This window comes from Desmodus rotundus, chromosome 11, assembly GCF_022682495.2.
Source record: "Desmodus rotundus isolate HL8 chromosome 11, HLdesRot8A.1, whole genome shotgun sequence".
In the NCBI taxonomy this organism is placed as follows: Eukaryota; Metazoa; Chordata; class Mammalia; order Chiroptera; family Phyllostomidae; genus Desmodus; species Desmodus rotundus.
This window is the reverse complement of record NC_071397.1, coordinates 66,958,135-67,080,030: the sequence shown is the minus strand read 5'-3', so window position 1 is coordinate 67,080,030 and position 121,896 is coordinate 66,958,135. Positions and strand designations below refer to the sequence as shown.

At 37.3% G+C, this 121,896-nt stretch overlaps 1 protein-coding gene across 1 annotated transcript; it reads left to right on the top strand.

Moving 5' to 3' along the window:
* The first annotated feature begins 755 nt into the window (after positions 1–755).
* Positions 756–97,455, top strand: FRK (fyn related Src family tyrosine kinase). The gene is made up of 8 exons (XM_053914086.2): positions 756–1,649; positions 51,749–51,870; positions 78,983–79,146; positions 80,805–80,973; positions 85,375–85,533; positions 92,749–92,930; positions 94,139–94,304; positions 94,692–97,455. The coding sequence occupies exons 1-8, from the start codon at positions 1,303–1,305 to the stop codon at positions 94,886–94,888; spliced, it is 1,506 nt and encodes a 501-aa protein (XP_053770061.1). The 5' UTR covers positions 756–1,302; the 3' UTR covers positions 94,889–97,455.
* The last annotated feature ends 24,441 nt before the right edge of the window (positions 97,456–121,896 follow it).

Sequence of the window (121,896 nt, the reverse complement as noted above, 5' to 3'; positions counted from 1 at the left end):
TGTGAGCCAGTGGCCCTGAACTGGGAAGGTAGAGGCAAACCCACTGCCTGCTGGGATTGTGTCCTGATCTCAGCTCCGTAAGTCCTGAGCTCCTGCTAACAAAGCTGGTAGTAACTCTACCCACCTGCAGGCCAGAGTTTAGCAGAAAGAGCCCCACAGCAGCACACACCCAGCACTTGTACCCTTTCCACCAGTCACCTACTTTGTGCGCACGTGTGTGTCTCAGGAATGGTGCGCGAGAGGTGGGGAATCAAATGCTTCCGTGGGAGAAAGCAATGTTTTGGGTTCTCAGCGTTTTAGTCATCCGCTTTCATACTTTTCCAGACTGTAAATAGACTTTGAAGCTATTAAAACATGTTTATAGTGATGAAAAATGGTAGGAACTCAATGGCTCTTTCCCAATTGCCCTTTTTCTAGTAACAAATACCTAAACACTTTAATTTGTCTTTTTATTTCCCCTAGTGGTGGTAAAACAATCCTACTTATCTTTGGGGGTGGGTGGGAGTTTGGGGGAATCTCTCCCATTAATTTCTGTTCTGGGAATGTAGCAAGACCAAAAGCTCCTTGGGCTAGCTAGCCTGTTGTCCAGGAGTAGGGATTTGGTAGTTGCTGTAAGAGTTTGGCTCCCTGATGAGGGCGCCGGTCTCTATTATGTGTTGGAGAAGGGAGAGGTAAAGAGGGCGGGAATCTCGTTTAGATCACAGAGAAAAAGAAACCAGGAAGTAAGGAGAAATTGTTAGAGTTTGTTCATAGCTCAGGATGTTAAAGGCAATAGTCCTGGCTTGTTGGTTACTCATTAGCAAAAAGGAAAGATCCCTGGGGGTCAGGACTGGTCAAACTACGGAGACACACCTGAAGCAGGGAGAGAGCTCCTGGCAAAGGCAAGACGTGCAGATCTTACCTGGAGTTAACATCTTTCTCTTGTTAACTTTTTCTTGGGACAAAAGGCAAGGTGACTCTTTTCTGTCTTCAGACATTTGTCTAAATAAAGCCCTCTGAATTTTATTTTTCTTGTGGGATTCTTAAGTAGATAAGAAGAAGAGGCGTCTTGCCACTGAGCAGCTGCCCAGCTCCCACTCAGCTTGGTCTGGGACAGCAGCTACAGCCACAGAAAGCAAGCTGGTGAGTTTCTCCAAGCAGCCAGCTCTGCCTGACTGTTGGGAAACAGGGCTTTGCATACTCTCTGAAGCCTGGTGAATTGGTGCTGATTTCAAAGCTGCCCAGTGGAGGAAGAGAAAGGGAATCTGCAGAGACAAAGGGGAGAGGGAGAAGCCCTTCTCTCTTCCTCTCCACCAGGGCAGCATGGGCAACGTCTGCCTGAGGCTCTGGGCGTACTTGAAATCTTATCTCCCCTGCTTTGTCCAGGAGGCAGACAAACAGGTGGTGAATGAGAACGTAGGGGCGCCCTGCCCCTCTAATGCTCCCAAGCCACAGGGCCACTACTTTGTGGCCCTGTTTGATTACCAGGCTCGGACTGCAGAGGACCTGAGCTTCAAAGCAGGCGATAAGCTCCAAGTTCTGGACACTTCCCATGAGGGCTGGTGGTTCGCCAGGTACTTGGAGAAAAGGGGAGACCGCTCCGGCCAGCAGCTGCAGGGATATATTCCTTCTAACTATGTGGCTGAAGACAGGAGCCTACAGGCCGAGCCGTGAGTAGTACAACGCACACTTTATCTCTTGACTCTCTGGGGGTGGGTAACGAGTTTTCCTGCTTACTTATCTGCAACTCCCTATTTTCCAAACTGCTGCCTAGAAGTTGTGAGGAAGCATTGGCAAGAACCTTCTATTTGAAACACACTTCCCTGTGCTAAATGAGTGTGAACTGGGCAGGTGATTGTTGTTGATGTGACTTTTATTTCAGTTTGTATACTCACAGGCTCGGGGTACATCTTCATCAACATCAACAAATGGTGCATTTAATACTGTACCCTTTCTTTGGCTGTAAAATAAGTCACGCCTCCCTCACTTTAACAACAGAACTGAATTTCATTTGCAGGTGTATCATAGATCTTCCTTAAACCACACTTTCGAATCTAAAGTCTCTCTCTCTCTCAACATTTAAAGCATCAACTCCAGCCCTAACTTTAATCTTACTCACTTTTCATTCTAATAGGCACAGACAGGTCTCACTGAGATATAAGTAACATTTAGAAGATGCTAATTTTTCACTGTGTTTTCATGATTAGACATTTTTCCTTGAGTCCTGGATATAAGTCATTCTACCTGAAGTATGATATCTTTTGTTTTTTATTATGATTAAAAAATTTCCAGCTACACATATGCAGAAAGTTTTTAAAAAATATTTTATTTATTTATTTTTAGAGACAGGGGAAGGGAGGAGAAGGGGAGGGAGAGAAGTTTGACTGGGATTTGAACTGGTGACCTTTTGGTTCACAGGCTTGTGCTCAGTCCACTGAGCCACACTAGTCAGGACTATTCAATAAGTTTTAACAAGAAAATAATGACAAGATTTTCCCAGAGGAGAAGATAAAAACTTTACCCTGATATTTGAATAAATGTTATAAATTATAGTGGACCCAAAGAGGAAAATTGCATGTACAGGGTTTGGCACAAATAATTCCCCCCCCCCACTTTAAAAAAATATATATTTATTGATTATGCTATTACAGTTGTCCCATTTCCCCCCCACTCCACTCCATACTGCCCACCCCCTCCCTCCCATATTACCCCCCTATAGTTCATGTCCATGGGTCATACTTATAAGTTCTTTGGCTTCTACATTTCCTACACTATTTTTACCCTCCCCCTGTCTATTTTCCACCCATCATCTATGCTACTTATTCTCTGTACCTTTCCCCCCCTCTCCCCCTCCCACTCCCCTATTGACAACCCTCCATGTAACGACCACACCTAAAACAAAAACAAGAGCCAACTAGGCAAACAACTAATTCCCCCCTTTTTAAATTACAAAACCTTTTATTACAAAAATCATAAGCATGTAATTCTGTAACATAACAATATCACACAAAAGCACACCGTATGGCATTTTAGGTGAAATGTTCAAATTGTTGTCCATCTTGTGTGAGTCATTCATGTACCCTCCCAACCACACTCAAGCAAGCCTTACCTCTCCTGGACCCTATATTTATTTAATTATCCATCCATCCATGCAAGTGCTAGGCATAGTGGTGGCATGGTGAGTGGGGAAGGGGAAAGTTGTGGTAGTGGTGGTTGAATTAAAGTAGATAATACGTGATCTCGACAATGGAAACTTGAGGTCTGGTGGGTTAAAAAGCAAGTGGGGTCTGCCATTGGCTCTAACCTCATTTCTGCCTGGTTCTAGGGAAACCCAAGACTGGAATGTCTCTCAGGACTCATGTGATAGAATGGATCTTTAGCAGAGGAACGACTGGGGATTCATTCATTTTCTCACATTTTTCTTCTTCTCATGTGGACTGTAGGATCCCTTACTGGTCCAGGGAAGAAAATGGTAGGGAAGAACCATGGAGAGTTGTAGCTGCTTTCCAAACTCAAATCCAATTACAAAAGGGCTGATGGTGATTTTTGAAATTCTTTGCAACACTAAGAAACTGTAAATGTTGCGAAGGATTTTATTTTAGGCCTAAATAGAGCTGAATTAAAATAGAGACTTTTGGAGAGTAGAATTGATCAGTTCTCAAATGAGAAAAATCACCTGCATGAACATTTATTTTCTGTGATAATCTATAGGAAATATTATTGAGTACATACTTATGTGCATTTATGGTTTCACTGCTATGATTTCCATGTAAGGTTTGGTATTATGTATATTTCATCCTTAGTGTAATATATGTATACCATGACAATGAACACTGTCATATTAATACTAATGCCTCGAATCCGTGATCTACGGCTTTTAAATATATTCAATTCATTTAACTGCTTAGGGCCTCCCTTTCCTCATCTGTATAAGGTCTCTGGGTTATCTGATGTTTCCTATGTAGTAATTCAGCTACATTCATACTTGACATACTTGAAGAAAGCATGAACTGAAACAAGACAAGCAATTCAAAAATGATAATGTTCTGAGGCTCAAGCACAGTGTCTTTACTTATGCAGATTCTTCTTAACAAACAGAGAAATGCAACTAAAACATTGTGGCTATTTTTTGATTCTCAGGGGCTACGTGTAGCCAAGAATACTTTTCCCCTTTACACAGGACTCCTGACCTTGGAGGTCAGGACTCCTCTTGGAATTAGTTCTCAGCAGTGTTCCCACACGTCATTACTGTCCTAGATCTCTGCAGTGGGCTTCCCTTGGGACCTTCACACCCATTGCAATAAAAGCTTGATGCCCACACATTGCTGGTGCTGTGCCTCCTGGTCAGAACAGGCCACTTGTTTCTTCTAAGTGTTCACCTTGGCCTTCACCTGTGAACCCAGGTTACTAATGAGGGTGCTCGCCATCAAATGGCTAAGCTGCTTCCTGACTTTTAGCAGGTAGCTGTGGCCTCTAGACTTCCCTTCCATTTCAAGTGGAAGTGATTTTAACTTTATAATCTACTGAATGAGGGTGCCCAAGTAGCCCAGCGAGTGCCTAAATACTTGGAAATCATAGAAAAATGACCTCCTTTAATATTTGTCTTCAGTGAGTTTTTCATTTTTCTTCTTTTTCTAATGAATACTGTGAAAGTTAATGCAGTTTAGTTTACAATGAGCTCAGTACGTAGCATTCAGTGACGATTATTACTTATATTCACGTGTGTGGGATGAGAGGCCATGGGAAAAAGTGACAGTTGTCATCTAATCCCTCACTGGACTAGTTCAGTGCAGTGCACAACAGTGTTCATATGCGTGTGCCTTTGTTCTCGACTTGCATCGACAGGAAAACAGGGCGAATACTTCCGGAGTCATTAGTGCCGGGGCCAACAGTTGAAGGTATTAGTGTTTGGTGTGTTTGTTTGTTTGTTTTTAATACCAGGAAAGAAAGATGTCAAATAATGAACTAGACTATAGTTAAAAGATAAACCTATTTAAAAATTGATTATTATTCCACCAATAAGTGCTTTACCTTTTCTGAATGTCTTTTATTAAACCATGCAATAAATTTACTGTCCTCCACTTCTTTCTCTAGGCTCTATTCCCCAAGACCAGAAAGGTTATTATTTATTTATTTTCCAGTTTTATTGAGAAAAATTGACATACATCACTATACAAATATAAGGTATACTGCAGGATGGATTGATTTACATATATTGTGAAATGCATATAGCAGGATAGGTTCAGTTAATATCCAACTTTTCATATAGATACAATATAAAGAAAATAAAGAAAAAAGAAAGGAAAAAATATTCCTTGTGATGAGAAGTCATAGTATTTACTTTCTTAATAACTTTTCTATATATCATGCAGTAGTGTTAGCTTTCGTCATTATGTTGTACATTATTTTCCTAGTACTTATTTGTCTTATAACTGGAAGTTTGTACCTTTTCACCACAATCCTCTGTCTCTGGTTATTTTTTGTCTTTTTGGTGATGGCTGTTGTGGCAGGCGTGAGGTGATAGCTCGTTGTGGGTTTACTTTGCATTTCTCTAATGATTAGTGATATTGAGCATCTTTTTGTGAACCTGTTGACTTCTCACATGTCTTCTTTGGAGTCAGGTCCTTTGCCCACTTTTTAATTGCATTATTATTACTATTTTTGTTTCTGAGGGGTGTGAGTTCTTTATGTATTTGAGTTCTTTGGGTATTAACTCCCTACCAGATATATAGTTGGCAACTATTTTTTATCATTCTGTGGGTTGTCTTTCACTCTGTTGAAGGTTTTTCTTGCTGTGCAAAAGTGTTTTAGTTTGATGTAGTTCCATTTGTTTATTCTTAATGTTGTCACTTGTGCTTTAGGTGTCATAGCCAAAAAGTCATCATCAAGACCCATGTCAAGGAGCTTTATTCCTACACTTTATTCTAGGATTTTCATGGTTTTAAGTCTTACATTGAAGTCTTTAATCCATTTGAGTTAATTTTTGTGAGTGGTGTAAGATATGGGTCCAGTTTCATTTTTTCTTTTACATGTGAATATCCAATTACTCCAATGTCATTTATTGAAAAGACTGCTTTTTCTTCATTGAGTATTCTTGGCTTCTTATCATGTATTGGTTGACCATATAGTCTTCAGTTTATTTCTGGGCCCTTGCTTCTGTTCCATTGGTCTATTTTTGTCTTTATGCAAGTGCCATACTGTACTTATGATTATAGCTTTATAGAATAGCTTGAAATCAGGACATGTGATGCCTTTTGCTTTGTTCTTCATTCTCAGGATTTCTTTGGCTCTTCAGGGTCTTTTGTGGTTCCACATACATTTCAGTAGTGCTATTCTACTTTTGTAAAAAATGCCATTGAATTTTTTCCACTTTTCACTTAAAGACATAAGTGAAAATACTAACTTTCCACTTATGTCTTTTTCAGTTTTTTCCATCAATGTCTTGTGGTTGTCAGAGTAAAATCTTTCACCTTCTTAGTTAAATTTATTCTAGGTATTTTAATGTTTTTGATGCTATTGTAAATGGGCTCTATTGAATATTTCTTTTTGAGAAAATACATTGTGATTGTGTACTGATTTTTGTATGTTAATTTTGTATTTTGCATCTTTATTGAATTCATTGATTAGATCTAACAGGTTTTTGGGTGAGTCTTTATGATTTTCTCTAAGTGAAATAATGCCATCTACAAATAGATACAATTTTTATTTCTTTCTTTCTAATTCTGATACCTTTTATTTATTTAGTTATTTTTGTTGCCAGATTGCTCTCACTGCCTATACTTCTAGTACTATGTTGAATAAGAGTGATGAGAGTGAGCACCTTTGCCTTGCTCTTGATCTTAGATGAAAAGCTTTCAACCTTTCACCATTGAGAATGACATTAGTAATGGACTCATCATATATGCCCTTTATGCTTTTGAGATATATTCCCTCTGTGCCTGATTTGTTGAGCTTTTATAATGAATGGATGTTGAATTTTGTCAAATGCTTTTCTGTATCTATTGAGATGATCATATAATTCTTTTCTTTCATTCTGTTAATGTGATGTGTCACACTGATTGGTTTGCTAATGTCGAACCTTCCTTGCACCTCAGGGATAAATTCCACTTGATCATGTCTGGTATATAATTCTTTTAATGTGTTGCTTATTTTGGTTTGATAGAATTTTATTGAGAATTTTTTCCTCTATATCCATCAGAGATATCGGTCTGCTATATTAGGTTTTTTTTTTCCCCCTCTAGTAATGTCTTTTTCTGATTTTGATATCAGGATAATGCTAACCTTGTGAAATGAATTTGGGAGTGTTTCCTCCTCTTTGATTTTTTTGGAAGAGTTTAGGTTTGGTGTTAATTTTTCTTTTAATGTTTGGCGAAAGTCACTTGTGAAGCCATCTAGTCCCAGGGTTTTCCTCATTGTGAGATTTTGATTACTGATTCAGTGTCCTTAGAAGTAACCAAATAAACCTATTCTTAATGATTTATTTTGTTTCTGCAATGAATGATTATATTTATCTTATTTTCAATTTGAATTCCAAGATCCTTTCATAGATGAGTGTTCTTCTACATCTTCAATATGGAATCCCTCAAAAAACTTACTCTTAAGGTTTGATTACTCAGAACACCCTTTCCTTCTCTTTTATTCATAGTTTTTAGAGATATAAAGTTCACCTAGAAAATAATGATATGTAAGTTACATATCAATCTTAGAACCAAGATTACAACAATGACTTCAAATTCTACTTCTTTCATTGTAAAAAGTTCAAGGAATGCAACATATCGATGAAAATCAAAATAATTGACAATTGTATAATTTACCTCTAGCATCATTTATATACAAAGAGTCTATAAAGCTGTTTGCCTGATTGCTTAGGTGTTTAGGTGCTGTCCACACACTTTTATGCTCTGTTCGACTATGTTGGAAAGCTTCTTCTCTTCCTATTGCCATGTAAAGGTAGAGTTCCAATACCTTCCCTAGTCACCATTTTATGGGCTGCCTTGAAAAAGAAAGTGAGAATATATATTTTAACTTGTAATTTTGTTGATAATTTACACTTAAGGGATAAAAGTGTTAAAATTTTATAATGTATAACACAATGAGATTTCTTTCCATCCTGTTTAGGGTTTATATTCCTAATTGCCTTCCTCTTTAACGTGTCAGACTAGAGTTCCTGCAATATTTTATCTAATATAAGTTTGTTGCCATGGTCTGGCTTGATGAAAGTGGCATGGAGAGATAAAGTGATATATTCTCAGAAAGACAGTTCTCTTGCCACCATTTTAAAGTGGAACTGCAGCTTCACTGTTTGATTTGTATATTGCTGAACTTAATAATTATCCAAGACAAGTTGCACACAGTGTTCCTGGTTATTTTCAACCTAGATGTCAGTCAATTTCTTTCTCAGCTGGGAAATGAAGCCAGTTTTGAATCTTAAATTAAAGGAGCAGAACAATGGTTTAAAAATAAATCAGAATATTCACAAACTATTCTGACATATCTACTTTGAGCAGCTTAAATCACTAGAAAATTGCCTGTGGGCAAGCAGTCCAAAACTTGTTCTTTATCCAGATCATTTATTTCTTTCCTTTGTACTAGTTTTCAGGGAAGACAATGTATATATGTGGAAAATGAAAATAATGCATTTTCAGTTTCTTCCCTCTGGAACAAAGTATACCTAAACACCATAATTTTAGAAACCAAGTAAAAAATAGGCTTACATATATAAGTAAAAGACATTATAAAAATACATGTGTCTGCTTATCAAATGTTTTGGATAAATCCATAAGAATTTTAGTACAAATAATTTAAATCAGCAACAGCATATATATTTTACAAGAGATTAATTATAAAAGTCTATTATTAAATGACTGCATTACCTATAGAATTATGATGGATTCTTCTTGTCTTATCCTTAGATGTAAAAATAACAATGACAAATATGTTGCTAAAATAATTAATTTATAATCAATTATATCTCAGGTATAATATTATATGATTTGTTATGTTAATATAACTATACCTCATTTACATTAATTGTATTTATCTTAATTTTCTATAAAAAACGTTTTGTATAAGTTTTACTATTTTTAAGAAAATGTTAATAACTGCAAAATTAAAATAAATTTTATAAAAATGATGACCAAGTCATAGAAGTGAGGAATCAATTGAACTGCATTGAAATCACAGTTAAACTAGAAGTGTAATTAATAGTAGTTTCAAATAGTTGATTAACAGCAGTAAAACTTGATTACATGAAATCTCAAATACCTCTGAGAAGCAATGAAGTGACAATGGTTTGTCAAAGTAGACAAACGTTCTCATTTTTATTAAGCAACTATTACATCTTATCCACTAGGTCTTGAGGCTCCTAAGCAAAAACAAACAAATAAACAAAACCCCAAAAATCCCTAACAAAAAAAAAAAGAAAAAGAAAAACAAACACAAAACACACAAGACTTGGCCTCAACTAAATCTGTCTGGTTACCAGCTTAGAAAATTCCCTTCGTATTTTCCAACTACCAGTACCACAGTGAGAACCTACATGGTAACTAAAAGTCGGAGTAATCTTTGTGTTTTTCTGGTGGATATTTTAACTAAGCCCAAACATTAGTAGTGCAGAGTTTTGATTGAACTATAGTGCTGGTTGCCCTTTGTGGATCTGGCTTTGTCATGACTTAGCTGTGTGACTTTGAGCAAATCATTTGACCCTTCTGCCTCAGTTTCTTATCTATAAAATAGGAATAACAATAATACCTCTTTCCTAGGATTGTTATGTGACAGAAATGGGATTATTTGTACAGAAATTGTGCACCATAGAGAAACTGACACACGGTGAAGGCTTCACAAATACTATTTATCATTTAGTTGGGCAGCTCCTGATTTACTTCTGTCTAATGGATCGTGCACGCCACATGAGCCTCAGCTCACACGTTGAGCATCTTGCAGCCTGTCTTCCCTACTCTCGCTCACCTGTGGTCTTGGGCTTCGCATGGGCTGGATATTCTCCTGCCTGCCTCTCTCCTCTTCTTTTCCTGACCAGCTCTCACGCATCCTTTACGTTTCATCTTGTTTGTTCCTCTCTCCTTGCAGCCTTCCTGACCTTCTAGACTGCATTAGGTGCTCCTGCTTAGAGCCTTTCACCTCCTTTGTCATCACTGCAAATTTATTTTCTGCAAGACCATAAGCTTGGGATGTGGTAGGTGGGAAGGAGAGCCATTCATTGCCTTAAGCCCCAGGGCTTAGTGTGACATTCATTGCCTTAAGCCCCAGAGCTATGCATAATCAGCACTCATAAATATTGATTGAATAAATGAATAATTAAATGAATGATTGCTTAACTAAAAATCTCAGGTTTTAAAGAGAGGCTGACAGAGACATTTTTTCTTCAACTGTTCCTCTCTGAGTTGCTTTTTTACCTACCAGGAAAATCTCCTGAGTTTCTTCATTAAAGGCATTGGCTCCTTTGCATTCTTTTCTCAGTGAATTGTTCATGCCTTAATTTTTGGTTAGACTCATAGTCATAATAGCATAATCTAGACTTCCAGAAATTAGTGCTCTAATCCGCCCCTGGGGAAAAAACTTAGGGGCTGCAGACAGATTCAAATATTCTTTGTAATGTAGAATGAACATGAAGCTAGGAGCAGATTGTGAATCTCATTGAAGTGGTATCTAAAAATCACATTTATACTTATTAAACTATGGTTCTATTTAGAATAAAGGAATTCTTGGCCTGAGGTTTTAAATGAACACAAAACCAAAACCCTATTTACAAAATAATGCTGTGGGCCAGACCTGTTAAGTTCAGTTTTTGTGCTAAACATACGTAATTTCAAATTATTATGTATATAATATAATTTTCAGTTTGTACATGCTGAAAATTTGACTATTTTGCTAAATATTAATAGATTTTTCACTGTTACATTCTAAAATATTACCTAACAAAATAATTATTGTTCTTTTTACTAGTTTTCACACTAATTAACTGCTAATTTTTCTGCAGCATCCTCTGACTCCCACTATTAATGGGGCTTCTTGGTACTTTTTAGCACTGTAAGGGTTGGGCTGGTTTTTCTGGAGAAGATAGTTATGCAGATTAATAGCAGTTTGAACGACCTCCTTATGGCTATTTTCCTGAAGCCTGCAATTTTAGAATTAGTTTATGTGGATAGTTCTCTGAAGATTAATGGAAGAGAAGAATTTTGCTAAAATGCATAGATGCAAATGTAGGTCATGTGATCTATATTTCCCACCTTCTTGCTTATTTGGCTCATTTCAAATGCTATAATAGGCTCTCTCTTGTGTAAGATATTTTTGTCATAAAGCCATTTTTTCTACAAAGTTTTTCAGTTACATTTTCTCATTTAAAAATTGAATTAATTCAGTTTCAGATTCTTTAATGTTTTTATTTCTTATTTTTTATTCATGCAGCATATTTTAGTAGTTCCTTTAAATTCACACTGGATTTTTCAATTCGGGATCGATTTCATTAATACTATGCCTTTTTAAGGTTAAAAGAAGAATACAATTCAAGAAGTACTATTAAGAACTTTTGCAATTCAAGAAATGTTATTACTAAGAACTTTTGAACTTTATATTAGATTTCTAATTTGAAAGGCATTTAGAATCTTATACCAAAATAAATATTTCCGTTACACAAATGTTGCCTATCCCATTGTCAGCATGGTTTGGTTGATTCAGAAGAATCCAATATGGTTCCCATGAAGGGCTAATGTTATCGGTAGATTTCAAGTTGCTGTAATGCTATTCTGATCTCACTATATCTTTTTGCCATTTCTGAATATTAGTCAGTTGCAACACACCAAGATCCCCATTACAGGAGTGACGTAATCTCTTAAGCCCAAGAATTGCACTGCTTGTAAAGTCACTGCCAGGAACCCATCTCTGGAGGATGCCTGTGTCATTTCTGTGAAGTAAGATCAGGCCACTTTCTCTAAAATCTTTTCAGCATTTCTAGTTATTGAAGACAATAGAGCCTATGTGATTCATGTATTCACTCAATAATCTTCTCACATATATGTACTTTATTGAGGCACTGATTTTCGTATAGTGAGAGATATCAAAATGAATAAAACAGTGCTTCTTCTCTAGAGAATTTCACAACCTCTGGAGGTAAGATTCATACCAAAAATGTATGTCAATGGCCTTCAGCCACAGACCGCCAGGAATCCACTGTAGTGGCTTATTATTCATTGTGGGGAAGGAGAACATGCACCATGGACAACAGTGGAGCATCTCAGCAGGACTCTCTTAGAAAGGTGCATTATAGCATTTAAGGTGTATGATTTTGGGGAGGGTTTAAGAAGCAAGGCTTTACTCTAGATTGATTGTTGTGAGAAAGTGGGAACAAATGTATGATTTGATATCTTAATTTGAGATTAGGCTGTAATTGGTGACGAAATAGCATTTACTTTATATTAACCAAGATAAGTGAGTATTGGGGCATTTTTGTGGTTGGACAATATCCATGTTATTATGGGTCTTCAGACATGATTAGGAGTGATCTGATCTTGTTTTCTGATCCTTGATGGTCCCAGGGCGGCCTTGTCTGATGTTGATGTTCTGTGAGATTGTTTACGTTCAACAGGGGAACAGCAAGGCCTAGTCATCAGTGCCAGGCCCGCTGCTGGATGTCAGCGGCTGCTTTTCTCTTCTTCATCTAGCATAACACAGATGCTGATAAATGTTATAAGAGTAGCACAAGCTGTCCATCCTGAAACATGCCATTGAAAAACTGTTTAACGGGTGAAAGAAAAAAACAAATATGTGGATGAATGGATACAAAGGTAGGAGAGATCAGTCCTGGTTTGGGGAAAGCACATCTTTTTATTAGGGTTCAACTCACATGACCCTTTTTCAAGAAGCTTTTTCTAACCTTCATAATTTGTTCTCACGATTTTGTATTTCTTGTGAGTGGAGCAGTAGTTGATAATAACTGATGTTTATTGAGGTCTTACCATTGTACTACTCATCACACAAATAACTTCACTTGTATTACCTTATATATTACCACCTTATGAAAAAAGATACCTTTACTACTTCCATTTACAGATGAGGAGACTGAAGCCAGGAGAGGTGAAGTAAGCTGCTCAAGGCTACACAGCTAACAAACGATGGCACCGATAGTGGCTTTCTTCCAGCCTCCCTCCAGAATCTGTGCTTTTATCATATGATGACTGGTTGCAAAATTGCTGTCTTCTGTATAAGACTGTGAAGTTTTTGAGGGAAGGATAGTTGTGTTTTCTATATCATGCTTGGAAAACTATTTAAGACGTGTTTCTGCTCCAGAAAATTTATAATCTCAGGAGGTAAGACCATCACTTTCCTTGTGAAATAGTAAACTCCCTGTAGTGGAAACACTGTCTTATGAGTTTTATGCAGTGCTTATTGATGGAACAATTCAGTACAGGTTGTTGAATATAAAGGAGGGAAAGTAAAATACGTTCAGGGATTGGTAAATTGTATGGTGTAGCTGAAGCATTCATGGAGAGAACAATGAGAAATAAATCTGCAAAAAGAGGTGGAGACACGTATTTAGAAATGTGTTCCAGGGTAAGGAATTTGGATGTCGTCTGATAAGAAATACATGGAAAGCAGAGCTTTGAAAAGACTGTGGTGATGCGGGGATGAATCGAGGAAATGAGAAACTAGGCAGGGGAGGGAAGTTGTTCTGAAGGTCCTCAGCATGAGGTTGTAAGGGTTTAATTCCAATTTGTGACATTGTTTTTTAAAAAAAGCAAAAAAAAAAAAGTGTAGGGATTGGAACAATCTCATGAATGAAAATCAAGAAGACTTAGGGGAAGGGAAATAATGAACATTTTTAAGTGCCTTCAATGTGCCAAGCACACAAAAGTATATAGATGCGCTAATTTAATTTTTATAATAACCCCGCAAAACAAGTTTGCTTACTACTATTTTTATGATCAAAAAATTAAATTCAAATTTAAATAAATCCAAGAGTATTTTATCTGGAAAATGGTAGAGGCAAAACTACAAATTAAGTGTAGAAGAGAAAGAGAAATGATGCAAAAAATATGTAACTTGAGACATGGTGAAATATTAAGAGACATAGACATTTCATAAAGTAATTTTTGTAGGGGGCATATGGTTAAATAGAAAGAAAGACAATACATTCATTTTATGGCATGTTGACTTTGAAGTACTAGAAAGTCATCTCAATGAAGATGTCTAGTAGAAATTTAGAAATACAGAGTGGGGCAAAGAGACAAGTCTGTTTTATAAAGATGGTTTTTTGAATGCATTTATACAGAGGTGTTTATAGATGTTACGGAAATATGAGAAATACAGAGTAATGTAGACTTCACAAGGACTGTAAGACCATAAAGTGAGAGTCTAAGAAACAGGAGGAGGAGCCAAAGATCAACTCTTTAGAAATGCGTATAGTTTAGGTAAGTGCGTTGTGTAGATTGTATATAGTAATGGCCCCGTTTGTTCACACCTTCTTGCATCCACACTCTTTGGTAGTCTCCTGCGATAGAAACTCTCAGTTTGGCCAAGCAACTTGCTTTGGCTACTAGGATAATAGTAAACGTGACAAAAACAGAGATTGAAAATCACTTGCGTGTTGGAGTTAGCTTTCTTATTGCTCTTGAAGTTATGCAACTCCCATGAGAAAACCCAAGCAAAACTCCTGGAGGAGGAGAGACCATGCGGAGAAGTCCCGTTCGTCCCAGCTGGCTCACCAGCTGAGCAGAGACTCATGACCGAGCCCAGTTAAGATCAGCAGAGATCATCCCAGATTGTTCACCTTTAGGGTCATGAATTGACAAGGTAGTTCTTATGAAGCAAAACCTAGTTAATACAAGGAAGAAGAAGAAACACTGAACAAACGATGAGGAATTCATAAAAGTAGAAAAAACAAAGATTATCTTTTCTGAAATAAGAAGATAGAATGTCAAGAAAGAGGTTTTGGGTCAGGGTGAGAATAGGCTGAAAGTTCACCTTTAGCACAGTTTGGTCTTCCTAAAATTGTTGGAAAAATTAATGTTTTTTTTTTTCAGTGCTATACTCCCAAGTTTTGGGGTCATTCATGTGGGAAGATTGAACTAAGTTCTGGGGCTTAATTTAGAGGCAGAAAATATGTGTAACTTTTAAAGAAAGTCTGTGGAGGAGAGATATAGGGCAGTGCATTAAGGAGCCATCGTGGCCACAACTTACTTGGAAACACTGAATCATTTTAAATCTCCTAAAATACTCATGATTACATACATGGCGCTTACATTTTTAATACTAGTTTTCCATGGTACAGTAGTAGTACTATTTTATAAAATAAAAATAATTCATTCAAGTCCACCTATTCTAGTAATGTCCTTATGTATATATATGGTGCTCTTTGCATTTTCCCAGAAGACAGCTGGGGAGTGGGTTATGGGAGCCCGGATTGCCTTCTATTGCATACTATAATTATAGGATAGTTCTGTTGAGCTTGAGGCTATTGTAATACAGTGAATACAATGCCACTGTTTCAGATACAAACAATACAAAAGTGACTCAAGATCTTGTATCTGTGTTATGCAGTAGTTTATAGGAAAACAGGCAGATACTGGTTTTGATGCTGAATCAGTTTGTACTCTCTGCTATCTCTTATCTAACACTTAAGGAAGTTTATTAAGGAGAAAGTCATGCTATTGATTTAGTAGGCCCTGGTAAAATGGTAGAAAGCAAAATAGTTACATAATCATTATTGGAGATCAAAAAATCCCAACAGATGATTTTTTACTTATTATAATTCTGGTGTTTAGTGACCCTCCTGTTATCTTTTAAAACATAATTACCCACTTTCCAAAATTTTAAAAATTACAACATATTCTAGTTTATCAATGCCTTCTTTTAACTTTATTAATGTTTTTCAATAAATGTATTTGATAAGTACAAAAGAATATCTGCAACATTAAGTTTTAAAGCATAATGATTAAGGACTATCCATAGAACCAGCTAGCCCATGACCTAAAGTATTTCTGATGATGATCCTATAAGTTCTTCCCTTTCCCTATCACCTGAGTAAAACCTTTTACCTAGGAGATGTTGGTGGAAACCCAATTTCTAATAGCAAAAGACTAGAATCAATCCAAATGTCCACCGATTGGGGGGGGAGGATAAATTGTGGTTTACTTATTTATAAAATATTGTACAACAGTGAAGATGATTAATTGAGATGTATGCTACAGCACTGATAGATTTAGAAGCATAATGTTCAGTGAAAAGAAAATTTTAAGAGATTGCAAATAATATGATTCTGTTATAGAATGTCTACAAATAGGGAAAACCAAAAAATGTATTGTTTGGGCATGCATGTTAGTAAAGTATAAAATAAAATAGGGGGATGATAAACAGAGCAGCTATTTGACTTACTCATCTGACATTGTAGATTCTATGCGTCTGTAGAATACTTAAAGATATGAATAGAGGTCACTTATGTCGTGAAAAATAAACGATAGCAATTCTGCCAGCTGAAAGGTCAAGTATAGATATTGTGATCACACATGTAGTTCATGACTCTACCTTCCTCACAGAAGTGTGTTCACTGAATTATCTTTAGAATGATCCTCTTAACATAAGTAAGAAAGATGCAAAAAGATATAGCTTTTGCTGTATCTGTTGTCATTATCTACTATGACTTGTAAGTTACCCCTCTCCCACATTCCAGTGACAGGAACCCTTAACCTGTAGATCACGGGCTCCTCATGGTTCCAGAGACAGGCCTGAGACAGTCCATGAGCCCCCTGAAATTGAACATAAAATTTGTGTGATCTATATTTGTACATTTCTTTAGGATAAGGGTTATGGGGTTTATGACATCCTAAAGGAATAATATTAAAAAAGTGTAAGAACCTGTGTTATAAAATTGGTGCAGGCAAAGTTTGTTTGTTCCTCTTGAAAAGTTTATTTACTTCCTTATAGCATAGAATTTATTGCATCTCTCTCTCTCTCTCTCTCTCTCTCACACACACACACACACACACACACACTTACTTCTTAGTCCCCAGAAAGCTCAAAGCTCAGAGTCCAGTTAAATGCTTGTTCACAATAAACATATTTGACCATACCTGGCTTATTTTCTTCCTTTCTCTTTCTGTTTTTGAATCCGCCTTTTTTATTCCTGTTCTATAGAACGTATGTTAAGCTTTGTGGGGTCTGTTATTGTAACCTGTTATTATATACATAATGATAAGCTTACATATGTTTTATGGTTTAGAAATTTAAATTATAAAGAAAAAACATTTATATCTTAATCTATGTACAAATTAAAAATCGCTTTTTAAAATTGTCTTTCTGAGCTTGGTTGAGAGACCATTTTAAGCCAAACATGAAAGGTTAAATACAATTAATGACTATTGGCCAAAAAACCTACCCGGCCACTCCCTTCCCTTGCCCCCACTTTGCTTTTCTGTGTCTAACTGGCTGGAGCTCTCTCTCTTGCCTCTTACCTTGTTTGTTTTATGTCGTTTCAATTCCAACCAGGCATAAATCTTTGTCTGCTGGAGACTGGGACACCACCTCCACCCCTGTTTCCTTGTTTCTGGGATTGCAGTCAGTGTGTGTTTGTTCATTCTGAATACCTCCTCATCTGCAGAGCGAGGCAGGAAAGTAACCCTGGTAGGGGCTCAAACCTGTGTAAGACCCATTAGAGGAGAAACAGATGAGATGAGAGAAAAATAGACACGAAAGGAAGGAGGGGACACAGCGTTTGAAAATGTGGGTAAGAGACACAGATTAACTTTAACAAATGTAAAAAATATGTAAGGGACAAACAGGAGATCCCATAAAAACAAAAAAAGCTAATGCTTAAGGAAAACAAGGTGAGAATGTCTGAGAAAGTAGAGATTAAGAAAGGAAATTGATGAGCAGACAGATAATGACATGACTTGGCTCCAGTTGAGGGAAGACTAGGGAATGACAGTATGCTAAGAATGGAAATAAGTCAGACAAATGTGGGTATGTAGGGAAGATCATCCTTCTAGGCCTATATGATTTCAACTGTATTTAAGAAAATATCCCTGGAGCTTTTGCATATGTGTTACATAAGGATTTATTCTCAGAAGTCTATAACCAGATGCAACTTTTCAATTCAAGCTTTACAGTTGGGTCCATAGTGCAGAGAAAAAAATGCCCATTTAATCCTTCTCTTCCTTCATTTTACCTTCATTCTACCATCCAAATGATACATTACACTTTAGAGTTGATTATCATTCACAATGTAAAAAGAAAACAATCCCCCCAAATACACCACTTATTGTACAGAGGGGGACTTCAGGGACCTGAAAATGAATTGACTTCCTACAAGGTGGGCAAATTGGGTTAAAACAACTTAATAGTTATATAAGAAGTCTTTTACATCTGCTAATGGAAATTGGCTATCTAGGCAAGATGGTAAAACAAAGGACTTGTGTAGGGGATTAGAAGAACTTAATGCTTGGCTCCCAGTAATTTAGAACGTGTCACAAAGATAGTAATGACACATTTGGGTGTGCCTGACATTTTCCATTAGGGCAAACCTGAGGATTTGTTATTCCCGGATTTAATAGTTAAAGAAATAATAATAATAAAAACAATTTTTATTCTGATAGTATGTTCACCTGTAGAATATGAATTGCTTTTTGAGGAGTTAAAAGAAAAAATAGCTGAACATATATCAAGGAAAGTTTACATAAGCTTCTGCACAGTTGTGTTGTTGATTTTTCCTAGGACAGAACTCACTTGTTCCATTCACCTTATCTGTATATTTACATTTGCAGTGAAGTAGCCTGATATTTATCTGGTAAGGCTATGTCACCTATTTAATGGACAAAATACTTTTCTTTTTTTCAAAGAAGTATTTTCAGTTTATTTGACTTTGAAAGTAACTTCAAATGCGAAGGAAGAACGTCTCCTAGGACGTCTCCTAGGAACGTCTCCTTGTTTAACACTTCTGGGGAGATAAAATATTTCAAGAAAACATTTTAGCATTCCACCTGCATTGTTGTAACTGATAGACATCATCGAACACAGTGAATTAGTTTTGTACAGGGAGTTGCATGAGAAAAATAAACCTAGCCTTGTTTTTTAAACCTACATTTTTATCCATTTGACATGTTTAGGAACTTTTGGTTGCTATAATTTTGTGCTATATTGTAAAGAAATCAGAGTATAAATAATGAATGGTTTAGTTTGATCCAGCAGAAAGTCAATATATTGGCTGAGGGCAATCCAAGTTAATTGGCAAAGTTCACTGCATTCCTGAGGCTTACTTTATTTAATGGATCTCAGAGCTGCTGAAAGAGAGGCACAAACTATCCCTATTCCTCAAGCATTTGTCTTAGAAAGAGCCTTTGTCCAAGCAAAGAGGAAAACTGTCATTTCTTCTTAAATTGCTGATCTATTTTCAGAAACAAAGTATTTGGTCAAAGTTACTAAGAAAAGAGCAGACTCTTAGAGGGTCTGCATGTTCCTTTTCTGTCCAGATACTTCCTCTAGAATGGATTAGTGAAATGAAATCATCTTTAATGGAACTTAGAAGTAATGGTCATTGAGAAAAAGAGCCTGATGAAGAGAAAGGAAATTAATGGAATGAGGACAAGATGAGGGAGAATATACCAGGAATAAGGGAGGAGAAGGCAATACCTCAATTCCTATTACAAAGAAAAGTAACAGTCACTGTGAATGTTCTCTACTGTAAATAGAAACCATAGAAACAGATATTCACCTGCTCACTCTTTCTTTATTCCTGAGTAGTTGTTGCAACACAAAAGCTTTGTACTTGTTAGCTTCACTATTGGGAAAAAAAATAGTATTGTAGAGAATTAAGAAAAACATTTCATAGTAACTCTATTAAGAGGTCAATGATTGGAAAGTTTGATTTTAAGTAGTAGCTATATAAATTATATGAAATTTTCTTTGCTTCATTTTTTCATGTGTTAGCAGATTATAACTTCAAAAGAGAATTTTCAGTCAATGTTATTAAGTAGAAGGTTTCTGAAAGCATGGTTTTGATGGATGTGGTCCTATCGGAAAAGAATTAGCGATTTTAAAAAGTGCCTGATTCCTAAGCATTCTGTATGTTCAATGGAAATTGAGTACATATGTGGGTAGTAGTTTCTTACAGAAATTCTTGACCTCTCTTGAGTTCACCACCATGATTTAAACTCTAGTTATAAAGAATTAATTTATTTTTCAGAATTATTTTCTTGGGAAGCCATGCATCAGAAAGCTAATAAAATAGACAGTCTTAAACACAACTACTCTCCCCACCCCGCCACATCATCTTCTCTCCTGCATAAACCTTTGAAAAAGTCGCCTATACTTGGCATCCTGACTTCTTCTCTGCTCTCTCACTCCCTTTTTCGTTCTCTCTCTCTCTTATTTATTTTTACCGTGGGAAATTTGTAAACTTTACAAAAGTGTAGAAAACAGTACCCTCATGTACTATCACTCAGCTTTAACAGCTACTGTCATGTGGTAATCTCATTTCATCCTTATTTTCCTTCTCCCCACCCCTATCCTCACCCCACCAGTTATTTTGAAGCAAATCCTAGACATCACATAATTTTATCTGTAAATTCTTCTGTAGATATCTTTAAAAGACATGAAATGGCTTAACAAATAAACAATTAAAATATAACGATCACTCTTAAAAAATAAAATAACCCTGATATTATGAACTATCCCATCAGTGTGAAACTTCCCATAGTTTTACAAACCGTTTTTAATGATTTGATTGTTTGAATCCAGGTTTTTCTTTTTTTCTTTTGGGATTTACTTCGTGGTTTGTGAATCCAAATGAAATCTGTATGTTACAATTGGTTGATTTCTTCCTTAGTCTTCTTTAACATGTTTTTCTGCTCTACATTTATTTCCTTGGCCTACTGAGCTTTCCACAGTCTGGATTTTGCTGACTAGATTCTCTCTGGAACACGCCGTAATTAGACTTTCATCACTCCAGGAAGCTGCTCTTATCCAAGGTCACCAAGGAAGCTTCACACTGCAAAGTCCATCGGTCAGTTCTTAGCCTTCATTTTAGTTATCTTAGCAATACTATTTAACACACTTGACAATCAACACTATTTAACATCCTTAATAAACTTCCTTTAATTGATCTCCAGGCCAACTACTCACCTGTTTTCCTCCTACAACACTGACCAATATAGTTTTTTCTGGTTCCTTCTCTTCGCCTTGACACTGAACGTTGGAGTGCCTCAGTCTTGCTCCTCTTTTCTATTGGCTCGCACTTTATTGTTCATCTTGTTCAATTTGAGACATGTATGTTCATGCATATTCACTGATCTATTTGACATTATTCTATCCCAAAGGAAGTTTCCAAAATCTAGACATTTTCAATACTTTAAAAGCTGAGCTCTTACATTTCTCTCACTCCTGTCCCGCAAAGTCTCCCCCCAGCTCTATGAATAGCAACTAGGCCTTCAGTTGCTCACTCCAAATATCTTGGAATCACCCTGACTCTCATTTTTCTTTTATCTCACTCCTAGTGGATTATTTTGCCTCCATCTTCTACATATATGTGCAAGTTAACCATCTCTCACCAGCCTCTTCCACCATCTGGTCCCATCCATCTTGATCTCTCAATCTGGCTTAGTGTGATAGTTTCCTAACTGGTCTCTTTGATTTGACTGTTGCCATAAATATAGTTTATGCTCAACCCAGCAGACAGAGTGACTCTTGAAATGCCAAAAAATTAAAATTACTTCTGTGCTCAAGATTCCCTGTCAGCTTCCTTTCTCACTTGGCGTTAACTCCCAAGTCTCCTTGCTATGATCCCACCATTACTTCTCTGACTTCATCCCTTATCTCTCTCTTTGGCTTCTTCTGCTTATGCCAGGAAACCTTTTTGTTTGTGGGGGGGAGAAGAATAGGTCTACCTAAAAATGATTTTGTAAAATTTTGCTTAGAGCCTGGAATTTGAATTATTATTGCTCAATAAATGTGTCAGAAATATGGAGAAAATGACTTGCTCAAATAGAATTAAAAAGCTGAAATTTGCATGTCAGTATTAACCTTGCTATACCCTGAACATTGATCTGCAAGGTATGGCCAAATCAGCCCTGAATTGTTGAAGAGAGAATGCCCTCGTTGGTCCATATATAGGTACACACACACACACACACACGCATTCATTTGCTGTAATATTAGAGAACATAGCCACTTTCAGGTCTATTGGTAGAGTTGGAAAGTGATACTTTCACTTAGAATTTGGAATTAAAGAGTAGCTTTTTTAAATCAATTCAACTTTATTTACTTTTTTTTTTTTTACCAAGAAATACACATCTAGAATTAGTATTAAATGCAGGTGTTTAGAATAGTCTTAGTTACCCATTTTTATTTATTTACTTTTTAACATTTTTTTATTGTTGTTCAAGTAGTTTTCTGCTTTTTTTCCCCCACTGCTCCCCACCACCCCAGCCCTCCCCACCTCCCTCCCCTGTTTCCAATCCCTCTTGTTAGTGTTCATGTGTCCTTTATAATAGTTCCTGCAAACCCTTGATTAGCTTCTGCTGATGTTTCATCTGTGTTTGCCATTTGAAACTGATTCTTGTTCCTAAGTGGCAACCTGGTTCCATTGTACAGTCTTAAGAACACAGCCTTTCTGGCTCAAGAATACTAAGTGCAAGAAGGGAAAATCTGGGAGGATACAAAATAGTCTCTTGTACTTCTAATAATGTCAACAAAAGACTGTGTTGCTAGTAAACAGATGTCTGTATTTTCATCCTAGTGATTTCAAAATCTTTGATATTGCATCTGTTTTTCTCTTATTTATATCTTTAAATAAGAATTTTTCTTCATAAATTCAATGCAATATGTGCACATCTAAAAATAGCTCTGAACACACAAAAAATAATTGGAGTCAATTCCATGTTGTCATTATGTGAAATTACTCTCGGTATCTCAAATATGTTTCCCCCTCCCCCAAGAAATTAAAAACAGTCATGAAATATAAATTAATATGTGTTTGCTGTAATCCTACTTGACATTTTAGTTGTAATGAGCAGGACTTCTAATGTTAACCAACATTAATTAGAAATGTGAAGTGCTTTAAACATGAAGTATAATAACAGTGCTGTGTAGATCAGGCACATTCATTAATACATCTCATGATCAATAAAGATTTCTTTCTGAATGATGCATCATTAAGCAAGTTTATAATGCCTACTACATGACTCTTGAGTTTTCTGCTACACTTGTTCTGTGGTTATTACTCCTTCCTTGGATATGGTGGTGTTGGTGTTAGGTCCCACAGTCTAGGCTGGCAGGATGAAGGGATGACGTACCACCTCAAGGTGAGAGGTGGCTTTGGGAGTGTGGTTCTAGAAGAAGCAAAGCTACCTACATTTTTTGGTTTGGGTTATGTTAGTATTTTATTTTTTCAAAATGGTTTAGTTTTTTTCTGATTATGAGAACTAATAAATATGCTCTATGAAATGTTTCAGACAACATTGAAAAATGTAAAGAAAAATTTCCTCTCTGAACATCCAAAAGTAGTAACTGTCCATGTTTTTTAAGTATGTCTTCTTTTAGAAATTTTTTTCTTGTTCAATGTTCTCTTTCTCTCTTTCCTCTCTCTCTATACGAATTGCCTATGTATTATATAGGAATGATGTATATCATGGGATAATTATTTACATATGTATGTGTGTTTGTGTAGAGTTTCATTAGAGGAAAGTGAAGTCTATTATACTGTGTACACTATGTGAACCTTCACCCCTTCACCATATACCTGCACCAAGACTTAATGTTATTTTTCCTTTCCACCTTTGCATTTCTGTTACATGAGAAATAATAATGTCTTCCATTAGTTTGCATTTTTAAAGATTAGTAGAATTGAAAATATTTATTTTACTAATTGGTTATTTTAAATTTTCCTTTTGTAAACTGACATTCATGTCTTGCTTCTTTTTTCTTGGATCATTTCTTTTTCATATGTAAGAGAACATTATAAGGAAAACAATCCTTTTTCTCTCATATATGTTGCAAATGATGGTTTTCAGCTTATAGATTACCTTTTGAGGTTGTTATGGTGTTTTTTGAAATATAGTTTATAATTTTTACATAATATTGACTATTATTAGAAGTCTTTAATCTTATGATTTTTACCTGTGTCGATTTTTCCCAGAAAGAATTTTGTTGTCTGCCATTGCTCAACCCTGTGGGCAAGTCTGAGGGGTGAGACATAAATGGCAGAATTCAGTAGGGGAGTTTTAAAGATGTTTCTCCCTAAATTCTTTTTATTATTTCTCCCTAAGGAAGAGAATGTATTTTGGAAACCTCTCTATTATTTTCCCTCCTATCTCAATTTAATTATAATTTCAGAATTATAGTGAGGCTCTATTAGAATGGAGTAATGATAAGTCCTTACCTGCAAATCTGGGAAGAGTGGAAAGATTGAGAGGTTTTAGAGTGTTCAATTTCCTAAATACTTTGCTGGACTGACATCTTGTACTAAATAGTCTATCAGAAGCCACAGTGAACATATTTCAGGAATTTACATCTGAGATATCGAGACATATTTTGTGTGAATGATCATGACATTTCTTAAAATGAATTTTATTTCCAATCCATTGTGTCAGATTTTGTACATAATTGGTTAATGCTAATCATGATGTACTTTTGTGGCAATTTTATCTTCCAAATATCAAATTGAAAGAAAACTATACTGAATTGGCTACTAGTTGATCTTTATGTCTTTTTGGTGGTGAAAATGGAAGTCACATGACTTTGTGGAACTCTATGGGCCCTATTCTGATTGGCTTAGATGTTCATAGATCTGCTGAGTAGATTCCCTCCTTCTCCAAATTGGGCTGGTGTGGAGGATGGAACAGATATTAAAAGCATTGTTCTGAATGTGGTTTTCTTGTTTCTCTGAATGCAAATTAGAGGTTCAGTTGAAATCCACTCGCTATATTACGTTTCCCCTTAACTACTACAGATAGATGTGATTTTTGCGTCTCTGAAATTCTCATATTTTGGGTACTTAATCATATGTTGCCTTGTGTTGATGTTTTGAAGATTATTTCAAACACTTCCTAAGTGATACACATATACAAAAGATATACAAATATAAAAATGTCCTTTTAGTTTTCATATGCATATTATTCTGCATGAAAATAATCAGTGTACATATTCTGCTCTTTTACTTCTATGCATTTAATAGTACTACACAGTCTTTATATTAATTTTATTAATTTCCATACCATTCTTATCAGTAAATGTGTCATAATTTATTTAACCCTTTTCTTAATAGTTAGCATTTATTTTTTTCCATTTTTTATTTTGAAAGTATTTTGAATAGCATAGCAATGAATAAGTTTTATATAAAGATTTTTCCATATTTTGTGTGATTTTTTAGGGTACATTCCCAGAATCTGAATTACTGAGCCAAAGGTAATGAACATTTTTAAGGTTCTTAGTGCTTATTGACAAATTTCCCTCAAAAGATGAGTCCACTGATACCATGTAGAATGGTTATATTCTCTCAAAACATTGTCAGCACTGATTATCGTCATTTTTCTACCAGAAATTACAATTTTCTAAAACTTTCTATACTAGCAAATTTGAACTTCTTGCATTTGTTCTTTTACTCATTATATTTTCCTGTAATGAATTTTTAATCCTTTGACATTTAAAAAATTGGATCTTATTTTTTTTAACATTGTGTGTGGGCTCTATCAAAAGAAAACATTCATTCAGTGTATTAGTTTGCTAGGGCTGCTGTTACAAAGTATCACAAACTCAGTGGCTTCAACAGAAGTTTATTGTCTCGTGGTTCTGAAGGCTAGAAGTCCAAGATCAAGATTTTGGTTCTTTCTGAGAGTTAGGAGGGAGAATCTTCTGTGTCTCTCTTCTAACTTCTGGTGGTTTTCTGGCAATCTTTGGTTTGGCTTGTACATGCATCACTTGGATCTCTGCCTTCATGTTCACATGGCATTCTCCCTGTGTGTGTGTGTGTGTGTGTGTCTGAATCTTCAAATTTCTTATTTTTGTAAAGACATTAGTCATATTGGACGAGGAGCCCATCCTACTTCAGTATGATCTTTTAACTAATCATATCTGAAATGACCCTATTTGCCAATAGAGTCACATGCTTGAGATACAGGCAGTTTGGACTTCAACATATGAATTTTAGGGGAACATAATTCAACTCACTCAGTAATTCACTTATCAGTGTTTATTGATAATGTTTATTGATTATTTATTTAGTCAGTGAACATTTATGTAGTGATTCCTACAATGTGAAGCAGGGATGAAAGAGAAACTTCCTGCCCTCATGGAGCTAAAAGTTTAGATGCGGAAATTCCTGCCAAATGTTTCATTCATTCTGCTCCAACTACAATGGCCCCTTCATGTTCTGGGGCACAGTAGGTATGATCTTTCCTCAGGTACTTTGCGCTTTCTCTTCCCTCTGCCTGGAATGTTCTTTCACTAGATGTCTGTGAGTCCTGCTCCTTCCCTTCCTTCAATTCTCTGTACAAATGTAGATAAAAAACCTTGTAAGTAGCAAGTCTCAGGGCTGGAAGGCAAATCCAAATATATTAGTCACCCCTTTTGCTGTCTGGGGATTTTTTTTTTGGCATCATTTTTCTAGAAATCAAAATACTCTATTGTATCCTAATGTCCTCTTTAACCTGATTTTTCTTGGGAAAACATTTTATTTTCCAATTATTTTTTATTTTTGTTGTTTTTTATTTTTAATTTTTTATTTTTTTCATTTAAATACTTTATTATTTATTCTATTACAGTTGTCCCAATTTTCCCCCCTTGCTCCCCTCCTCCCAGTCCACACCCCATTTCCAGTCAATCCCCACGCTGTCATCCGTGTGCATGGACCATGTATAGATGTTCTTTGTCTAACCCCTTCACCTTCTTTTATCAGTCCCCACCTTCCCCTTCCCCTCTGACAGCTGTCACTCCTTCCTTGTGTCTATGCCTCTGATTGTACTTTGCTCATTAGTTTATTTTGTTCATTGGATTCCAGTTGTAAGTGAGATCATATGGTATTTGTCTTTCATTGATTGGCTTATTTCACTTAGCATAATAGTCTTCAATTCCATCCATGCTGTCGAAAAATGTAAGAGTTCCTTCTTTTTTACTGCTGTGTCGTATTCCATCGTATAAATGTACTAAAGCTTTTTTATCCACTCATCTACTTATGGGCACTTAGCCTGTTTCCAAATCTTGGCTATTGTAAATAAAGCTGCTATGAATAGGGGTGCATATATTCTTTTGAATTGGTATTTTGGGATACTAAGGACATTCTTAGAAGTGAAATCACTGGGTCAAAAGGCAGTCCCATTTTTAACTTTTTTGAGGAAATTCCATGTGGGGGGATTCTGCCCGCAGGGCCCCCTGCACCACCAGGCACAGATGAGAATAAGTCTACCAAGACGTGATCTGCTTCAGAGAAGGGTCAAGAGCCTTTTCCTCAATGGGCTTTTATTGGGTTCAATTTGCACAGGAATACAGGTACAGCTCATCAACCATTGTCAGGCAGTAAGGATCAAACAATAGATAACACGAAGAACTCTGAGGGCTTATTCTGAGTTAGGGTCAGTTCGCTAAAGGGCTATAAGATTTTGGGAAACAAACTCATTTCAGGCTTGGACCCTTATCATTTAAATCGAGGGTATAAACAAAGCAGGTTTCACAGGATTTTATGCATTCTTTCTTAGGCCTGATTGCCCCGGGGAATCTGCCCTTTCCAGCACAGGACTGCACCCCCCTCTGTCATTGTTTCAGGCTTAAGTCAGGCAGGGGAAGTAAGGTAGCCAAGAGATTAGGAGCCTTCTTGTAGACAGAATGCGGACTCAGCCTATGTCAAAGCCGAGGAGCAAGGGTCTATCACCCCCTTTTTCTAACTCCCCCCAAGTCCTTCCCTGTGGGCCTTTCTTGTGACCATGACTGTCTTAGGTCGTCCCTCCCTTGAGGAATCATACCTGTCATTGGCTAACTGGTCAGGCTGGCGGTCAAGCAGGGTAAAGTAAAGTGGGCAGGGGCGGCACCCCTGCCAGGGAGATAAGCTTTGTCTCCTTAATGGCTTATGGTCCCCAGGTGTCTGACTCAGCCTTAGCCAAGGGGGTTTACAGCTTCTGAAACCAGGCAGGGTGGTTCCCAACAATTCCATACTATTTTCCACAGTGGCTGCACCAGTCTGTATTCCCACCAACAGTGCAAAAGGGTTCCCTTTTCTCCACATCCTCACCAGCTCTTGTTTATTGACTCACTAATGGTAGCCATCTTGGCAGTTGCGAGGTAATATCTCTTTGTGGTTTTAATTTGCAGATGCCCAGGGAAGTTGAGCATTTTTTCCTGTGTGTATGGGCCATCTGTATGTCCTCCTTGGAGAAGTTTCTACTCAGGTCCTTTGCCTATTTTTAAATTGGATTGTCTTCCTGGTGTTGAGTCATATGAGTTCTTTATATATTTTGGAGATTAAACTCTTGTCCAATTTATCATTGCCAAATGTTCTTCCATACAGTTGGTTCCCTTTTTATTTTGATCATGCCTTCTTTAGGTCTGTGGAAGCTTTTTAATTTGATATAGTCCCATTTGTTTGTTTTTTCCTTTGTTTCCCTTGTCCTAAGAGATATATTGGCAAAAATATTGCAATGTGAGATAAGTGAAATTTTATTGCCTATGTTTTCCTCTAGGATTTTTATGGTATCAGGACTTATATGTAAGTCTTTTATCCATTTTGAGTTTATTCTAGTGCATGGTATAATTTGGTGGTGTAGTTTCATTTGTTTGCAACTACTAGTCTACTTCTCTCAACACTATTTTTTGAAGAGACTCTTTACTCCATTGTATGCTTTACCTTCTTTGTCAAATATTAATTAACCCCAAAAGTGTGGGCTGTCTATTCTGTTCCATTGATCTATGTGTCTGTTCTTATGTCAGTACCCGATTCTTTGATTACGGTGGCCTTGTAGTATAGTTTGATATCAGGTACTGTGACCCCTCCAACTTTGTTCTTTCTCAAGATTGCTGAGGCTATTCAGTTGGGGGGGTGTCCTTTTTAGTTCCATGTAAATTTTTGGAATATTTGTTCTAGATCTGTGAAATATGCCATTGGTATTTTAATAGGAATTGCATTGAATCTATAGGGTAGTATGGACATTTTAATGATGTTAATTCTTCCAGTCCATTAATAATTTATATGCTTCCACCTATTTGTATCTTCCTCAATTTCTTTCTTGCACGTCCTATAATGTTCTGAGTACAGGTCTCTTACCTCCTTAGTTACATTTATTCCTAGGTACCATTTTTTTTGTTGTTGTTGCAATAGTAAAGGGGATTGTTTTCTTTATTTCTCTTTCTGATAGTTCATTATTGGTGTATAAAAATGCTATCAATTTCTGAGTATTGATTTTATACCCCACTACTTTGCCAGACTCATTTATCATTAGGTCTGGTAATTTTTTTGTGTAACCTATAGGGTTTTCTATGTACAATATCATATTATCTGCAAATAATGACAGTTTTAGTTACTCCTTTCCAATTTGGATGCTTTTTATTTCTTCATGTCTGATTTCTGTGGCTAGGACTTCCGATATATGTTGAATAAGAGTGGTGCGAGCGGACATCCCTGTCTTGTTCTTCATCTTAAGGCAAACGCTTTTAGTTTTTGCCCATTGAGTATGATGTTGGCTGTAGGATTTTTGTATGTAGCCTTTATATTGTTGAAGCATGATCCCTCTATTCCCACTTTGCTGAGAGTTTTTATCATAAATAGGTGCTGGAATTTATCAAATGCTATTTCTGTATCTATTGATATGATCATGTGATTTTTATCTTTCATTTTGTTTATGTAACATGTCACATTTATCGATTTGCATCCCTGGGATAAATCCCACTTGATCATGGTGTGTCACCTATTTAATGTATTGCTGGATCTGGTTTGCTAATATTTTGTTGAGAATTTTAACATCTGTGTTTATCAGGGATATTGGCCTATGATTTTCTTTTTTTGTTTTATCTCTTTTTTTATTGTTCAAGTACAGTTGTCTCCATTTCCCCCACCACCACTCTGCCCCACCCCACCCATCCCCACCTCCCACCCGTGATCCTACCCCACTTTGGCTTTGTCCATGTGTCCTTCTTATATATTCCCTGATGACCCTGCCCTTTCTTTTCCCCATTATCCCCTCCCACCTCCCCTCTGTTTACTGTCAGTTTGTTCTTTATTTCACTGTCTCTGGCTTTATTTGTTTGCTTGTTTGTTTTGTTGATTAAGTTCCACTTATAGGTGAGATCAAATGGTATTTGTATTTCACTGCCTGTCTTACTTCACTTAGCATAATGCTCTCCAGATCCATGCTGTTGTGAAGGGTAGGAGCTCCTTCTTTCTTTCTTCTGTGTAGTATTCCATCCTGTGAATGTACCGTAGTTTTTTGATCCACTCATTTACTAATGGGCACTTAGGTTGTTTCCAGTACTTGGCTATTGTAAATTATTGTGCTATGAATATTGGGGTGCATAGGCCCTTTTGAATTGGTGTTTCCGGATTCTTAGGGTATAATCCCAGCAGTGGAATTGCTGGATCAAAAGGCAGTTCCATTTTTAGTTTTCTGAGGAAATTCCACACTGTTTTCCACAGTGGCTGCACCAATCTGCATTCCCACGAATAGTGCACCAGGGTTCCCTTTTCTCCACAACCTTGCCAGAACTTGTTTGTCGATTTGTTTGTGATGGCCATTCTGACTGGTGTGAAGTGGTTTCTCGTTGTGGTTTTAATTTGCATCTCTCTGATGGCTAGTAATGCTTTCATATGTCTCTGGGCTTACCTGGTTTTGGAATTAGGGTAATACTGGTCTTGTAAAAACAGCTTGGAAGTCTTCCCACTTCTTGAATTTTTTGGAATATTTTGAGAAGAATAGGTGTTAGTTCTTCTTTGAATGTTGGGTAAATTTGTCTGTGAAGCCATCTGGTCCAGGACTTTTGTTTGCTGGGAGGTTTTTTGTTTTTTTTTTTTATTACAGCTTCAACTTCATTAGTTATTGATCTATTCAGGTTTTTTGCTTCTTCCTGATTCAGTTTTGGAAGATTATATGTTTCTACAAGTTTATCCATTTTGCCCAGGTTGTCCAATTTCTTGGCATATAGTTGTTCCTAGTATTTTCTATAATCCTTTGTATTTCTGTGGTATCAGTTGTCACTTCTCTTTCATTTCTAATTTTATTAATTTGGGTTTCTCTCTCTCTCTCTTTTTTGATGATTCTGGGTAAGTTAACTTTAGTAATTGTAGATCTTATCTTCTGACCATCTCAGAAAACACAGTGTAAATACTTACTCTTAAGTTTATTGAATTTCTTGGTAGCATACCCTGATCAATTTTTATTTATGAGTCATAGACCCCCCTAAAAAGGTGTAATTTGGATTTGTGTGCTATATAGTTGTTTTTCCCTGCCTCATTGTAGTACAGGCAGACAGCAAGATAATAATGAGCCCACTACTCCACAGTTCAGCCCTCTCCAAGAATTTCTCTTAAGTCCTAAGGGGGGACAATGGGGAAGGAGAGAGAATGATCTTTCACTTGTCCCACAAAATGCTATTTCTTTTGGTGTGTTGGTGTATTTCTTTTGGTGTGTTGGTGTGTTTGGTGTATTTCTTTTCTTTTCGTGGCCATGCCTGGCCATGCTATGCTGTTGCTAATTTACTTTCAATGAATCCAAGAACTCAGCCAAAAGCACTCCCCAGGTGGGGTTTTTTGGGGATTCTGTTCGTTCATGATATCTGTGTCATTAATTTTTATCAAACCACTTGTGGCTAGAATGGCTTTGTGCCTTAGCCAACCATCTTCTCATGACATGACATTGTACTGTCCCTTCCTTGGTACATTTTATGAATACCATAATGATTTTCAGTTTCTTTTCCTATAGATATTGCCTGGCTACATTCTTGAGCCCTGAACCTATCTCTGAACAATTCCTTAGCATTAAAAAAATCCCCAAACTTCAAAGTTCTTATTTAATTTTGGAGATTTCAACCAGTATCTTTCATCTTAATATTTTAAATCATATTCTTTTTTCTTCTTTAAGCCATTAAAATTTTTTTTTGTGTATTGAATTGATTATAGACCTATAATATTGGATTAAATATGTCCTGTTTTCCCATTTAATTTCAAATAGTTCTTGCTGTATGTTATTTTGATTTACCCTATTATATATATTAATATATTTTAATTTTCATTATGACTGCTACCAATTATAAGAACTTCTTTATTTTGTTGCCCTAAAGAAAAATTCCAAATTCTACTTTTTCTAACTTAATATTGTTTTTCTAAATTAAGAAACATGGATACATATTTGTTTAACATTTATCATTTCTGTTTCTTTCTACATTTGGTACCTCAAGAAATAAACATACAATTAGATTTTTTTTAACCAATCTTAAATTCTAGTACCTATTGGCCCATTTAGGCTGCTTATAGTCATCGTTCACTATATAATATTCATTTGTTTATATAATATTAATTACTATAAGTATTATCTATTATCCTATTTGGTACTTTAAAAATTGCGTCTCCTTGTCTTTTTTCTGCTGAGGGTCTTTATTTGGGACTGTTTTGTTTTGTCCTATTAGTATCTTAAATAGTAGGCATATTTGAACACTGCTAGATAATTTAATATGTTCTTTCATTAGTCTTTGCAATCACTATGTGAAATAATAACTATTTTCAACACATCTAACAGTTCAGGATGGCCCGTGGTCAACTCTTTAAGTCCTGCTCCCGTCTCTGTGGAAGCACATCCTTCTGCATAAAGCAAACGCAATGGTCGATATCCAATACTCTTTGAGATTTATGAAGAACTTAACATCTGTTCCGTATTTAATACCCTTAATTCTCACCCCATTTTGACACATCTTACTCCATTTTTCCAGGTCCCAATTAACAGCATCATTCATTTGTGTGCTGCCTTTTCTTTTTTTCTGTGAAATCATTTGCGAGGCTTATCTTTTTAATAACTTACCTTTTGACTTTTCACAGCCTTTCTTTCCTGATTACTCTTGCGGGAAGAGTTGCGAGTTCTAACGCGAGTCCCAGAGAACTTGGCTCCTTGAAGGATGCCTTATTCATATTTCTGACACTTTTATATCAGAAAAGACAAACCTAATAGTTGTCTGTCTCTATCTATCTATCTATCTATCATCTATCTATCTATCTATCTATCTATCTATCTATCTATCTATCTATCTATCATCTATGTACGTATGTTCTATCATCGATGTTTGATCTACTTTGGCCCCTCTATTTGTCCCTGTTATGCTTTGCCATGGATGTGGGGACTACTCAAACGACGAGATCGAATTTCTTGGCATTATAACTCAAGAACTACTCTAGGTTCATCTCCTCTTAAGTCACTCAGAATGTCCTTACTAATTAGTATGTCTTATTCATCACCTCACTGACTTCAAACATTTTACTGGAAAACTGGTTCACAGAGATGGTGCTATACTCCACTGCAGTACCAGAGCCAGACTACTGATACTGATTCAGTCAAGACACAGACAGTGCCGTCACCGGGAGACTCCCTCTTCTTACTGCTTTATAGTCATCACTGCCTTGCTTCTCAGCATCCTGTCTCTGGTTCTCCCACCTCCTGAGACTGACCACAGACAGCTATTCATTTCCATTTCTTTAATTTTATTCAATAATGTTCTATACATGGAATCATAAGTTTTGAGATTGACTTTCCCTCCCACTCAGCATAATTCCCTGGCGATTTATTGAGGTTGTTGTTTGTATTGATAGTTTATTCTTCTTTATTGCTGAATAGTATTCCATGGTATGCATGTACATGCTTTATTTAACCATTCACCCATTGAAGGGCATCCAATTTATTTCCTTTTTTCTGGCTATTACAAATAAAGCCTCTATGAATATTCTTATTCAGGATTTGTGTGAATGTAAGTTTTCATTTCTCTGGGATGAATTCCCAAGAGTGCCATTGCTGACCATATGGTAGTTGCATTTTTAGTTTTATAAAATCTATGAAATTGTTATCCACAGTGGCTGTGCCACTTTATAATCCCACCAGCAATGTATGAGTGATCCAGCATTAAGAATTGTCATTAATTTTTAGTTTAGCTATTCTGATAAGTGGTAATGATATCTTGTGATTTTAATTTGCATTTGCCTAATGGGTAATGATGTTGAACATTTTTTCATGTATTTGTTTGCCCTTTGTATATCCTCTTCTATGACATGTATTTTTATGTCTTTTGCCCATTTTCTTGATAGATTTTTTTCTACTGTTGAGTTTTGAGAATTCATTGTATGTTTGAGATACTAGTCCTTCCTCAGATATGCAGTTTGCAAATATCTTACATGTTTTCTCTTGGTATGTGATTGTCTTTTTATCCTCTTAAATGGATGTTTCACAAAATAAGAGTTTTTAATTTTCCTGAGGTTCAACTTGTCATGTTTTGCTATTATGAATCATACTTTTGGTGAAATGTTTACGATCTCTTTGCCTAGACCCTGAGACTTTCTCCTTGTTTTTGGTACATCGGTGCATTTTAATTAGAGAATTACTTGCTATACTCTTCTCAACTGAAATCAGTAGTCTTGATTTCAAAGTTAAAACCATGTAAATGAATATTTGAGTGAATAGGCCATAGTCTATAATAAAGAAACACAGAATGCCTCCCTCTTCTGTAGGTATTGTCCTGAAGGAAAGAACAGTGTGGAAAGATAGGACCCTGTTCTCTGTACCTAATGAGGTTATCGGTAGACTACTAGGATGAGGAGCTTCCAATAGAAGTGTCAAGGAGGCAACTGAGGCCAGAGGTCATCCAACATGTGAAACATACTCATTCACAGTGGGTAAGTGGCAGACTTTGGAGTCAAGCATAAACAGAGAACTGTAGCTTGTTCTTCTGAGAGTGTTTGACATCCCAGATTATGGAATTGATGGTAGATCACTTATATTAACAAAGGACAACATACAAAAGCTTAGTTATATTAAGGACATTGTTGAAAACAGACTCTACAATCACATGGTCAAAAGGCCAAAATTATAAGGGTGTGACTTCAAGCTTTATTATTTCTAGAAAGGACTTCCTTATTTTATTGGACATTTTTATGGTCCAGGCATAAGTTCACGATGACTTCAACAGTAGCGATAAAAGTTTCCTTTTGGAACTGAAATTTAAAGTAATTTTTTTAATAGTTAAATAGAACATATATTGTATATACATAAATGAAGTTTATAGTCATTTTTATAATAAAAGTGAAAGCAAACAATACATTTTTATTTGTTTCTCAGTCCTAACATTTCCTTTCTAAAATAAGAGGAACAAGAAGCATAACTTTGCATAATATGTAGCAGATCAGATATTTACTTTCCTGACTCCAGGCTTTGAGCTTCAGCCAGCCCTCTAAAACTTGTGAATATGTCTATACCTTTACAGACAAAGAAGCTGTGACAGTCTATGCGGTGTCATTTAACTGATGTTCTGGGGCCCCATTAATTCCAATTTCTCCTATTCACAGAGTCGGAAATTTTTGCTGTCCTTTGAGTTAAAGCCCCTTCTTCAAAAGATTTAAAAAAAATCAGATAGATATCTCACCAGGGAAGCAGATATTAATATCCTCGAGAGAGTCACATTTCTATTCCCAGTCCTCAGCTGAGGATAGGACCCTAGGGAAGGAGGAACGGGGCATTTTTATTCACATGGGGCTGTTTAATACAAAGAGTAGCGGAGGAGGGACATACTCAGGTGCCCCAGCACCGGAAAGGGAAATTTCTGAAGTCAAATTTTCCAATTGAATCTTTTTCACAAATGCCAATCTAGGTATTTTCAAGTCTAACTAAGGAAATGTTTGGATTATAAAAACAACTCAGAGTATTTTTTTAAAAATTAAATTTATGAAGTACAGTTTATATAGAGTAAAATGCACAGATCTTAAGCTTGCATTTTGATAAATGTACAAACCCATATAAACAACGCAACAATGAAGATGTAGAACATGCCCACCACCTCAGAAAGTTCCCCCATAGTCCCTTCGGGACTCTTCCCTTTCCCCCGCCCTGGACAAGTCCTGTTGTGGTTTCCATTGCTAGCGCTTAGTTTCGTTTACTCTCACACTTTGTATCAACGCAATCATACAACATTTACTGTTTTATCTATCGATTCTTTTGTTCATCATGATGATTTTGGGACTCCAACATGTTGTTGCATGTAGCATGAGTTTGATTTTTAGTGCTGAATACTAGTTCATTATACTAGTACAATGTACATTTGAGCTTTTTGTTCCCTTGTTGATGGACATTTGGGGTGTTTCCCAGTATTGGCCAGTATGAGTAAAGCTACAGTCAAGATTTTTGTGCAGGTCTATTTGAGGACGTATGTTTTCGTTTTTCTTAAGTAAATACCCAAGAGTTGAATTGCTGTGTCATAGAGCAAATTTATGTTTCACTTTATAAAATATTGCCAAATAGTTCTCCAAAGGGCCTATGCTTTTTCCACTCTTACAATAGCATATGAGAGCTGCTTTATATCTTGGTAATGTTTGATATTCTCAGTCTTTTAAAATTTAGCCATTCTGCTGGGTATGAAATATCTTACTGTGGTTTTAATTTACTTTTGCTTAGTGACTAATGGTCAGAGCGAAGGTGTCGGACACCTTTTCCTATTGGCCAATCTTATATCTCCCTTTGTGAAGTGTCTGTTCAAGTTTTTCTACCATCTAGTCCTACTTGGAGTTAGTTTCTATTGATTGCATTTTTTTCCTTGAGTATGAATCACACTTTCTTGTTTTTTGCAATATCGCTAGTATTGGGTTGAATACAGGACATTCTGTAGCTACTCTAGATTCTATCACATTCTTTTGAGAATTACTGGCTTTCTGCTTTAGTCAGTAGTTAATGGTGCTTGGAATCTAACCGCAAACTTTGTCTCCTTCATGGTATATTACTGCTTGTATCTCTGTTCTGTTCTTATTTCCCCATTGGGTATGATGTTAGGTGAAGGGTTTTTGTTGTTATCATTGTCCTTTTTAAGATTGAGGACATTTTCTTCTACTTTAAATTTGCTGAGTATTTTTGCTTTTAATCTCGAAGAGGGGTTGAATTTTTCAAAAGTTTTTTTCTGCAGTTATTAAGCTAATTATATGGTTTTTAATTTTAGTCCCTTAACATGATCAGTTTTATTGATTTTTAAATATAAGCCATCTTTCTTCCTGGGATAAACTGCAACTAGTTATGATATATTTTCTGTAAATTTAAAAAAGATTTTATTAATTTTTAGACAGAAGGGAAGGGAGGGGTAAAGAGAGATAGAGAAGTATGGAATATGAGAGAAACATGATCAGATGTCTCTCGAATGTCCCCAGTTGGGGACCTGGCCCAGAACCCAGGCATGTGCCCTGACCGGGAATTGAACCATCAATCTTTTGGTTTGCTAGATGCCAACCTACTGAGCCACACCAGTCAGGGCTATTTTCTGTATTCTTGAATTTGATTTTACTAAAATATTTTAAGGATTTTTTGCATCTGTGCACATGAGAGATATTTTCTGTAGTTTTCTTCCCTTGCAATGCCTTTGGTTTAGATATCAGGATAACTTTGGCCTCCTAAAATGAATTGGAGTATATTTTGTCTTTTTATGTTTTCTGGCAGAGTTTGTGTATAAGATCGATACTGTTTCTTCCTTAAATGTTGGTGGAATTTACTTGTGAAGCCCTGGGGATATGAAGTTTTCTTTGTGGGAAGGTTTTGAATTATAAATACAATTTCTTTAACAAATGTAAAGTTATTAAGAATATTCTACTTTTCCTTGTGTTAGTTTGGGTAAGATAAACTGACATAAAGTGACATAATCACTGTTGTAGATTTAATTTCAATTAATTACATACAATGGACATGAGAATTGCAGGCAACACAGGGACCTATCATGAGGCATAAAGTCCTTGTTCATTACTTATGAAACCAAACTCCTAAAAACAGCACTTTAATTTGAAGGTGGAAGTATAGTTATATATTTTAGACAATTGTACTGCATAAGTCTTTTTTCATAATCTCTGCCTTAAATGTCAATTATGAATCATTTCTTTTAAAAATATATTTCTCTAATTATCTGACATCAAAATGATGTATGGTATGCTTAGGGACTTTATATTTTTTGACTTTTTTTCTTCTTACACTGGTGTACATGAGTGTTTTTCCAATTACAATGTAAACCTGTAATCAAGTGTAGTCTTGTCCTTTTTCTTTTAAGTTCCTAGCTCATAGTTGGTCTCAATAAATATTTGAATTTAAAAAAAAATTTAAATATTTCTCAGCATGAAAAATATTTAAAAGTCCATCATTTTAGTTTCTAAAAAGCAAGAATAATTTGATTTTAAAATTTAATTGATCATAACATATCACTCATAAAAATTACCATGAAACATTTAAATTTTAGTAGCCCTTTTTGTTCATTTCAATACTCCAAACAAATTTTGGAAACATTTTGTATTCAGATCAATTAAGTATATACTGTAAGAAATAAGATTAAAAAATACTAATAATTATTAAATTTGACTGTTGGAGAAAAGTAGGTCATTATACTATTCTCTCCACTTAGGAATATGTTTGAGAATATGTAACGCAAAGTTCAAAAACATCTGGTATGAGTGTATGTATGAAAATTCAAAATGGGGAAGTTTTGTCTTGTAATTGAGCATTCTTGTCTCAGAAAATATTTCTGAACAAGGGTGGATCTATGTTTTGTTGCCTACAGCTAATATAATTTGGAGGGGGAGATTCTCTATGAGAAAATATAATACTGTGTGGACAAAATTTAGTACGAAGGGGAATATTTATCTAGAATAGAAGAAGAGATCACTGCAAATTACTTGAGAGAGCTGACAAATAATAAACATTACAACAATAGTAATATATTAATGAACTGCATTCTTTATAAATTTTTCCCCTACATTTTTGACTTTATTTTCTTTGACTCTCTTCGTGACAATGATTTTATAATAATATTTTCTATAGGAAGAATAAATAACAACTATTTTTCTTTGAAATGTTTGGTTAATTTTTACTGACACTTTAGAAAAGCTTTTCTAAAAAAGTTTTTTAGAAAAGTTTTTTTAAAACTTCATAATTCATATTTGTAATTCTAACAATAATTTTAAGATCATTTTACTTATTTAAATATTTATTTGAATCTAATTTGGCTTTCCATTTTCAAAATTTGATTCTTATGCAATAAAACCTACCCTTAAACAACAAACAGGAATTAGTATTTAACTTCATAAAAGTATATCTGTGGAAATATTTTTGGAACCTGAAGTTCAGCTGTTAATAAGTCATAATTATTGAAAGTGATTGATTCATTGTACTATACATAATATATATTTTTCAGGCAAAATATCAAAGAGAATAATGGGTAAATCTCATATAGTTTTTCTTTCTAAAAAATCAGTGAAATTAAAGAGAAATTTAAAAATGAGAAATGAAAATACATAACTTGCTACACTAGTTCAAACCAATGATTTACCCTACTTAATACTTTTTCAGGGAAATATCATAGAAGATAGGTTATCCACTCACAGAGAAAGGCATGTACCCTCAAACATCCTAATTTTTACTAAGGTCACATGTGAGGCAATTTTCTATGAATTTAGGTGAACATTTTTTGATAACTCTTTATAATATTTTCGACCTGGGGTTCCTCTTTATGCAATGGTTTCTTTATACTTCTGGCCCACTCTGTAGAGTAGAATTACGAATTGGGAACCAGTCCATGTTTCCCTCGCCATGTTACTCAGTTTCAGAGAGGTCACTTGTATCTGCTCCGCACGCCTACCAACACACCGGAACTGCTTATTACCTGCCCACGCGTGGCTCCAACGAGTCACGCAGTTTCTCTCAGCTCTGATTTCTTCCTTCACAAAACGGGGATTGAGGCACCTGCTCTAAATAGTCCCAGCTTTGCCATGAGAATAAGTGTTCTGATGGAGGCGCTGACACTGTGCATTATAAAGTGGAAGCCAAATGTTATTCGCACTGTGGTTGTTACCACTCTCACCTTTCTCAGAAGACTGTGGTCACCTGAGGGACCCTGAGGGCATTCGTGACTGGTAAAGACCTGACATGCTTTTGCTCTCTGTTCCAAACCTGCAGACGATTCTCCCTCTATTATTTTGCTGTATTTTGAAGTTATTTGGCCAACTTTAACTTTTAACTGTAAGATTCACATTCCCAAATAATCACTTAATTCATTCACGTATTCATTTAAAGGTATTCATTAAGGGTATATTTAAAAGCAGGTGCTGAGCCAAACGAGTGTTTTATTCTCTTGGATCTTACTAGCATAGTATGGAAGTGGGAATTAATCAAATAATACTGAAGAAAAAGAAACCAAGGGAAGGGAAGGGAAGGACTCGACTGGTCTGGGACGAAGATTTCCAATCTCAAGACTTCTGAGTTACAATCCAAAGGAGGCATAGTAGTTAAGTGGGAGGGAAGCGCTCCTAACGAATCTACCACCACTCATGCTTGTGACAGCCTGCAGCTCAGGCCTGTTTTGGGTCCCAGTTCCAAGACTCTAGGATGTTCTTGTCCTGTGTTCTCATTCCAACAGCAGGTCTTTTCAAATCTGTATTTTAAAAACTCTTTTTTGGGTCCCAAGTGACCGGTCAGAATTTACTATACTCTGTGGGTCTCAGTGGATTCTTTCCTCACTTAGTCCCAGGGAAAGAAGTTAGCATGGTGTCTTATTACCTGGAAAAGTCTCTGTATCACCAAAAATATAAAACAAAGCCTTATGAAATTGCAATTTGCTAATTAGTAAGATGGCCATCCAGGCAGGGCTTATTTTAGTTTTTTAGAAAACATACTTGTGTACAAATAGTTCACATGCTATGTAATAACAAATAATATTTATGTTGCGTACCATTAGAGTTTATCCTGTGAGGAAGAGGCTCTAAGAGAGCAAATATTCAAGAAATTTGTAATTTTAGTGAAACTGCATTGTTTGGAAGATAACTATGACCGCCCCTTCACCCTCACCCTTGGTGTAGACGTGTTCTTGGCAGCAACAGTACGCGGGACTCTCGCTGCCCTCTGCGGGGGACTGTGATGCACCGGGTGTTTCACTTCAGGGTTTGCTGTCCTCAAGAAAATTCTATTCTCAAAGCTCTGGCCGTTTGTGCTGTTGAGGATCAAGACATGGAGTGGGAGGGCCTTTACAAAGCAGAACAATTTCTCTTCTGTTGGAGTATACAGAAGGTGGCCCAGAATCTAGTTTGGAGAGAGGGTGGGGTAGGGAAGCTAATTGCTTTTGCACACAAAAGCAGGGAGGATTTTGTTGTAAAAACCTGGTTTGCTGGCAAGAGGCAGAAAAGAGGAGCCTCAGTAGCCTGGCACGGAGCCCTGGACCTGAGGGAAAAGATGGTTTGGTAAATTCCCTCTTTGGGGACAGGATATTAAATTTCTAGCAACGGAGATTTCTGATACATGTTTGAACTTGTTTTCTAGTCTAGATGTACTTAAATCTTTGCTCTTGACAAATTTTGCACAAAATTTGGAATGGATTTATAATATTTTGAGTAAGTTGACAATAGGAGAGTAAGGTCCAGTGTGGGGCAGAGTGGACCAGAAAGGACAAAGATTTAGGGTGGGTGATAGCAGAGGAGAGGGGAAGTCCCTCCCCTCACCAAATAGGGTCGTGCTTTTTCAAAATACATTGCCAGGTTCCCTGTCTCAGAATTCTCTGCTGCACTTGGGAGCCTGCAACTGGGAGCGCCTGCCTGGAACACGCTCTTCCTGGACACGCTCAGGCAACTGGAGCTGAGAACTGAGACCCTAGAGGAAGTTAGGTGGAGCTGATGCGCATGTGTGGTGAGGTGGGGGTGGAGGGCACTTTTCCTTTTCTCAGAAGGCCTTTCCCCCTAGCAGTTCCTAGGAGTGAGGCTGTAGTTAATACACTTGTACAAAGAGCTTTTCCTTCTAATTCTAAGCAAAAACAAGCCCAAAACGAACTTTCAGGTTTCTGAAAAATCCACCAGGGCTGGCCAAGCCTTCCTTTTGTTTCCTGATAAATAGCTTGTTGGCACTGCAAACAAAAGGTGTATTTTCTGGCACAGCTTCTGACTTTCCTTTGGACAGCAACAAGCTGCTTTGTAGACGTGTTCAACTTCTACCATTTCAAAGTCCAGTGCGTGACATTTCTGTGGGTTATAAACAACCTCCAGTAATTAATGCTGGCATTATTGTTGGTGATTATTAATTATAGTAATGTTTAGTGGGTAGCCGTGTGCACAGGGTCAAATTATTTTTAAAAAATAGAAAAGCAAAAGAGAATGGGTGTGTCCATTGTGACCTTTAATGGACTCTGTCTCACCCTTTGTCTGTATGGGGACAACTGCTGCATTCAAACCCCTGGAAAGGCAGTGAAACTAGTGTACGTCTGTGATGTTGGCTTCAGACACACACAGACCCCCCCCCTCAGTGCATCCCCATCCCTGTATACATGTGTATCTCTGTGCCAAAGGGTTAAGGTTAAACAATAGAGACTTCGTTCTTCATTGTGTTTGCCAAGTGTGAACGACAATTACATTTAAACCTTTTATTTTTGTATGGATTTAAGAGATACTATGAAGAAAACCTACCTAAATTATTCTATTATAATCAGAAATATGATTTCTGTTCTACATATAGTTATTTTTCATACAACAGTATTCTTCCTGTTAAACAGATTGCTCGCTTTTCTTTGGCTGAAGAGCTATAGCCCTTTCCTTGGAGGATACTTATAGCTTCTGGTGTTTTGCATCTCCAGAAACATCAGTGATAAAAATGAGTGAAGTTGATGGACATTGTTTATTTCTTAATTAGAAAAAAATGTTCCTAGGTCTTGGCCAAGCTGCAGTTGAGAGATGTGGATACTGGCTTCAGTCCTAGTGTGGAATATGATTCTCACTAGTGTGGTCTCTCAAAGCTGGTGTGTAACTGTCTCCACAGCCCTATTTATTCTCCTGATTACTTTGACTTCAAGAACACACAGGAAAATCCTCTGAATTCCACCTGCCACATATCACTGCCCACTAAAAATGATTTTAAAAATGCATTCTCCTCCTTCCTCACTTTGTTCATTTTTTTCTCCTGTGTACTTACCACCTTTGAACATTGTATAATTACTTATTTATTTTGCTTATTGTCTGTCTTTCCCCCTTCTATGTGAGCTCCACAGAGGCAGGACATTTTTTCTGTTCCATTCACTGCTGCATTTCTGCAAGTGAGAATTGTGCCTGGCACATAGTAGGTGCTCCATAAGTAATTGTTGAGTGAAAAGTGAATGAGTGGATTAATTTTATGGTGGTGGGCTGTGGCTACAGCTTTGTCACCAGCTGTCGTGTGGGCCTGGAGAAAACACTAGGCCTTTATTGAAGGAGATGAGTATTTTCTGTCACAGGCATCATTGGGAATTTAATGAAACACCGGACTCCCAGGAAAATGCATGTACATTAAAGCACGTTTACAACAAGTTTCAGAGATTTACTCATGGATCCTCAAAATTTCTTTCCAGCTCTACAATTCTGTCTTCCTCCCATAGGAGAATTCTTTCTTTCACCTTTCCACTTTCACCTCTTAAGTTTGTTCATTAAATGATTTTTAAAGAACAAGTTTGAGTTAAGAACAATCTAACAATTGCCAGGGGTGAGTGGGGAGGGGACAGTGAGGAGAGGGGATTACAGGAACTACTATAAAGGACATATGGACAAAATCAAGGGGGAGGGTGGATGTGGGGGAGGGAGGGGAGTTCGGCTGGGGTAGGGTGGAGGGATGGCGAGAAAAGGCATACAACTGTAATTAAATAACAATAAAAATTAAAAAATAAAGTCAATGATAAAAAAAAGAACAAGTTAAATTTTCCTGTCTTTTTTTCTTTCTGATGAACCTAAAACTCAGAATTCTCTACTTTGCTGAAGACCTGCTTCTCCATGGAGTTAACCTATAACCATCAAAGAACTATATTTTCTTGCTTTTCCCTTTAATGGATCCTCCTCATCCACTGTTGCTCACCAAACCAATCTGCTTACAGAGACCTTGTGGTCCTTCACGCCTGCCCTTCATTTCTTTGAATTTCTCATCTCTTCCAAATCCTTGTTCAGAATGTATTTTCTTTCAGAAGGCTTCCACCATTATTACCCTGTTGGTTGTTCAATTCTCTGACTGCACACCCTTGACGATTAAATGTCCTTTTTGTTTTTATCACTTTTTTTTGACACAATACCTAGTTAAAATGGTCTTTTATTCCTTCACCGAGTCTCTAAGATTCTCAAAGGGAAAGAAATATACTCTTCTTTTTCTCTTTTGCCTTTTTATCTGTTCTCCATATAGTTAGTATGAAATAAACGGTAGTGATACATTTCAGCATAGAAAGCACATGCACAATTATATCAGTATTACCTGGTAGGGATAAGGATTTATTTATTTGATTTATTTGGGGTAAGGCTTTAATGAAGGTAGGTGGTGATATAGGGCATCGTTTAGAGGTAAAATTGTTGCTACCTCACTGAAACATAGACACAAGCCCCTGGTTTTGCTGGTGTCTGTTTGATGGTAGGTACCAAAATATTTTGTCAGTCATAAAATATTTTGAAAATCACCTGGTATAGGCAAAACACTAAAAACAGACAGAAACTTCCTTTTACTTTTGTAAGAGACACCTGGATTGGGGAAATGCAGAATAGGCTGCCAAGTCCAAAGTGTATTACTAACCCATTGGAGCAGGATGCAGACGGAGATTACCAGCTGACCGGGGTCAGGGTTTGCCCTTGCTTATTCCATGCAGGTAATTCCCAAAGAACTAGTTAGTTTGTACGTTTTAAAAAGAATACTCGGTGACTCAATACAGTGAAATGAGATATCATTCCTGACACTGGCAATTAAAATTCCCTAAAATTAAATAAATTAAAAAATTGCTTTTATTTTTTCTTCTTGGGAATATCAAGAAAATGTTTTATGAAAGGAGATAACTTTTGGGGGGCTAGGAAATGAAGTAGTTTGTCTTGTCTGAAAATGACACTCCATATAACTGTTAAAAATAAATACTACTACTCAAAAGCTTATTAAAAAAAACCCCCAATAACCCAGAACACACCTGTGTGGTGTTTTGTGAGGTGAGGTGTTTTCCCAGGTTATAATCACATTCTTTCATAAACACGCAGACTGTGCCTTCCCCCCCCCCCCCCGCCCCGAGCAAAGTACCAGTAAGTTTACCTTACTTCCTCCCTAGGGAAGTTCTTCAAAATTTCCCTTTTACAATGACTATCAAAGTAAACAACAGCAACAAAAAACCCTTTATCACATGACACAAGCAAGGAGCTTCCTGGCTTCTACGTGACAGCAAATGCTAGTTCAGAGACTGGGCGTGGTGCTGTCACTTTACTACACATTCTTTACCCGTGCCAAGCCCTGATATGTTTGTGTTTTGGAGGACAGAGAAGACAGTTTCCTTTATGATCTTCACATTTATACCAAGTGTTCTCTTTGGGAGAGGAGAGTGGTCAGATTGGAATCTGGTCTGAGGCCAATAACATTTGAATCTGAGCTGCCACTGGACGGGAGCAGATAAGCCTTCTCCCTCAAGCCCTTTAAACTCCAAGCTGTGTGGCAAGCACTGTCTTGTGAAACGCAGGCACTATCTGCCCTAACATTCAATATTCAGTTGAACCCGAAAGACTCCATGAAATGCCCACATCGAGGTGCAGTGTATTAAATATTTCATCAATGAGTATTTAACTGCTGCAAAGGTTACATGGCCTGTAGCAGATTTAGTCTTTGTGCTGAGGAGGGCTGCCGGCTTTAAGCGCACACAGGGAATAGTTTAAAAATTAAAAAAAAAAAAATTAAATGCAGCACTAGCTTTTGTACACTGCATGCCAAAACAGAAAGGCAGTCACCGAGTAGTTAGGCATTCTGGGTAGGCGAGTTTAAGTAGCGCCGCTACAAATAGCGGTAAGGGTGGAAATTTTCCCTGGAGCGAGAGTGGCAGGGAAGATAATGTTGAAGAAATGGTGGGTGGCAGTTAGTAGAGGGCTTGAAATTATGTTGATTTCCCTACATTTTGACCCATATCTATATTCCTTAAATGTTGATACTAGGTAACACTGCATACATTCTGTTGTTTTAAAAAAGATTTATCTTGGCTTTTTTGTAAAATAAAAGTTATGCTATAGTTTGTTAGCCTTTTGAATTGGTAAAATAGCCTACTGCCACCTGGTGGTAGCATGTCCTAGGCAAGAATGGCAGGTCACTCGGGAGGAAAATTTCAATACGAAGGGAAGAGAGATCGTGTGTACATATATTCACTCGTGTTCCATCATGACCTCAAATCCAACATGTTGAAAGCCAAGTACACAATTTATCCCTTAAATTAGTTCTCTTCAAGTAGGTGCTATTTATTGAGCATCAAGCACATTACACATTTTATTTTATTTTTTAACCTCAAAATAAGCCTATAGGATAATTGTTTTTATTCTTATGAACAGATGAGGACTTACAGGGATAAGGAAGTTAAATAACTTCCCCCCAAAGGTGCCATCGGTAATTCTTAACCATTATTATACTCTTACTTCTAATGTGTTGCTGGGTGTATTATCCGTAACCACTTGTTCCATATTCCTTTGAGTTTCCTTGAATCTATCAATCCTAACTGCCAAAGTTTCTAGTACAGATCTTTAAAGTGTAGATTTTTGTAGAATATTCCTGACTGACTTCTTTTATTTTTTTATATTTAAGTGAATTGTAACATGATATAACACTCATCTTACTGTAAATATCTAAATTACAAAGAATGCAAAGTGAAAAGTAAAAGTCCTTTGTCATCATTTCATCATCTCTCACTAAGATCCAGAGAAGTAAGTACTATAATTTTTAGTGTGTTGGTTTTTAAAATAGAAGTCAAACTAGGATGTCCTGTTACCCTGCACAGAACCCTTTTTCACTGAACAGTGTGTCTTGTAGATCTTTCTTGTCAGTGCTATGGAATTTATACACAATAGATGGTGGATGAATGTTTGCAAAATAAACCAAATCTTAGACTTCAGTCACATATTCCTTGCTCTGTTTTCATCTGATTAAGTGTTTCTCCTAGGTTGTAGATTATTTTGGGTGTCCTCTCCTTTTTGGTTCTTAAACAAGATCTCTTTCATGGCACATATGGCATAGCAATAATGATCATTTTCATTAAAATATCAATATCCAATATCAATAATTTTACTGGATAAATTTTTACATGTAGGTGCCAAACTGTAACTTATTCTCAGCTGTCTTGTGTAAATTTCTAACTTCTTGACTATGTCTGTACATCAGCAGTTCTCAAACCTCAGCGTACATAGATTCACCTGGGCATTTATGAAAACCAAGGTTGCAAGGCATCGTCCTCAGAGTTCACAAGTCTCTGTGTGATGCTGATGCTCCTGGTCTGGAAGTTAAACTTCAAACCTCCCAGGACATCCTGGCCCCTTTTTGGCATTTGCTGTTTACAGCACAAGAACCATAGCTTTACAAGGGTGTTGGAAATGGCTGTGGTGGACAACCAGACCTGGGATGTGCACACCCTCCCAGAATGGGGACAGCAGGGGCTCCAAAGGAGAGAATGACAGTTCTGCTGGAGGCTCAAACCACAGATGAAGGAACAGTTTTCACGTGTGCAGAGCGTGGGACGAGCTATTGTTCACTCATTAGTCCCTGGAGCAGTGTGTGCTCTCCGGATTGCGATTGCGATCTGTGGCAATTGCGTCTTCTTTGAATATGAAGGATGACATTATAATGTCACTACATCTAGAGAGAAAGCAAATTTTTATTTATGTTCACTTTCTGATGGGAACTCAGCCAAGTAAAATTCCAGGTGTTAAGTGAGCTGATGCATCCAGTCAAATGCTTACATCCATTGGACTGTTATTATAGATTCCATACTGGTATGCTTTGCCTTGTAAGTCATTGTACCAATCTATTATACAAGAATACAGAATTAGTGAGTCAGAAAGGATTTAAAAAATTATAGTGTTCCTCTTTGTCAAGGGTAAAATTACTATATCTTTAATCATTTGATTTACAAAAACTGCTTGCTTGTACATAAATTGGGCAGAGAAATACATCATTCGTATTATCCAAAATACAAATGTAATGTATGTACATAAAACTTATATAATGGAGTATTTATTTTGAGAATAATGAGTTGTAGGAGATATAATCATACTTCTGCTAGATAAGTTATAATTCTTGTAAAGTTTTACATATTTACATTTTAATCAAACATCTTATTATTTATGCATACTCAATGTACTTGGAATTGGGAAGATGCATGGAATTGATCCGTATATTTGATCCTGTTGCTTCTTTGCTTGAAATATTTGCATAAAGAAATCTTGCCATTTCCGGAAATGAAGTCTAAAAAAATGCCTGTGTATTTTAACTATTCACTTACCTTTCACTAAGCATGCATGCATCCATAAAAATATATAGTGCTTTTATATGTTTGTGGAAGCTTGACAGGAATGTCATTATAGTGTATCATCCAATTTCTTTTTGCCTTTCAACAATTTATTTTTAACTGATGCATAGTATTCCATTTGATCTATAAATAAACTTGTCTATTTTCTTAAAAAAATTTTTTTTAATTGTTATTCAATTACAGTTGTCTGCATTTTCTCTCCATCCCTCCACCCCACACCAGCCAAACCCAGCTCCCCCCGCCACCTCCACCCTCCCCCTTGGTTTTGTCCATGTGTCCTCCACAGTAGCTCCTGTAAACCTCTCTCCCCACTGTCCCCTCCCCACTCCCCTCTGGCCACTGTCAGATTGTTCTTAACTTCAATGTCTCTGGTTGTATTTTGTTTGCTTTTTTCTTTTGTTGATTATGTTCCAGTTAAAGGTGAGATCATATGGTATTTGTCCCTTACTGCCTGGCTTATTTCACTTAGCATAATGCTCTCCAGTTCCATCCATGCTGTTGCAAAGGGTATAAGCTCCTTCTTTCTCTCTGCTGTGTAGAATTCCATTGTGTAAATGTACCATAGTTTTTTGATCCACTCATTTGCTGATGCACACTTAGGTTGCTTCCAGTACTTGGCTATTGTAAATTGTGCTGCTATGAACATTGGGGTGCATAGGTATGGACATTTAAGTCATTTTCAAATTTTTAATGCTACAATTATTCAGTGAACGTTCTTGTAGCACTCGCAGTCTATACTTTATGTTCTTGTAGCATATACAGCATATACTTTAACATACAGTCTAGAAATGAAATCGAATAGTATACAAATATTCACCTTTACTAGAAATTGACAAATTGGTGTCTGAATTACTTATGCCTAATTATATTGCCACTGGCATTGTATTAAGGTTCTTCTTTCATATTTTCCTAATAACTGATTGAGAGTTTTTAATTTTGGGGGTGTGAGTTTTTAATTTTGTCAGCCTGAAGAGTGCTAACTTGTATTTCATTGTTTTTATATTTAATATACCTAATACTCCTAATTATCAACACAGAGAGAAGCTGTACTTTCTTTCTTGTTTTAAAAATTAGTTATTGGGTTTTCCTCTTCTGTGAACTGTCCAATTATGTCCTATGCCAAGTTTTACACTGTGTTGTCTTTCTTATTGATTATAGGTCTTTATGTAATCTGAATATTAACCTCATTTTTAGTTACATATTTTGAAAATATTTTCTCCAGGTCTGTGGCTAGTATTTTAATTTTATTTCATGGTAATATTGTTGTTGCAGTTTTTAATTGTGGTGTAATAAATATTATCAATCTTTTCCCTTAAGATTTCTATGTCTTTTACTTTTTGTCTTTTCTAAGAAAACTTTCTTAGTCCAATATTGTCAGAGTTTTAAAAGTTTGCATTTTTCATTAGGTCTTTAATCTATATAGAATTATTGTGTGTACTGTAGATAGCATGAATTTATGGATTATTGTGGATAATTAATAATAGCAATGCCATTTATTGAATAATTAATCCTTTCATCACTAATTTATATGCTTGGGTCTGTTTGAGTTTTTTGTCATGTTCCAATATTCTGTTGACCTATTTTGCAATGGTAGAAAACATGCATTTCTATTTTCCCATGAGTTCCTTACATGATCGTCCTTGGAATGCTTCCAGGCCTTTCAAAATTTCAACTGGACAAACGATAGTCCATGGGCATAAATTTGGCCCCTGAGGTTAATGAATGTAGTAGTCATTCGTGTAGCCTACCAACTCTTTCTAGTTCTCTAACTTACAGAAAATAGTGGGATTGCACTTCCATTCCTTGCATTTTAGCATGACCAGAGATTGGACTTCCTTGTCAGTGAGTTCATTCCTGAATAGAACCTTTAAATAGAAGCTCCAGGAACTAGGTGGTGATTTGCCATCTTTTCCAACCCTGCCCTGGCAGTCATGGGCATGTGGAAATGCAAATTCTCTGTAAACACAGACTTGGATATGGAGCTGAGCCCTGATGACCTTCAATGGACATATAGTTGAGTGTAAAACAAATCTTGGTTGACTTAAACCACTGAGAGTTTTGGAGTTTTTACTACTCCAGCATAACTTGGCATATCCTCACTGAAGCAATTAACATGTAATTTGCAACTTGATAATTGGGGAAGTGGTAAAGAAACACCACACATTTCTTAGATGGTAGTATTTATATTTAATGTTTCTTTTTATTTTTAATTCCTTTTCCCTCCTTCCAACTACATCACTCATATTTCTCAGTACTCAAAACCTGCCAAACCCATTGGAACCATTTGGGATGGCCTATATTCCTCGCCCAGCCTGCAATTTCTCACCCAGCTTGTATTTCTTCCTTCACGTCAGCATTTCCTTTCTTGAGGAGTTTACATTTTTAAAGATGAAAGATCAGTGTTTTACCTAAAACCTTTACTGAGAAAGGGCAACATTATGACCCTGTAGTGGGGGCTTGTTAGTGAAAGGGCTCTTTCTCAGCTCCCCTTTATTTATTACATGGGTGCCTACTGAGTCCATATGCGTTTTAGATTGGCCCTGACATTCAAATTCATGGTCATTCGCTGGTGTTGCTTAATCCCATTCTCGAAACTGTGCGTTCGTTATCTGACTCATATTTCTGGAATGTTTACTTATTACCTGAAAGGATAAGAGGGTAAAGATAAGAAGTAGAGGTGGCACTAAGAAAATACTTCCTTGGCAAAAGTAGCTTTTTCACATAATCTCTCCATGCATGAAAGTTTCCTGTATGTTAATAAGTTCCCCCTAAATATGCAAAATCATATGACATTATGGTGGGGGAGGAAATAAATGAATTAATGTCGAGCATACTACATTTTTAATTGCTCATGCTTTAAAGTAAAATATATGAATCTTTTGAGGAATGTTTGCCTCCTAACACCCAGGAGGGGTTAGGTGAGGTAGAGGGCAGTGGGATGGTGATAGTGAGTAACTTTAAAGTAATGAAATGCGGTCTGTTTATGTGGCGGACCTACCCAGTGGCTTTTGATTTGATGGAAGGGCTTAGGGCCTCTCAGAGACAATGCAGGTGTGAGGAGGATGTGGGAGCCAGCAAGCGACCAAACTTCTGGTCTGCAATTTCTTTAAAGACTCCTCTGTGCGGTTTACAAACATCCTGAAAAATAACCTTAAGTATCAAAAGCATTTATACCTATAGTGGTTTCACTAAAGAATATCAAACCTTTCTGATGTTAGAATACTTTCTTGTCACACTTCCTGCTTCTTAAAAAATGAATGTTGATTGGTTAATTAAAGTTTACCTCTCTTTTTAGGTGGTTCTTTGGAGCAATCAAGAGAGCCGATGCAGAAAAACAACTATTATATTCAGGAAACCAGACAGGCGCCTTTCTAATCAGAGAAAGTGAAAGCCAGAAGGGAGATTTCGCCCTTTCAGGTATGGGCATTGTTTTGTATGATTTAATTATGGGTTTGATTTCTATAGTCATGAACCTGCTGTATGGATATGGACATGCTAATTTTAAACTTGCCTTTTTTCTTATTTTTCACACTAGTACCAAAATTATATCTATTGAGCTGCTCCAGAGTAATATAAAAATTAGCAAGAGATTTACATCTATGGCTAGAAATCTCTATAAACAGTTTTAAATAACATGCACTCTAGATTTGAAATAAAATACATGTGGATCTGGCTGCATTTTCTCACTTGCATTATCAAGGATCCCATCCTTCAAGGGAAATAATAAAGAAGAAGCAAAAACTACACTGCTGTCAAAATTGATCTTGCCATAATACTTTTTTTTTTTTTGCATTTCATTTGTCTTTGTCTGGTAAATAAAAAACGAATTGAAATGCTGAATGCAAATGCATTTAATTACCTCCATGACTTATAACATTTTGTCAAATGTAGTTTTTCAGCCAAGAGTCAAGTACATGTTTAATTTACAGTGCTCTAGGAAAGAAGCATGGAAGACCTGACAATTACCTTTAAGAGTGACAGGTACATGCATGTCTCTGCTTTCAAGAATCTGTGCTTCTAGGTGTGTGTTGCAATGCTGCAGAATGTCCTCTCTTAAAGATGGCTCCAGTCCTTCTCTCCTGCGAGATTTTTTCCTTGCCCTTCTCTGACCTCTGTATTGTCTAAATTGTGTTATTATCCCCTTTAAAGCATCTATTTTGTTTCACCAACTAGATGTAAGCCTTTTGGCAGAAGAGATTTTTGCCTTCCTTTATCCCTGTTGCCCTGCAACAAAAGTTCATTGAACACGATGCCCACCCACCTCGTTGCGTCTGCCTGGCTCTCTGAGCCGGAAGTGAGGACAGCGTGCATGGCACAGTACAGAGGCTGGTCCTGAGCCCACGGGTACTGGGAACTTTGGTCTGACCTGAACCAAGGCCAGATGGTGTGTTTGGTACCTATTTTCTTCCATACCCGATGGTCCCAAATATCAGGGCAGGTGGATGGGAGCTGAAGTGAATTAAGGACAGTGGTATTGAGACAGGTTTTTCAGGTTTTGTCCTCCAGTTCCTGCCTATTCTGACACCGACTCAATATGGTATTACAGAATCTTGTGGATATAGTTCCACTCCTACCCAGTTAGAAAATGCTGTTCTGTAATTACTGCTCTTGAAACATTCCCAATTATGATGTGACACTGACCTTTGTAATTTTAGTTATATCCAGAGTGATAAAATTTTTAATGACTCATATATGTGATAGGCATTAGGTACTCAGAACTGACCCAAACAGGCTGGGCCTTCACACTGGTCCACACATGTATTCATCCAGGTGATGTAAGTGAACATTTTATTATGTTTAATAGATATTTTTCAGACTATGAAAGTAGTATAAACATTTTTGTAGAAACAGAAGGCTCAAAGAAGAATAATTTACAATATAACCTTCTGAAGATACATTTTTAATACTAAAATACCTTCTGGCAAGATTTTTTCTATGCTTAACTTTAAATATATTAATGTAAACACACATACAGAGAAAACACACACACAGAAAACAAAACTGGGATAATACTATAAATAAAAATATAAATAGATGTGTATGTGCATACAAGTGAGGGGGGACCCAAAAAACCCTGAAATCTATTTATAAAAAATTGTGTATTTATTCTTACATGTTTAAACTTCAGTCACCTTCAAAGTATTCTCCATTTGATGCAATACACCTATAGAGACATTTTTTCCCCACTCCTCAAAACAGTTTTTGAACTTGTTGATTTTGATGCCTTTGAGTGCTTCTACCCTTTTTTGGTTTCATCTCTTCCACATCAGCAAAACGTTTCCCTTTCAGGACTTTTTTTAGCTGGGGAAACAAAAAAAGTCACTTGGGGCAAGATCAGGTGAATAGGGAGTGTGGGGCACAGGGGTCATGCCAGTTTTGGTCAACAAACTGCTGAACACTCAGCATGCTGTGGGCAGGTACACTCGTAAATCACCCATCATGAAACGGGCAAACGCGTTGAAAGAGTCTTAAAAAAAAATTCACTGAAGCCAAATACAGCCTCTCACAACAACACCAGCTGGAACATAGGTACAGATGGGATCCCAGAACACTCACCTAGCAGGGGAAGCCTGTACTACAAAGGGCCTGCCCTCCAGAAGATAATTCTGTTTTTATTTTTGGCCTCTCCTCCTACTGATACACATGTATTGTGTATCTGTATGTGCATGTATAGCTATATGCATTGGTGTGTGTATGTGTGTGTATGTAACATGGATCTAGGCTTCATTTTTCTTGTATCTCAGTATCCTGTGAACATTTTTTCACATTACTTAATATTTTTACATCATTATTTTTAGAAGCCATGTTACTTTCCATGGTGTGGGGGGGTCATCATTTATTTAGCCTGTTTCATATTTTATACATTTTCATTATTTTCAGTTATATTGCTGTTATAAAATATGATGCAATGCATATCCTTGTAGATAAGGGTTTGAAGAGTTAAAGATTTCCATGAGAATACTATATTTAGAAAAAGAAAAAGAAATTGTTTTGAAATTTCTATGTCTAATGATAAGAAGAGCTGCAAGAGAATTCCTTGGTGAGGTTAAGGCATCCATGTTTGTTTATTCACCTTTGCCAGTATTTACATGTCAAATTAGGTAGTCATTATCTAGCCAAAAGCTAGATTAAAACTTTTAGATTAGCATTAAAGCATAGAATAATAACATTTCCGTGAGGAAAACAAACTGAAAGTGGGATTAGCTGAGTCATATCTTTGAGTAATGCTCAAGCTACAGTTGACTGTTCTGAAAACTCTCTAAGTAGAAGGGTTTGGGACAAAACAGCTTTGCAGGCTTAGAACGAATTACAACGACATTGGCTGTTATGTGCTGAGAATACTCGAGCGCTTGCTTATGGATTTAGTAAGCTTTATAGGCCTACTTGGAGATCAGCGTATCATTACAGATTCTTTTTCAATAAGTCACACAATTTAGAGTCTTTCAAACAAATTATCTGATTGCTGTGTATTCACTGGGGGACAAAGTAAACGCAGGCCATTATGCTCTACTGAAAGGAAAATTCTCTTATTAGCCAGAAGGAGGGCTACACAGGAGGAAAATGGAAAGAAAATGGCCTTCAGTATATCTACATTAAAATAAACAAACAAACAATCCAGCTGCTGACTGTTGATTACCACTAAGGATCTTCAGACAGACCACTCATGGATTTATTTCGTGGTGCAGTTTTCTCTTTAATCAGTCAGATTGATTGATGGCCTTCAGTTTTGCTGACTGCTGTGCTGCTCAAGACAGGCAAATAATATCTCCTTTCTATCTCTGCCTCTTTCCCACGTGAGTTTTCTTAGAAGTATTGTCTTTGTTCCTTGGGCGGCTGTGGCTTGCAGCTGTCAGAGACAAGTTTATGATTTACTGAGGTGGGGTAGCAGGGGAGGGGACACTCCAGAAGCAGCGGCCCAAAGCTGGGGTGGGTGCTAATTGGCTTGTTGTGGTCCTTGCCTAGCTGTGGGCTCTTGTGAGGTCTGAGCAGGTCTCGGAAGAGAGTAAGGGCCGTGACACCTCTCATAACGGCAAGACACTAATTAGCTGTGAATTACAGCAGCGCTTTTGGATATCACATATATTATTTGTGGCAGCCGGAGAATCTGTCTTCATTAGATGCGTGACAGGTAGTTTTAGTGGCCCTACTGTTATTTGTCATTGGTAGTGAATTGTTTTTCTGATGAAAAACATAAAATTCTGACTGTATGTGAACTGGTTTGGCTATTTCTTGCCTTCAATCAATTCGTTTAAAGAAAATTATTGTTGTTTTTATCATTAATATTAATTTGATGCTTGGCATCCTATAAGCATTTGTACTATTGTTTAAAGTACACTTTAAGGAAAACACACCCGGAGGACTAAAACTGAGCTGCAGGTGAGTTTTTCAGAAGAGATTCCACATTGCACATTGTAAGTTTACTTTAGACAGCTCTGCAGATTCATCTTCAGTGAAACCCTCTCAAAAGCAAGTGATCATAGACTGACTCTAATTCAAAAATCACTACACTGAGGACATGAGGCAAAAAACCTCATCAGCAATATTCAATGTGATTCATCTAGGTATGGAGATCATTTGTGTCTATATTTATTTATTTCTTCAACAAACATGAAGGTGCCTACTATGTGCTAGACCTTTGCTAGGTGAAGGGCAGCAGAGACAACAAGGCTCCAGGCCCTGAACTCAGTCTGCAGGAGGGTTATATTACAATACAGCTGTCTGGCTGTAAGATAAGAGGGGTCAGCACCCAAGGCCCCCAGGGGGAGTCAGGAAGGTTTCACAGAGGAGAGAGCATTTGGGTTCTGTACCCATTTGTGTTACAAGTTAGCCACGTGGGAAGATTAGTCCTGGCAAGGCAAGTGCACAGCATTGTTAAGTGTCTGGCGGTGGGTGGAGCAAAAGGTGGAGGGTAGCGTGTGTGCGTGCATGCATGCATGTGTGTGCATGTGTAGACTGCTCAGGGCCTTGCATGTCACGCTGAGGAATTTGGCCCTTACTCTCTAGAGGGAAGTCTTCCGCAGAAAGTGACCTGGTTGACCTTTGCTAGCATGGCGAGAGATTTATAGAGAATAGGCTGAGGAGGAGTGAGAAAGACAAATGCAGTGACATCACTTGCTGCTGTGTGAAATCACAAGTGTGAGACAGCAGAGCTTGTCAGCATTCTGCAGAGAAGGGCAATGGGACCCAAGCTCGCTGGGCTGTCCTAGGGCTGGGCTCCAGCACCGGATGTCTCCAGAGGCCACAGGTTCCCTGGTTGCTCTCCTTTCTTTTATGAGGCGAGTGTAGGTGTGGCCCTAGGACTAGGAATGAAAGTGTTTGTTTTGGTGCTAAATAGAGTGAGTTTGGATATCAATTAATTGCAGGGTTGTTTGGAAACTCCAGCATCAATGGGCTTGGGCACTGTGGGAACTTGTTGCTCTTCTTTCATGGAAGAGGAAACCATGAGGTCTGTGGGAAGTTGAATTCAGGTTCAGATCCTCTTGCTGGGCATAGGGGGTGATGGTAGGACAGTCCCAGTGGGCCCAGGGAAAGCTCCCAGGGTTCATTACTAGACGTTCCTGCTCATCTCCACAGATGATGGCCTGAGCCAAGGGAGAGGTATGGCAAATAGGGAGCAGGGAATGGGGGTGAGGAATGTTCAGAAGATATGAATGGACAGGCATTGGTGGCTGATCATAAATGAGGTAAAATAAGGGAGAATGCAGAATCTAGAACTGACCCTCTGATCTCTGATTTGAGTGACTGGGGCAGAGTGGTGACTTTATCAGGACAAGGTATAGAGAAGGGGTTGATGTACAGGGAGAGAGGAGAGAGGAGCAAAGGGAATCAGCTCAGAGGTGTTTGAGGCAATTGCAGGTGAACAAACAAATACCATTATTGTGTTTTTGACTTGTTTCTGCTGGTTTTGAGCAGAGTATTTACTGTGATAAATTTCCAATGTGATGAATATGAAGGTCCCATGGAATATGCAGGACTTTTATAGTACTTTGTGGCTGCCCTGAAGTCCCTTCTTGAGGATATGAAATATGCTTCTCTAATGACATAATTTAATTTTTCAGTAAGTATACTGGAATTTTTAGGACCAAATACATGTTTTATTCTTCACTGTAATAGGTTGCCAGTGCTCAAAGTATTACACAAATGGTAGAAGTATCTTTATAGAAAAGATATCATTGTATTTTAAAGGCCTTTGGCTGGGGTAATTATGTGTTCATTAAGGATACTTGAAAATGGCTAGAATTATCTGAAGCAACTTTCTGAATAATCTGAATGATTAACCTGAGTGACACCATGTACTTTATTACTTTGTAAGCATTTCTGCCTGTCTTATAGATTAATTCTGAAAGCAATTAAAGAAGTAATGAGAACAACAGTAGCTTCACGGGGGAAGATGTATACCTTTTCACGCTGACCTTGTGTGTGCCCTTCATGTTGAACTTACATATTCAAAGACTCATTTATATTTATGAGTAACTCTTTCAACATAGGCGAAAATTTACTTCTCAAACTAGGTTTTAACTTCTTGAGCAAAGACAGATTCTTTTTTTGCTTCTGCTCATGCTTCTTTCCTATCTCCCTAGTTTCCAGGACAGTTTATAATGATAGAACATGCTCACTCACCTCTTTACCCTGTATTCCGTAATTCTGTATTCTCATCACCTCCTCAAACCTCTGAAGTCTGGGCCACGTCATTCTCCTATTTGCTGTGTTTCAGACCTGTTTTAGAGAGACAGTTTCTCACCTTGAATAGCTTGTTTTATTTAGACAATAAAACTTCTGTCTAGCAGGCAAAATTGGAAAGGTCTATCACTCGCAGTGTGGCTCTGTATCTTTTGCTTGCCTGGCACTGGGTTCAGCCCCAACCTCACTTTCCACCGACAACTGAGATACAGTTATTGCTCCTAAACTTTTAGATCTGTTGACGCATTCTAATCTGAGAGTGGTCCAATAGCAAAAGGCTGTTTGCTTCATTATCAGTACCCTGAGCAATTCATTCATTCTTCATTCAAAGCTAATGTGGACCTGGTGGCCGCAAGAGTGGGTCAGTAACTCTATTAGTATTAACCATGAATGTGAATACAATTGTATATCTCAAGTAGGGACAAATATTAAATGGCTGGAAAAAATTGCTCCATGAATTTATGCAGTGAAACTTCTATGGATTCTAGGAGCATTTTTATATTGGTTATAAATGTTTTGCTTTTTAGAAAGTGCACATGCTACAAAGAACTTTTTATGTTAATAACTCTAATATCTCATATAAAATGTATTAAATTTTAAACATGTTGGTACCATCTTACAAAATGCCTTTTAATTAAAGTCATAATTTGGATGGTTCAGCTTAATTGCAAATATCACTGTCTATAATAGCAAGTGGCCTTTTTCATGAATTGTGTTATTTTCTGCCTTTTCTTAATAATACTACTGATAAATTATATTTCATATGTTTTAAATACTCTATAAAGCTAAATTAACAGTTCATTATATAGTACATAATACACTGTGCTTGTGTCTGCGCACACACGGATGCACAGGCAAAACCCCATCTTCTTTAGGGCGCTGCCTCATGGAGAAATCCTCTATCTTACTGAAAAGCCATGACTAGTAGTTCCAGAGGCCATACTAATTTTTAGGAGGTTTGCAGTCTGATTTTTTTCTTCTTTCACTTGTCTGAAAGTGAAATCGACTCACCTAAGTTTTCTCTTTTGGCTTTGCTTACTTTATTTTACTTATTTAAAAAATCTTTCTGCACGAGTATTTTGAACTATTTGGAGGAAAGCACAGCAAAAAGAGATACATGTTATTGCCCTTTGGATGTAACTTCATAATAAGCAATTCCAGGTAAAAAATATGTTGATAAGTCCTGTGGAGGTTGGCGAAATTGCTACCATTTGTAATTCATGACATATTTTGAGAGAGAGAGAGAGAGAGGGAGAGATGGATAGATGGATGGATGGATCTGGTCTTTTCCTCTTCTTATAAGAGAACTGATAAAATCATGAGGATTGCACAAGCACGACCTCTTCTAAACCTAATTCCCTTCCAAAGTCCCACTTCCTAATACCATTACACTGGAGGTTAGGGCTTCAGCAAATGAATTTGAGGGGAACAGACATTCAGTCCCTACCAGTTACAAAGGACTGAATTCTGTTTCTTACTGTGAGTAGGCATGCCAGCAGATTACGAGGTCCACCCTTCCTCCCACAAAGCTATGGACATTAACTGGCAGCATGCTTCAAGGCTTGGTGCATCAGCAGTCCTACTGTGTGTGTGAGAGGGAAACGTTCCCGACCAGGTGGATGGAGAGGAGGACAGTGCATGTGTTTCTTCCCTAAATGCCAAGTTTCTTTTCTTTTAATGATGAGTATGATGAAAAAAAAAAAAAAAACGAAAGCCATGGAATTCCAGAAACACAATAACAAAGTTTCCCAAGTTACATTCTAGAACAGTGATTGTCAGCCTTGTTTTTATCTCAGGGACATGTAAACTAATTACTAGATTCTGCTGCACACCAGAAAGTATATCTTTTGTTGATCTGAAAAAAATAGGTACAATTTTGATTCATTCACATCGAACAATTATTGTGTTGGCTGTTGTCATTTTTTACATTTGACAATCTAAGGGAAAAGAGGCCAGTGCCCTGGACTAAACAGTCAGATATTACATTTTTTAGAAATTCTTGCAGCACACTGGTTGAAAATCACTGTTCTATAACATAAATTCTTTGATAAGCTGAGGTATTTCATAGAACAGAAGGTTCAGAAGTTGAATGCATTTGAAGAACACCTCATATTAATTCTCTTTATCCTGACTTGACAAAGCACATTGAAGTCTCAGAAGTCTTCTAGGAAAAAAAATTAACTTTTCATCCCAGAGTTTCCTAAGATACTTGATTAAAGAACCATTTCCCCCCCTGTAAAACAGGGCTTGGGAAAAATAATAGTATAAGAGAAATTGTAAAAGGGATGATAAACAATAATCTGTAGATGCAGGGAAATTTTATACTTTTGAGCCAAATTCACTAAAAGGAACAGATGAAAAAATTTGAAAGCATTTAATTTGAAATTATAAAATACAAGGAAACATAAATCTGAAATTAGGCATAAAAACAGCATGAAAGGCAATATGTGGGAGACAGCAAACAACAAAATTGTTATTACAGGGATGTAAGGAACAAATTTGAGATGCTCTTTGGGGTGTAAAGAAAAATAGATGGAAATTTGTGAGGGCTGATAGTGCACCAACAGGGGACATTTCTTTGAAATTTATTAGAATGAATAAATGCAACCTACAGGGGACATTTCTTTGAAATTTATTAGAATAAATAAATGCAACCTACAGTTATATATATATATATAATAGAAGAAAACTTCCTGAGTTTAAAAAAGAAATCTGTGCTGGTAGATTAAAAGGTCTCAAAGTTGTTACAAGCATAATAAATCAAAACATGCATACTGAAGCCATCTTTTCAAAACACTTTAATGTCAAGGATAAATGAAAAATTCTGTGAGCGTCCAGAAGAATGAGAATTGAGTTGGTCTCAGAATTCTTTTCTACACCATTAAATATCAAAACTCGGTATAAACATTTAGAGACTCGTTCTTCTGTTCTCCCCTAATTTTACCAATACAGTTGAAAAGTTAGCTGTACCTTTACCTAAATTAACCAAATGTTAACACTGTGACATTTACTTTCTCTCTCCGTCATTCACTTATCTGTATATGTCTCTCTATACAGACAAACATATATATTAGTTGCAGATATCATGTCACTTCACCTTTAAAAACTTTGTATTAGTGTGTAGGTCCCAGGAATAAGGGCACTCTCCTACATTATCACAATACCACTATTACACCCAAGAAATTTCACGGATACAAAAATATTATCTGCTGTACAATATATACTCAAATCTAGCTCTTTATTTTTTTACTTTTTGATACAAGAAAGGATTATGTATTGCATTTGTTCATTGTATCTCATTAGCCTCTTTAAAAATTTTTTATATTGTCGTTCAATTACAGTTGTTCCCATTTTCCCCCCATTGTTCTCCCCTGCCCTGCCCACCCCCCTCCCTCATCTAGAAGAGTCAAAATACTTTAATAACTTTCCTTTGTGAACCACATACATTCTTACCTATGTGGACATTTCAGCCTTTCATAATGTTGCTGAAGCCCATTTACAGCCTAATCATTCATTCTTCCTTAAGTCAAACTATGCTTCTTGCAGGATGAACACCAGCTATTACAAGATCATGCCTTGCACCTCCCTTCTTGTAACTTTTGTTTTACTTTTTTTGAGCAAGGTACTCAGGACTTAGCACAGTGTCTTGTAGGCAGAAAAAAATATTTTTGATAAATATTTGTTTACTGAAAGTTAAATTGGTTTGATAGTATGCTACTGATTTTTTTCTTGCCTCCCCTTGTCTTTATATAGAAAAGAAATTTTCAAAAATATTGGGAAGAATATTTTGAATTATTTTCTAACTATTCATTTTTTCATTGGTTGGTTTGGTCACCTGTTCATCATAGAATGTTTGGTTGTGTTTGCCATGTGTCATAATTGTGTAAACAACTAACTAGTTCACACTATATCAAGCTTTGATTACTATGCATACGAAAGACCAAATGCAAAGTGCTTTAAGGACCCAGATAAAAGAACAATTATTTTCTGTAAGAGATTAACAAGGGAAGGCATAACAGGATAATGAGACCACAGCCAACTCTATAGCTAATAATGGGTAAGAATAAATGGGAAATAGTGTGAATGAAATGTACTTTTCTGCTCAGATAATGCCTATTCTTAAGAACCTTATTTTACTTCAAAAAAGCAGATGATGCCCCTTAGATTAAAAATGAGGACTTATTTTCTGTGATGTACTCTGGAATCCTTTAACAAATAGAATGGAGATCTGTAAATTGTTCATCCAGTACCTCTAATATGCTTGAATAACTAACAGCACTAGATTGGAAATACTGTAACTGTGATCATGGCAAACTCAGTAAGGGTTATATTTTGGAATAGCAAGACGGTGACAGAGCTGAGATCTGAGCCCAGGTCTCTCTAGGTCTTGAGTCCAGATAACATATAAATCTAATAATTTCAAACTGGAAAAAAAGGATAGGATAAAAAAAAGAGGGGAGCAATGGAAAACAGAGGGAGGCAAAGTGAAGAAGGAAGAACATTTGAGAAGGCATGGGGTTGAGTTTTTGATTGAACAGGATTTGCCCTAGAAATGAAAGTCAGTGACCCACAGGCCTTCCAATTTCTCCTCCTTTTCACTGGCCTGCACGATTTAGTCCAGTTTATACTTCAGGGAAATAATAAATACCTGTTTTCATCTCAAGACTGCCTCATTCTTAATTTACCTAAGCAATTTCTTTTTGTTACTCTAAGTGCAAAAATGTGTTATTGGAAAAACACCGTAAAATGCCCTGTCTGGTGTTGCTCAGTGGATCGAGTGCTGGCTTGCAACCCAAGGGTTCGAGGTTCAATTCCCAGTCAGGGCGCATGCCTGGTAGTGGGCCAGGTCCCCAGTAGGGGGCGTGTGGGAAGCAACCACACATTGATATTTCTCTCCCTCTCTTTCTCCCTTCCTTCCTCTCTCTAAAAAATAAATAAATATAATCTTTAAAAAATACTGTAAAATTAAGCCTAACTAGCATATTTCAGATGGTGTTTGTACAAACAAGGACATGGTTTCAACAGTGAATGCTACTTATTTTAAAACCAAAACACCTGCTGGCTTCAACTTTCTGCTTTCCACTCTTTACAGCTTCCGGCCACTGGAGGGCTTTCAATCTCTCCGGCACGTCAGGAAGTAACATGCCACCATGTAAACAATATAGGAGGTCTTTGTTTCGTTTCAGTTTTCATGACCCATTAATTTATAGGAAAGGGAAGAATACCTGACTTTTAGTTCAAAACAAGTGTATAATTTCGAAATATCTCTAGCAACTTGTTCTACAAATGAAAACACACCCAACTGGCAGTAATTTTACTTTATTAATGTCAAAAAATTGGCCAAGATTTAAATTTTCTTAATGACTTAGGTGTATGGTTTCTATGTGGTAATAGTTACACAAAATGTGTTTATTATGTAAAAACTGAACGGAATAAATACAGTTCAATTTAATAAATCAGCATCTCTAATTTTAAACTATGTATTTAAAGTGACATATGCATATTAGCTACTTTATAACTATCAGCATTGCATCAATCATGAAGTCATTTCTAACGCACTTTAGAAACATGCTTTGCATTGCATTATTAGACACTTTGGCACAAGTACCATCTGTGAAAATATTTTGTTGTCTGTTGTCTGAAAAGCCTATGAGTGGTGGGGACTAAATTTTTTTTCTTACTTGTTTCAGCAGAGTAGGGACTTCTTTAAATTCCCTCTCTCTGCAGAGATATCTCCTTAACACCTGCAGATGCTTTTAAAAGTGTTTTGCTAGAAGTAAAATACGGGGGGGGGGGCAAAAGCATAAACGCAAAAAGGAAAAAAGCAAAAATTATTTTCTTATTTTCATGTAATTTTAGTAAGCATAATTTTCTATATATTTTTATGTCTGACCCTGAACAAAATAATGACCCAAGCTTTAAGGAACTTGTGATTTATTCATTCACTTATTTTTTTTTGTTCATTCATTCATTGATCAAATATTTATTTAATGCCTATAGTATGTAGTTAGTATTGAAAAGGCTGGGGTACAATGGCAAACAAGGCAATCTCTGCCCTTATGAAAGGTACATTCTAGGTGACAGTTGAGGGGAGATTCCAACTAAATAAAAAAAGACACACACGTATAGGAAAGATGTCTAATTATTCATTGTGTTCCTATGTTTTTAAAAAAGAGTAAGCAAATAGTTGAAAGCAAAGAAAACATTTTGGTTTTTATGTAGAATAATAATGGCTTTGAGTAGAAGTGGGGATTGCTTTTTTATATGGAAATTTGAAAGAAATCTGGAAGCAGAGTGTTATGCTAAGATTATGTAGGTTGGAAAAATGAGGCAATTTGAGCTCCAGTTGGATTCTCCCATAAATGATACTGCAGTTTATAATAGATAGTAAACTGCAGCCTGGTTGCTTGGGTTAGGGTTCTTCCTTTTACTATCTGTGTGGCTTTGTGCAAATCATTTAGCCACTTGTGTCTCAGTGTTCTCCTCTGCAAAATGGAGATTAAAAATAGTATCTACCTCTTGGTGGCATTTTTAGATTAGATGAGTTAATAATACATACAAAGTAGAAAAGTACTTAGAACATTGTCAACAAAGCAAGCAATATAAATGTTTGCTATTGTCATTAGCACTCAAGCCTGGGCAATAATGAACCTTTAGGGATTTTGTTCCATGGTCCTCGCTTGGTGTCACAGCATAATGAAGAACCCTTCAAACTATGATAATTGCATTGTGCAATGGAAGGAAGAAGACACTGGTTTTCTTCTTTTCTCTTTGAAATTTGTGGTGTAGTTTCAGCATTTTGTTTTGTTTGTTTCAGTAATTTAGGTTGCAAAAATGAGGATTAGGCACATTAATGGAATTTCTATTGGGGTGGGAGGAATGACCAATGAACAGAGCAGAATTCCAAGTGTCAAGCTCGTTACTCTTTGTATAACGCACTGCATTTCCATGGATGCACCTTTGTCACAATGGTGAGTCAGCAGAATTTTCAGGTTTTATGTAAATGGTTACATTGCTGTCTTAGTTCTTCTCTTTCCGAAAGTAGAAATCATAATTTTTCTCTACCACATTTGAGTATTATGATGACTGCATTATTTCTGTAAAGCTCCTTGCTAGAATAGTAGAATTAGAGAATTTGAATGGGAAGTGACTTTGGAACATTTATTCAAAGCACTCATTTCATAATTGAGGCCAGATAGGGTACATTACTCATCCCAGGTAACACAACCAGGTATGACTATAGCTAGCTTCAAAATTGGAGCTTCGGACATTGTTTAAATATTTTTCAGAAGTAATGCTGCTTTCTTTAAAATGTCCTCTAGTGGTCAGTGTGTGCTCCTAAATCTCAGCAGTTTACTCATGGTACCCGAGGGATGTTTGTTGGTTATGCTTGGCTGGGACTGTCCAGAGTAGAAGGCCTCAGTTCATGTCCATGAATCTTTCCTTCTAGGACTCAGGCCAAAGGAGCAGCTTCCGTCCCGGGTATGAAACTCTCATGGTTTCATGGGGGGCTGGGGAAGATGAAACTATTCAGACTATTTAAAGCTCTTCTAAGTAGTGCCATATGCTGTGTTTGCCCCCACTTCAAAGCCAGTCACATAGCCACATCTTAAGTCTGTGGGAAGGGGAACGATGTTCTACTTATTGGAAGCCATGGCCATGGCCAAGAGAAAATGGTTTATTGACCTCATGTCTTGTATAAATAAATTCAAACAAAGGACTCAAAATCCAGTAGGAGAGGTACAGTACATGTAAATGTATAGGAGCAACACTTTGAAATGAATTCAGTAACAGAGCTGGTGTACAGTGGGATACGCAGGACCAAATGCACTGCTGTTGCTTAAATGAGGAGACATTGAGGAGGAGATGCACAAGCTGGGCCTTGACTATAGAATTTGCAAATCGTATGTGCACAGAATGGCATTTCAGTTGGCACTAACAGTTTGTGCCAGTTGCAGAAACAGGGATCAGCATGGTGCAGTCAAGAAATTACAGATGAGTGTTTATACCTTGAGGATAGGTGCCACAGGGAACTCTGTTAAGGCATCTGAACTCTATCTAGGCAATGAAAGAACTTTAAATAGAATAATAAGTTCCAATTTATATCGTAAAAGCCTACTCTGATGACTGTGGAAGTGGGTGTGCTGTAGAGACAGGGAAAGCAGTGTGTGAGCTTACTGCTGTAGTCCAGGAGAGAGAAATTGAGCGGCCCCTCCACAAGGGGGTGGCAGTGCGAGCACACATGGTAGGACCCATGCTTAGTCAGAAACGAGATGTCAGGAGGAGAGGGGAACTGATGGTGACCCCCAACTCTCTGGCTTTCCTGTCTGGGTTTCAGGAAGGCAGTGTTACTCACCGAGATAGAGTATTTAAGCTGAGAGGAACCTTGGGGGATAAGATAATGTGAATTACCATTTTGACTTGGTCCCTTTGAGTAGGTGCCTGCAGGGATGTAGAAGGCCAGAGTGAGGGCCACATTGCAGAGAGACAGGGGAGTCACCCCACATTCATGACAGTCATCGGAAGTAAATGTCTGCAATACAGCCAGTAGCAGTTGTGAGAGTTTATATGATTTCCCAGGTCAGAACCGATATAGATGGAACAGTGGAACCAGAGAAGCCTGAGAAGTAGTAAAAGGACAAGTAGAGTCATGGGGTTAGATGCAGCCAAATGTTTCAGGGAGGGAATGTTCAACCTGTTTCCTTTTAAAAGGTGTCAGTAGCAGAAACAGACTTGATCTGCTACTTATCATCATCTTATTATGAAATAGTAGCAGTGAGTTGACTTGCTTCCAGAGCTGTGATTGGTGCCTTATAAGAGCTACCTGAACCCACTTGCTGTGTGGCAAGAGAGGGAGCCATTGGGTGGAGGGATTTGGAGTGTGAGATTCAGAGTCTCATTGCCTGGGTTTGAATCATAGCACTAATATTTACCTGCTTTGTATCCAGGGACAAATGACTTAATCTCTCTACACACTTTAGTTTCTCCTCTGTAAAATGATGAAAATAATATCCATATCCCATAGGGTTGTTATGAGGATTAAAGAAAATATTACATAAAAAAGCACTTAGCACAGTGCTTGCGAAAGGCAGGGGCTCAATAAAGATCCAACTGCTTTTATGATTATTGCATAAACAGAGCTACCTCTTATAAAGAAAGTTAGAGGTGTTGGGCCATTTTGCACTGCAGCATGCGCTTTGAACTGTTTTTTCTGGGAGTAGTGATGGGTCATGCTGAGTATTCACAGTTGCTCACCTGGTTCACCCCTGAACCAATAATAAGAGTTATTAGGGAGACGGTTGGCCAGCCTTCTAAGTATAGGCTGGGCCTCAGGGATGTTTGTCTTTATGTGACATGTTTACCTGAACATGACCTGAACTGTGTTTGCACTGAGCGATAACAAGGGAAACTAATTCTAAACAGACAGAGCCTGCCTGGCATAACCTTCATCTAATTCTTGTCCGAAATAAAAAGCAGGAGCATACCTTATATCATGGGTCCTCATTCAATATGAAGAAATTTCCAAGAATGAGAGCTATCTGCTTTTGGAAATGCAAATGAATAATGAGCAAATTACCAATAAATGTCTTGCATATGTAACAATAATGAAAAAAATGTAGGAGACGATGTTCAGCTAGAAAATAAATTACCTTCTACACAAAAAGTCCCTTGTATTTTCGTAGGAAGATAAAGACTGATTCCAAGGTATTTTAATCACCGTGCATTACATTTCTCAGTGACTTTCTTGTTCACTCTGTTCAACATGTCTGCTATTTACTGAAACTGAGTGGGAAGGAGAGGAATTTAGGGAAGCCTTCTTGAGAATTTGGAGAGAATTTTTAAAGGGAGGGGAGAGATGGCATTCGGAAAGTTTTGAGATCTAAGATGCCTATCAAGAAATTAGCAAATTATTATTTTCTTTAAAACACAGGAAAGAGGAAACAAGTGGTTAAAGGTTTCTGCTCTTCCTAGTGACATTCCTACGATACCCTTGGTGGCTAGAGGTGGGTTCCAGCCCTGCAAACCACTGGTGGTTCCTTCCCGGCCTCCAGGCTTTGTTTTTCTCATCAGTATAAGAAAGATTTAGACTAAATTATTTCTAACTTTCTGGTAGTTCTCATATCATATTCTATTTTTTGTATCTTTTTCTTGACAAAAATAGTAGAATTTGCAAAGGCTGTTTAGTGTAATATTGCTATTTCTGGGGAATTAAAAAAAAATTGAAGCTCCTAAGAAGAGTGTCAAATGGATAGTTAATTTCTTTGGAAATTCTTTCTCATGTTTAGTAGATGGGTCATTTCACTTGATGAGTTATTATTTCTTTGGTGCATGTGTTTACTTCTGTAAAAGGTTTCAGATTGGCTTACGGTGCTGAAACAATATAAAGCTAAACAAACAAACAAACAAACAAGACAAAACTAGTGGAAAAGATCAGAGAAATAGATCTTGCTGAGACTGTAAGGGGAGGTAATTGTCACAGTTAAGATGTCAGGTTAGCTGGGGGATCTCTGGCAGATAAGGCAAAGAGGAGAACAGTGCTTCTCACTGGCTTGTGTAAGAGATGCATTCTGATTTCAAGCATGAAGTTCAACGAGATATCAGTTCATGTGGGTCTTTATATAGACACTATCAAGTACCATAACAGACAGCGTGGACATTGTCTGAGGTGGTTAATTCTCATATTGCCTCTCTAAGAAAACTGGCAGTGTTATGTACATGTTCTTATTTTACAGTCACTGTACTTTCATCACATTTGGTTTGGAAACAGTAAAATACTCACAGATCTGCCAATTGAACACAACTATTTTCGTGCTGGCAAATTTAATCATCTTTGTCCTTATGCAATTATTGTTTTTATAAGGAACTCCCAGCTGGTTTCCTTTAGTGGTAAATGACCCCAGGACGCATGAGCTGCCAGATGTACCCTCATGTTTACAATTACATTATTCTCTTTATTTTGTATCCCACTTATTTCACTTAACTCAATATGTTTTTTTCTTGGTACTCCATAGTTTTTATGATTATATTTTTAGCTCTATTTTCAGATTTATTACAATATAGCAGCCACTTAATGCTATAAAAAATACTGCAGTAAACACCTTTATACATACAGCTTTTCCTAGATGAACTCTCTTTAGCTTCCCATACAAATGCTGTTATTAAATTTTATGTTGGAAAAGAGCCCCCATTAACGGACATTATAAGGACCAGCCCTTTGAAGTGTGTTGGCGTGGTTGCTGTCAATATCATCATCAATGTTGACGATGATATTGCTCTCTGCATTTTCTGTTTTCTTTCCGAGGACCTATGTGAGAAATTTCTTTCTCAATTCAATACCAGGAATAGTGTTTTCTTGTTTGTTTGTTTCTGTTTCTGCTTTTGTTTTGAGTAACAGTTTGCTAATGTTTTTCTTCAGGGAATCAGGTAACTGAATGTTTTTCCCTCTTGGCTATGAGCTCCAGAAATGCAGAGCCAAATCTTTGGCTCCCCACCTACCAAACGTGAATTGAAGCTAAAGAATACCTCACGTACAGCACACCAGCCTTGTTCCTGGATCATCGTCCTCTCCTTTCCTTTTTGTCCTATTGCCTTCTTCCACTTACTTGAATTTAAAAAACATTTCATAATTTATGCAAGTCTCCGGATTGTTTTGGAGCCAAGCAGGGATATCACTAAATAAATGCATGCAAATATCTGGAATATTTCCTTGGGGTAAGTTTTGAAAGGTAGAAGCACTGGCACTCATGTCTCCGTAAATCTTAACCTAGTCGAAGATTTTCTGTAGGAAACTGAGCTAATATAATCCAAATATGTAAATTCCTGGTGATTTATTGCAGATCTAATACTGAGTGAGAAGTCAGAGTCCTGAGAGGAATAAAGAGTCAAGTTGTTTCTCGGAGACTTTCTCTGCAATATCATGCTGCAGAGACCGCTTGCGTGTGACACTGCGGTAGACATTTTTAAATTGAATTCTCTGACAAAATACTGATGTGCAGTTATGTATTGTGGATTAAAGAGATATTCTTTAGATATCATATATAAGCAATAAAGTTGAAATTCTATTCTGAAAATGTAAGAGCCAGCTTTCATGGGGTATTGGTCTATTTTTATATTGATTCCCAGGGGTGTCCAAACTTGTGGTGTCTCTGGTCCACACTTGAAGAAGAGGAGTTGTTTTGGACCACACATTAAATACATTGCAACATGTAATCACACACACAAAATCTCATAATGTGTTAAGCAAATTTATGATTTTGTGTTAGCGCTGCATTCAAAGTTATCCTGGGCTGCATGTGGCCCCTCGGGCCACAGATTAGACACCCCCAATAGACCGTAGGGGTCTTGAGGATAAGACCCACATTTTTCTAAAACATATTGTTACTATATGGACAAACATATGGCTAAGACTCGTGATTTCTATGCTATATCACATATGGAAGAGGTAGTCTATTTTTGTGTGCAGAGTTGATTATGTCATCTTTGACTGTGAAGTCATCTCAGCTGGTCTCCTAGACCAGTAACGATCCTGGACGACCTCAGGATAGGAGAGCTATCCGATGTTTCCTCAAAGAGGTTTTTTAGTAAGTTTTTTGACTCACTTGACATAGACATTCTCTTAATAGGTCTTCACTCAACCTACCAGTTTCACAGTCACACGCACTGACTGATGTCCACAGCATACCGAACATGCCTAGCGGGTGGCAGAGCCCTAGGGGACTCACTATTTGAGTTGTGTGCATGAAGAAGAGTTCTGTTTGTTCCCTTTGGTTTCAGCGGGGTTTTTTCCCCCCAAGAAAAGGAGAGAACAACTTTTCTACCTGATAGACTTTAATATTTTAAGACAGATGTACTTTCTTCTTTCCAAACTGCATGCCGGCATCCTGTTCTATTTGCTGTAGAACAACATGCAGTTTGAAATGTGTGTGTTTTGAATTTCATTTTAATGGGGGATACAATATAATAATTCAATTAAATGTCATTTACATATTAGTGTAGACCCACCTTAACATGATTTCTGAGGCAATGGCTGGGGAGGAGGTATCATGACTATTTTTGTAATAGTTTTTAAAAGTACAAACAAAGCTTCCAGAGAGAAACCAAATGCACAGGAGTTTACAAATGCAGGAATTCTCTCACACAGAATTAATAGCAATTTCTTCACTTCATATGTTTGGTTGTCAGTATGTTATATAGCCATTATTGTTCAAAGAGTGGAAAATTTTACTTTGGAAATGGCTCTCTTTTGCTGATAATGCTGTTCGATAATACTGATATTCTAATATGGTACTCACACATTGGACATTTAGATATATCCATCATCCTTTGTGAATAATGACACTCAACCTATCCCTGTGGGGTATATAGATAAGATCATTATTCTCATTCTCTAGATAAGGAAACTGAAATGAAATTCCTTGCCTAAGGTCAAAGAACAAATCACTGGCAGAATAAGATTAGGGCAGGGAGTTCTTGATTTTCAATCTTTTGCTCAATCATCTAAGTCTTATTTTTTCACTCAGTATGGGAACAGATTATTATCAGTCAGTAGGAATAAGCCTATGCCCAAATGATGCCAGAGGACCAGCTGAAAAATGAAAACCAGCTCAGTCAACCATTTGTTTATCTATAAAATGTCAAACTCCTCCTTATACTGATATTTTCCTCTGAGTGTACTAGGTTGTCTTTGTGTGCTCCAGACACACACTCTAACTTTATTTGTTGTATTCAAAATTTAATTTCTGGAAGTCCTGCCTTTTACAAAACCTCACTTTGGAATATCATGGATCTCATAATGATTTGATATGTTCTGAATGACATGTTAGTGGTGTGGTAGAGTGGGGGCAGGACTCCGAAATCGCTGTTGGAGGATCTCACAGCACTCCTGTGCGCAGCAGCAGACAAACCTGTTACCACCAAGAGGGACAGTGGAAAATAAGATCTGGCCACCAGGAGAAAGTTGGGATTCTATGTTAGCCATCGACTGCTTGAAAAACACTTGGGCCTGCAAATAGCACTGAAATCACGAGACTCCCTGATGTCACTTGAATTCCCCAGAATCAGTTATTCTCAGTGTAGAGCTGGCCAAATAATCAGGTGACTTGTATCAGGGTCCCTGTAGAAGTTTATGAGCAGAAATAGATGAATGCTTTCAATATTCAACAAACCTTTATTGTATTCTTCATACATGCTTACCTCCATCTCTGCAATATATCCTAATTTTTGGACATGTTCTGGTAGATTAATCAGTTGACGGGTGAAACACTTTTCCCGAGGCCAAACAACATAAATGAGAGTCAAGATGTAAACTCAGGATCCCTGGCCTTTCAGCTCAGTCCATTCAGTCATGATACTGAGTTTTTTGATGGATGATTCCATTATATTTTATAGTTAGCCTTATGTATTTTTACAGTTGAACTACTAAAATGCTTAACTAATTTGAACTCACAGTAATTCTCAATAAGAATGACACAAGAATTATCATTCACTTCTGGTGTATAGAACTTGGAGTAGGTTTGGTTCAATATTAAAGATTACAGTGACCCAGAAAAGGAATAGAAAATTTATTTCTTCCTAGTTCTGAGACCCTCTGAATTCAATCTTTATTTGGAATGTCAATGCAAATGTGTGGACTCACTAGCAAATTAAAACCCCTTTTATAAATCCATCATATATTTTGGATTTGATTATTCAGGGATACAATATTAATACTGCCTTCATCCTGACTATAATGTATTGAATTTCCTTGATGTAGCTTCTATGATCTAATTTTTAAATATATATCTTTCAATCTTGTTTAGATTGAAAACTTGAATGAACCCCATAAAAATACCCTTGATGTCAGCAAGAGATGGAGCAGTTATTCCTGTGTTATTCTGCAAAAAAAAAAATAAATTGGGTATAAACATGAATGACTATACTCTAATAGTATTTATGTCCTTGGGCTAAGTTTGTTTTTCTCCCTTTAAAAAATAACACTCCAGGAAGTCTTCTCCTGAAAGAATTTGTATAATTACCTATTTAATTTTATAGCTGACATTCCAGAAGCTTATATTTTTCACTGAAAATCCAAGAGTTAGTGACACTGTTCATTCATCTAGTGGATGTTTATGTTAGTCGTTGCTCTGTGCCAAGCTCTGGATAGGTACTGGACTAAGACAGCAGAGCCTTTGCTCTACATGGAGCTACCTCTACTGAGATAAATACCATCACAGGATATTATAAATATGTAAATACCATTAACCAGTATCACGTATATCCCATAAGGTGGGTGGGGAAGACTGGTTCTGAGGATTGAAACTGAGACTGGAAGGAAGGGGTTGGTTACTAGCAGATTCATAGGAAAAGCTTTCTAGTGGTCAAGGTTCTGGGGTGAGAATTAAGTATTGTGAAAGGGCTAAAAAAGAAATGGGAATGTAGAGAGAGCAAGCAACGGCCATTAGAAATGTTGGAACACCGAGGTGGAAACATTTGGAAATATGAAGATTTCCTACAGCCTGCTCTTTTATTTTAATGAGGAAGAAATGGAGGCTCGGTGTGATTGACATGTTTTGGTCATATAGTAATTAAATTGTAACCTGGCACTCCCTTCTCCTCATCTTTAGCCTTTTCAGTTAAACACAATTACTTTCATTGTGCTTGACCACTCCATATGTATTACATAGTATTACATAGTACTGGTTTTTGCAACTGAGAGTTTAAGCCTGTATCTGCAAATAGTTGGCAAATATTTATTTAGGCTTTCTTTATAATTGAGATCAAACATTGTGACTCTTAGTATTATTATGAAGAAAATCCCAAGGAGTCCTTTAACCCTTCAGTCATCTGTTGACTTTAGTCTCTAGCGTACAGATTGTTAGGGCTTTTGTGGTGCCTAAAAGGAATTCCTAAGTTTATGTTTCATTTCTATGTAGTCCATTTGGAACCAGACATTGTTCATCTTGTTTACATGTGGGAAATTTTTTTTATTGCTTTTCATCATTTCCAATTATAGAACTGTTGGCTAGCTAGACATCTCAGCCATAATTTGTATATTTTTCTTTTTGATAAATGACAAGGATTGAATTTTCAGGGCAATAATTTATATAAACTGCAGATATACTTTATATTTAGCTACCTTTCTACTTCTAATATTTTATTACTTTGTGGAGCAATGAACTGGGGCTAATATTGTTTACAGCTTTTGCTGATATTTTGCTAGCCTTTTAATCCATATATAGGAATCTATTAAGAACTTAGGTCTATATCTTAAGAAAACCCTATTATTTGGTGATGATTATACAGGCCAATTAACATTGTCCCAAAGTCATAGCCAGTGGGAATGCTAACTTGACAAATCAGAGAGCACAAGGATGTGCTCCACATACCTAGAAAACTGTAATTTAAGGAACTTATGTTGCTTTTAGAGGGGCTGAATATACTCTTGCCTTCTGTATTTTAATATCAAAAACCTGAAAGTGAACTATTTTTCTATATGTGGATGACAGGAATTTTTTTTCAGTTTCTTTGAGGTATAATTGACAAGATTATAAGGCATTTAAAGTGTACAATATGATTTGGTATATGTATACACTGCAAAAGGATTCCCCATTGAGTTAAGTAACACATTGATTACATCACATATTTATCTTTTTTGTGTGAGAATATTTAAGTTCCACTCTCTTAGAAAATTTCAATTCTACCATACAGTATTATCAGCTATCAGCACCATTTTATACATTAGGTCCTCAGAACTTATTCATCTTACAGCTGAAAGCTTGTGCCCTTTTACCAATCTCTCCCAATTCTTAGTGCTCCCAGCCCCTGGAAACTACCTTTCTACTCACTGTTTCTATAAGTTCATTTCCTCTTTAAAAATTACTCATGTAAGTGATAATATGAAGTATTTGTCTTTCTCTGTTTGGTTTATTTCACTTTGCACAATGCTCTCCAGTTTCGTTCATGTATTTGCAAGGCGGGATTTCCTTCTTTTTAAAGGCTGAATAATATTCCATTACATAAATATGTAACATTTACCTTAGTCACTTTGAAAACTGAGGTAATTCAGCATGTGCCATTATGTAATTCTCTGGGGACTTGATTTTCCATTTGTCCATGAACTAAATAATCATTTTTTTCTTTTTTAAAATTGTTATGTATTACAGTTGTCCCAATTTTCCCCCCTTTGCCCTCCTCTGCCCATCCCATCCCACATCATTGTGCATGTCCATGGTCATTCATACCTGTTGTTGGACTAGACCTTTCCTCTTCTTTCCACTATAATCCTCCTGCCCCCTCTGGCCACTGTCAGTCTGTTCCATGTTTCCATGTCTCTGGTTCTATTTTGATTGTTAGTTTATTTTGTTCCTTAGATTCCTCTTAGAAGTGAGATCATATGGTATTTGTCTTTCGCCCACTGGCTTATTTCTCTTAGCATAATATTCTCCAGTCCCATCCTCCCTAAGGACAACCATTTTTTCATATTTTAAAAGTTGATTTATGACACATATAACAAAAGTGTACAATTCATGAAAGTTTATACACTCACAAAGTGAATATACTCATGTAACCTACACCCAGTCAAGAAACAGAATGTCACCAAATTCCAGTCCAACTCTTAATATCAATAGTTTTGCTCGTTTTCACATCTGTAAATAATGGAACCATAATTTGTGTTTGTGGGATTCATTCATGTTATTGTATATATTTATAGTTTATTTACAAATCTTTGTAGTATCCCACTGGATAAATATAAAACAAGTTATTAGCCCACTCTATAGTTGATGGACATGTAGATTGTTTCCAGATTTAGGCCTTATAAAAAGTGACACTAAAAGCTTTCTTATATATGTGTTTTGGTGACTATATTGTGCATTTCTGTTTATTATATTCTTTGGAGTAGACTTACCACATTATAGGTCTGATTATGTTCAACTTTAGTAGATCATGACAAACAGTTTTCCAAAGTGGTTGTAAAAATTACAGTTTCCATCAACTCTGTAGAGACAGTATACTAGTTATTCCACTTCCTTGTCAACACTTGATATTGTCTTTTTTATTACAGCTATTCTGATGTACGCCAATGATTTTTTTCGGGAAAATATCACCCTAGCCATTGGCATGCCTTTAGTAAACTTCTGTGCTGAGATTGAGAAGTCTCCTCAGTCTTCTTTCCTTTCATGAGACCATTGCTCCAACATGCCTGGTGGTTGAAGCATAAGTTTCTGTATTTAGCAAGGAACTCAGAGTATCTGCATTCCTGATAAATGCTGCTCAGTACTTGTCAATACGTTTCTTAAGTGAAGAGTAGGTATGAACAGCTTCAGTAAATATTTTGAATGCAAGTGCAAAAAACCCCCCTGTTTAAACAAGTTTAAATCAAAAAACGTAATTAATTGGCTCTTGTAGCTGACAAAACAGATTTTGCTGGCTCCAGGGGTTAAGCTTTATTTTTTCTATCAAGACTCTGTTATTCCACTGAGCAGCCTTTTTTCTTAGGCAAACTTTGTCTTTCTTTCCCTGCAAGACATTTTCTGGTAGCTACAAACTCCCAGAAGTTAGACAGAAATAAAACCAAAACAACAAAGTAACACATTTCTTCCTGTACTTCTAGAGCTCTCCAAGTCCTAGAATTCAGTCTTCTTGGCCCACACTGTGCCTTCCGTGGCTCAGGGTTGCTACCAGGTTCCTCTGAACCATATACTCTTGGAGGAGCAATAATTCTTCAAGAAATATGGGGGTGTCATTACCAGGAGAGAGGAGGAACATGGTTAGTGTCAAGCAAAAGCAACAAGATATCCACTACCAGTCTGGAGACTTAAAAAAGGGCAGGCAGTCTATTCTTTTAGATGCTATAAGATGTACTCTTGGATGCAGCAAAACGGCTGGAAAATTGTGCACATAGACTCCATCATTTTAGGCTCTGTGGGGCTGCTTTTACTGAAGTGTTCTAGGACATTCTGTTATCAGCCTGCACTGAGAGAGAGAGTGTAATGAATGGCCCTGCAGAATTTCTTACGTTATTGTAAAATACCACGGAGGACACTGTTTAGTCTATTTCACTGTCCATGTTATAGGGTTTCATGAGGGAAAATTCTTCCTGTTCTTTGTATCAAGAAGACTTGAGTTGTTTCCTCCCTCCCTCCCTCCCTTCCTTCCTTCCTTCCTTCATTCCTTCCTTCCTTCCTTCCAGAATTAAATGACAAAGTTTTATTCAAAGGTCTTAAGACAGTGTTCTGAAGAAAAAAGTTGAGAGTTTTTATAAGTAAACAGTACATTCTTGAGAAAAATCAGTCCTGCATTCTTAACTTCTGTACTGGTCTGAGATGGTGATCTTGCAGACGTCAGGCAGTCTGGATACTTGAACATTCTTTCCTAAGTTCTTACGAGACTTATCTAGAAAGAGTGTGTGTGTATTTACATATATGTACATATATACATATATACATATATCTATGTACATATATACATATATACATATATCTATGTACATAGGTATTCATGTATGTTTACAGTACATATATACTGATGTACAAACTGAAAGTTCCAAAAGTTTAAGTCCTTGGGCTCATTAAAGTGAAATGAAGTCTATTTCTTATGTTTCAGCCCATTCTGATTGAAGTAATTTTGTTAGCTTGGCTATGATTGTTCCATTTTGTTCCTTTACTTTTTCCTTATCCCCCTTCCATATTATTTTAATTTTATTTTTATTGATTATGCTATTACAGTTGTCCCAGTTTTTCCCCCTTTGTCCCTGTCTATCCATCATCCCACACTCCCTCTGGTGATCTCCCCTCCTTAGTTCATGTCTATGGGTCATGCATATAAGTTCTTTGGCTTCTCCATTTCCTATACTTGATCTTAACATCTCCCTGCCTATTCTGTACCTGCCAATGTGTACTTTGTAATCCCTTCACTTTTTCCCCCATTCCCTCATGCCCCTCCTCCCCCACTGGGCACCATCCCAATGATCTCCATATCTGTGGTCCTGTTTCTGTTCTGTTGGGTTTCTAGATTCAATTGTTGATAGTTTTGTATTTATTGCCATTTGAATGTTCATAGGTTTGATCTTCTTTTTCTTAAATAAGTCCCTTTAACATTTCATATAAGAAGGGCTTGGTGATGATGAACTCTTTTAGCTTTATCTTATCTGGGAAGCTCTTTTATCTGCCTTTCCATTCTAAACAATAGCTTTGCTGGACAGAGTAATCTAGGTTGTAGGTCCTTGCTTTTCATCACTTTGAATACTTCTTGCCAATCCCTTTAAGCCTGCAAAGTTTCTTTTGAGAAATCAGCTGACATTCTCATGGGAACTCCTTTGTAGGTTATTATCTGCTTTTCTCTTGCTGCTTTTAAAATTCTATCTCTTTTAAAATTTTTTCTTTTCTTAAAATTTTGTCTTTATTTTTCTTCATTACCATTTAGTCCCCTTGCCTTTAACCATTGGCATTTTAATTATGATGCGTCTTGGTGTGGTCAAGAAGAATTGAACTTTTTCTAAACACCTTTTGTGATTTTTATCTTATAAACACTGTGATTTCTGAAACTGATATTTCTGAAATGATAGAGTGATAAAATCATTATTACAGCTTGTTTTAGTCAAATATACTATACCTCAATGCATAGTTTTTTAGTGCTAATGTCCCTCTTTTATTTTTATCTTATATTTCATTTAAATTATGATTTCACAACTCTTTTTCTATTCTGCTATATGTCCTTTGTAAATTTCATGAAGTCTTTTCTGAAGCAAAGTTGAGAAATAAATAGAATTTGTGAAAATTTTATTCCATGCATTGAAACTATCACCACAAAATAAGCAAATCTGCTTGGCTTTGGCAAGAAGTTTATTAACAGGACTTATTTTGGGCTCCAGTTTTAGATGGAAGGGATTTGAAGCACTACAGAATCAGAAGACTGGATGAAGGGGGCTTTTTCCTTACTCGGAGAAGAACCTTTTCAACACTGAATGAATTTGTGAGCCACTATACCAAGACAAGCGATGGCCTGTGTGTCAAGCTGGGAAAACCATGCTTAAAGGTGAAATGCTTTCAGGCTGTGTTTATTTTTGAAGTTAACATTTTCCTTTCAGATATTGGATAGTTTTCATGTGATATGTCAGTTCAGGAAAAAGTCATGTGATTACCTAAGGCATGGATGGGCAGACTGTGTCCATGGGCTGATACTGTCCACACTTACCTTTGTGAGTTTTATCGGAACATAGACAGGCTTATTTATTTACAAGTTGGCTTTGCTTTTGTACGGTAATAGCAGAGTTTAGTAGTTGCAGTAGAGGCTGCATGGCCCACAAAGCCTACAATACTTACTATCTCATTCTTTTCAGAAAAAGTTTGCTAACCATTAACCTAAGACAGTCACTGAAGGCAGAAAATATTCATCCTTTGCACTGAGAAATTAATATGGTATCCTGTCATTGGAGCACTTAATGATATGGCAGGAGGGAAAAAGTGCCAGAATATAATTCTTACTTAGATCTGTATTCAAGAGTATTAATATGAAATTATTCAATTAATTATCTGGCTGAGTTGTCTGCATATAGACATCATTTAACTAACTGTTCTAACAGTTTGATCTTTTGACCCGGCCTATTTGGTGGGAAAAGACAACATTTTTAGACTGTATCCACATCCATCATTATTTAGTTGTTTGCTTGTTTTACCTAAATGTATCTAAAGTCACACACCGGTCGTATACTGTAGCGGGGCAACAGACTCAGCTCCTCCTGAGTCTGGTAGCGGGACAGCCTGCAATGTGGTTTATACCTGGGGGATTGACGGAAGCTTCATGGTGACACCTGATCAGAACTTTATGGACAGGTAGAAGCTGAAGAATTTTACCCAGTATGTATAGAATGTATTGAATTAAATTCTGCCAAGTTAATAGGCAATTTTGTTATAAGAGTGTACATGTTAGTGCAGAAATGACCCCACAAGAGTATGTAAGCTCATACTAAGACATAGCTTAAAAAATATAGCTTATCTTTTCTCTTTTTTTAATACAAAGCTTATATACCAAGCCTACATAATACTCAGTTTAACCAATATTGTTAAATCCAGTGGGGAAAAGGGTTTACAAGGAAGAATAGGCAGCCTTCTCTGTGCTCAAGAGGATGACGACTTGGTAGAGGAGACAAGGTACATTTTCAATGATAGATGGTAGACTAGACTATGACCTCTAGGAGAGCAGTAGCCTTGCCTTTTTGTAACAGAATGGAACCTAGTTTGCGCTTGAAATATTTATTTATGAAATGGACAAATAAATGAACTTCAATAGAAAAAAATTAATAATGCAAAAATATGTAATACATAAAGTAAATGTTATAAGCCAAAGAGTTTGGGAAGTAATTGTGAATGAGGCAGAAACTTCAATTTGGCCTTAAAATTGGGAGGATTTAGCTAGGCAAAGAGGCAGATAGAAATCCTGCCAGACCTGTGTGAAGGAGGGGCTGAGTGTGGGGTGGGACAGATGGACAGCAGGTGCCTGAGTTAGCAGGACATGGGGGGAGAGCAACTTGAAGAAGTAATTATACAGATTCTGCCACAACTGCTTTTCATTTTAAAGTAATTATAATTAAAATTTATAATATTAAAAAAATGATATCTTTAAAAATGTTCATTTTCATTCAAAAAATTGTTAAATCTTATTTCTTACAATATGCGTATTGTTCTGTGACACAGATACAAGTCCCAAGCCCTTTTGACTTGTCATATAAAACTGTGGACCAGTGGGAGATAGACCGCAAGTCTGTACAGCTTCTGAAGCGATTAGGATCCGGCCAGTTTGGCGAAGTGTGGGAAGGCCTGTGGAACAATACTACTCCAGTAGCAGTGAAAACGTTAAAACCAGGTACAAAAATGAGAGCGTCAAAGGGTCAATGGTATATGTTGATTTTTCTAATTTCAACTTTCTGATGTATGTGTCCAAGAGGTCATAGGACAGCCAATTCAGGTGCCATATGAATGTCATCACTCTCTCTGCCTAGACCTTACAGCCTAAGGCCCAGGCTTTAGCCTGCAAGGGCAAGAGCACGCTCCCGGGGTAAAGTAGGTCTTACCATATCCCCAGTGTAAGATTTCAATAAGGCTTCTCTTCTCTAGGATTAGGATCCAACCCTCCAGTGTCCTTCTTTCCCCCTTACCCCTAGATTTAGTTAAAAAATACTCGCTTACTGAAAATGTTTCTAAAAAAATCAGTAGAACCCTGGAGTTAATTCAGGGAATGACTAGTTTATTACAAAGTAATTGTGTACAGTCAAAGGCAAAGTGGTCCATCTAAAAGACCTCCTATTTGAAAATGTAAGAACTGTCTTTGCTTCCATCTTCTTTTTCCCTGTAGTAAGAATTAAAAGAATACTAAAATCAGTAGTTACTCAACCAGACATTATTTCCTCCATTTTAAAGGTGAGATAGGAGAATTTAGAGAAATTAAGTAGCTTTCCTAAGACTTACTAGTCGCAGAAGCTTGAGTAAATTTTAAACTACTCTATATCTCAGTTTTATCATTTGCAAAATAGAGTAATAGAGGTAAGACCAACCTAGCAGCGTTGTTATGAAGATTAAATTAGGACATTAGTGGAAATGTTTTACATAATGTCTGGTTCATAGTACAAGACTAATCAAAACTCTTATAATAATAATAATAATAATAACAATAATAATAATAATAACAGAATCAGTAAAAGGCAGAGCTAGAATTTGAACTCACATCTACTATTATTGCATCACCCCCCAAGGAAACGACATTCCATGAAAGTGCAAAGTTACTGTAGTAGCCTCATATCTGCATCTAATAACATAGGAAAGAATAATAACCGGGAGCTAGAATAGAACTCTCTGGGCACCTCCATGATTAGCCTAGTCCAGAATTATTAAAAGTTTAGAAAGCCACCAGATAGCAGTGCTTAAGCACCTGGTGCTGCAGGCCGGCAGGCTAGTATACACCTTGGTTCCCAAACTGTGTGCCAGGGAACACTGGGGCAGCACATTGAATTCACAGGGTATCACAGGGTATATAAAGCTTTGAGGTAAACACCTCAAATACTGCACAGACCGCTACATTGTAAAGTAATTTGTAGCTTTAGCATTAGATCATGCTATAGTCCTTAGCTGACATCCTATTTTTGTGAACCAGGTTTTTGGTGGTTGCTATGATCAAGTGGAAGGTCCACACAGAAATCAATGTGGACAAGAAATGTAGGTAGCAGTGTTCTTTCTGCTTCCAAGACCTGAGAAACTGGGTAGTCCCAGCAGATGCACATATCCCTTTAGTAATTAATTGTAGTTAAGAATAAAATTAAAAAAATATTTTTATAGGGACACAAATATTTCTTACATTGTTTGAATTTAGTAAAATAATCAATAGCGCTGTTAGACATTCATCTTGGCTAAGGGGCATCTTGAACAAAGTTACCGAGACAGTGAGCGTGCCATGACCTGAGTAATTTCTGGACCCTCTGGTGTAGTAGTTGAGAGCATAAAGTTTGGTGCAGGATAAACCAGAGTCCTGACCCAGCTCTGCCCTCTGTGACTTTGGACATTTTATGAACCCTTTTGAATCTCCTCATCTGGGAGTGGACATTTTATTAGTTCCTACTTTATAGGATTTTATTAGGACAAATTGAGTAAATTTACATCAAATATGTGCAGTGAGTTCTAAATAAATGGTAGCTTCGATAGGCTGCTGACAGATGACCGCTGATGTCCAAATTCGCTAGTGCAGGAGTCCAGTCTCAGCACTTACACCTGCCACATGAAACAGTGGAGAAGCACTTTTAAGTGGCCAGATGCCATGTGCACACCCCAGGTGAGGACGATTTGTTCCAGCGCCTGAGATTTCCACAGTCACTGTGTGTTTATGTGTTTGATTCCTAATCTTGTTGACAATTGACACTAAAGTTTAATGTCCAATCTAATTCTTTTCCAAACGAGATGCAGCTAGCTATCCATCCTCACATTGCTCTCCAAGGACAGCCTTCTGGAGGTCCAAAACAAAAACAAAAAAACAAAAAAATCAGATTTCTTATATTAAAAATGTGCCATAATAGCTTTCTCTCCAACAGGAATAATTATTATTGATTTACTGTGCAATAGCAGCAAACAGCTTTGGTGATTGGTTAAATGTCTTCACTTCCCTGGGGCCATTAATCAATCTTAGCAGCTATTTATTGCTTAGCAGACTACTATACAATAAAGACAAGCCTGAAATCAACTCCCACAGTAGCTTTGCCAGGCGGAAATTAATATTTAATGTTGCATTACAAGCCGAGTTGAGATTTGGTCTCCTGTGCTGTGCAGCTGGTCAGCTGTAACCAGTGTGGCCAGCCTTCACCTGCAGAGGTCCCAACACATTGTGGTTTCAACTATTGTGAACAGCCTGATTTGGCAATGGTTTGAATGTCCTTCAGTCCATGAATCTGATACCCACCTGAAACATCGATATAGAAACATATTGCATATATATATATATATATATATATATATATATATATATAAATTGTCTCAGCGGTGATCATAATTTCTGGTATCACTGGAAGCTTCATGAATCAGATTATTTTTGGGGGGTGAGGAAGATCCCACTATATTCAAATTTGACCATAGGCCAAACTAGTTGTAACAACCAAGAATAAAGTCCTTTATTATGGTTCGAGTGCTTCTTTTATATTCAGCTCCATTTTGCCTCTATGATTCAAGATTTGAATACCATTTGATTATATGGAGCAAACCAATGACAAGGATAAAATTGAGGAAGTTCAGCAAAATGTGACGGAAAAAAGAATAGGCCATTTCTCCTTATCTTCCTCCTTTAAATCCTTGCCCCTTCCCCTCCTCAGCCTGTGAAAAAATACATACAGTTGATTTGTTTGGTTTATCCCAGATATGCATATTAATAATATTACTAATAATGGTCAAGACATTGTTATTATTACCCTGATAATCATTTTATGATGCCAGTGAGATTATTAGTCATGTTTTAGAGATGGAGAAACTGAACTTCAGAAATGTTTGATAACTTGCAAAAAATCACGCAGCAAACCAGGAATTCTTCAGAATCTGGAGTTTTATTGAGCCTGGGTTCTGAAATTCTAGACTCTCAAAGGACCTGTTAAAGGATAGATTGTGCCCAAATCCTGTATGTGGAATGATCTGGAAGGTCACGTGTAACTCTTAACATCACATTAGTAAACAAGCCAGAGTGGTACCTTAGAATGTCAAAGCTTATCCTCACGCCTGGGTTAAAATGTCAGCCGTGAATTCTTCAACGTGAGAGGATGAGGAATGGAACAGTCTTTCTGAGCATCAATGGAAATATTAACACTATCCATCGTGAATACAGAAGTGGAAAATTATAGTATTTCTTCTATCACAGTAACGCCTCTGAAACATCATAGCCCACGAGAAGTTAAAGATTTAAAAATTACTGATGAAATGTAAACTCCAGGTATCCTTCCACCTCTCAGATTTTATTTGATGTTAACTACTTGGCACTTTGCACGGTGAGTCAGAGTTGAGCCATTTAAATGCAATTTAATTGTATTGTAGATGAGTCTTCAGAATAGGTCCCAATACTGTATCCCTGATCATTTGATCAATCTGTTAGGACCCTGATTGTGGAAATATTAATACAGGAGAAAATGTTGAATATTGCTTTCAAGTTAGAAATAAAACACTGGTGGAAAAACACCGAATTTGGGGGGTGGCCATTGAACATTTTCTCCTTGGTCTGCACCATATGCCCCTACAGTACTGAAGACATAAACATGGCCGAATGTCATCGCTTTCAGATTGTTATACAGCTGTTTCCACAGTGGGTACAAAGGACAGGCAGCCCTCAGTCTTCCCTGGATCCTGACCGACCCAAAAGCTCTGGACGCAGTAATTAAACATTCAGTGTCCTCCAGCATTCGTATTAATAGAATGTTTTCCCTTTGTGTTCTTAAGATGTCTGCCTTACTTATCAATTAGACTATCAGCCTCTTCTTTTTTGTTTGTTTTTCATATGGACCTAAATTGACCTTTCTTCACCTACAGGCCATAATGCATAAACTGCACACCCTGATGCACCAACACATCAATTATTAGGTTGCCCTGGATGAACTGATTCTCTTCTTTGATAAATCTGAAGATTTGTGACACCAATGTTCTTACTTTACTGAGAGGCAGGAAACAGTCTTGGTGATTCCTACCAGGCTGCTGTGAGGATAGGAATGCCTCAACAGCACAAAGTGATTTCCTCCTTTTCTCGTTTCAGGTTCAATGGATCGAAATGACTTCCTGAGGGAGGCACAGATAATGAAGAACCTACGACATCCAAAGCTTATCCAGCTTTATGCTGTTTGCACTTTAGAAGATCCAATTTATATTATTACAGAGTTGATGAGACATGGAAGTCTGCAAGAGTATCTCCAAAGTAAGCTAAAGACTTAATAAAAGGGGAAAAAGAGTAATTTAGTTTTAGCATGTCCTATAAACGTCAATTTAGCAAGCTTTCTATAACCTAAAGGATATTTACTGTGTGTATATCTGTGAGAATGAATGTCTTCACATTGAATTGCTCAACTACTCTTTAATAGGATATATACTGTGTACTCAAGGGCAGGAAAAATATTTATGTAGTGGAAGAACAAATTGTTCACCACTGACACATTGAAGTACTTAAATGTAATGTAGAAAATTGAAGAATAGTTGTTTTGCATGATGCTTTGTTTCCTACAAACACTAATTGAAAATTATGTGTCATGGACCAACATTTTCTATGGCCTAGAATTAGGGAACATAAAATGCTTTTGGAAAAAGAGGGGGAGATGTACCCTCATTTTTTCTTTGCCAGTATTTGACTACATTGTACTCATTCATGTTTAAAATATTTCCACTGTTAAGCAACATTAGAATTTCTGGACTAAACAGCAGAAATCTACTATTGCTTTATTTCTACATCTGCTTCCTGTAGTCAGAGAAGACTTAAGGGTATTGTAAAATTTGCATGCTTATTAATGAATAATTTCATAAGCAACAATATGACAAGCCTTAAAATGAGATGTTTAAAGTTGTTGAGATCAAGTACTGAGAGAATACAGTTGACTCTTGAACAATGTAGGGTTACTGGTGTTAACCTCCTAGGTAGTTGAAAATTTGTGTATAACCTTTGACCCCCCCCCAAATTTAACTACTACAGTTGTCATTCAGTATCCATAGTAGATTGGTTCTGGGGTCCCCCCCAGATATGAGAATCCTCAGTTGCTCCAGTCCTGTAGATGAAATGGCGTAGATCAATGCTTCTGGTCATCTGTCTGCATCTGTGGACTTCCAGCTGTGGGTCAAAAACAGTACAGGTATTTACTGAAAAAAAAAAGCCTGCGAACCTGTGCAGTTTAAACTTGTGTTGTTTAAGAGTCGAGTGTAATTCGTGCTTAAAAAAGTGATTTTTCTATACTTTTTCAGATGTCAGAGTGGGATTGGTATAATATAGAGAGAGGTAAAAGGAGATGAGAATAGTGTGTTGAAAATATGAGAAAGATACAAGCATTCTTTTATTTCAGGGTGACTTGTGAAACTGGTAATATTAAATTGCAAAAGTAGATGAGAAGAACTAAGAACATAAGGCCTTTTAAATGCTGTTAAAAACAAAAATGCACCTAGCTCCCTGCATACAGTTATAAAATTTAACAGTATCAGAGTATGTTAAGTTCTATAGGAAGAGCAGCCTCAACCATTGACCCCTTTGTCCTTATTCCCAGGGGTAAAAGTATAGGAGCTATCTTGGGTCATCATTAACAAAAATGCTTTGTCAAGGTCACTTATAACATTCACAGTATTGAATCTAATAGTCAATTTTTAACCCTCAGACCAATCAGCAGTATTTTATTCAATGGACAGTTTCTCCTTCCGGAAACACTTCTTTCATTTGGCTTCCAGGACACTTTGCTCAATGACCTTTCCCCCTGCTTCTTGCTGGTTCTTCTCAATTTATGTAATTTCTCTCATGTCCCAAATATCTTGGAATTTTCCAGGACTGTTTTGCAATTCAGTAATTCCCTTGATAATCTCAACCAGCTGTATCGTTTAGTAACATTTATGGATTAACAATCTCCAATTTATATCCCTCTGTTACTTTAGAATTCTATATCCAACTGTTTTCTTAACTTTGCTTCTTAAACGTTGTGTCAGTCTGGATAATGTAGGTATGATGCAGTACGAAACAGCCTTCGAGTCCAGAGACTTAAAACAACAAATGTTTATTTTGCTCACGATACATGTGCAAAATGGATTGACAGGTGCCTCAGCTCTTTTGATCACCTTGGCAGGAGCAGGGGATGTGACTAATCTTTCTTTGGCTCTTAAAGCTTCTGACCTGGAGTGACAAGTGACTTTTGTGTCCTCTTCATTTGGCCTAATCAAGTCAAAGGGAGTAAGGGAGTATGATTCTCTAAAGTGCTTAAAAGGAGATAAAAATAAATGTATGTGAACAGCTCTACCACCTATGTTTATTAGGCATTTTAAAACATGTCCCAAACTGATCCAGCATTATCCCCAGTAATCTACTCTCGTGGTTTTTCTTTCTTCAATAATATCAACAATCACGCCTAATATGTTAGAATCATTTCTACTTCTTCTCACATCCCTTGTCTAACTAACCAGAAAATCCCATTGTGTTGCTTTCCAAATTTATCAAGAATATAACTACTTTTCAACTCTGGTCCAAACCATCACCAACTCTCTCCTGGATTCTGCAATAGTGTCCTAATTGGTCTCCCTCTTTTGGTTCTTATTCCCTTCATTCTCTGCTCAATATAGTAGCCAGAGAGATCCTGTTAAAATGTAAATCAGATTATGTCCCTCCTCAGCTCAAAACCTGCAGTAACTCCCATCAGTTCTTCTCTCTGTAAAACCATAAAGTCCTCTGTGACCTGGCTCCCTACTCCCTCTCTGACTGCATTTCCCACAGCTTCTTCCCCGCTGACTCTGTCAGCGACATCACCCTCCTCTGTGACTCTTCCAGATGTGCTTTCCTTTAGGCGCTTCACATTTGCTATGTTTTAGATCTGAAATGGTTTTCTATTACTTATCCACAGAGTGCAGTTTTTAACTTCCTGAAAGTCTTCCTGAAATATCCTCAGACATTCCCATTGTATTGAGTCCTTCACTGATCACCCTCTAAATTCTATTTAAAATTTAATCTCTCTATTGACTCTTCATGTTCCTCTTGCCTGCTTTTTGTTTTTTTCTTATAATTCTTAATTATCTTATACTGCATGCCATTTATGTAGCTTATCTTTAGTATCTTCAAAGTACAATTCTGTGAGGGCAGAGCTTTTTCTTCTTTTGCTGTAAGAGGGGCACACAGACAGTGTGCACTAATTATGTATCGAAAGACTGAATGAATAAATTAATGGATAGATTAAGTTGGAGCTATTCTGAACCAAATAAATTTAGCTCAGGGCCCAGCTTGTTTTAAGGCTCTTGTTATCAGCTTAAAAAGATCCACTCATTACACTGCAAACTCCTTTGGCACTGAGAACTTTTGTGGCTTGTTGATGTGTGTCCTTTGGGGCTAAGCATAAATCCTGTCACCTGGGTTGGGACGTGCGGTCAAGTTTACCAAGGCTGCCGTTTGCCAGGGTACTTAGCAGCACAAAGGAATAGTGAAGATATGCTCGTTATGGATAATCCTTCCCCAATTAAGAGAGTTTAAATTCAATAACGTGGTCTTTAATGAATTTACCACTTATAAACGGTCTATCGTGGTAAATACTAAGCTGAGAGACTCTTGAGTAATGGAACATAATTAAAAATATTTTCTTGCTGCAGATGTAAATTGTCACAGGTCTGTGAACCTTGATGTCATTTTTGACATCTGGCCATTTTATTCGAAGTGTGCTCTGAGCTTGGGTTAGGCTGTTCCTAGGCTGCTGTGCTCTTTCAGGGTACAAAACTTGTTATTACTAAATTCCCTTCTCTACCGTGACTGTCAGTGAAAACCTTTATGTATCCCCTGTAATGGCATTAGATGCTGTATTTGATAGCTGAAATACATATTTTTCTATAGAACCATGTTTATCATCCCTAAGCTTGGCTGAATATTTTTTTGCAATAAATTTTTCCAAAATGGGGGATGCTTGTCAAAAAACTTGAGCATTGAGGATAACTGATGCAGGTGTTTCCTACAGAAATTTTAAAATGGGTAAACATCTACATTTTTTGCAGTTTAGTTGGGCTTGTTTTCTTTCCAATAAATACTTATAGATCTGACATATGTTAGGATGTTTTATTTCTGAAAAATATAAATGAAATCCTAGCATGTTGCTCATCATTCTCATTGACAGTTCACTTAAGTGAACTGAAGGAGAAGGAATGCTCTCGCTGAGACGCCCGTTAACCGAGTACAACTGTATGACTTGTTGCTCTCTGCACTAATGGAAGTTTCTCTGCAGCCCCTCACTTCAGGGTGCTCAAGGGTGATGTGCAAGGTAAGTCTTAGGGAGGCGGAATAGAATGGTTCTTGATGGCATGTGATTTCAGCCTTAAACATGCCTGGATTTGAATATCTACTCTACCACACATCATCTGTTCCTCCTGTACAGCAGGAACCCCCATGAAATGGGGCAAATAATAACAGTACTTACTTCATATAGTTGTTCTGAGTGTTAAATGAGATGATTTCCTAGAAATCAACCATACGGGATAGTGGGGAGGAAGGAGCATACACATTTAATTATTTTTTCTTTAGAAAATACTATATAGCACTTACGATCTACAAGACATTTTTATAAGTCCTGAACAATGTTAATTTAGTTCATCCTTCTAAAAACCTCATTAAGTAAATATTACCGCCCCCATTTTATGGTTGAAGCAACTGAGGGATGGAGAGGTTAAGAAACTTATTCCAGGTGGTTGAGTCAGGATTCAAACTCAGGAAATTTGGCTTCATATTCCATGCTTTTAACCATATGCATAGCACTGATGCTCTTTTCTTTTTCTTTCCTTTTCTTTCTTTCTTTCTTTCTTTCTTTCTTTCTTTCTTTCTTTCTTTCTTTCTTTCTTTCTTTCTTTCTTTTTCTTTCTTTCTTTCTTTCTTTCTTTCTTTCTTTCTTTCTTTCTTTCTTTCTTTCTTTCTTCCTCCCCTCCCCTCCCCTGCCCTCCCCTCCCCTGCCCTCCCCTCCCCTGCCCTCCCCTGCCCTCCCCTCCCCTCCCCTCCCCTCTTCTTTTCTTTTCTCTTTTTATTCCGAGGTATTTTATTGGGGGCCATTGTAAATGGCATTGCTTTCTTTTTTTTTAAATTTTTATTTTTTTATTGTTGTTCAATTACAGTTGTCCACATTTTTTCTACTATTGCTCTCCCCTACCCTACCCACCCCCTCTCCCACATTCAATCCTCCTCCCCTCCATTGTCCTTGTCCATGGTATATTCTAACATCAACCTATATTTGTTATCTATTGCTGCACAACAAATTACCCCAAGACTTAGTGGCTTAAAACAGCAAACATTTATCTCACAGTTACTATGTCAAGAGTCCAGGTGTAGCTGAGCTGGGCCTTCTAGCTCAGGGTTTCTCACAGGCTGCACTCAAGGTGTCCGCAGGTGCTCCAGTGCCCCGGAGGCTCCAGGGGAAGCTGATTTACCCCCAAGCTTACTCATGTGATTGTTGGCAGGAGTTGGTTTCCCTGGACTATTAGACTGAGGAAGTCAGTTGCTGGCTGGGTGTTGGCTGGCAGCTGCTTTAAGTCCCATGTTACATGGACCTCTCATTGAGGCAACATAAAACATAGCAGTTGGCTTCATCAGAGTGAGTAAGTTCCAGCAAGATGAAATCACATCTTTTATAACTTATCTTGGAAGTGATACCCATCACTTATGCCATATTCTACTTGTTAAAAGTGAGTGAATACCAGGAAGGAGAGGATGTTGGGAGCCATTTTAGAGACTGCCCACCACATAGCCCAGGACTAGGCACCAGTTTATCTTAAACATTTTTACATTTATTTTCTTGGAGCCATTTTGATAGCAAGAGGCATAGCTGTGTTAGAGCAGCAAAACTCTGCTATTATGCTGCATACTAAGTTATATTTTGTCTTTTTGCTTACATCTCATCTTAGATTAAATAATGTTAGCTGCTATAACACAGAATTCAAAAATCTCAGTGACATAACAAAAAATAGAAAGTTTTGATATGTATCAGCTACCTGTTCTTCAAATGGTGACATGGAGATTTAGACTCCTTCCATCATGTGGCTCTGTCATTTCAAAATTCATCTCTTTTAGCTACAAAGATACACGGGATTTTAAGGATCAGTCCTATACGTGACAAGCATCTTCTCTGCAAACATTACAATTCTCAGAACTTGTGACATGGCCCAATGTAACTGCATGGGAAGATGGGGAATACATGTTCTGTATTTGGGAAGAAAAAGACCAAATAGGTCAGTGAGCAGTTAGTTAGTTTTGGCTTACATCTTATTTAAATATGCTCCTTGCATCAAGAAAAAAATATATGTAAATATACATACACACACCATTCTTAGGTCTTTACCATTTAAAAAATGTCTATGACACTATTTATTTTATTGAAAAAGACAGCATGTGTGTAGAAAGTACACATACCATATAGTAGAATTCGTCATTAATTATAAGCCCCAAATCAAGAACGAGAACATGGCCTGCACTCCAGAACCCCCTGAATACTTTGCCAATGACAATCCCTCACTCTCATGAATTTAATGACACTTGCTTTCCTTGACTTACGCTTTCCTCTAGCAGCCCCTTCTTGTCTTCCTTTCTTGACTAAGGTTTTAGAAACTGACCTCTCTTGCTATCTCCATGTCCTCAGCTCCCACCCAGCCCTCAACCGCTGATATTCCCTCTCCAGTGAAACAACCTTTCCTTCCACCAAAGTCACCAATGTCTCTCTAGTTATTGTATTTAAGGAATGATGTTTAGTCCTTCTGTTGCTGGGCCTGTTTGTGGATTTGACAAGGGTGGTGACTTCCTTTTTCTCACCCTAAATGATGGTGTTTCTCATGATTCTGTTGCTTTCTAGCACTCTCATCCACTAATGTTTAAGTCTCACTCAAAAACTGTGACTGTTAAATCATATCTCCAGCTGCATGTGCTCCCTAGAACTCCAGACTGATCAGCTTTCTATCTTCTAGGCATTTCCATTTGGGTAATCCATACGCATCTCTAGCTCAACAAATCCTAAACTGTTTAATTCTGATTAGGCAGCACCAACAATGATAATAATAACAGGTAGGGTTTATTGAGTTCTTTCTGGGTGCCAGGCACTGTTTTAAGTGCTTCACATGTATTAACTCATTTTAATTCTCACTTTAACAACAACGCCATCAGGTAAGTACAGTTATCACTATATAGATGAGGAAACTTTCTCTGTGTAACTCATTCAGGGAAGAGAAAACTGCAGCCTTGGAGTGTGTTTGGACTCTGAAAATTGTTGCCTTATTAATCCTTTATAGGAAATAAAAACTTTTGTGTGAATATATATATAGTCTCAGCAGATCAGTACTATGGCACTTAATCTCACTGCTAACTCATTCATCAAGATTCCCAGAATTTACTTCCATAGTTTAAATATTTGCCAAAGTAAATCTTTTATTTCCTCTTATTGCCTAGATGACGCTGGATCAAAAATCCATCTGACGGAACAGGTAGATATGGCGGCACAGGTGGCCTCTGGAATGGCCTATCTGGAGTCCCAGAATTACATCCACAGAGATCTGGCTGCCAGAAATGTCCTTGTTGGTGAACATAATATCTACAAAGTAGCAGATTTTGGACTCGCAAGAGTTTTTAAGGTGGATTTTCTTTTGTTTAAATTAGTTTTTGTAATGGGTAAAACCTCACAGACCATTAGAGTAATAAATTTACTCTTATTCTTTAAAACAATGTTTCTCCAAGTTCTGTGGTCCATAGAACACTTCTGTAGGCCAAGGCCTTACAGACAAACCACCTCCTTTTCCTAAGGAGAAAGAAATAGGGAAAATGATGATCAACAAGATGGCAGAGAGTGTAATTAAGTTAGTAGTTGACTTAATCATCCATCACTACCAGTAGCCTCTGTTTGTCTGCCTCTACTTCCCTTATTAAGAGCAGCACACTTGATACAGTTACCCAACCCACCTTTGCTCACTTTCTGCCAGACTAATATTCATGCTGCCAGAATTTTTCAACAATCACGGGCCTTTAAATTCTGGTGGCTCCTTTCCCATTTCATGACATTAGGCTAAAGGACATTGATTCAGGAAACACAATATTAGGGGTTTTTCTCTGAACTTGATTTTTAATTTCTACAGCACACCCTAAGTTTACAGGTGTGGGGCATGAAACAATACGTAGATGATTCTCTTTTGATCTCCATGAATTCGTCACTTCTTTTTGTAAGTTAATTAGAACCCCAGTGAATTGATACATTAATTTAAATCTTTTGGATCCTACTTCTCAGGATAAGAAAGTGGTTACACAGTAATTATCAAAGTCAATTGCAATTTAAAACCTGCAGCAAATCAGAAAACAGACGGGCTTTGCTTTCACTATTTTTATTTGCTAAAGTCCAGATGTAAAGCCAGTATCATCATACACAAATTCTCCCCAATGCAGTAGAATGCTCTTTCTAGTGCTATATTTATTTTAGCACAGAGTAGGCTCTCAAGTAATATTTTATTAATAATTACAGATTTTTCAGTCTTGTATAGCAGCTTTGGAATTTGGTACTGTAGTTATCAATTGAACTATGCACATTTTGAATCTTTTCCTTCTAAATTTTAATGTGTAGCAGGTTATAGATGAATCAGGTGGCATATATATATAAAGCATATATATGTATATATATGCTTTATATATATAAAGTGTACCCTTATATATTTATATATGTGTATATTTGCATACTTTATATGTAAAATATACACTATATATGTGTGTATTTCTATATATACACATATATATGTGTGTATGTGTAGATATATATACACTTTAACTTGACTTGATATTTTTAATGCATTAACAGGTAGATAATGAAGACATTTATGAATCTAAACAAGAAATAAAGCTACCAGTGAAGTGGACTGCACCTGAAGCTATTCGTGATAATAAATTCAGCATTAAGTCCGACGTGTGGTCATTTGGAATCCTTCTTTATGAAATCATTACTTATGGCAAAATACCTTATAGTGGTGAGTGATTAATTCTAAACTGGGTCTTCCTGTAACAGGTCACTTACTTAGGTGTGATTTTAAGTGCTTCAGCCAGACTTAGTGGGCAGAGTTATAAGGATGACCACACCATGTGCCTTTGGGAGCATAAGAGATAAAATTTGATGACAATGATTTGCATTAATGAGGTAGTTTATTGCCTCCTTCTCCTTTGCTCTTGAATTGCAATCTTATAGACATTACTTACTACAGGAATTAATTTAATTTAATCTCTGCAGTCTGGGAAGGTGATGGTAGACCTAGCTTCACCAAGGAAATCAGTTTGCTTTGTAATCTAGAATATAAGTTTCTATGAATTTAATAATCTTATGTTTAACTTTTTTTGTTGATTTACTTCTGTATTTGTAGGTATGACAGGTGCTCAGGTAATCCAGATGTTGAGTCAAAACTATAGACTCTCCCGACCACCTGAATGCCCAGAGCGTCTCTATAACATCATGATGGAGTGCTGGAACGCAGAGCCTAAGGAACGGCCGACATTTGAGACACTGCATTGGATGCTTGAGGATTATTCTGAAACAGACTATATGCAAATAATTTCATAGGATGAACAGGGAAGAAGGGTATCAAGTAATGAAGTAGCAATGAAATTCAATAATTAGTCCAGAAATACAGCCCTATTAACCAACTGCAAAATGAGTTTATCTTGACATATTCAAGGGATAGGGTCAATTTGGCCATGTATTATAAAAAAATTACATGTGCATTTCATTGACTGAGCAATCCTGCAGGACAGTCTAAGATGGTCTGTAATTTTCTCACTACTTGATGAAATCAAACATACTAAACAAAATTATTTTTCTTTTAAAAATATTCTTACATTTCTATTTATTGTTTGAAATGTCAGTCAAGAGGATCAGCCAATGACAGTTGATTTTTACTCAGTAACTGTTGTAGCATTTTCTTGTTTACTGATTAAAGTGGTTATTCATTATTCCTTGGATTACTGAATACCATCAGACTGCTATGATGAAGGAATCTGATTGCTTTTCTGCACGGCAGGACCTGTGCTTTAAGATATTTTCTCTTTTAAAATATTCTGCAACTACAATGATGGCAAAGCCGTGTTAAATGACTTCATTGTACCTGGAGTAGTCACACATGTTTCTTCCTATGCATAAAAAATGAAGCAGCTGTTGAGAAAAAGAATTAAAATTTCTCTCACTTTGTAGAAGGAAATGATGGAATATTTCTATATACCTCAGTATGTGTCATCTGAGAAGCATGTACATTACTTTTAATCTCTTAATGTTAAGAATCAGATTGCAAAGCTGATGAGTTATTATCTATGGAAACATGCAAGGAACATCTAATGGTCTATAAGACCTGAGAAGTAAGTATCAAAATTGTTTAGGAAAATAAGAGGAGAGCAGTAGGATTGCTATGGCCTACAATTTCTCAATAATTAAAAAAATATACCTTTGGCATATAGGTTAGAGTTTAAAGTTGCCTACAAAACAAATCAAGCTCTGTTTCAGGTCTTGAGACTAGGAATAATATCTGGCCTTGGTTATGAACCTATATTTTTCTGCCTGGTAGGACAAGATGGTTCTTACTCATGTTAAATGTGCATTAACATTTGTGAGAATATTACAATCCTCTTAAGCAATTGGTGTATCAAATGTTGTGCCTCATTAAATGGTTAGGGAGAGTTCTCAAAGGTAGTTACAAAATCAAATACATATTCAAAGATCTTCTGCTGTAGGGCAATATGAATGAAACCAGCCCCGAGAAAACAGAAGTATTTTCTGTCATGTTTTTAAAGGGAAAGAAGAAGATGTGTGAGCAGTCACAGTGACCCCAACTCAAAGTGGATTAAACAATAAGAAAATTTGTAAACTTTTTAACTGGAAGACAAGCAGTAGGGAGGGCTCTAGGCAGAATGCCATTAGCAGTTCAATGATGTCCACTAAGACCCAAGTCTTTTCTGACCCTTCCCTCTGCCACCAGCATTCATTCTCATGGTTGCTGGTGGCTGCCAGTAGCAGTCGGGGTCTCCCTGTTCTCTTCTCCTTTGGTAAGAGAAAACGGGAAAATACTCTGCATTTTCATCTTGCATAAAAGTCATTCTTTTTCTGTCCAGACAAATTGGGGTCATATGCCCAGCCCTGGATCAGTAATATGCTCATTGTTAAATATCAATTGGCTTAGAATAAGTTTTGCCACTGAAGTTGGAAATGTGATCATCTTTCCTGGAGACAAGTTGGGAGGTTTGCTTATCCGAATCAAATTAGAGAAGATTAGATGCTGGAGAAGTGTTGATTAAAGAGACAATCCCCCGAGATGAAGTAGCAGTAGTACATATACGCAGTGTGCATTGAGACTCCGATGGGTCATGTGAAGCTAACAATTATAGAGCCCCTTGATTCCCTTATGAACAGAAAATATTTGTAAAATTAGGTAATACTGATCTTTTTAATCAGTTGACCATTTAAAGTCATTGAGTCTAATTGTGAACATTCAAATACTATATAATTTGTCTTTTTGTAGCAGATAAGAATAAGAATAATTTTTTTTAGTAAGCTCTGATTTTTGAAATGTATGAAGATGGTCCTTTCTTGTTTTAATACCACCTGAAACCCATTTAACTTTCTACGTTTGATTCTTGGGGATGTTTATGGTCAGGGTTCTGTCAAAGCGATCTAGTATTCTTGTTTTCACCTGATTGATCGTGGAGATAAAGAATGGATTCAGTTATGAGAAGCAGTAACAGATTTTTTTTAAACTGACATAAATTTCTTTTTCTGTATAGAATAAAAGGATCAGAAAAAGATAAGTTGAATTTTCCTACAATGAGGCAGCTCTTGTTAAATTTACCACCCATAAATTGTAGCAAAGCACTTTCTATGTAATGTTTTATGTATGTAATGCAGTTATTTGGAGGTGGAGGTGAGGGATGTGAGTACAGGATTTCATATGGTATTTCAAATCTCTTTTGACAAAAACCTAAGAATTTTTGTAATAGAAAAAATTCAAAATTCCATTAAGCCTCCTTAAGAAGGTTATGAAGGAAATAGGGTTACCTTGCCTAAGGTCAAAAGAGGCACAGAGTAGACTCCTAATAATTGTGAAACCTGAATATTTTGTCATTAAAAACAAAGGTAAAGTTGAAGTGACTGGTATTCTGCAAACTGGGCTGTGGCAATGGGGGTACTTAAAGGACACCAAAGAACATGCCATGGGGAAGTGTCCAGCTGGGCCCATTTACAGCGTCTACTTACAGCATGTGTCTGCTCGGTGACTCCATGGGCTGACTGAACCATAAGGGGCCCAAACTCTTCTGAATCTCTGATGGCCCAAAGGGGACCATTGCCTTTGGAAAGATGCCATTCTATCACCCATCTGGAGCTTTCTGGAAGAAGCAGGGCCCAGATGGTGATCCATGGCCTTGCCAAGCATATGTCCTCTCTGCAATAATGTTTTTCATGGTCCAGTTGAACATACGGTTTCTAAACCAGAGAGCCTGGTGGGTAACGTGCCTGTGGTGAGTTTTCAGGGCTCTTTGAAAAGATGCATTGTGTGAATCAGAATGCTGGTAATTTGGGCACTTATTTAAATTGTGCCATTGTGTACTTCCATCGAGGGAAGCCACTCTTAAAAGAGAATGTAGTTGAGGTTTGTATACTTCCGTAATGGAATTGCCTGTGAGCTCATCTGAAAATGCTGGGTTCTTATATTTCTTAGCATTAATACAGAGAAGTCTTGGTCTATAATCAACATGATTCAAAAATTCACTGTTGTAGGATAGTAAAAAGAAAGCTAGGAAGTTTGGTGGGGAATACGTACAGATCTTTTAAATCCATGACCCCAACAGCACTTTAATTTTCAGTGTCATTCTTTCATTACCTATATTGCTCCATTAAATTCCTTCAGATTTTTCCCTTTTTATATGAAGCAAGTGATAGTAAATAATTACTATCACTTTATTTAATTACTAATAATTACTAATAAATTAAATAATTTACTCTCATAAATTATTTAATACATTTAGAAATAACTGGAGAATAAAAATAGTATGCAAACCTTGAATTTCAGAGTCCTTTACAAGCTTAGCTACAATCTCTACTCCAATAGTCCTCTTTGCACAGGAGATTAAATTATAAGGGAAGAGACACCAAGTATCTCCCTTTACTCTTCTTGTCTGGGTTTAGTCATTGATAATCTAAAGAAATAGACGTCAGCGTAACATCTTTTTATCCTGATGAAAAATAATCCACTGTTTCAGAAAGAAGCAGCAAACGTCAAACACACCTTACATGTCTAGTGTGTGCACTGTTGTGCGGGGGGCTCAAGTCACAGAGCGTCACCACCATGGAACCACATGCTAGGGAAAAATGCTTACAAGCAACAAAAATTGATCAGTTTGGAAGAAGCTAAACATTTTCTAGGAATAATTTCCTGAAATTTTAGAATAGAGGTTTTGATTGCACTATTTGTGAAAGATAAAGTAGCTTGTTATTAAGCAAATTATATTTGATTTTTAAGGTCCACACATTTTCTGGGTAAAAGATATCATAGATATCAATCATTTTTCAAAATCTACATTTAGTTGTAAATTCAGAAAGTGACAAAGGAAATTAGCCAGATTAGTATACTTCGAGGTACCACAGTGAGATTTTTGTCTTTCACACATGTGTATTTCTATATTGTACCCTTCAATAATATTTATTGTATTATTTATACAATTATATAATTACATGCGAGTGTATATTACATGTGATTAATTATAGCATATCTTATGTAATACAGACTCACATGTAATATACATATAACATAGCAAATACAGTGTACGGAGTGAGGAGGAAAGGCGCAGGTCAGCTGGCCAGGCAAGCCCTGTCCCAGTCATGGGGGTTGTGTAGCCCAGGTTTGCAATCTTATTCTTAATCCTAATGAGCAGACGTTGAAAGCTTTTAAATTGGTAGCATGACCTAACTTGAATTTTTGAAATACTGTTTTCACTAATGTATGGAGAATGGGTATGGGGAGACAATTTAGAAGGAGCAATTGCCTGGGGGAGAGAGGATGGTGGGTCAGATGAGTGGATGGCAGAGTTAGAGAAAACAATAAACACATTTGAGACTTTGGGAGGTGGAATGAGCAGCAGCTGCAAACTGTTTGGCTATGTGGACAAGGAATAATTAGGTATCCAGGATGACCTTACGTGTCCTCTAAGTAAGAGAAATTAAACATGGAACAATGGGGAAAGAGTGGGTGAGGGGGGTGTTGATCATAGGAACTAGTTAGCTGGTTTGCTGTTTTGAAACACCCAACTTGAAATGTTAATTAAGAAGTTGAGTATTTGTAACTGGAGCTCAGAAATGAAGTATGAAACCACCTGTAAATCATGGAGGAGTTGGCCTAAGGAAAACCATGTAAAGGAAGGAGACCACTGACCTCTGAGGGAGACGGTGGAGAATGAGAAACATTAGTCTCTGAAAGGTGGGGCATTTAAAGTTGGGTGGAGAAGAAGCTGGAGAAGTGGCTAAAAGTTTCCCATTAGCTCTAAGCAACACAGCAGTCCTTAGGAAGTATATTTTCACTGGAGAAGTGGGAGCAAAAGTGAAACGGAGGGGGACCAGGGCACAAGCGAAAGATGAGTGGGGACAGCGTCTGTGGCCCTGGCAGCTTCTCCTATATGTGGTTGTGAATGTAAGAGGGGACAGACAGCAGCTAACAGTGAATGTGGGGTTCAGAGAGGAGTGTGTGTTCCTAAAACTCAGAGAGCCTTAATCTTGTTTGAATGCTGTTAGTGTGGTTGTTGAAAGTTCTTTCAGCAGGAGTAGAATACATAGTGTAGGAACATTTTGAGATCAAATAAAGCTGTAAGAATAACTGCTGTCTTGCTCATTTAATTTGTATGGGTTTTAGTTTAATAACTAAATATCTATATTTGTTTTAGAGGAGCTAAGGCCAGTCCAGAAAGTGATTTGGACTGATACATTCATCTCTTATTCCAGGGCCATTTACTTTGTTTATGGTTTACACTCACCTGTTTCCCCAACATTGATCTAGTTTGCTAATATTCTGTGAGTAGACAGGTAACTTTTTTTTTTTTTTAGAAATGTCAGTCTTATCTGAATTATAGAAACAGGAATAAAAATTTAAGTAATTCCAAGTAAAATATCTATTCATTTCCTTCAAATATGGATGTCAAGTCTAATTGTTCAAAATGAAGCAATATGGCTTATTGCAGATGAATGATGAAATCCATTTAAGAGCAAGTTAAAATAGTGTCAAGGAAGTAATAAGAAGGTGGAGTTTTAATATTTCAGGTGGAAGACATTCGAATCACCCCAAAGAATAAAATTCTAAGAGAAAAAATGAAAGAGGAAAAAAGCAAAATAAAATGAAGGAAGGCAAGTCTTTTTAAAGTAAACATTTCTTCAAAGTCCTAGGAGAAATGTTTCTTCCTTTATCTGGTTAATCAACTTATGCATAATGCAGAAACATTCTATTTGGCTTTAAAATATTTTTAGTTCAAACTCTAGGTTTTAAGACCTGGGTCAGATGGAAGTGATTTTGCAATAAACTCTTCTTGGGCATTATCTTCATTAATCTATTTTCATAGAACCACAGAATTTTAAAGCTGGTAGAAACCTTAGAAGTCATATAGTCTCAGGACTTCCTCCCTTTCTTTTGGAACAAAACTTGGAAGCAAAAATAATAAAAAACAAGGAGTATTTAGTCATTTGGGAGACTTTTTAAATAAAACTGCTTCATAAACTCTAAATACTTGCAGAATTATTTGCAAATCTTCAAGGAATGACTTGGTGTAAATAAGATGGTCTCGTGTTCATTGTCTTTTCCTTGTGTTTTAGTGAAACTCATGCAACTTAATTTAGAGGATAGCAAAGATAAAATTCAAGGTTTGATTTTTGTGGCTGCACATTCAAAATATTTTAAAGCTTGCAAGATATGCAATATTGTACAAATGGGAATGGGTACCAACATTAAGTCCAACAATCCTTCCTTGTCCATGGGGGGTATGTTCCTAGACTCTCAGCAGCCACCTGAAAACTTGGAGAGTACTGGACCCTATATATACTATGTTTTTTCCATATATATATATATATATATATATATATATATATATACACACACACACACCTATGAGAAACTTTAAATTTTAAATTAGGCACAATAAGAGATTAACAACAAAACTAATAATAAAATGGAAGATACAAAAGTTATGGGAATGTAGTATTAGTAAGTCAAATAAGGATGACTTGAACACAAGCACTGTGATAAGTGACAGTTGATCTGATAACTCAGGAGGCCAGCTGACTCTCAAGCAGGGATTTCAGGCCGTGTGGATACACTGAACAACAGAATGATTCACAAACGGGGCACGGCGGGACAGGACGGCCTGGGACTTCATCACACTACTCAGAATGACACTCAATTGGAAACTTATGAATTATTTATTTCTGGAGTTTTTCATTTAATAAATTAGGACCAGGGTTGGCTGTGGGTAACTGAAACAGCAGAAAATGAAACCGTGGATAATGGGGGTTACTGTAACAGCAAAAGTCAAAGCAATAAAATCAATTAATTTTATGAATTCTCAAGCTGACCAGAAGATGGGGGCCCAGACTGCTGCCAAAGAACTTATCATTAGAAGAAAAAAAAAAAAGAAACTTAAAAATAATCTAAAATTCTCGTATATTCATTTGTGTAAAAAATACTGAAAGTTTCCTTGATCCTAACTACTTATGCCCAGACCTGCAATGAAGGCATTGCCTATAGATTACAATATAATATTCCAGTTTTAGTGATATACAAACTCACATAGTTCCCTTCTCCCTGAACCCTAATTACCTAAGAAATCTTGAGTGCGCCTTACCAAAGTACAGTTAAGGGCACGGAGATCTCACGAATGTTCCTTTTTCAATATACGGATTCTAATATTCTAATATTAGCTTTTTTCCATATATATTTTATAGTGCACACTGAATATCTTCCCATATGCCCAATTATATTTCAGAAGCATTGAAATACTTTTTATATATCTTTGTTTGCTTTCTTTGGTTATTCACTCTTTGAACAAAGAAGTATGAATAGACTTCTGTATAATTAATTTTTAAAAAATTATAGGCATTTGGATTGTTATTAATGGAAAAAGTAAAACATTTTCAATACTAACTCACAAAACTGACAACTAATCATAGTTCATTTTTTCAATCTTATGAGACTTAAATTATTATTATCCCAGTGAAAAATTATGCAATTTTTTCCCCACCATGCCTTAGAATTTTTAGTTTAATAAACTGTGAAACTGATGCTATTTGTGGCATTAGCTCTACTTAATTTGAACCTTAGAATAATTTTATTTTCTCTCATTAAATCTTTAATGAATTTTCAAAATAAAATTTCAATATATGTCAAATATTGATTTTTTGTTAACATTTTAAGGCTATCTAAATCACACTGAACTGGAGAGCATTATGCTAAGTGAAATAAGCCATGTGGTGAGGGACAAATACCATATGATCTCACCTTTAACTGGAACATAATCAACAAAAGAAAAAAGCAAACAAAATATAACCAGAGTCATTGAAGTTAAGAACAATCTAATGATAGAGGGAGGGGGAAGGGGACAGTGGGGAGAAGGGTTTTCAGGAACTAATATAAAGGACTTGTGGACAAAACCAAGGGGGAGGGTGAAAGCAAGGGAGGGAGGTGGGTTTGGATCGAGTGGGGGGGAGGGCCGGGGAGAAAATACAGACAACTGTAAATGAACAACAATAAAGTAATTAAAAAAAAAATCACACTGATACGTTTTGGTGGATCTGAAAACCAGTTTATCCAGACTTCATTATCCGTTCAATGTAATGATTTTAAGTTAATTTGTTGACTTAAGAGGAATTCTGTCCTTCAGGTTTATTCTATTACGACAATTAGATTTCTAGTAATGTGAAAAAGATTTGGAAAGATTCATTAAATGATACAATTATATCTATATCTATATCTTTTTACTTTTGACATGACTTGGTTGTATTCTGGCAGTCCCTTACATAGTGAGAAGGGTTAATTAAGGAAGGCCGAGAGTGTGTGGCTAATACCGGAAAAATGGCTGTGGAAGGTTGATTTTACATCTTGGTCTCAGTGTTTCTAGGGTGAGATGGATGAGCACACAGGGCTGGTGGAGTCCTGATAGGGTTCTGACAGACTGCTGGGCTAAGAAAATACTGCCTTTGGGCCTATTCGAGAGAACACTTGATTTACCTACACAGTAAGATTTTAGTAAAAAGACTGTAACCAGTAAATAGTTTCAGGAAAAGACAAAGGTCGTAGAAAGGGAAAAGGTAGAATGTTCTCTGAGGGATTTAGGAATTTTCTTCTTTTTGCATCCTATCGGGGTTGTCCAATTTTTCCTACTTTGTACTCCCTGTGTTTGGCAGAGGGTAGAAATGAGATCACAGGAAAAATATAAAAAGGGAACCAGGAAGAAGAAAAATGTAGTTAAGCAGCAAGATGGCGAGCTGGGGGTAGAAAACGAGTTTTTCTCTCTTGAGGCTACATGGGTAGATTTATAGTCTCTATTTCAGTCTCGGCCAGAGATTTACTGACAGATCTTCGCCAAGTCAAATCACTTAATTCCATAAGCCTTTTTTTGCTCTTGGTAAAATATTATTGTTAGTATTTATGAATTGCGATGAGGGTTTCATAAACATAAAGCCATGAATATTTCATGAAGATCTTGAGATATTTGGATCTAAGTATGTGTTAGCAAAGACAGCCCACTTTCAAATACCACTCAGTGGGTTATGTGTGGAGAACTTGGTTCTGGACTGCTATCCCCTTGCCACGTCATATATTTCTGAGCTGTCTCACGTTAGTCAGGGTGTAGTTAAGGAAAGCAATCTAATTTAATTTTAGTCTTGGCAGTAAATCTCCTGCTACGAAGGCTGAGATGTAAGGCGGTGGGGAAGTGGTAGAGGAGGAACTGCTTTGAGCTTTCAGTCAATCATCAGCCCAACGCTTACCCAACATCTGCTCCTCATAGGGCCTGGGTTTGGGCTTGGGAAGAAGGAAAATGAATACCAGAGGAAGCCACGTGTGGGCGCATGGTAAGGCTTTGGATCTGAATTCTAGATTTGAGACACTAGTTGTCAGCCTTGAGCATGCTATTTAATCTCTTACTTGTTACCTGTTTTCTTATCTGAAAAATGGGGATATTACCTAGGTCGCAGACTTGTTTTTGGAATTAAGTGAGAAAAGCAATTTGAGCTGTATATGGCACAGAGATATATGTGCTCAACACATATTCGATGTGAGGATCCAGTCTTTGTCCTCCAAGAGAGTCAGCCATCTATGGGGAATATGGATAAGTAACCAATGACTATACCGTCCTGTAGCAAGTATTGTGACCCATAAATACATGGGCCATTATAATGGCTCAGGAGACACACTGAAATCAGGAAGAAAGTATCAGCACCAGGTTTGGATGGTATTTTTCATGCTAAAGGAATTGCATGCTAAGCTGAAGACCCTATATTCTAGTTTGAAAAATGTGTGTATATAATCTACAGGCCTCTAGTCTGAATTTTGGACTCAAGAGATCTTTTGTGACATTCTAATTAGTGATTTCAACCTGTGACTCCTCTTCTTAAGACATGAAAGAACTTAGTTTTATATCTTTAGCTTTTAACTTTCTTAGTCTATTAAAGATTTGGTTTAGTTCATAGGGATCTCTATCTCATCGAACATATAAAAGTTAGTTTTACGTTTAATCTATTTTTATCTACATTAGCAGTGTTTTGCAGATTGTTACAGGGCAATTTGGGATTTGGCCACCTGCCCTGTACACAACCATAAAGCAGGGATTGGTGGGGAAGGAAAAAGGTTTTTATTAACACGGTGCCAAATATGGTGGAGCTCAGGGATCCCCCGCTCCAAGCCATTCTCTTCTGCAAAACACAGAAATCCCCTTGTTTCCTAAAAAGACTAAAATACAAACCCAGGACCAGAGGTCCCCCTTCATGTGTACCTGCCCTTTTTGGGGTTCATGGCTGCTACACAGATGGGTCTGCATCTCTCCAGCTCTCAGCTCTCTCTCTCTCTGGTACGTGCATTTGTGAGGCCAGTGTCTCCATTGCCCTGCAGCAGCTTTCTCCCTCTCCAGGGGCTGGGGTGCCCTATCACATCACTGCAGCTGCTCATGCTAGGGGCTCCCTCCATGGGGCCCTGGTGCCCCAAGATGCTTGAACTCCTGGAGCCAAGGACTTTCCTGGCCCATGTGTCTGTGTGCTGTTCTCAGGGTAAAAGAATGGAAGCAGTCCAGGACTCGTGCACCATGCAGTGTAGGGTTGCAGTGCCCTGCCAGCCCAGCACTAGTGAGTTGCACATCCATGTGAGCCGGCTTCAGACCCTGCAAGCAGGGCAAGACAAGAGCCAGCGTACAAGACAAGAGTCCAGTGTACACTCTGCACTACCCCCCCCCCCCCACCAGGGAGGGGCAAGGGGCCAGGAAGAGAGAGGAACCTTCTGCATGCCTTCCATTTTACATCTTTCCCCCCAGAATCTCACTTGTGGGAGAGTCCAAATCCCAACCAATTCCAGGCCAACATATACCATGAGTGTCAGCTCACACCATGTCTTTGCCTCTCCTCTAGCCACCAGGATCCAGAAGCAGGTAGTAGTTTCCCAGCTGGTGTAGCAGCACGAGCATCTTGGCCTAGGGGAGGGTGTCCAGTCCCCACAGCCTTTGCAGGCTCTGTGCAAGGGTATCATGAGCTGCCTTAGTTATTTACTTTTCCCAGGGAACAAGGAAGCACATCCCACCTCCAATTTCCATCCTGGGCTATCTCTGGCACTTCCCAACCCATCTCAGGGTTCCTCTGGGGAGCACAGGCTCTTGCTGGCTGGGGCAACTCATGGTGGACTGGGCTGGTTTGTTTAATGTTGCCTGGGCATCCTCCCTTCTTCAGCATCCCCTCCCTTCTCCAGAAGAGCAGGCTGTCGTGTTGCCTTGGGGTTTCTCCCCCACTCCACCTCCCTTCTCCAGGTAGGGCAGCCTCTCGTGCCAGATTGGGGTTCCCCCAGATTGGGGTTTCCTCCACTCCCCAGCAATCTGGCCAGACCCCCCATTACAAAATTATTATACTTATTTCTGAATTTTATACCTATTTTAAAATTTAATCTATTTTTTTAAAGAAAATTTTAGAATTTATTCGCCCGTATAAAATATACTTTGTCTCACATCTGGCTTATAATGGGGAAAAGACAATGCTGATTTAGGGCATTTTCTAATGCCCTAAAGTGAGAATACTCACTTCCAGGATGCCCTAGGGTGGCAAAGGCAGCAGAATGGGGTTTGGTAGAGAGAGCACAGTGTGTGGAGGAGGAGGAGGCCTGTTTCCTAACTCTGTTATCTTGAGCTGACTAATCACTCTAATCTCATTCTAAAAATTTTCTAAAGCAGGAGCATCACATGGAATAGTAAGTGTGGAAATGGCCCCCACCCAGAAGGTTCTGAACAGTATCAGTTGAATCTCGTTCATACTCAGGAACAGAGCCTCCTGGCATTTTGCAATGGTTTCCTTGACCTAGAGAGAGTTAGCCTCACACCATGGATGATTGACTTTCAGCACAGTGTGGGCGCCGAGTAGGTGACTAACACATATTATCTGCATGAGCAAATGAAAGAGGGAGACAGTCCAATCCTCCACAACCAAAACTACAGCTTCTGGCCTCTCAGGAGATGGTGAGTTAAACATTTCCTTAGGGGAATATAAAGATGATGTAATTTCCTTATACCCAGACCAGCTGGAGCCTGGTAGCCAAGTGGCGTAACTTTCTGCCTCCAGTTAAGACATCATGTAGTTGGTACGAGAGTAAATGTGAAGAATGTGGCCTGAAAGCCAAATCAAAAGATGGCTCCACTAATTGTGGACTCAGAACTCTATTTCTACAAAAAGATCAGATGGTGCTGAGTCTTTCTTTGAAAGCTTTCTACTGGGAAGGATAGGATAGGGTTCCTGACTCATTTATTAGAATACCCACTTCCAGGATAAATTAAAAAAATGAATTCAATTCATTTTCCTTCAGGGCTGAACATTTCAAGGAGTCTTTATCTCCATCCCCTTCTGTCAATCTGAAATCAAAGAAATTACCTGTGTGTGGAATCAATAGAGATGGAATGTCATGAGAAGATGGCTCGGTCAGCTCACTTACATAAACTAGATAAGAAGAACTTTTGTTGTTTCAAATTTCATCCAGGCTAAGAACAAAAATTAAGTCTACATGAACCCTGCTATTGTTGACATCAGATTGTCAAGCTTGTGATTCAATAATTTAAGGAGACAAACATCAGGATAGGAAATGGTCTGTCAAATCATAGACTGAGAAGTTGCCATGCTATGGGCTGGTTCTTTAAGCAGAGCTTCCTGAACCATAAAGGAATTTTCAGGTCAAACACATTTATCATTATAAGCTAATTCAGCCACCCTCAGGCTCAGTTTTCACTCAAGGTCCCGGGATGATTCACTATTGGCGCTTCCCCATTTTGGAGATGGATGTTTTAGAGCTAGTTAAGTGATCGTTCATTCACTCATTTTTTAATCAGGAACTATTTATTGAGTGCTTATTATGTGACAGGTGTTTTCTAGGCCCTGAGGATAATGGGGCAAACTCGACAGACCCAGTCTCTGCCCCGTATTCTAAAGGTGATTTATCCCTTAACTTTACTCTGATCTAGTATTCCTGCCTGAATCCTAGAGAAATCCTGCCCGAATTTCTATAACCAGAAGGGTAATATCATGGGTATATAAAGGTGAAATGGAGCTAAAGTTGTTCCTAATTATGTAGTTAATCTTCTAAGTTCTAAAAGACTCTAATTGTCTACTTACGCTGACATGCAGTTGAGCTTTTTCTCAAACCAAATTCCAAGAGCTTGACGATTGTTAAAGTCAGTCCAGCATCCCTATGCCTAGAAAACAGACACTTTTCAACCCCACATCTTGATGAAATAAAGATTACCAGATTTCTGTCTCGGCCTAGAAAATTTCTAGAGAAAATTATGAAATAATATTAGTGTCTCTGTTTAGTACTTTGGCAACAAATGTAATGTTTCAAAGCTTGGGTTACCATACTTTATGTTAAGGGAGCTACTACAGGGCACTGCTGGTAATGATAGGGCTTATAAAGAGAAACTGAAAATACCAACCCTGTGATGTCTGGACAAGCACTTCACGCAGCTCTATTGTGAGGGTCTGAGTTTTTTCAATTGCAGTGTTTCTGCGGTTCAGAGAACAACAACAACAACGAAAACCCCTTTGTGATCTTTTAAACATCTGATCAGTAGACCAAAGCTGAGAAGTGCCGTATGAGACCTCTTGCTGCCAAAACATTCAGAGCCTGTCTTGGATTGTGAATCTCCAACACTTTGCGGGCGTTCTAGTTAACTCTGTGTGGGGATTGTCCTCCGGATAGCAATTATGCTGCATAGGTATGCATCTCCCAGAATTGCTCAGCGGAAGCCTGCTCCATCTCCACGTCGGGAAATGTCTCTTTAAAATCTTCAGGTTTGACATTGACCCTCCTCTTTTGTCTGTCATGTTTTCTTGCTTTTGCACTCCTTTTCTGACTTGTCTGGTAAGGTTGTATATTTTGATATTTGTTTACTTCACCTTTTCCAAGTTTGCATTTAAAGGTAGTTTGAGTAATTTGCTTAACCATATAGTGATTGCAGTCAAATGGTCTTCCCTCTTTTTATTACATTTATCACTTAAAAAATTTTATTTATTGATTTGAGAGAGATATATCAATTTTTTCATCTCACTTATTCGTGCATTCATTGGTTGATTCTTGCACGAGCCCTGTGGAAACAGCAACTACCATGGTGGTGAGGGCGATGATGGCAGTAGGGGGTATAAAGGACAAGCTTATGTGGAGATTGGAGGGTGACCTAATTTAGACTGGGATATATTTTCCTGTGGGGGCAGCAAATGAGGTAAAATATTAATGATTATAAATAAGCCAGATATTTGAAGGACGGGCAAAAACAATAAGCAAATACCAAGGGCCTGAGGCAGGAAATAGGGAGGTGATACTTAAACCCCTATCTGAGTAGAGAGACCTCATATTTAAAGTCTCCTCTTAACCCCTGAAACTTTTTATAGATAAATATTTATATATTGAACAAAGAATGAGGTCATACTTGCCAAGTACCAGACACTGCTGTAAATGCTTTACATGATCTCATTTAATTTTCATTAAAATCTTAAAAACAGATGCTATTTTCTGTATAGAGGAGAAAGCTGTGGCACACAGAAGTGATGTCCTTTTCCCTGTGATTTTCAACCCTTTTCATCTCACGGCACACAAACTAATTACTAAAATTCTGCAGTGCACCAAAAATATATTTTTTGCTGGTCTGACAAATAATTTTGATTGATTTACAAAAAAATTAGTAATTACCTATACGTTTTGCTCCAAAGTGACTTTTTAAAAAATCAGGTGTAACTTGTATATAAGAATATAAGAATTTCTCGTACCAGGAAAACCAATCAGATGCAACCTTATTATGCATCATGATCAATAAGATGCAACTCTAGTATATGATCTATATATTGATATTTATGGTTGAAGACAAGACATTCACACTAGATGGCTATTATTGTGTTGGCTGTAATCATTTTTTATTTGACAATATAAGGGAAAAGAGGTCAGTGCCCCTGACTAAATAGTCAGGTATTGAATTTTCAAAAAATTCTGTGGCACACTGGTTGAAAATCACTGTATTATTGTTATCTCAGACTTGGCAGATCCAGGACCAATTTTATCATTTCTAATTCTATTAGTCTTATTATACTAATGGAATTCTCATTATCTCAACCACATAGGGTAGAAACTTTGATATTGCACTTGATATTTCTTAATCACCTCCCCTTTATTAGGCATGGATTCTTGTCAATTTTCTCTTTAAATGATCTCATATATGTCGCTGTGTTTTTATTCTTACCAGCAATTGCTAATGTAAACCCCGGATTGCTGGGTTACTGTCTCCCCTCCCTCAGAAGGTGAAAGTCTGAAGAAGCTGCCAGATTAGTTTTTCCTAGAAAACCAAGTCCTCATGTTACTTCCTTTTTAAACAGTGCTTTGCAACCTAGCTCTGCTCTCTTTATCCTGAATCTCCTGTTCATACTTTTTGTTTCAGCCTGGGTCTTCTGTACCTGATTTTCTGACTTCCCTATTATTTTACACACAGGGAGGAAGCAGAAATTCCTTGATGGCGTGTTTATCACTGCCATCAAGTATAAATTAGGTGAACGTGTTGGTTGTGAGGGAAATTTTGTTAATTTAGGAATCTGTTAATATTTGGAAATTCAGTTAATATATATTACAAAGGGATTATACACATGTGCCTGAGAGCACATTTATAAATATGAGAACTGACTCCCTCTTCCTGCATCCACCATGTTGACTAAATAACAACAAGGCAGGATGTTTTAGCTGTGTGTGCATGAGTGTGTGTGTGTGATTATCTTTCATAATTTTATTTTTTCTAGTCAATAGCCCTTTGGCTAACTTGAATGCTGTATTAAACTATGAAAAAAATATGAATTAAATCTATTCATTTAATATATGTTCATTGATCTATTATTATGTGAAAATCTTTTTTTAAGAGCTACGGGGAATAGAAGAATATAATGCTTTTTCTCCTTAAAAGAACTTAAGAGTCTATCAGAGTTCAAAATGAAGCTTATAAAAGTTCATCTGCAGGTTTACTCGTGAATGGAGGGAGAAGGTGTTAGAGGAACCCGGGCACTCAGATAGGTAGACACCACTGATTAACTCAGTATTTGGGTTCAACACTTTGAAATGAAGTTTGAATTTCTTTCCCTTTAGCCCAAAGCTGCTGTCTGGGTCATTGCTTAATCTTTACTTATGCCTCTTAGCATTAAGAAATGGCTAATATTTATCTGGAATTAAGGATTGAGAAATCAATATTTAAAAAGTGCATAGTGACCAATCTCTTAGGGTATTTACTCACTTTCAGAATCACTTCTATTTCAGTCAATACAAAAGCCCTAGAATTTATTATCCTTTCTCAACATCTATTTCCTTTTCTCTGTTGTCGTGTCTGCATAATTTAGGCTGGAACAATGCCCCAAGGGTTCCAGTAAGACAGTCTGGGGTGGCTTTTGTTATTCACTGCACCTTGGGGTGGTCAGGAGACAGGAGAAGGGAGGATCTTGGTTTTTCAAATCCTTTAGAACACATTGGGGTGGCCATGTGCACCCCAGTTTTAGTTATCCTTTGAGGTCTTTCTATTACTATAACTTGTGTATATGCCTCTTAGTTTTTCTCATGTCTAAAATAATAACTATTGGAACACACACAGACACACATGTACACATCTTTCCTGAAGACCAACATCAGCTTTCATAGGCAAAACAGCCTGAACTAGCGGGTCTCAAATTCAAGTGTGTGCTGAGGCCAGTCAGGAAAATCAAGTGCATGTGGGGGCACAGTGTCACAGGGAGAGATAGGGATTGTGACAACCTTTCCTCATCTCCGTCTTTTTGTTACCACATAGAAAGCAGTTTCTAGTGTTGCCATACAATTTAAATGATGCCAAGAGAAACCAGAAACCATATTTTAAAAATACAAATAAATAATTTGTAAGTTTTGTGATGGTTAATTTTATGTGTAAACTTGACCGAACCACAGGGTGCCCAGACATTTGCTTAAACATTATCTTGGGAGTGTTTGTGAAGGTGTTTTTGAATGAGACAAGCATTTGAATCAGTAGATTGAGTAAAGCAGATTGCCCTCCCCAATGTGGGTGGGCCCCACCCAATCAGTTAAAGACCTGAACAGAGCAAAAGTACTGAGTAAGAGGAATTCTTCCTGCCTGACTGGTTGAGCTGGGACATTGGCATTTCAAGCCTTTGGATTCAAACTGAAAAATTGGCCTTTCCTGAATCTCAAACCTGCTGGTTTTGAGACTGGAACCTACACTATTCTGTATTTCAGGCCTTTACACTTGGACTGGAACTATAGCATTGGCTTTCTTGGGTCTCCAGCTTGTCTCCATTATTGTGTGACCATCCAATTATCTGATTCTTTTTCTCTCTCTCACTCTCTCTCTCTAAGGAGGAGAGAGAGAGGAGAGGAGAGGAGAGAGAGAGAATTGAGAGACTGAGATACTTCATGTGGAGTGGCCTAAAGGCCACTAAGGCCAGTGCCATCATTTCACACTTTATATTAAATCCATAAGAGAACAGATAAAGATTTTCTCCTCGCTACTTCATACTTTTCAAAGTTCATTGTATTTCACAATAAAGATATGATTTCACGTTAAAATGTAGAGCAGAGTTGGTGACTTTTCTTTTTCTCCCTTTCCTTTAGTGATCACTCTACATTTTTCTAGGGCCTTCTGGAAATATGAATCACCCAATACCAGGCCACACTCTTATCAGTGACCACTCTCTTAACATCCTGCAAACCATGCCAAAGCTTATTGGGACTGATACATTTATAGAACAGAGATCTCTTTCTCCTCAGTCCCCAGAATGGCATTAGGGAAGTTGGGAGTGGTAGTTTTATTATTCCAGTTAAGTAATAAAAATATTTTTTAACAAACCAAGCAATATACATTAAAAGCATTGTTGATCTTTAAGCTAACCTCTTTAAAAAGCTATGCCTAGTTTAATAAAAATATTGCCATTACTCAAATAACACTTATTCCTCTTTTAGAATTTCCTTTTAAAACAATTTCATAAGAATATTTTTTACAATGTAGATTATTCTTTTTTTGACTAAAAGCATGATTAGCCTAATTAAATTATCTACATTTTCAAACAAATTCAGGTTAAAAGTTAAATTTACATATACCATTCAAGAAAAAAATGATTTTCTATGATGAAAATTAAACAGAAAAATAGATAGGTTGCCAAAATATTTTAGGCAATGGCCACATCATTAGAATGAATGCATATTATGAAAAGATGGCTGCTCTAAAAGGGTCATGTGGAATGGTTTTGGTGTGTTTATTCAGAAATCAGTCTTGTTACTTCAAAGGAGGGTCACAAATTCATTGAGTGACATGGGTTGGGAATAAGACAACAGGAAGGTGGTGAGAGCAAGAATGATGTTCTGTCAAGAGCAGGCATCTGCTACTCAGCAACAGCAAGATATTAGGGAAGCTTCTGAGCCCCATGTTGAGAAGTTGCTGATAATTCAATGTCTGTGGAGAATGCACAGGAGTCTGGCGACTTGGGGGTAACTGGCACCATTGGCGGTCGTTTTTCAGTCATGTGGTGGCTAGAAACACTGAGGTGTATAGACTGTGTATTTGCGAAGTTCACCTGTGAAAGGAAGAACATACATTAGGGTGTTAGCAAGGTCAAGGGGATTTTCTTTAAGATGGATATAAGAGGTAAGGAAAAAATCATGAAGTTAGGCTATGAGTAACATCAGTGCAGAGGAAACAGAGAAGATATTACAGAGAGAGCAGGACTGAGTAATATGGAACCAGGGGACTGGAAGGAATAAAACTCAGGGTCTAGGAAGAAGGGAAAGTTGCAGGAATGAGGAAGGAAATCTCATCCTTTGGGAAAGAGATTTATTGTGGTAGAGTGAGATAATCAATTCTTTGAATAAAAATAGAAAACTCACTTATAAAATTTGTGCATGTCTCCAATCTGGGAGGAGCAGCTAATATGATTGATAATAGAATTAAAATTCAAGAAGTCATTTTGGAATGTGGGGATGATGAATTGAGACAAACAGAATGGAGTTTCGTCGTGATAAATGCAAAATTTATCCTTTATACTAAAATAAATCATTCCAAGTACAGATGGAGGAAAATGATTTAATACCATTTCAAGTGGAAAAGATGATCATCTCTTACTTGATAAAAAACTTATGTATTAATGATACCAGAAAGGTATGTAAAATATCTAAAATTGGGGTGGAGTGAACAGTCCATAATTAGAACACCAATTAAACTATGATACATTCTCATGATGGAATACTCTGTATACTAACTGGGAAAGATTATCAGGCTATATTGTTAAGCAACAAAAATGAAAGCACACAGTAGTATATGTAGCATGCTACCTTTTATCTATGAAATGAAGGAAATAATAAATACATAATCATACGTATTTTTAATTGTACAGCCAAATTCCAAAATAATAAAAAGGAATTACAAGATGTGTCTATCTATAGCAGGCAGAGTGGAAATGAATAGACAGAGACAGGGTAGGACTAAAGTTTCTCAATGCACCCTTTTAAATTTAGTTTCATTTGACCACGTGAATGTATTACTAAATTAAAAAATGTATATTTTTTAGATGAGACTGGTAAGGTGGGGGATTAAAATTTACAACAGAGAAGATCCAGGGACATTATAATAAATATATTTTTTCCTAAAGATTGGGTTTGCACTGTGTTTATGTGTTCTTTCCATAACATCTGCAATAACTGTCATGTGAAGACTAGCAATTAAATATTTGCTGATCAGGTGAATACATGGATGCTACGACAGGAACCGGTGTCTCTCCTCCAATGCACCAATGACTCCTGTCAAAAAGGCATCAGCCCTGTTCCAGCGATGCCTATGTGATAAAAGTAGAATGAATGAATGAATGGCAGATACGGGAGAAGAAAAAATGCTTGTTCTTTCAACAAGGATTTTTGAAAGACTCTTTTGTAGCAGGTACTGGGATTATCAAGAGAAATTAGACATGATTTAAGCTTTCAAGAGGTTCCCAGTTTTGAATCAGAGGGTCAGGCACGGAGATAATCACAGTATAACAAATGGGCACAATGCTAGAGACAGACCCAGGGAGTTTGGAGAGTGCTCAGCAAACTGGGGGAAGGTGTATTTGTGGATGTGAGTGGTCACGGTCAGCTTCCTGGACAACAATATACCTAAACTCAATTTTATTCCCTAAAATAAAGAAGGGAAGGGAAGGGAAGAAAGGAGCACTAGTTCAGAGAGAGGGAGGGCGTGAGGAGAGACTCAGGTGAGAGAGGAGCAGACTGAGTTGTGAGGGCCATCAAGCAGATGGTCTGGGTGGGAGCATGGAGGTCAGAGCGGGGCTGGTCGGGCGCGTGCAGGAAATGCACACCAACGACCCTGAGTTCAGAAGAAGAAAGATGTTTCTAGCAGGCCGACCGATCTGAAGAGGGAATGAACCTTCATGGAAGCTTTCACATTTAAGCCCAGGCAGGCTGCGTGACTACTCCATAGAGCTGTGGAGCATAAAAAGGAATGCATATCTAGGATACGTATGTATAAGGCAGAAAACATTTAATTTAACATATTGTAGTCCCCCCTTATTCACATTTTCACTTTCAATGGTTTCACTTACTCACAATCAACCCAAGACTAAAAATATTCAATGGAAAATTCCAGAAATAAACAAACCCTAAGTTTTAAATTGTGCGCTGAGTAGTAGGATGAAATCTCCGGGTCTCCGGATTTCGCCCCGCCCAGTCCAGGACAGGCGTGGTCCCTTCCTCGTTGTAGACGCGCGGTAAAGGCTCGCCACCGGTAGTCAATTAGTAAGGTCTTGGTTATCAGGTCGACTCTGCTGTTGTGGTCTCTCCGTGCTTGAGTTCAAGCCACGCCTAGTTTCTTACTGGATAATGACCCCAAAGAGCAAGAGGACTGATGCTGGCAGTTCGGGAAGGCCAAAGAGAAGGCATAAAGTGCTTTTTACGCCTCGTGAAGCCCATAGTAGCCTAGTGCTATGTCAGAAGGCCTGTCACTCACCTGGCTTCACCTCTTCACGCAGGTGTTTCATCGCGCAGCATCACAAGAAGGGTGAGCATACACCATATTTCACATAACTTTTATTATAGTATATTGTTATAATCGTTCCATTTTTATGATTAGTTATTGTTATTAACCTCTTACTGTGCCTAATTTATAAATTAAACTTTATCATAGGTACGTGCGGTACAGGAAAAAGCATAGTACGTAAAGGGTTGTTACTGTCTGAGGTTTCAGGCATCCGTGGGGCATGGGGGGAGCGGTCTTGGAACGTGTTCCCTGTGAATAAGGGGCAGTACTGTAGACATCCAGCTTTTAAAAGAACCGCATTGCAGGGAAAACGGAGGGCGGAGATCACTACACTCGAGTTCCCTGGCGCAACCGAATTTTCTTTTATCCAAGTGCTGCTTGCTACTCAAGATCACCCCCCTGCCCGCCCCTGCCTGCTGGTTAGCAGTGCAGGAGAGGTGCCCTGACACTCAGGGAACAGAGAGAACTCAGGATGCTAAGCAGTAGCGAAGATGAATCTTGAAGTGAGTAAACTTGAAAAGGCTGTTTGCAAAGGTTGCTGATCACATACAGTTTAAAAGGGCTTTGTAATCAGTAAGCAACTATCATTTTATTGAAGCTTAAATTTTCTCTAAGGACAGATATATACAGCTATCTCATCGGGGGAGGGACTTGTATTTTCTGCAGTAAGAACAGTAAAGAGCAGGAATCTAAGCATAGTAAGGGGTTAATTTCAAGGTTACTTACTATACTTTATAGTCCTGAGTTCGGTGACGTGAAAGATTGTTGTTAAAACCTGTGTCAGGACTATTCTAGCCTCCTGTCACACCTAAAGAAAGAACCCCCGGGAGGAAGGAAGGTTTTGTTGTTGTTGTTGTTGACGTCATGCAGGCACTTTTACCTACTAAGTGAACAAATGAGGTTGAGGATTAGTAACAGTCTTTTATCTTTATAATAATAAATGATAGTTTTAACTGCTATCCAGCTTCAATGAATCATTTGCTAAACACACACACACACACACACACGCACACACACACACACACACCTTTTGCATCTTTTACAGATGCAGAGGCTGAGGAGCAGCAAGATTAGGTAAAGAACTTGCCTGAGAACACATACGGAGCTAGTTAATAACGGGACACACAAACCTTGGTAACTCCCCAGCTCATAATCATGGACTACTGTACTGAGAGACTTATTTGGCTTATTCTATTATTCATTCTCTATGTATTTTAGATTTTAAATTATTTTCAAAAGCCACATGGGTGGAACAAGGTGGGATTTTTTCCCCCCTTTAAATTAAGCCACAAGGTCCTTGTGCTTGTTAAGAAGGATTCTCAGGGCAGCAGCCTGCATTTCCCACGGGAAGCCCCTATCTGCTTTAGAGATTTGTCCTGCAATTTGGAGGAATGGTAGAAGCTGAGAGTGTGGTGAAAAGGGGGAGGCACAATCAGCTTCCTGATGTGGAAAGAAAGGCTCTGAAGAGGTCACTCCCTGGAGCCCCTGGGCGCCAACTGGGGGACAGAGCTAACAACTTCCAGGGGGAGCAGGGGCCAGCCTTTCTGCTCCAGATGGCTCATTGCAGGGTGGAGGGCCCCACCAGTGGGGGGCTGTGGAAGTGGCTGTCCTGGGGGGGGCAGGAACAAGCATAACAATGAGCATCCCTTCAGATACCAACTGGGGCAGCTATCCCTAAAAAAGAAGCATCCAAACTACTGTCACCTCACAGCGGGGTGCTGTCTCTCAAACTGCTCAGCTGGGCTCATCCAAGCCCCCCCTTTGATGTAAATAATTGTAAATACACGGAATACAATCTTGCATATGTTTCCTTCGTTGGCAAAAGTGGTTACACTAATTACTAGCATTCGAAGGCGTGTCGTGATTGTTAAACACTTGAGGTGAACGCTTTGTTAGGCCTTGTAAGAGAAGCTACACCACTCTGCACATGTGGTCCTGTATTAATGAGTCACTGAAAATAATTTAACCAATTTTGCTGTTTTTCTCTTATGATGTTATTTCCTCTCCGTTTTACCTAAGTGATTGTGCTTATAAAGTCTGCAGCAAATATAACATTGTAGCCATAATTTCATGAACTTCTCTCTCATAGAAACAAGAAATAGCAAACATAAAACCCACAAAGTTGGTCTCGCTTCCCATAGCTATGATTTTCTGTTATCTATCTTCCTTCTACAAAGAAAATTTAAGAGAACATATTAGTTTTCAAGAACATTTACTTTAGTTTTTCTAAGATTATAATTATGATAACATTCAGTTTTATAATTTGTTGTATTACTGATCTCAAAGACCTTATACAATTGCTAAGACATATTCAGAATCTACTATTTGACTTATCATTTCATTATTGGTAATTTGTTAAATTGCTTTAACATTGTATACTGTTAAAAAGAGTTTTTAACACACAAGTTACTTGATCATTAAAATCATTGTACTACTTATGGCTAAAATCTTTACTGAGGGAGGTTGAGTGACTTGCAGGTTATTAAGTGATAGAGGGAAGACACCAGCTGGCTTTGGATTTTTAGTCTATGCCTTTATCTTGTTGCATAATGTATATCATTGCATTATCTTGTTTCTTTGAGGGGGAAAATCTATCTCAGGTACTGGGAACCTATATACAGGCCACTTTCCTCCTAATTTACAACCACTTCATGTACAGCTATTTAAAGCAGGAGGAGAAGAGGAATAAAAAATCTGGTGGAAGGTGGGAGTAGGAGGTATCTGGAGGGGTTGGTCCTTGACTGATTGCTTCTGCTTTTTGGGAGTGTTCTCTGGTCACAGCTGTGCAGCTGGAAGCACCATTTCTCAGGGTTGGCTTCTCTAGTTCCTCTAGAAGAAATGATAAGGATCAGGAGAAGCTGAGAGATCAAACAACCTACTTCCCAAATGAACTGGAGATGTGACAAGAAAATTTTACTCAACTCTCCAGAATTTCCTGCGCCTCCTCTACTATCTTCTATAACTTCTCTCCTCCCTCTCCTCACTCTCTTTTCCTTCAGTGTTGATACCTATTTCCTTCTTTCAGGAGTTCTGTGAATCTCTTGTCCTTATGCGGAACAAAGGGTCGAGATCTTTGTTAGCATGGAGTTAAGAAACCAAGAGCTTAGTGGCCGTGATGTCATATCACGACTGTCTGTGTGCAGCGATAAGTAAGAGTAGCACCTCTTTCTTTCACCAGCAGCCTGTTCAGCTCAAGTGGGCAATGTGATCTTGACGATTCTATCTCTATCTCCATCTCCATCTCCATTTGCACCTGCAGCTCCTTCTCTATGTCTCTATCTTCATCCCTCTCTCTTTCTCTCTTTTTTCTCCAAAATGGAAAAAAGAAACCATCAGTTATTTTGGTTTTATACATCTAAGTAAAAAACATGTAAAAAATTTTCCCAAGGATTTTTAAAACAAGAGTCATGTAATGACACTTATATGCAATATGTTGACATGAAAATGTAACATTTAATAAGAAAATTAGAAAGTGTTATAGCTGGGTTGGGGATGCTGAGAGATGTGTAATTCCTACTGGGCGAAATCCAGCTGAGGAGATCTTTAGTTACAAAGGATCTGGTAGTCACTACACTTCAAACTGTACCCCCTTTAACACATTTTATGTTAAAATTGATGGAAAATTTCCACAATACATAGTGATATTTTTTGTTAAAGATCAGTTATAAATTCAGTGGAAAGTAACAGGAAAGTTTTTCCTATGTTTTTTACTAAAGTAAAATATCAAATATTTGTGATTGTTAAGCAATTGCATAAGACTGAGGGGAAATGGTAAATTGATAGAATAAATTTCAATAGGAAGTTAACTGGTTAGATGAGTAGGGAAAATGACAGTTTAGGTTTTTTGCTTAAGGCAATAATTGGAAGAAAAAAACCCCCAAGTACTTAATAATAAAATTTATACTAAGAGTTTAAGACTCAGGGTTAGGGGAGGCAAAGAATAATTGCAACTTTATGTTAAAACTATTGTGGTAGAAATTGTTAATTGCCTACCCAATATCCACTTTTCCTTCCTTCCTTCCCTCTCCCCTCTCTCTCTCCCTTCCTCTCAATTCTTCCTTCCTTGCTTCCTTCTTTCCTTCCTTCCTTCCCCCCTCTCCCTCTTTCTCTTTCTCTCTTTCCCTCCCTCCCTCCCTCCCTCCCTCCCTCCCTCCCTCCCTCCTTTCATTCCTTTTCCTTCCTTCCTTTCATTCCTTTTCCTTCCTTCCTTCCTTCCTTCCTTCCTTCCTTCCTTCCTTCCTTCCTTCCTTCCTTCCTTCCCCTCTAAATCAATGGGTGGCTATCAACCCAGCTAAAACACACTTCCCAAACTATCTTTTACCTGTAGGCGTTAATGAGCTACATGCAGAAATCTTTACTAAGGGGGCTTACTCAGACACAGGTGCCTTTTTGTGCCTGTTTCTCTTTCCTTTTACATGGAATGTAGACATGATGGTTGGAGAACAGTGATTATTTTGTGACCACAAGGTGGCATTCCAAATTGGGGCCATGAGAATGCCAAGTAGAAAGAGAGAAGAACCTGGGGTGTTGATTACACCGTGAACTTCCATCCCAACTCTATACTGATGCTTTCATCTGCTTTACGTGGGGAAAATCATCCCATTTATATGTATGTGTATATGTACAATACAAATAACATTATGTACAATGCCACACATATTACACATGTGCAACATGTGTGCACATGTATAATGTGTATACACACATGTATATATGTATATATAATATGTATGCATGTACATGTATATGATGTTACACAAACACATGCACATATTATACACATACTCATATGTATGTGTATATATAATACTACACATATTATGCATATACACACATATAATATATACGTACATATATATATAAAATCACTTTACTTGACTTGCTCAATGTTCTTTCCCATTCTTCAGCAGTCTCAGACGCATCACACTGTTATACCTTTTCTTTTTTTTTCTACTCACTTATTACTTTTTCACTACTCTGTAACTTCTTTTATATTCTGCTTATTGTCTATATCTCTTGGTTAAGGAAGCTACTAGGGCAGGGATCAGTGACTGTTTTGCTCACTGAATTATGCAAAGTGCTTTGAACAAGGTCTGGCCTATATTAGGTACCTAGGACTTATTTATTGAATAAATGGATGTGCTATTACATATAAAAAATCTCAATGAAATGCTTGATAATACCTAATAATAAATTGTAAATAATAGGGAACATAATCTTCCATGTATATGTTGGATATCTGTCCCTGGATTTTACGTGTAATATTAGTTATTCAAACTCAAGAAAGCATGAGGGAATTAGATAAGGATTACAAACAAGAAGCTAAAGTTTCGAAGGCAAACTTTGAAAGAACTGGGATTGTTTAATTTGGTCAACCGAGCTGAAAGGAGAAATAGCTGAAATTAAAAAAATATAAAAGACAGAATGAAGAATCATTCATCAGCTCATCAGCCCTGGCTGGTGTGGCTCAGTGGACTGAGCACTGGCCTGCGAACTGAGAGGTTATCTGTTCGATTCCTGGTCAGAGCACATGCCTGAGTTATGGGCTGGTCCCCAATTGACTGCGGGCATTCAAAAGACGACTGATCAATGTGTCTCTTGCACATTGATCTTTCTCTCTCTGTTAAAAAAACCCCCAACACAAAGTAAATAAAATACGGGGTCCGGCAGAACTAATGCCTGCTTGAGTGTGGTTGGTAAGGCATTAATATGACTGTAATAATTTATAGTTTTAATTTGAACATTTCACCTAAAATATCATATGGTGTGCTTGGGTGTGATATTGTTATG

Excerpts from the sequence above, each read along its gene's own strand:
- FRK (XM_053914086.2), top strand. The coding sequence starts at position 1,303 with ATGGGCAACGTCTGCCTGAGGCTCTGGGCGTACTTGAAATCTTATCTC. Across the intron at positions 85,534-92,748 it reads TCTGCAAGAGTATCTCCAAA|ATGACGCTGGATCAAAAATC; the intron begins GTAAGCTAAAGA and ends CTTATTGCCTAG. Across the intron at positions 94,305-94,691 it reads TGGCAAAATACCTTATAGTG|GTATGACAGGTGCTCAGGTA; the intron begins GTGAGTGATTAA and ends CTGTATTTGTAG.